This window comes from Leptodactylus fuscus, chromosome 2, assembly GCF_031893055.1.
Source record: "Leptodactylus fuscus isolate aLepFus1 chromosome 2, aLepFus1.hap2, whole genome shotgun sequence".
Lineage (NCBI taxonomy): Eukaryota > Metazoa > Chordata > Amphibia > Anura > Leptodactylidae > Leptodactylus > Leptodactylus fuscus.
This window is the reverse complement of record NC_134266.1, coordinates 35,549,393-35,681,070: the sequence shown is the minus strand read 5'-3', so window position 1 is coordinate 35,681,070 and position 131,678 is coordinate 35,549,393. Positions and strand designations below refer to the sequence as shown.

The 131,678-nt window shown below is 43.6% G+C and overlaps 2 protein-coding genes across 2 annotated transcripts in view; one reads left to right on the top strand and one right to left on the bottom strand.

Moving 5' to 3' along the window:
• The window catches only part of ERAL1 (Era like 12S mitochondrial rRNA chaperone 1), an 18,717-nt gene extending 12,161 nt beyond the window's left edge, over window positions 1-6,556 (bottom strand). Inside the window, exons 1-5 of the mRNA XM_075262603.1 lie at window positions 6,428-6,556; window positions 4,641-4,805; window positions 3,800-3,927; window positions 2,762-2,839; window positions 2,122-2,168 (exon numbers count right to left, since the gene is read on the bottom strand). Coding sequence (XP_075118704.1) covers window positions 2,122-2,168; window positions 2,762-2,839; window positions 3,800-3,927; window positions 4,641-4,805; window positions 6,428-6,491 — 482 coding nt within the window. The 5' untranslated portion in view covers window positions 6,492-6,556. The remainder of the gene's footprint in view (window positions 1-2,121; window positions 2,169-2,761; window positions 2,840-3,799; window positions 3,928-4,640; window positions 4,806-6,427) is intronic.
• Window positions 6,557-11,010: 4,454 nt separating this feature from the next.
• FAM222B (family with sequence similarity 222 member B) lies at window positions 11,011-128,532 on the top strand. Its single transcript, XM_075263609.1, is given in 6 exon segments — window positions 11,011-11,100; window positions 32,980-33,096; window positions 45,812-45,881; window positions 106,439-106,516; window positions 106,518-106,572; window positions 126,501-128,532. Coding segments are annotated over 5 exon segments (2,100 nt in total). The 5' UTR covers window positions 11,011-11,100; window positions 32,980-33,088; the 3' UTR covers window positions 128,390-128,532.
• The last annotated feature ends 3,146 nt before the right edge of the window (window positions 128,533-131,678 follow it).

The following is a 131,678-nucleotide window of genomic DNA, read 5'->3' as shown; positions in this document are numbered from 1 at the left end:
ATTTGAAGAATCTCATACTTTTCAAGCCTGGGAACCAATATATGCGCCTTTATATATGGTGATTTGTTATGTTTATTGGTTCTTAAAGCACAAGTAATGTGGCATTAACTACATCCCCTCACTACATCGATTGCCTGTGTGAAGCGAGGCCCTTAAGCCAGCACTGACAAAACCCATTGATTCATGTAAATATGTGTTATTGATCTCTGGCTAAGTTACAAGCCTTGCTACTTGCAAAAAATCAAGTGGGTGACGGTAAGGAAAATACATGCCTAAACATTCAGCTCCGAGATCCTGACGGACATTGTACTGAACTAATCAAAGCTGTACCATCATTGTAATGTATATTGGTTGATACAATGGAAAGAGGAGATTAAACTAAATATGTTTTCATGAACAGCTCGGTGACATTCCTACACAAGCCATTCATCTAGAAGAAATAGAGTATAAAATACAATGTACATGTCATTTTATAAGCTAAACAGAAAATGCGCAACAATGACAAAGTTGCGTTTTGTTTTCATCATTCGTTTTGTATCCCTTTAGGGTGATGTCTGATGTATTTCATTTTAGCTTCACGGATTGGATTTAAAGCGAACCTAAACGTTTTTTTTTCTACTCGGTATAGGAATGGGCCTAGTCTGGAGGGATTGTCTTGACATGGATGCCGCGTCGGTTTCTGAATTCAATGGGAGGCGGGTTTTTGACCTGGATTCCGCGTCAAAATCCAGACCAAAAAACTACGTGTGAACTAGCCCTAACAGAGATCATGATGGGGACAGATCAGTTATATAATGGACACAAAATGATTCCCATGGAAGCCAATGATTATAAACATAAAAGCCCTGCATACAGAACTTTTTTTTCCCGTGGTTTTTATGGAATTTGTGAAAGACTTCTTAAGGGTAAGTTCACACGATGTAACGTTCCGTGTGATATGGCACGTATACGGCGTGTGAGAGTTTGCGCGCCGTAAAAGCTCCCATTGATTTCAATGGGAGTTAGGATCGTATACGCCGCGTTATTTTGCGGCCGCAAAAAACCACAGCATATACGATCCTAACTCCCACTGAAATGAATGGGAGCATTTTGAGCGCGTCATCTGCTGGCACGTGTATACGTGCCAAATCACGCTGCACGTTACATCGTGTGAACTTACCCTAACAGAGCATGTGATGCAGCTGTGAACATGGCCTAAAAATGACCACAAGGCCATAAAATTTGCTGTCACCATTACCCAACATATCAACCCAGCAATGCAAATAGTCACAGAGAGTCAATTTTTGTTAAGTGAAGTACCCCCTAGTCAGAAAATGTTCCAAATGAGTACCCTTAAAGTAGTGATGACTAATAATAAATGTAAATAAAATAAAGATTCATTTGGAGCCTTTGTTAACATTATGTAATGGCCTCATTGCCCCTATACTGAGTAGAATGGCCCCTTCAGTGCCCTACATGTAATATAATGGCCTCCACATATAAAATAATAAGAGATGAGCGAACACTATTCAAAACAGCCGTTTCGATTAGCACGCTCCCATAGAAATCAATGAAAGCAACCGGCACGCAGTCTTTGCCGGCGGCCGGCCTGCTTCACCCACCACATGCCGGCTGCTTCCATTCATTTCTATGGGAGCATGCTATTTGAAACGGCTGTTTCGAATAGTGTTCGCTCATCTCTAAAAATAATGACCCCCACAGTGCTCCCCACATATAATGGCCCCACGCTAAGTGATATTTTAGAAGTAAATAGTAAGCTGCATTCATTACTTACCAGCGGGGTGGATTAAGGGTACCAAAAGAAAAATAGTCAATCAAAAATATGACCAAGTGATATGACTCTTCCCATAGTGGTAACTGCCATTGAAGTGGATTTGATGCTAATGTCTTTCCATGAAGCTATATGTTCTCTGGTGCTAGCATTACACAAAAGGATATGTAGCTCTGACCTACTGGTTGGGGAACACTGCCACACGCAAAAGGCTTGTTTCAAGCTGAGACTTTTGTGGCAATTATTTTTTTGGTCGCTCTCTTGTGTCTGGGTCAGTGGAGCTTAAATGTAGTATTATATATGAAATCTACTCATTTACAAAATACAATCAAGAAGAGCAAGCAGCTTACCTTTCAGCTCTCATGGAATTGACCATACCAGGAGTGTCCAGAAGGATCTAAACAGAAGACAGGACATAAAACATTTGGCATGTAAACACTGCTATTTAGAACATGGCCAAGACCAGCATTCAACATTCAGTACTACAAGCAAATGTATTGAATATTAGGCAAACTGTAACAATATATTATTACTGATATATCAAATCAAATTGAGTTGTATGCATTTTAACCTAGGTCAGCACTACACAAACTGCAACAGGGGGACCACACGCAGCCTGCGATGCCAATCTGTACGGCTGCCAACCACCTGGTCAGGTTTGTGTCTGTTCACATGAATTTTGCATTGCAGAGAAAAGTGGGGTGTCATGTAGAAAGGGAGACGACAGGCAAACACGAAAGGTATACTGTGTGAATATATCTGTGTGCATATATCTCCAGTACCCCTATATATTGGCAGAGTTGTGGGGTCTTCTGACTGCTATGTGGCACTCCAGAAACTTGTAGATGATCTGGATTGGTGGCTATGCCCGATAGCAGTGATTCTGCCTTTACTAGAGTAGTTAAACACACTCTGCCATACATGAGGTTTCATTTTTGGGCCCCCATAATCCTCATTAAATCTGAACAAGGACTGTAATACAGTACTTACTATCTGGGTGTCATCTTCTGTGAGAATACCTTGTGCTTTGCAGCGCGTAGTGTGCACTTTAGTTGATACAGGAAAAACCTATACACATAGAAGAGAAAGAGAAATGTCAGTCATCTGGTGATATAGAAAATATATAAAAGTCATCACACATTGTATGGTAATATTCGACTAGTATATGCCGACAATATGACACAATTCTACAGAACTTTGCTGATCTTCCTCCAGCCCTGACTGATATAGCTCCACTAGGGACTGTTCTCCTTCCGGGATGCTTCCTTTCATTGCCCTGTCCTACACCTCTTCATGTCAATCAATGGAAGCTCTTCAAATGAGGTTCTGCAACACCAAAAGCTACAAATGCTTTTGACAAAGAAGTTCTGCAGCAGCTGAAAATTGTATCACAAACAAATATTTTAGCCAGGTCCAGCAGAACTACCTAGACAAAACTAGGCCATGGTGCAGATTTAGGGCTTATTCACATGTCCAGCTTAATCACGGACTGGATGTACACCTATTGATTTTAACAGACAAGGAAAACCAACTAAGGGTAAGTTCACATGGGGTTTTTTTGGTCAGGATTTTGAGGCCGTATCCACCTCAAAATCCTGACCAAAAGACAGCTCCCACTGAAATCAATGGGAGCCAGTCAGTTCTTTTCAGTTCCGAAAAAAGAAGCAAGATGCTCATCCTTTAGACGAATTCACCTCGCGACATCCACCTGAAGACACTCCCTCCCAACTAGGCCCATTCATTTGGGCCTAATCCGGAGCAAAGGGCGTATTTTGGTCCGGACCGCAGGACTAAGTTCACACACTCTAACAATTTATAAATTTGTGATGGTATGTCAGACAATCATGAAACCCCCTATTGTCTTTTAAAAGAGATTCTGCAGCAGTTGTGGCAGGTTTATTAGACATAATGTACTGTGGCCTCTAAAGCCTCAGGCTGTTATAAGGTCAGGGAACTCTAAATCTACAAAGTATTGGTTACGTAACTGCATATATAACACGACTTACACAGGGTATTGGTGCTACTTACCTTTCTGCCCAGCAGCTGGTTGGATAAAGTGGATTTTCCTGCATTAGGTGCGCCTATAATGGCAAGTTTTAGGACTTTGGGGTTCTCGGGTTGGTCAGGATCATGTTTTAATAAACTATCTTGATCAGCTGAAAATATAGAAAATTACACTCAGTCTGAACTGAAAAAAAAGGGAAAGAACACAGAGTAAAGGCTGGTGCAACATTATTTTGTAAAGCTGGTCCTGGGCTATTCATTCTCCTCCATAACCACAGTAAGAAGGAGTCTGAGCATAGGAAGTGTTGCCTCATTCAATGTCTATGTGATCAATGGAGATGGCACTTGGCAGTTTCTGTTAGCCCCATGGATACTGAATGGAAAGGTATAGAGCATGGATGAACTGAACTTTACTCACACTCTTCCTTAGGGCACAAAGAAACTAAGTCTAGGCGTTGACCGGATTTACCTGCCTGCACTTTATGCCAGGATAGCGACTCCTAGCAGTACAGTTATCTATACTGCAAGGAGTCCCTACAACTCAGCAATATATAGTAATCAATGTGGGACAATATGGCGCTGGGAGTCAGGGACTTCTAGCATCATAGATAACTATAGAGCTAAGAGACGCTATCCTGGAATAAAGTGCAGGCAGGTAAATCCGGTCAAAACATGGACTGAGTTCCCTTATAGTGAGGAGAAATAGGTGGTCCGGGATTTTTGCTATCAAACTAGTCAGCAACCTGGAACACAAAGGAAGGTATCCAACATGTATGAAATATGGATAACTTCATCACGTGACTATAGAGACAATATAAAAAACAATCTCTACATTGTTAATGCAAACAGTTACATAGAGAATTACATTTATTAAAGGAGACTGCTGGTGCTTGTGGGCTGAGAAGTTCATTTGCTGGCACATGCTGGTTTACCCCCAACAAACTTCCAATCGCAGAATCTCTTCCGTACAGACAGGCGGCAAATATATTAATCCTCTGATGCTCTCTCTTCCTCAAAAGTATGGCAGTCCCTGTGAAAGTAAAAGTAACTTTAATTAGAGAACTAAAATTATATAAACAAATACATAAAGGAATAGTAAGAACAGTGACGTACATTTACAATAGAAGAGTATGGAAGGAGTTATAGGGGACAGGTATTTTGTCTTAATGACTTCTCCTAAAGCCAATGACACCTGCAAAAAGACGAATGAAATTATAGGACCCCCGATCTCCTGCCAGTCATATAAACCACCTCCTGTTAATGTATGAACTGACCAAAGCTCAGTTTACGGCCCCAGTTCTGAAACGATGGTGAAGACTATTCTATCCTTACATTAAAATGAGACTTCTCGCTGTTGTCTTTCAAGGACTTTTGTTTGGGAGACTACCACATTGCCACCACTTGTGCAGAATAAAGTAGGCCATACATATTACATTAAAGGGGTAGTCCAAGATTAGATATTTTTGACCTACTCTTAGCACAGGTCATCAGTTTTAGAACAGGGAGCTCATACACCCAGCACCCTCACTGACCAACACACACACACACACATATTATATATGCTATGCTACTGCAGCTCAGTTCTAGTTTCCTCCACGAAGGCCATCCGAGAGGGGGGGCATTTTGCATCAGAATGTATTCGGATGACGCTCAGGGTGACATCCAAGCACATTCCATGATGCACTCACCTCTATGGGGGCTTCCAATCAATTCTGTTCCAATGACACACAGCAGGATAAGACCAATGGACATTCCCCAGAGAGAGCCTCATCCTGCACATTAGGCCTAAGGTATAACCCCTTTAATATTAGATGAACTAGCAGATCATCTCCCGTGTATTGGGGCCTCCCCTACTAAATGGCAAATGTCAGGTACAAGAAAGATCAGACAGTTCACTTCCATCTTACCTCATGCTTTTGTTCTTATGGGATGTAAGCCAATTTACTCCCTCTGCCTATTGAGAACCCCTGTACACTCATCTGAACTAAGCCGAAATTCACACCGTGATGCAAATTTTACCCAGCCGTCTTGCAGCTGAGGTATACACATTTTTTTTATTGTTTGTTTTTCACACATCCCTCATACGTTTATGAGCATGGTGGGATCCATGAAAACGGACAAGCTAGATTTTGATGGCCCATTAAAACGGGCCGTTTGAGGACCATTAAAAAGCAAAAAAAACATCCATCACTGATCAGATTTTCACTGTTGTTTGAGATTAGGGTAACACACACATGTGCTGGCAGATTTGTATTGCTCAAGTATACAAACTCCATAGGCCTCCATATAATCTATGACTTGTACAGTCTTAAGCAGCCACAGATTTTTATGGGGCTCCTACTGTACTGCAGAGCTTTGGGGGGGGGGGGTCTCAGTATATACAGTGTGTGTGCAAACTGTTATCAACCTAGAATATTAATAATGTGAACACAGACCAGGAAACACCAGATTGTGACTGTCATCATCAGGACCAGACAGGAGTAATAGCTGTATAGTATATCAGTCATATATAGAAACAGCACAGAGCAAGGTAACTTATTAGTCACCTACTGCTGCACAACTACAAGTCCCAGCAGTCAATACAAGCTTGTTCTGTGCAGCCAAGGTGACCGCACTGACAGTATTACGTCATCACCAGGCGCCATCACTGACCTGCCGCTTTGCTCTCAGACAGGACACGGGCGGCCCTGATCGATCTGAGCACCGAGCACCACATCTTATCAGCGATCCGTGGTTATTATATCACGCCTGGACTCATGGGCGCCGCCATATTGTACACAGCCTGCAGTCTCACTGATGACATCATCACCGCGACGCGACACGTGTGACACACGAGCGCCATCTTTACTCCTGGCAAGAGGAATCTTGTGTAATGGTACAAATGACAAGATGCCAGTAATGTAACTCAGTAGTTGATGACAGAGGTCACCTTGTTAGCTTGTATATTATATAGTATTAGAGAAACCCTTCAAGCCCCAGCTGGGAAGCCATATTTACACAATGGTAACATTGTAGGCTAATAATCCAGGGTGTTGCTCTCAACTTTAATTTAGAAAGTATAAAGACATGGCTGCTTTCTTTCAAAAATGGTGCCACACCTGCCAACAGGTTGCATCTGGTATTACAGCTCAGCCAAGCTGTTTTGGGAAGACATCAGCCATGTTTTTAGTCTTGTGGACAGCCCTTTTAAGGCCACAGCTATTTTGGCCTTTGATGATGCAACTTTTGTTTGGGATTTTAACTCATGCATTACAAGGGCTTGTTTTTTGCAGAATGAATTGTATTTTCTAATATTCTCATGTCCCGCAGTCCCGGTTGGAGGGAGGTATGTCCCGATTTCAACTCAGATCTGCGTCCAGAGGACGCAGATCTGAGTTGAACACTTACACGGCTGAAGCAAGGAGCTGACACAGGTCAGCTCCTTGTTTCGCCGCTGAACGCCGCCTACTGGCTTGTAGACACGATGTGATGACGTCACATCGCGTCTACAACTGTGCGCCAGTGAGAGAGAGCGGCGCGCAGAGAGCGGCGAGGGAGCGAAGGAGAAGGTAAGTGTAATGTGGAACGTGAAACTGGGGGCAGATGAAGGAGAGGACGGCATGACACTGGGGGCAGAGATGGAGGGACATGAATCTGGGGGCAGAGATGGAGAGGACATGAATCTGGGGGCAGAGATGGAGGGGACATGAATCTGGGGGCAGAGATGGAGGGGACATGAATCTGGGGGCAGAGATGGAGGGGACATGAATCTGGGGGCAGAGATGGAGGGGACATGAATCGGGGCAGAGATGGAGGGGACATGAATCTGGGGGCAGAGATGGAGAGGACATGAATCTGGGGGCAGAGATGGAGGGGACATGAATCTGGGGCCAGTGATGGGGGGACATGAATCTGGGGGAAGAGATGGGGGGACATTAATCTAGGGGCAGAGATGGAGGGGACATGAATCTGGGGGCAGAGATGTGGGGACATCAATCTGGGGGCAGAGATGGAGGGGACATGAATCTGGGGACAGAGATGGAGGGGACATGAATCTGGGGGCAGAGATGGAGGGGACATGAATCTGGGGGCAGAGATACTGTATACACAGTTCTCACTCAGCACTGTGTACACAGCTATTAAAAAGGCAGGGACAGTAACAAACTTTGTTTTCCGGTGTCTGGCTGCCAATGCTAGCCAAGAACCCACTCCGGCAAGATCCCATGGAGCTGTTAACTCTAAAAGGACATACCAGTACATCCTTGCTGAGTATATGGACATATCAAGTCAGCAAGCAATCAAGTTAGTGTTTTCTTGCCCATGTAAATATTGGATGTGCCCTTTTTGCATCCACAGGACCTAAGATGGCAACAATCACATGATTTAACCACGTCACTGTTTCCTCAGCTGTCTCCCTCTGTCAAGTTTTGCACTAAAAAATGTAAAACAGATCAGAATGGGTTAAATAATAATAAAAAAAAAAAAAAAATCCTCTCCTTGTGGATCTCTTACAGTTCCCATTCTGACACTCCCTGTCCCCACTGGTCTCTTCCCTTACTTAAAAGGGTTTTCCAGGCAAAAAATGTTTTTTTTTTTTTAAAAAAAATGTGTGTTAGTGCTGTTATGGGTTAATAAATGCACCCATATATCATTAGCCATGTTTTGACTGAGCCCCTGGTATCAGCTGCATATGTTTACATGGTTCATCTTCCTGCTATGTAACTCCCACCTCCTTCCCATACACCCCCTCTCTGTCTAGCTATTTCGCCCTTCCCTACCTACTTAGCCCAACCCCCAACCCCATTATACTTACCTTCCAGGCTTCTTCCTGCGGGACGGCTCCTCCATCTTTACTGATTCTGCAGGAGTGCGATCTTGTCCAGCGCTGCTCTGTTCTCTGCAGCAATGAGCCACTTCTACTGTGCATGAGTTTAAGGCAGTGTTCACACTGCCGCTGCTGTCTGCCCCGGGGTGTCCGCTATAAACCCCAGGGAAAGCAGACAGCAGACGGCTTGCGAGTGGTTGGCTTTAAAACCCATTCATTTGTATGGGTTTTCAAAGGTGACCACCCGTGCGCGTTTTCAGCCCTTCCGCCTACATGGGGGACTTTGTGTCCGCGGAAAAAAAAAACGGTTTCCAGGTGGAGAGGCTGAAAACGCGCATGGGTGGTCACCTTTGAAAACCCATACAAATGAATGGGTTTTAAAGCCAACCACTCGCAAGCCGTCTGCTGTCCGGTTTCCCCGGGGTTTACAGTGGACACCCCGGGGCAGACAGCAGCAGCAGTGTCAACGCCCCCTAACGCTAGGTTCACACCTGCGTTCATCTGTCCGTTCTGAGCTTTCTGTCTTCTGCATGCCAGAAGTCGGAAAGCTCAGACCGGGTCCGGCCGTGAGCGGCGGTGAGCGTTTTATGCTCTCTGCCGCGAAACCGGATTTTTTTTATCCGGACACAGAGTACTGCATGTCCGACTCTGTGTCCGGATTATAAAACTCGGTTTCACGGCGGAGAGCATAAAACGCTCACCGCCACTCACGGCCGGACAGCTTTCTCACCCATTCAAATGACTGACCTGCAGGTTTCCGTCTCCTGCTCTGTTTTAGGCAGGAAACGGAAACCTGAACTACGAAGTTCACAACACTGATGTGAACGAGCCCTTAACTATACAGTAGAGGTGGATTACCGTCAGCAGTAAAGAAGGAGGAGCCGTCCTGGAGGAAGAAGCCTAGAAAGTAAGTATATTGGGGTGGATGGGGGGGGAAGTAGTAGTGATGATCTGTTTCCGGAAAAAGAGAAATGGATCGTCAACGGATAATCAGAAAATGTCCCTGGGGGTTATTCTGGCTTCTGATATTGCAGCATAATTATATATTCACATACGACATACTTGTAGAAATTTTTGCGACCGTCTCATTCATCTGAATGAGTCTTGCAGAAAAGCTGATCACGTAATGACGGATCAACGACTGTTTGGTACTACTAGTATTACATTTGCACAAGATAATATTATTTTGGCTGTAGCGAGGTATGGCCACTACATATGGTATGGAGCTGTCTGCTTACGGCTCTGTACAGTGTGTAGATATCTCCTAATAAGCAGGGGTACTGCATGTTGCACCCCCATCAATCTGATATTGAATGAGCCATTAATATTGGGTCTTTAACAACACCTCTAAGGCTGAGGCACCCCGTTGCATAAATGCAGCTTTTTTGTTGCAGATTTTGCTGGGGGGTTTTTGAGCCAAAGCCAAGAATGGCTGCTAGAGCAATGGGAAATATCTAGGAAGTTCTTATACTTCTCCCTTCTGTTCAATCCACTCCTGGCTTTGGCTCAAAAAACACAGCAAAATCTGCACAAAAACAACAGCTTTTCTGCTATGTGGGGCCTTAGCCTAAGGGGCCATTCATATGGAGGAATTTGGGGTGGTCTTCCACCTCAGATTTCTCTCTGATCTCCGACCCTGTGGATCCTGCAGCTCTTCTTCAGCTTTCCGCCATGGTTTTGCACACTAATTAGCTTTAGGCCCACATCTGTGTTTGGGTTTCCATTTGGGAAGTCCGCTAGGGGAACCCTGGACAAAAATGCGGTTACCTGGGAAAGCAGGCAGACCCCATAGACTATAATGGGGTCCGTGTGGTTTCCGCATGAAAAATGCAGAGAGAAAAGTCCTGCTTGCACATTTTTCATGCGGACAGGGGAACGGCCTGACACACAAGTTACCACAACATGACTGTCAGAAGTGCAGACGTGCGAGGTCACCATAGTCACTATCATTACTTGTGAGATTTGTAATCTTTATTCCATGCAGCTAGAAACCTCTTTGTAGCTCTAGCCTGAGAGATAGATATGTTTCACACAGAGTAAACACGCGTGTATTTTTGCAAAATACACATATAAAAATAAGACTCCCATTGACTTCAATGATATTTTTTACACGTGTAAAAATACGCCTGTAAAATGTCATTGAAGTCAATGGGAGTCTTATTTTTACACGTGTATTTTGCAAAAATACACGCGTTTACTCCGTGTGAAGGCTCCAGTAGGAGTTTCCTATGTCACTCTGCCCAATTTAGCGCCATTTTGACATTATGACATAAACAAGGTCAGGAGACTTCCTTGTGGCACAAGTGTGAGTGCTGTGCACAGAGCTGTGGCAAGTGTCCTGTATACTGCAGTCTGTGGCCGGCACTGGCAGTCCTGCCCACTTCTACTATGGAGTTCCCTGACTCTGCACGTGTGTGAGGCGGCGACGTCACTTCCGGTGTGTGATCCTGGACTCAGCCCGGCCCTGCACTGTGTACTGGGGACTCAGCCTCTTGATGGTTCCACGGCCGAGGACTCGCAGGTAAGTTACTGACAAGCACTGCTCCTATCATCCGTCTGTAGCCGCTCATAGAGGTGATCTTGGTGCCGCTGCTGTGCAGGCTGCAGGGACAGGAGCAGCCCAGACTGTATAGATCACCTATAGCTATGATATATAGGGGCTGTGTGTGTTCTAGTGAGTGTCAGCTGCACTGTATATCTTTGTATTGATGGTGTGCAGAGGCAGCAGCAGCAGCAGCTCCAGGTCAGGACAGTCACTTCCTCTGCTGCTGTGCTGGATGGAACAAGGTCATGATTAATTAGATCTGCAAAGAGATCCAGTGCAGATCCCCAGCCCGGTGCACCTGTCAGCAGCAGCAGCAGCCTCCACATCCGCAGTGCATGCTATCATCCATCACACTGACATCATACTTATATACAGCACTTCTCCCAGTGCAAGATGCTTTTTAGCAAAATTGCAGACTGTCCCAATAAATGTGTGAGGCCGGCAGAGCAATCACATACACTCATCTGTTCCCTGAAAATCCATGGTGACTGTCAGTGTAGTCACAGCATAGCATCAGATTACTGGATACATAAAGAGATTATAGGATGATCGGTGGCCGATTCTGGCATGTAAATTTAGATTGGTTGTGTTTCATTGCTTTGGTCAGGGTCGTGGAGTCGGGACCAATTTTGGGTGGAGTCGGGATAAAAAGTTTCCAGCTATGGCAACAAAATAAAATTATTATTTTAATAATATTATAGAACTAGATGGTATAATTACTTAGATGTATAGTTTTACATATTTACTGTATAGGAATACAATTAATGAAGCAATAAAGATTCTCTGACTGCGGCTGTCCGAAATTTGTGAATGAGTCGGATTCGGCTCGGGTTTTGGTACCCTACATTTACAACATTTATGGTACGGTTAATAAGCCTTATGTTGACTGGATTTTCAGCTCCACCCCGCATAGATGCATGGATTTCAATGCATTTTTAGGAGGTCGTCTAAGGCTGATGCTCCACGTTGCGGAAACGCAGCTCTATTTATTGAAGGTTTTGTTGCGTTTTTTTTTTTAACCAAAGCCAAGAATGGCTACAAAAGGAATGAGAAACATATAGAAAGTTCTTATACTTCTACCTTCTGCTCAATCCACTCCTGGCTCAAAAAAATGCAGCAAAATCTGCAACAAAAAAATCTTCGTTTTGACAATGTGGAGCCTCAGCGTAAAAGTGGGCTTGCATTGTAACGACTTTAAGTCCTGCTTCTCACCAGCGGATTTATTGCAAGGTCCTAGAAGTTGTCTCCACATTGAGATCATTACTTCTGATGCCATGGGTATTGAGTGTTATGTTCTTTCACTACTGAGATGTTATTGTAAGATTATTCTGTGTGTCATTTATTTAAGGGCTAGTGTTCCATAAAGAATTGTCCCATGGACTGTAATCGAGACAGGTGGCAATTTATGCATCCAGATTTTTTTTGTTGTCTCCGTGACCATTACCTTCCCCATTTTGAGCAATGAACACTGTTCAGTTAGGGTCACCTGAATCAATCTATCTACGGGGCTGGGCTTTGGTGACAGACTTCATTTAAAGTGGAGAACCAGGTTACGCTGATGCACATAACAAATTGTGACTTCATGTGTTAGACCCAAGAATGACATTGTGTCCTTTTCTATGGGACTTGGAAAAAATTTCTTCCGAAGTCAGCTTCTTGCTAATAGATCCTCTCCTTTTATTACTATTGAATCTATGGCTGCTGCGTGGAGTTCTAATAGCACTGAGTAATAACGGCCCTTTGACATCAATATATCTATTACATACTACGATACAATAACGCAGTGAGGGGGCTCTTGACAATTGCTGAATTTTGCTGCTGATCATAACCACCTCATTGAACTGTAGAACAAGCGCTCGTCTTCTATAACTTTCCTTGTATACTGATTCTCTAAACTCACGTTACTTAGAATTTTCCGGTCTTCCATTTTCCTAATAGTTGGGCCCCCATTTATGAGACGTTTATGGAGTTTTCTTGCAAGACCTACCATCTTGTTTCACACATTGAGGCATATTTATCAATAGAAGTCGGACACATTTCTGTCTAATTATGGTGCAAAGCAGTTTATATGTCTCCACAGTCCTTTTGTGCCCCCATATACAGTACTAGTGCTCTTCTCTGTGTAACATACAGTGATGACACCTTCTTAGTACCCCATATAGTATTCTCCACTATATTGTATAGTGTTCCATGTATGCAGTATACTTACTACAGTATAATGCCACCATAGTTCCAACACACAGCATAACACCACCATATGGTAGCGTCTACTTGGTGCCTTATACAGTATAATAACTCCCTTAGTGGCCTTCACATGGTGTAATACCCCATTTTTGCCCCACACAATGCCACATTAATGCCCATGCATTGTATCATGCTCTATTAATGCCCCTACACAGAATAATGCCCTGATATTGCCCCTTCTACCAGCAATGTGTTCACAGGGAAGCTATAGGGGATCTGTAGGAAACTCTTCCTCCTTGCTTCTTCTTAATGACGGCAATCGAGAGGAAGACTGGTCTTCCGTCCGCTATCCCAGTAGCGTAGCCATGTTTGTGTTATTCACGTATAGCTTGGACACGTTACTGTCGCTGTTACACATCAGTGCAAAAGGGACAGTGGTTGGGAGATCAGTCTTTCTCCCTTTTGCTGTCATGAGGAAGGGGTCTGGACAGCTGACATCCATGGTTTGGTGCACAGTCTGCTAGTTGAGTGCCCCTGGTCTATATTATTTTCATTCTGTGACCTAAAACCTGTTCACGTAAAGCAGCAAATTTGTTGTCAGAACCCATTTCAATGGACCGACAGCCTGAGAAACACGGTTGGATGCCCTGATCATTGACCATCGCTCATTAGAACTGAACTCGCAGAATCCTATGAATTTATGATGCTTTGAGTTCTCGTAAACCACATCTCTACATCGAGCATCATTTGAGTATGGGAAAGTAGACTTGGGAAGCATGGTGGTCTTGTAGTGCGGGAGTCCTAGGTTCAAATCCATCCAAGGACAACATCTGTAAGGAGTTTATATGTTCTCCCCTTGTTTCTTCGGGTTTCCTCCCACGCCTCAAAGACCTACTGATAGGGAATTTAGATTGTGACAGTGATTAACAATGTCTGTGAAATATGATGGCGCCATACTAAGAAAAATCATATATCACTTCGATTTTATGAGCTCAGTTCAGATACGTCATGGTTGGTTCGTGAAATGCGGCGGCCATGTTTCTCGGACCAAAAATAAGTAAATGATATGTCATATACAACATCATCTACTGGAAAAAAAATGCTGTCATGACTATTTGTGCCTGCTCTTCTAGAATCACTTATGTATTGGGGTAATTGAATTGCCATAATGGACGTTCATGGAGGAGCCACGCTACGTTTTAGGGCCGAGGATATGCGGTGCACTCTTTCTTTTAAAGCAGTATTAAGTTGCATGAAAAATATTGAATCCTTTCTTTGCCAAAATAGTGAAGAAAACAAGTGCCAAAAACTAATTAACAGGAATTAGACAAAGCCTATGTGTAGAGCCCAGAAGGAGATCAATGGCGCTTGTGCAGCCTCTGTGCTGTATCATGCCGCAGTCCGGTGTATGAATAAACATTACAGAGTCTCTTGTACTTATGAAAATCAGATTATGACAGGAAGGATTCGGCCGCTCTCCTCACACCTTTCACTCACTTATCAGCTGTCAGGGCGAATAAATGTAGAACCTTCCGACCGTCCAAGGTGCTGAGTCGGATGTGACTTCTGTAAACCTTATTAGCCACCCTTGTAGAATACATCGTAATATGACTGTAATGTTTATTTGCGTTTCCGATTATTTTTGTTGCTTTTGTTTAGTAAAAAGCCCAAATTATAGAACTATTTATCATTGAAAAGCCCATTTAGGTCTCCATAATCCCTTTATTTAGGTTCATTTGCCTCAGTGGGGCCCATTTGCTCTTTTGTTTTTGACTTGACTCTCTAGAATATGGGTCCTGAACCCATTGATCCTCCTAAGTGAACAACTGCAATGAGAAGAAGTTGAATTGAGAGGGTCCTACTACTCCATTCAGTTTCTATGGGGCTGATGGTGATGGCCTAGTACAAATAAATGGAACGACTTCACATGTGTGACCAGCCCTCCATTCAGACGCCTCCTTATTGTGCAGGAGGACGAATGGTGGGCTTTGGACCACCGCTCAAGTGATCTTTGACGGTTATGGACACCACTTAGGTCTCTATTATACATGTCCATGTTGAAATATCATTGCTGGAGGTCAGGATGCAGGATATGAGGGCTCACTATTTGCACATTACTTTTTCGTCCCCTATTTTTTACACCTCTAAGTCATCTTGGCATATTAGTGTTTCATTTCCAAGACACTTTAAGCAAGTTTCCAGCCATTTCTTATGAAGACATGCTTTTACCTCCACACATTGTTGTTCTCTATAGGATTGTGTGCCTTCGTCTTTCCTTATGACTATTTTTGGGAGCTCTTCGGGTTATCTTCATTAACAGGAGGGGCTGATACTTTTCCCTATTGCCTTGCAGATAAGATTCTAATAGAGGTGACTGATCCCACTCCATACTGGGGCACATTCCCAGACTATTGGGTCCTCCTGGGAACAGATAAAGCCAACGTCATGCCCAAAGCTGTGAGAGCCCCCAACGCACAGTCACTGTCACCACCTCCCAGCCGCCCGGCCCTTTGTTTTTCGCAGTGACATGTCTGTTAATGTCAATCCTGTAAACAGTAATTTCACGCTCTTTCTATCTATTTTTATCATGGTATGTGCAAGCAAGATTCTCCGCTACAGCCATTTTTAGATCAAATCAGCATTTTACAGGAATAGACTGAAGAGTACATATGGATATTGCCGTATAAAAAATATATATGGTAGAATTGCTTTTCATTCTGTTAAATTTTTCACATTGAGAATTGGGACGGTTGTTCCTTGATGGACAAAACCACCATTCGCTTCACCTGAATGTCAATGAGGTGTCTTTTAGCCTTTGGTGATTTAAGCCTGTAATCCCATCTATAGGTAGGTCCAGTGATCCCCATCTTCAGTCTCCATACACACAGTATTGTAGATTACACGAATTACAGTTTTCAAGCAGATTAGGGACAGAAATCCTGAACGGAGTTTGACTCCAGTCTTACTCGTAGGTTCCTACTATGGGCCCATAGACGCTCCACGTGCCCTTGTAAGGTACTGTAAAAGCAACCTTACCTTGTATCATACAATAAACCAAATGTTCTACCAATTTTCTACATATGTATATACATGGGTTCAGTCAAGGATACCATTCCCTTCTGTATTGTGAGTGACTATGTGGGGTTAACTACAACGTCACTGACATATTAGCATGGAACTGTAAAAATTGTGATCCAGTTGTTGGCTCTATATACATAGGACTCATTTCATTCAACGGAGGCCAAAAGAGTGGGGGGGTTTGTCCGATGTTGGGCTGGTATGCGTTGGTATACACTGACCCTTTTTCTCTAGATTGATGGAAAGCAGACTTTCCTATACAGTATGCCAATGCAAAAATAAAAACCATATAAGACAGTTTTTAACATTGTGTATCTAAATGTATGCCTATACAGTGACATACGTCTAAACCTTTTGTTGAAGCTGAAGGCGTACATTTAGAATTCTTTCTAATATATGCTTTTGACAAAAAGCCTGAACAAAGCCCAATCATGTCTGAAATGACTGTAGAAGCTGAGACTTAAAGGGTTTATCTGCTTTCCAAATGATGAACAGTCCTTAAAGGGGTTTTATTATTACAGACATTTATCCCTTATCCATAGGATAGGTTATAAGTTTCAGATTGCTGGGGGTCTCACTGCTAGGACCCCCACCTATTAAAAGAATGTCTCCCTGCATACACAATGTGATTGAATGCCAGTGTGCCTGCCAAACCCGAACTGCATGCACTTCTGTGGAGCTTTGGAAAGTGAATGAAGTGCCAGTTGGGCAGATACAATGGTCCTTTATTCACATGAAGCATGCATGGGGAATTTTGGACCCGTTCTCCTGATTATTAGGTGTCTCAATGGTTGGACCCCCTACCCCATAATCCGACACCTAGTGTCTGCAAAGCCCTTTAGGCTAAGGCCCCACGTTGCAGTAAAGCCACTTTATAAAGACACCGACGGTAGTGTGAACACCCCGTTAGCATAAAGGAGTAAAGCTCTATGCTTCTACCTTTTACTAATTCCACACCTGTCTGTGGCTCAAAAAACCGCAGCAAACTGTGTTTAAAAAAGCAACTTTTTCACAAGGTGTGTGCTAGAGATAGTCCACCAATATAAAAAAAAAAGTTTTGGCACAGAAAATTAATTTATGATAGATCATCCATTTTAGATTTTTGGTGGCGGCTATGAATCTTGCAGTGGTGTCCAATGGGCCGCTATGAAAGAGACGACAAGTGAGCACTGCAGCTCCTGGCAAGGTAATAGTGGCAAAAACAGCTGATCTGGGGGATTCCAACAGTAAGACCCCCACCTATTATAAGGATAGGCCATCTACTTCATGAAAGTGAATATCCCCTGTAAGCCGATGGCTGGTCAGGTAATGGAGGGGGTGTACATCTCACTCAGACTACTAAAGGTGGGTGAGATGAGAAAACTCCAGAAAGAACATTTCTCAGCAGATAACTATTGTCTGCTGAGGATTATTTCCAAGTTCCGGTTACTGGGTTGGATTTTTAGGAATGGCAGGTAGGTTGGCAGTGGGACCTGTCATTCCACTCCCCTCCAGTCCACACTTTGGGGATGTTCCGGCAGCGACTCAGCTGCAGAGAGTCTACTCATCAAGGGAGCTTAAGAAGCCAGCTCCAGCAGCAGACTTTGGGGGAGAGCTTGGCTGGAGAGCCAAAGAAAGAGGTCATATTTTTGGAGCTGTGTCCTGAATGATTCTACTGGCTTTTTTATTTCTGTTATTCTAGGTGAGGTAACCTATTCTATGTTTAGTTAGAGCCTAGCCGGGCAGGTATTTATTTTTGTATTGTTTCCTTTTGTTGCTGCACTACCTTTTTGAGTGAAAATAAACTCTACCTTTGTTTTGAACTAAAGAAACTGGGCTTGTGTGTCTATGCCACCCCACCTAGCTACCCCAGACCCTGACACCCCTTTAAAGTTTGAACATTTTGGCCCCGTTCACACGGGGAGCAGATGGACGAATTTTGGCACCGAGAGTGACGCGGCTCCCTGCTTCACTCTCGGAACAAAATGCGCCTTCCACGACTGTCGCGGCTTGTGACAGTCGTGGTTTTCCCCTCTGGAGTAGGCTCAAATGAACGGGCCTACCCCGGAGGTTGCTGCCGCAAGGCGGACGCCGGGGCTGAATCAGCTGCGGAGTCTGCCTCAAGAAAGGACATGTCAAAAGTAGCCTGGTGGTTTACATAGACCTCCATTGTGAGGGGGTGGATTATGACGTGGATTCAGCGCCATAATCGGCCCCCTTATTGCCCGTGTGAACTAGCCCTTTGAAGGACAACCAGGCGAAAGACTTGTAATGTACTTGTAACAGTACCTTCAGAGGTTTTGCATTCTGGTTGGGCTTTGACTACCATATTGGACTCCGTCATCATTTCATCACCCCAGCCAATACACTGCAATTGCCTGGTGCCATTTTAATGTTTACCCCACCATTGAATGACCCTAACCCCCTTGTGTCCTATTTATGAAGACTGACTGTAGCTACAAGTTCGTATAGTGCGCACATCTCTCCGTCGCTTGCCCCACCATCCATACTTTTCAGCCTACCCCCCTATAATGAGAATCCGTGTATTGATTGATCCTATCTGATTTGGCGTGGAGATATTGTGCCTGTTTACTGGGTTCGGTGTGAATTCATTAGCCCGAGCGGAGTTTTCTCTGCAGTATGAAACAAAGAACATACCTTTCAGTGAGCATGAGAGAGATTTCAGACAGCCGCATGTTGTGAAGTTTTATTGCTCGCTCTGGAGAAGTCAATAAATAATCACAATCTCTATTTAAAAGCTTACGTGTGGAACGGTTAGGAACTAGCAGGGGAGCTGAGATTTCCAACCGAAGGAATTTATAAAAGAAAACCTGCTATGCCAAACACTTGCATTAATCTCGCACAAACCTGTAATGCTACTGTAGCTAAATTTCTGCAGACCGCTCCGCTGCAGGAAAAGGACAGCAAAGTCTTAAAGGAATACTGATACCAGGGAAGGGGCATCGCTAGGCTGGGGAATCTTTGACGTGTTCTAGAAAAGTAAAAGTAAATGGGGAAATAGTCTACATGTTCCTAAAACAGTCTTGTAGTAATCTTTCGAAATGCTTAGGTGTAAGTGTCCAGGGGAACTGTTTCATCTTAGCTGTCAAAGGCTGAGGCTTACACAAAGTATCTTCTTAAAGGGGTTGTCCAGGACTCTGGTTTTTAGAGATGACTACAGCAATTGGTCAGTGTTGCTAACTGAAGCACTTTTGCAATATGGTGTTAGTACTGTAGTGGTTCCCCTAGCAGTGTCCCCTTCCATCTCCTCTCTGCACGGTGTGATGGCACTAGTGTGCACAGTGTGATGGCACTAGTGTGTACGGTGCGTACACTCCCTCTCCCTGTATTGTCCTGTTTCAAAGCCTACACATACATACTAGCGCCATCACACATTTACTCTCTGCATGATGGCACTAGTATATACTGCACATACACAGTCAATCTGGCAATACAGGGAGAGGGAGTATAAGTGAGGTTTCTGACAGATCCGTATGAATGGAGCAGTGATGTGTATATGTGACCATCACTGTATTGATTTCTGTAGGACTGACCTAATAATGATCTTCATCAGTCTACTAGAAGTGTATGGAGCACTGGACATCCATTTAAACTACACATAGTTTAGGGAACTCAGTTTTCATGATTGGTAGGGGTCTCAGTGGACAGAACCCTGACAATTGGATACGTATCCCCTTAGTATCATTATTGGGAAAAATTCTACACAAGAATGGTCATGCTCCAGGTTTGCAAATTCCTTGTGTAATTTAGTTTGGATGGGGCTTTTTCACATGTGAATTAAATTCATTGTTTTCGCGTCCGAGAAACTGACTCTGACTTGTGAATGTCGACTTACAGTGACGCAAATCGCGGCCATTCTAGCATGTCTAAAAATATAATAAATGTTATTTGAGTGGCCGACAACCATTGCCCTTTTATAGCCTTATTCACATGACAACCATACGATGGCTGGTTGAATTACCATTAGGCCGGGTTCGCACTGGGTTTTTTGGCCCAGAACCTGAGACAGGGGCCGCCTCAGGCTCCAGTCCAAAATACGAGTAGCTGCGACTGGATGCCGTTGCAGTGCACCAGCATCCAGTCGTGCACTCTGCTCTGGATTAGGCCCAAATGAATGGGCCTAGTCAGGAGGAGGGAGTGTCTGCAGTCAGATTCGCGAGGCGACTCTGCCTGAAGATTGAGCATGTCCGTTCTTTTTTTCCTGGAGTCGGAACAAACCGCTCCCGGAAATAAAAGAACTGACCGGCTCCCATTGATTTCAATGGGAGCCGTCTTTTTGGTCAGGATTTTGAGGCGAATACGGCCTCAAAATCATGAGCAAAAAACCCCCGTTTGAACCCGGTCTTATCTGTGCATTTTAAAACCCTTGAAATTTTATGGCGGTTTTTAGTATCCGTCAAACCAGACAAAGATAGAACATGTCTATATTTTTTTTTGAAAAATTTCTTCATGGCCACGTCAATAGACCTGTTGAGTAGAGTTTTTACTATGGCTATTTAAAAAGTGACCACCACATTTTCCGTCACGTGAATAAGGCCTTACATTAGGTTCACACTAGCGTTGCCTCTCTGTTGTTTGGGTCTGTGGGGGGACCTGAACAATGGAGAGACGGACCACCAAAACAGCGCTTACACACTGCGCCCGGAAGACCCTGTTGACTATAAGGCACTGCGATGGTGTTTACAACGCTAGGGTCACACTTGCGCCGTGCTCTCCGTCATTCGTATCCTCTGTGGGACCCGTCTGCTAAAACAGTGGATCCCATAGACTATAATGGGGTCCGCTGGTTTTACACTGAAAGTGGAGAGAAATGTCACTTTACAAAGACTACAACACAGATGTGAACAAAGCCTTCGTCTATTTTCAATCCAGTGGTCAGGTGTTATATATTTTTTTGTACATTTTGTGCCCTAAAGTAAAAAACCACCATATGCTGTAAATAAAATTGCAGCAAAAAAAGTGCGGCCTGTTACCGAAAAGGATCTTAATCTCCCTCTCGCTAACGTTACATCTGGTTGCCGTGGTAAACTACGGTGATAAAAACGGCAATAAAGCAGGTATAAATAAAGTTTTATGTGGCCTTGTAAGTCTCCGTCTTACCCACTGTTATATTTTACACATAGATGAAATGTTGGTATTTTTTTTCCCTGTTAGCCCGGCATGTGGTAGCAGTAGCGGACGTTTTGTGCCAGCAGGATTTTATCACCGCCATCGCTGCACAACTGCTTCTGACACATAATTGCTGCGAACTTTGTAATTGAGAGGCATTGTATTAAGTAACGTAATTACACATGGCTGTGGCGGAGTTATGAGCCAGCGGTCTGCAGTCATTACGGAGGCCGGTGATCAATCATACTGTTTCTGCGGCATTGTGTCTTATTGTTATTGGCGCTATGCTCTGTCATCCTATCATGCCTCTCACTAGTCAGACATATAACATGTCAAGTATAATTTCTGAATAAATAATATACTTGTTATCAGTGCTTTGTGTGGACTGGAGCGGGAATAGGTTACCTTTACTTTGTAATATTTATGTCTCTCGCAATGTAAAATGGAGCCGGTTTAAGGTTTGGAGAAATACTGCTGCAATAATACGCTCAAAAACAATAAAATAAACTGGCTACTGCTGTGCAGAATTCTAAGAGAAGTAATGGTTGTATTCCTAGGCTCCACGTAGCAGACCATAGCTAAAAACAAAAATTCTGCAGAAAAAAATGCAGGGAAAACGCATTGCACTTTTGTCTGCGGTATCTCTTGTCCATTTTTTTTGGGCCTAATAAATATATGCTTGGTAGGGGGCCAGCACCTAGCCCCCCAGACTGATCTTCTGTACGGAGCCGCTTCCGGCACCTGTCCAGTACACAATAGGGGGCCAGAAGCAGAAGGCTTCATCCGCTGTATAGTGCCCTTGCACCTTTACTGCAGTTCAACTCCCATTGACAATGAAGGAATCGGGCTGCTTTTCTCGTGGACTGTGGGCATGTGCAGTCTGCTCTGCCCAAGGCCTAGAAGTTACAAGCCACCGCCAGATGAAGAGGACGCTGCTAAGATGGAGGCGGCGCTGGAGAGAGTTCTCTCGCAGCATTGGGGACGCCCCCAGTGCTGTTTGAGCACTGGGGCCCGCCCTCAGTGCTGCGAGAGAGCTAATTTGCATACCGAGAGAAACCGGGATTGTAGGGAACAGCGACGCGGAGAAGACGACGGAAGGTAGGAGAAAAATAGCCTTTCTTAAGGCTATTCCGACATGGTACCTAGAAAAAATTGTGTGTGAGTGATGGGATCCCTTTTAATATGAAAATTGATTCTAAAAAAATAAATATATGGTGGCAATGTTCGTAAAAGTTTACATTCAGATTTCATTGTTGCTGTAATGGTTCTTGTTTCTGAATACTTTGCATATTTATGACGTAGTTATGTCATTGTATCGTTCAATGACATGCCTATATTGAGTGAATTCGTTATAGCAGTGGTTTTATACTTGACATCTAGCAGGTTTCTATCTATTCTGTCCTTGTACTATGACCGACATAGCAGGGCCCTGGATTTTTCGAGCTTTTGTCTATTCAAGGCCTTTTACACGTTGTATAATTACTGCAGTCCTATGATCTTGGCTGCTGTCACATAGCGGCCAGGGACTGGAATGCTATGACATGGAGCACTCGATGACGGTAATATGGATGAAGGTTGTTCTGCATTCTTCTGCCAGGTCAGTCTGCATTGTGTTGTTGGAGTCTAACCCAAGGGAGAAAAACATTATACTCGTGATTGCTAGAAAACAATGGCAGAGAGCTTTATATTATAAAGAACTGGGAATGGGTGAATGCAAGGGACTCGGAGTGTGTTATATCTGTCCAAGGACGTAACTACAGGTATAGCCGAGCATGCCAGCGAGGGTATGAGGCCCAGACACATTGGCTGTGTAATACGGGATATTCTTATCTGATCATGTCCGGCCATAATCTGTGGAGCTTTGCGCTGTTCTTTGCTGGAATCTGATGGCCTGAAAGCTACCATGTGGCTTATCCGAAGCTAAGGCTGCCGCAGGATCAGTTTCCCATGCTTTATACTGCAGCCTTGCTGATATATACTTGTACAATTCAGTATACGTGACTCTGACTTCTCTTGACTAAATAGAATGATTACAAATGCTTAGCAAGTATAGAAAGCTATATTGTACCTGCTATACATATACTGAACCAGATGGGCCTTATTAAAGGGCTTCGTATTGGTTTTATACTGAAAAGTTCTCCAATTTTCCAATATACTTTCTTTATCTGTTCCTTCACAATTTTCTAGATCACTGCTTGATGTCATCCATTGTTTACTATTCATGTGATGGACAGTCCATGGTAATGTGATACACGTAGAGGATCACGACTTGTTACAAGACAGATGTCTGATTACTGTGCTATGACTGTAACAAGCTGTACACCTGTGTGTCCATCCATTGGGGGACCCGAACAACAGAGAGGCAAACCTCTAAAACAGCGGTTACACACAGAGCTTGGCAGACACCAATGGTCTATAATGGGGTCCGTCAGGGGTCTGTCATTTTTTGTAGAGGACTTCTTCCTCCGACAATTTTTGGCAAACTCCGCAACGGAGACTCCAGTGTAGACGTGAACATATTGTAAGTTCACATTAGTGTTTATTTTATTGGTTCTTTTCTTCCATCTCTCTGTTGGCAGATACTAATGGATCCCGACAGATTCCATTGACTATAATGGGGTCGTCCGTCTCCTCTATGTTTTCCACCATTTCCCCACACTTATTTGTCCATCGACAGATTCTGCAGTGGAGCTTCTAACATAATTTTTCTAACATAACCTAAATGTGGATGGCTAGAACCAATTTTTCCTGGCTGTTATAGTGCCGTTTCATCAACTTGTTGGTGAAAACCAAAATACCGTATATACTCACGTATAAGCCGACCCGAATATAAGTCGAGGCCCCTAATTTTACCACAGAATACTGGGAAAACGTATTGACTCGAGTATAAGCCGAGGGGGGGAAATGCAGCAGCTACTGGAAAATTTCAGAAATTAAAATGGTCGGAGGTTTTGGGTGCAGTAGTTGCTGGGGAAGGGGAGGGGGTGTTTGGTTGTCTGTCTGCCCCTTCCCTGAGCTTGAGGACTGTTTTTTCTTCCCCCACTTGGAATTCAGCCTGGCTGACTATAGGGTATCTGCAGTGCTCCTATTAACCCCTTCCCAACGGAACAGGAGCACTGCAGATCCCCTATATTCAGTAGACCGGGCACTGTCAGACACAGTGATACTTAATGTATATGTGTTTCACAGTAATTTTCTACTTTTGTATGTATTCTAGGGAAAGGAGGGATTTAGAACTTTTATTTTTTTATTTCTTTTAAATCTTTTTTTTGCACTATTTTATGGGAGATTCTATACATTAATATTGTGGCTGGTCATAGACACCCCCCCCCTTCCCCTACAAAAAAAAATAATAATAATTTTTTGCTGACTCGAGTATAAGTCGAGGGGGGGCTTTTTCAGCACAAAAACTGGGCTGAAAAATTTGGCTTATACTCGAGTATATACGGTACATTCCTACATGGCAACAAACGATAGCGAGTCTCTGTGTAGCCCTACACTGATTGGGTTCTTGCTTATTGCTTGTTTAAAATAAGTTTGGCTATCCAAGGCATGGTGTGATTCTCTTGCATCTGCACCTAGAATTCTGTTCACTTTTTATATTGGACATATTATGGAGGAAACTTGCAGTGTCAGAGCACGTCCGCTCCTTCAGTGGAGGACAGCCATTTGGTTACACAGGGTGTAAGGACAATGTACGCTCAGAACATCCTTCCCCCAGTGAAAAGAATACCACTGACATCCATTGACTGCCAAGACAGTAAAGGTTTTTATTATTTGCAATAATACTTCCCATTAAGTCATTAATTGTTCTTGCGTTGCCTCCATGATTATTTTGTTCCAGGTTCTTTTATTCCTATGAAGGTTATTTTTACCCAGAGGCGTAGCTTGTGGCTTCTGGGTCCAGTGTCACAGCTGTACTACATAACTGCCAATGACAATAAAGGGAAGGGACACTTTCATAATCAGTTTTTTAATGTCTTAATGCATCTGTAATTATATTTTTTAAAAAAAAGCAGCTTTATAATGTGCCTTAAAGAAGCACTCCGGCAAAGCTTTTATGCCAATGTAGTGCAGCATAGATTACTATTAAAGACTAATGTATAGGCTCATGTGATAAGGCTTGTTATATTTAATATGCTGTTTATGGGTTGCTTGCTGTCTTGATTTCTTTTCTTGATATGGTTCCACCATTGGAGCCTACATTTCTCATGATCCCTCTGGTTTTACTGATACAGGGTGCTGGCTCACCTGGGTTGTCCTGAAAGGACGCAGAACAGAGAACAATCTGATAGACTGCAGAGTTTCTCTATGGTGCACTTTCTACCTGTCTCTCCTGCCTCCTGCTTGTGGTGGGTTCCTCTTGGTCAGCTCTTACAAGCAGGGGGAGTAGTGTGCAGCTGCATCTCACATGATACTGTGCACTGACGCTGTGAGTTAGGGGAGTTGTATATCTCTACTGTTCATCATTATATGGGCTCACCTATTATATCACCTCTCTTATATAGGACAGACCTTATATATTCAGCAACCCTGTAGAGTCGTACAAAGTATAAGTAAGAGGGAGGAGGAGGGATATGATATTCCTTTAGTTCACAGGTCCTACACACAGAAGGCATGGACCGGTCTGCAGAGAAGGGCAATCTCCAAACCAGTTGTCAAATTGATAATTGCATGACTCAAAATGCAGGAATAAGATGGGATGAAACAAATTACACAGGCAAAAAAAAGTAATCCAGCATCTAGTCTAGTAGTTACATGGATAAAACAGGTCGATATTCTTGTTCCTTAGCCTCTCTGACTAACGTTTCAACTCTGTCACATGACCGACTCTGCTCTACTCAGTGGGCCTGTGGTAGAGTAGAGAAGGGTCAGGGAGAGTTGGAATGGCTGCAGGGAAAACCTAGGGTTAAAGGGGCTCTATCTTTGGGAAAAGTCATTTTTAACTAATCACATCCTTGTATAGCCTTTAGAAAGGCTATTCCACACTTACCTTTAGTATGTAGATTGCCTCAGTGGTTTTTGAATAAGTCCATTTTTATTCATATGCTAATTAGACTGGTGCACAATACATCGTGCACTCCTCTCCTGTTGTTTCCTATGGGAGGCTGCTGCTGCTGCTGCTGACTCAGCTTCCTGTTTGCACACACATAGGAGATAATAGCAGGGACCAGTGCTGCTGGGAACTTCCTGTGCTGGCTGGAAGCTCATTAGCATATGAATAAAAACGGACTTATTCGGAAACCACTGAGGCAATCTACATACTAAAGGTAGGTGTGGAATAGACTTTCTAAAGCCTATGCAAGGATGTGATTAGTTAAAAATGACTTTTCCCATTGATAGAGCCCCTTTAAGCATTCTGCCCTCTGCAAGCTTCATTACTCCACACATAACCAAATTAGACTAATTACACAACCATATTGCCCATAAATTAGTATTCTATGCCCCCAAAAAAGCTGTTAGTTTAATTTAAAAAATTACTTTTCATCCATTGGTTTCCATGTTAACAGACCACAAACAAACCCTATGTAGTCTGATCCTGATGTCATATTTTCATACATCTGTTGCCTACTTCGCCATCACTCTTTTATTCCCATACCAATTGGATGCTGTTGGCCTCTTCTTCCAGGTCCTTTCTTGACCCCAGGAAATGCCCCCTTAGCCAGTCAGCGACCTTCCTCAGACAGTGAATGGTTGAGGTGGCATTTGCTTTTTGTTGAGATGTGACCATGAAGTAGGTACTAGTGGGGACTTGGTAAACATTGGACTGGGAGAGGTAGAGGATTGGTGACAGGTTCTTTCTTTTGTTTCACCCATCCTGAGCTTGTACGTCAGACTACCCCTTTAGTTACACTTAGGAGGTGAGCAAGCGCTAGGGGGCAGATGGAAGTAAATACCGTAAAAAAAAATAAAAAAATTGAACTTTCTCTTTAAGTCCAAATCTAGCGTATCATGATGGCCTATACATTAAGACAATAGACCTAATGGTCTTCCGTGGACGAGTTTTGCTCCCCCCTGCTCTTACTTCCCATTCTCCTGACTAGTAAGCTTAGTCATGGTTTTCAAAGCCTGTCTGTGCATTATGTTAGGAAATTTACAAAGCCTTTTGTCTGGTTGGGTTATAATTCATTTCTACATTTGCTTACGTTACCTCGGCAGCACTTCTGTCTCCGGCATTATTTTACTGTATGCTTAACTTGCATTATTTGCCTTTTTAGCTTACAGGGCTTAGTGACAAAGCCGCCCCCCTCCACTCCGCTGCTAACATTTTTCTTCCGGAGTGTCTACGATTGATTCAGTCTGGCATCAGATACAAAAAGGTAGTGAGACAAAATCTAACAAAGCATTATATACACACACAAATGATGGCGGCTCAGAGGCCGGACTCTAGGGGGCCCTTTACATTAAGGAACGTTGGTCGCAGCAGGCCTTTGTGTCTTACTTCAGAGCTTTATATTTCAGATCCTGTATAGTAAATAATGGTTTACTATGTTTTATGGAAAGCATTCGGAGTCGCCTTTTATGTGCACGAAATACCATATAGCAGATTGGTTACTGTGTACTAGAGCGCATCATTGATTTTCTGCAGTGTAATTTAATAAGGCAAATTGCATGGCTTACAGCACCGCGTGTACATTAGCCTAACAACCTCTTATGACCATACACTCCGCTAAGTACCTATATATTGTTACAGGCAAAAGCAAACTGAGTGGTAGGATATGTCAGCAGGCCTCTCTTTCCCCCCCCATGTCCTATACCTGACCTCTCAGTATTGGGGTACGTCCGCTCAGAACGCAAATGACGGCATTAACAAAGCAAACGTTTTAGGCCCGTGTGGAAAAAATATTGCAATGTAAGTCCTGCATGTCCGACTTTGTGACCCTGGAGTATATTAATAGTGGTAGTTATGGGGTTCGCAGACCCGGGCCTGCACACAGCCAATTCTGTTCCCCTCTTCTGCGTTCTATAGCAGAAGGGGAAGCTGGGGGTGGCCATGAGCAGGACTGGGGATAGGTAGGGAAATAGGCCGTTACCTGCTGGGGATACTCCAGTAGGTAGCGGCCTATTCAAAAAGCAAAAAAGGGATCCTCACCTACCTGCAATGCCTTAATGGAGCTGCGGTCACCTCCTCTTCCTTCACCCGTGTATAAGACGTCTGCGTCTCAGCACAGGAGGTGTGATGACGTCTTATCATCGCCGCCTGCGCTGAGACGCAGAGGTCTAAGCCAGGACGAATCCACTTAGTTTTGTTTTCAGAGCAGCCTGTCTTGGGCTAGTTTCGAAAACAAAAAAAACGGTAAAATTGCCGCCCCTCCAAAAGTGCGCCTGCTTCACCTCACCTCCACTGGGTCCAATACCCAGATCTGCTGTTCGGGACAGTGTGGGCCCCGGCAATATTCATATGCTGCTGCTAACTCGCTGTACCAACAGGTCTATGTGACTGCGCTGCAGTACCAAAACCCACCACTACAAATAAAAAATATATATATATATTTATTTTAAAGTTTTTAAAGGCAATTCTTGATTTTAATCTCATATTTTTTTTTTTAGTTTTTGCTTAAACAAACTAAAAAAAAAATTGTACAAAGGAGATGGAGCAGAGTACAATATATTCGATGCGGGCTAAAGCTAGTTTAACACTTGCTCTGGGCAGTATCCAACGGTAGGTTCACACTAGCGTTCGGGTTCCTGTTCAAGTGGTTACCTGCGGAAAACTGAGGACCCCATAGACTATAGTAGGGTTTGCTGAATTTCCGCCTAAAATCGGCAGGGAGTAAAGTCCTGCTCGTCTGTTTTTTCGCTGGTTTTATTCTGAAACTGGCGTATGGAAGTTCTCCTTGAAGGACTTTTGTCTCTGCTTATTTTAGGCGGAATCTGCGCAGGAGTCTCATACGCAGATGTGAACCTAGCCTTAATATTAAAGACCTTTTCCATATTGTCCCGAACATTGTGGTGATATATTTTACTTAGCAGCACAGTTTATATACATGAACAATTTTTTCATTTTAGAAATGGGCAAGGCAGCTGATAACGACCAGAAATAAGCATTTCCCTGTAATATGACATTAACCCTCCCTCTTTGATTCCACAAATCACTTTCTGCTGATATCTCGGTATGCCTATTGTTATGTATACATAACAGGATGTTTTTAGAAGTATAAGAACGCCGATATCTCCATCAGGGTGGTGCCTCGCTGTGAATTTCCTCTAAATATTTACTTTGAAATAATCCTGCTTATACAGAATCTGAGAGCAGGAGACGCTCAGCGCTGCTGTTGTTACTATATGGGGGGGGGGGCAAATATACTACCATTTTTATGGAAGCAATCAGTTTTGTAAAGTTGGTGTATTTTGTCTCTGGTATGGGCAACAGCAATGTTGGTATTTGGCAAGTCTCTATGTCTGACACAAAAATGGCAGCCGCGTAACAATGATGGCCACAGTCCTAAAAATGTGTGTGTGATATAGTTACATAGTTAGGCCTTGTTCACAACATGATTTTACCATTCATGATGCCACGTATCCATATAAAAGAAAACAAAAAGTAAAAAAAAAGTGTGTGTGTATATATATATATATATATATATATATATATATATATTGTAATGTCCATCAAATTCAGCCAGAAGGAAGAGGAGATGGATGAAGGGATAGGATTGTTGAAACATGAGGGTAGTTGAGAACGCACTGTTACTGCGCCATGTTATTCATATCTTGGGAAACTCTACTAAAAGTTGTCCACAAAGAACCAGCACTGCAGAGTCAGGAGCCTAAACCACTAACTCCAACCCTGACTCCTAATTTTCCACAGCCCCACTCCGACTTAGATCGATGACAGCCACAGTGATGCTGAAGTAGTAAATTCTGGGAAAAAAAATAGTGATTGACTTTAAAGGGATCCTATCATTAAAACACAATTTTTTCTGGTCGACACGTAGGAATAGCCTTAAGAAAGGCTATTCTTCTCCTACCTTTAGATGTCTTCTCCGCGCTACTGTTCTGTAGAAATCCCGGTTTTTGTCTGTATGCAAATGAATTCTCTCGCAGCACTGGGGGTGGGCCCCAGCGCTCAAACAGCACTGGGGGCGTCCCCAATGCTGCGAGAGAACTCTCCAGCACTACCTCCATCTTCTTCAGGAATGTCCTCTTCATACGTCTTCTTCCGGCGCATGCGGTCAAACTTGTGAAAGCGGCCATTTTTCTTGTGGCCACGGGCATGCGCAGTTGGCTTTGCCCGAGGCCTACAAGTTTGACCACCTGCGCTGGAAGAAGACGCGTGAAGAGGACGTTCCTAAAGAAGATAGAGGCGGTGCTGGAGAGTTCTCTGGCAACATTGGGGACGTCCCCAGTGCTGTTTAAGCGCTGGGGCCCGCCCCCAGTGCTGCGAGAGAACTCCTTTGCATACCGATGAAAACCAGGATTTCTACAGAACTGCGGCGCGGAGAAGACATCTAAATATAAGAGAAGAATAGCCTTTCTTAAGGCTATTCCTACGTGTCAACTAGAAAAAATTGTGTTTTGATGATAGGATCCCTTTAAAAGTAAAAGTGTATCTAATTATACAGTATAATTCTGTAAGGTCACATTAGCATCGCTTCTCCGTCCATTGAAGATCCAGAACAACGAATAGACAGACCACTAAAATAGCAGCAAAACAAGGAGTCAACAGACCCTGTTGACTATAATGGTGTCCATTGTTTTAAAACTGAAACCGGCAGAGGAAAAACTCGTCAGTGCAGGACTTTTCTAGCCACCAATTTTCGACAGAATCTGCAATGAAGTCTTTTACGGAGACTGACGCAGATGTGAACAAACCTTGAGAATGCGTTTTTTTTTTTTTTTTTTTTTATACTTTAGACCTCCACACTGGTTGTTCTCATGCCCAATTGTCTTCATTACAGTATGTGTTTTAGTACATGCTTTCATATACCATACCATACTATTTATACTCCTAAAAAGCCATATTACTGATTTATTGTGCTCAATGCTTTGTGAATTGCTGCAAACAGTAAAGCAATTTTAGTGCGCGGTGTGCAGAGTTAAATACCACGTAGCATACAGATCTTTCAGTAACAGCAGCCTGTTGTCCTTCAGTTCTTGGACAAACATGGGGGATTCTGTGGGTTGTACGCTATGTTTGAATGTCAGAGGTCTCGGATAAGTCCGTATTTGTTTCCTCGCTTTGATTCTGAAGGGGATTTTCTTAGCGGTAGCCTGACCTTTCATCTGTATGGCTGACAAGTCTGGGAATTCTACAGTGTCATTAACGTAAATATTATATCGCTTCAAGATCTTATAGGCCGCAAAGATGTCGGCTTGATTTATGGTCTTTCTGTAGTGCATGTTGGGAATACGATGTAGCTATATATCTTACCCTGTAATATATCACTATATATATTTCATAGTGCTCCCCTAAAGCCTAAAAATGTACTGTGATAGTAGAGCTTCATATTTCCGGCCTAAGTGGATTGAGAGTATGCAAGCCTAAGGTATATTAAAAAGAAAAATACCTGTAGTTGCCTGTAAATATCTCTTTGGTGTCCTCTAAATGTGCAAAGTGTTTTAGAGCTGGTCTTATCCTACTTGAGAAATCTTGTCTTGAAGGTCCAGACTTTCTTCAAGTGCAACTCTGCTATGATCCCTGTGTTTCTTCCAGGTTTTGCTAGTCTGTAATATCCTAGACATGTGGTGTGGATCAAAATCATGACTTCTGCCAACAGTGGCATCTTAAAGGGCTTTTCCATACTTCAAAAATGTCTATGGAAAAGGTTGACGTGCAGCATTGTTAGTCATTACTAAACTATAGTGTATATAACTGAGATGCCTTAGTGAGCCAGTCTCGCATACAGTTATATGATCGTGTACCTGTCTGGGGATTTGCTTCACATGCCGGGTAGCAATTCCTTCAGAGTCAGCTAATACAGAACAATAATATAGCAAATATGTGTTTTCTTGTAAAGATTGAGTAATCACATTATAACAGAGAGATATAAGCGGCTGCTACTAGAGGAAATGTCATTATAGTTGTAGATACAGTTGCAATCTTTCCACTGCAAGCCCTGGCGGCATCAATACAAAGGTGCTGCACAGAACTGGTCAAAATAATGACAAACTATCCACCATGGTGGAATCCTCCGATGTCCATTCATACACAAATGTGTTTTCCAGCATTTGGAGTTCTTTTTGTATCTTTTATGTGCTCACTTTTGTATATTCTGAGCCAGTCGGATAGAAATATTTATTATTTCATGGAGAATACAAGTATTTGCTAAAACAGACATGCAGCTTAACAGGAGCTAGTGAATGGCTGCTATCCCTGGCTTTAAAAGGTTTGCAAATACAGTTATATATCACTCTATTGCTAGTTATAGGTGCCATAGGGACCCTTAATAATAAATGACTATATGCATGTTAAGTATTTGCATTACATCTAAGAATTGCTATTAAATTGCAGTAATATTCTATTCTTTTTATCATTTCCAGACCATCCATTCCAGATACACTGAAGGGGACATCAAAGGGATTCGATCACAATGCATCCCTAAAGAGGGTTAAGGATGTATCCCCGTAGCTCTTCTAAACCACTGTGACAATGAGGCAGTAAGTATAGATAACATATCCGTTTCTAGTTTTTAATATTTGCGCTCGTTGTTCTGTTCTTTTTGTTTTCGTTTCAGACCTTCTGGAAATTGACTGTCGGCCGCTGATCTGAGACGCCCTACGTGGTCTGCTGCCTTACATCATCTCTACAGGAGCAACCACACATAGGAAGGTAAATCACAAAATGGATGTCCAGGCCAGGAAAACATCCCTTTAAAAATGTTCCTGTTTTTCATTAGCATTTCTCAATTTATAATGAGACAGTCACAGAACATGCAGTCCGTAGTGCAGGCAGCATGTCCTGGAGAACAAGGATTGATACCTATGTTGACAAAAGCTTATAAACATCCTTACACCCTTCCGATTTTTTTTTTAGAATTTTTTTTTGCAGGCAGATTTTTGAGACGGAAGCCACCTCAACATCTGTCTCAAAAAATGACTTCAATTCTCACATTTAGGCTAATGATAGATAGATGAATGTGTAATGGAAGCAGCTGCTGGCACCTCAAACTGCTGATCTGCGACGGTTCTGGGTGTCTGACTCCCACCATTTTTTTTTTTTTTTTTTTTATAACTTTAATTTTTATTAAACATTTTCCAAAGGTGGTATACAAGTAAATAACCAAATGTAAAACATTCTCAACAGAGTAAAAAGGAAGGGGGAGGGAGAGGGGAGTCAAAGACCATGCAAAATACAATAAGAGTCCCACGATGACCATATGGCCTGGAAAGCGTCCATGGTATGGTTAAGGGAGGCTGTCAGGCACTCCATACTCCGGACGTCCTTCACCCTGGCTACCCGCTCTACACCAGATGGGGGGGAGACACTTTTCCAATGGAGGGCTATAAGTGTTTTGGCTGCAGTGCATATAAACAAAATCAATTTAGATTTCTGTTTTACCTATGTGCCTAGGGGGGAAGTTATGCAGTCCCACCATCTTTAATAGATGACCTATCCAAAGGAAAAGGTCATCAAGCTTCTAAGTCCAGACAACCCCTTGAAATATTTTAAAAAATTTAAAAAAAGCATAGCATTAAAATATGTGTATATTACGGCCTATATTTTATCATTTGCAAAAAATGTAATGCAGTCCCTTGAAGAAGTCAGAGGAGTTGGTCTCCATTTTTTGATTTTTAAGGGGCCACTCAGCTTTTAGTCCTGTAGGAGGTAAGGTTTGATCTGAGATGTAGGGTATTCCTGTATGGCTAGTCCCTAATACCCTGTCCAATTGACACAGTTATGTGGCACACTAGCTATTACACCTCCAGCGCCTGCTTCCTAAGCTCTCCTTAATACATGCTGATATTTGTCCCAAATATATCTTACTGAGCGGGTCCTGCCTTCACTACCTCTGAGGCTTCAGGAAACAGGTGAATGATTTCTTACAGGAATTTACATACAAACCTACCGTATATATGTCATGTGCGGTACTTTCCTGCTTTCTGTACATGACACAGCATTAGGGCATATATACGTACTGCCTGGATGCGCAATGGTGCTCCTATACGATGACGCCTTTGGAGGGACAAATAATACACGCTGCCCATTGAAATCAGTAGGTTGTGCCTGTATTTCATGGACATGTTATTTGTAGGTGTCAGGATGATATATAGTGTAAATGCACTAGTATAAATATCCTGGTAGACTCCATACTGTAGTGTAAATGATGTAGTAGCCTGCACTCTGCAGCATAAGGATATGTTCACAAGATTGAATTTAGAGATTTAGAGCTTATTTTGAGGTGAAATACAATGTGTGGCAGTGCCGGAGGCTTCTCTTTACAGGACACTAAAAAAGAAGGGTCCTGCTTCTCCGCTGATTCTGTGACCGATTCAGGCTCCGTAGTGCAGTGACACTATTGCTCCTTAACCTCTTTTTTTTTTTTTTCTGGACCCAATCACTGAGTAAACTCATGGTGGAATGCACAGTACTGAAACGTTGAAAGAAATCAGAGGTGGAGGACCGCCTTAAATTCCTCACTTTTCATCATGTGTGGATAGACTGCACACTATAGTGTAAATATCACAAGAAAATCGCATTCTATGGTCTAAAAGTTTCGATTGACCACACCCTCTAGTGTATATAGCCTACTGGACTGCACGCTATAGTGTAAATCAGTCTTTCTCAAAGTGGGCGATAACGCCCCCTTGTGGGAACTGGAGGCCTATAGGGGGGCAGTAAAAGGCACAGAGAAGATTGGGGGGCGTTGAAGCGGTTTAGGGGGGCGATGGCTAATTTAAAGGGGTGGTATCATAACAATGATTCTATCTATACTGCTTGTTAATGTGGATTTAAGACTTTTCCTAAATACACTGCTTCAGTAAACCTGCTTTGTTTGTCCACTATCTTACTTTATTCACTTCATTATGGACACTAGCACCTGGCCCCCTGCTCATTGCTGAGGGAGCCACATGACGTAGCTCCCTGCTGTGTGGGGGGAGAGAGGGGGGGGCTGAGTGTACGGAGCCAGCCTGTGTCTGCACCACACATACACATCACATACACATCACCTAGCTCCCTGCTGTGAGATAGAGGGGGGGGTGTGGGATAAGTGCTGCTTTCTTATATAAAGCAGTCTAAATCCTACTGGGCTAAAGGACCTGGTCTCTCTGTTCACTAGGATAAAGCTTTATTATATAGAGCAGGCTGCTAGTGGGCAGAGGAGCCAGGTCCTTTAGGAAACTCCGTACAAGGTAAATCCAAGTCTACAGAACCTTTTGATGACATCACAGGCCCTTCAGTCATCCCATAGGATCACGCTATGTGGTGGGCAGGGCTAATTGACGCGATGTAGTAAAGTAAAAAAATTTGGGGGGGCGCTAGAAAATGTTTAATTAATTCTCGAAGTGGGCGGTAGACAAAATAAGTTTGAGAACCTCTGGTGTAAATGGTATGATAGACTGCAGGCTATAATGTAAATGCCCTGATAGACTCTAATGTAAATGTTTTTGTAGACTACACACTATAGTGTAAAAGCTCTGATTGACCGCACCCTTTAGTGCAGATATCCTAGTAGACTGTGTGCTATAGTGTAAAAGTCTTAATGCTTTGGTAGACTGCATGCTGTAGTGTAAATGTCTTTGTAGACTGTAGCCTGTAGTGTAAATGCCTTGGTAGACTGCACACTGTAGTATAAATGCCCTCGCAGACTGCACGCTGTAGTGTAAATGTCCTGGTAGACTGCACGCTGTAGTGTAAATGTCCTGGTAGACTACACGCTGTAGTGTAAATGTCCTGGTAGACTGCACGCTGTAGTGTAAATGTCCTGGTAGACTGCACGCTGTAGTGTAAATGTCCTGGTAGACTGCATGCTGTAGTGTAAATGCCCTTGTAGACTGCACACTGTAGTATAAATGCCCTCGCAGACTGCACGCTGTAGTGTAAATGTCCTGGTAGACTGCACGCTGTAGTGTAAATGTCCTGGTAGACTGCACGCTGTAGTGTAAATGTCCTGGTAGACTGCACACTGTAGTGTAAATTCCCTTGTAGACTACACGCTGTAGTGTAAATGTCCTTGTAGACTGCACGCTGTAGTGTAAATGTCCTGGTAGACTGCACGCTGTAGTGTAAATGTCCTGTAGACTGCACACTGTAGTGTAAATGTCCTGGTAGACTGCGCGCTGTAGTGTAAATGTCCTGGTAGACTGCACGCTGTAGTGTAAATGTCCTGTAGACTGCACACTGTAGTGTAAATGTCCTGGTAGACTGCGCGCTGTAGTGTAAATGTCCTGGTAGACTGCACGCTGTAGTGTAAATGTCCTGGTAGACTGCACGCTGTAGTGTAAATGCCCTTGTAGACTGCACACTGTAGTGTAAATGCCTTGGTAGACTGCATGCTGTAGTGTAAATGTCCTTGTAGACTGCACACTGTAGTGTAAATGTCCTGGTAGACTGCGCGCTGTAGTGTAAATGTCCTTGTAGACTGCGCGCTGTAGTGTAAATGTCCTGGTAGACTGCGCGCTGTAGTGTAAATGTCCTGGTAGACTGCACGCTGTAGTGTAAATGCCCTTGTAGACTGCACACTGTAGTGTAAATGTCCTTGTAGACTGCGCGCTGTAGTGTAAATGTCCTGGTAGACTGCGCGCTGTAGTGTAAATGTCCTGGTAGACTGCACACTGTAGTGTAAATGTCCTGGTAGACTGCACGCTGTAGTGTAAATGTCCTGGTAGACTGCACGCTGTAGTGTAAATGTCCTTGTAGACTGCACACTGTAGTGTAAATGTCTTTGTAGACTGCACGCTGTAGTGTAAATGTCCTGTAGACTGCACACTGTAGTGTAAATGTCCTGGTAGACTGCGCGCTGTAGTGTAAATGTCCTGGTAGACTGCACGCTGTAGTGTAAATGTCCTGGTAGACTGCACGCGGTAGTGTAAATGCCCTTGTAGACTGCACGCTGTAGTGTAAATGTCCTGGTAGACTGCACGCTGTAGTGTAAATGTCCTGGTAGACTGCACGCGGTAGTGTAAATGCCCTTGTAGACTGCACGCTGTAGTGTAAATGTCCTGGTAGACTGCACGCTGTAGTGTAAATGTCCTGGTAGACTGCACGCTGTAGTGTAAATGTCCTGGTAGACTGCACGCTGTAGTGTAAATGTCCTGGTAGACTGCACGCTGTAGTGTAAATGCCCTTGTAGACTGCACGCTGTAGTGTAAATGTCCTGGTAGACTGCACGCTGTAGTGTAAATGTCCTGGTAGACTGCACGCGGTAGTGTAAATGCCCTTGTAGACTGCACGCTGTAGTGTAAATGCCCTGGTAGACTGCACGCTGTAGTGTAAATGTCCTTGTAGACTGCATGCTGTAGTGTAAATGTCCTGATAGACTGCACGCTGTAGTGTAAATGTCCTGGTAGACTGCACGCTGTAGTGTAAATGTCCTGGTAGACTGCACGCTGTAGTGTAAATGTCCTGGTAGACTGCACGCTGTAGTGTAAATGTCCTGATAGACTGCACGCTGTAGTGTAAATGTCCTGGTAGACTGCACGCTGTAGTGTAAATGTCCTGGTAGACTGCACGCTGTAGTGTAAATGTCCTGGTAGACTGCACGCTGTAGTGTAAATGCCCTTGTAGACTGCACGCTGTAGTGTAAATGTCCTGGTAGACTGCACGCTGTAGTGTAAATGTCCTGGTAGACTGCACGCTGTAGTGTAAATGTCCTGGTAGACTGCACGCGGTAGTGTAAATGCCCTTGGTAGACTGCACGCTGTAGTGTAAATGTCCTGGTAGACTGCGCGCTGTAGTGTAAATGTCCTGGTAGACTGCACGCTGTAGTGTAAATGTCCTGGTAGACTGCACGCGGTAGTGTAAATGCCCTTGTAGACTGCACGCTGTAGTGTAAATGTCCTGGTAGACTGCACGCTGTAGTGTAAATGTCCTGGTAGACTGCACGCGGTAGTGTAAATGCCCTTGTAGACTGCACGCTGTAGTGTAAATGTCCTGGTAGACTGCACGCTGTAGTGTAAATGCCCTTGTAGACTGCACGCTGTAGTGTAAATGTCCTGGTAGACTGCACGCTGTAGTGTAAATGTCCTGGTAGACTGCACGCTGTAGTGTAAATGCCCTTGTAGACTGCACGCTGTAGTGTAAATGTCCTGGTAGACTGCACGCTGTAGTGTAAATGTCCTGGTAGACTGCACGCGGTAGTGTAAATGCCCTTGTAGACTGCACGCTGTAGTGTAAATGCCCTGGTAGACTGCACGCTGTAGTGTAAATGCCCTTGTAGACTGCACACTGTAGTGTAAATGTCCTTGTAGACTGCATGCTGTAGTGTAAATGTCCTGATAGACTGCACGCTGTAGTGTAAATGTCCTGGTAGACTGCGCGCTGTAGTGTAAATGTCCTGGTAGACTGCACGCTGTAGTGTAAATGTCCTGGTAGACTGCACGCTGTAGTGTAAATGTCCTGATAGACTGCACGCTGTAGTGTAAATGTCCTGGTAGACTGCGCGCTGTAGTGTAAATGTCCTGGTAGACTGCACGCTGTAGTGTAAATGTCCTGGTAGACTGCACGCTGTAGTGTAAATGTCCTGGTAGACTGCACGCTGTAGTGTAAATGTCCTGGTAGACTGCACGCTGTAGTGTAAATGTCCTGGTAGACTGCACGCTGTAGTGTAAATGCCCTTGTAGACTGCACGCTGTAGTGTAAATGTCCTGGTAGACTGCACGCTGTAGTGTAAATGTCCTGGTAGACTGCACGCGGTAGTGTAAATGCCCTTGGTAGACTGCACGCTGTAGTGTAAATGTCCTGGTAGACTGCACGCTGTAGTGTAAATGTCTTTGTAGACTGCACGCTGTAGTGTAAATGTCCTGGTAGACTGCACGCGGTAGTGTAAATGCCCTTGTAGACTGCACGCTGTAGTGTAAATGTCTTTGTAGACTGCACGCTGTAGTGTAAATGTCCTTGTAGACTGCACGCTGTAGTGTAAATGCCCCAATTGACCGCACCCTCTAGTGTAGATATCCTAGTAGACTGTGCTCTATAGTATAAAGTCTTAATGCCTTGGTAGACTGAATACCTTGGTAGACTGCATGCTATACTAGCACTGAATTAGGCTGCGACAATTTCCATGGTTTTTCTCTATTTCCATTAATCTGCACAGACAAAAATAAAGATTACAAAGAGCGACATGATGAGAATCTATATTTTAGTCAGCTGGTGCTTTGTTTTTTTCCTATGCCAAGTGCCAGGAGCCTGAGTATGTAAGCCCCTGGCAAGGTTGGTATGGCTGTGTGAATGCTTGATTTCTGTAGTCTGTTACATGCGCTGAATGTTCTAGCCTGGGCAGAGGATGATTGATGTGTAAAAGGTGCAAATGGTTTTTCTGTTGGAAGCTCTCAGTGGGAAGGTGTCTATGCCTGGGGACCGGTGGCCATGAGTCAGCTAGCATATTGATGAAGCGATCTTATCTCTGGGGTTTTTTCACACAGTTAAGCTTGGCTTACCATGGGGCTTACTCGCGGAGTGAACAAAGATAAAATTAATTAGCTCCTGTACTGACTATACCGCCATGGAGAGCGGCTCTGCCCGCAATATGCTTTGTAAACTTCATTTTCATGATGCTATGTAAAGAAAAATACATCCAGATGCAGATGTGAGACGAGACGCAGAAAATGCAATTTTCTCTATGGAAGGTGTAGCTGACTCCCAATAATCTAAATCCCTAAACATTTGCCAAATTACTTTTTGTAATCTTACTTGAGGTTTAAGCTTTGCAGAAACATCGTACAATGGAAAATTAACAAGCCTGTTAGGAGTGCCATCTGCAGCGCTAGTCCTTCATGGCTCAATTTATCAGATTTTTACATTCACATGATAGCTACAGGAGGACGTTCATTTTTTTTTTAAGAGTAACATTCGTTCAATGGATTCTTTTATTCTTGGATACAACTAAGGGGCTATACCACAAAATATATATTCCTTGTCCGTAAGATAGGGGATACATTGCAGATCATTGGGGGTTTGGCCGCTGATACCCCTACAGATCCTGAAAATTAGGGTGTTTTACCCTATTGCGAATGTAGGGATGGACACAGAATGCCATTCTCTCCAGTGAGATATATACACTCACCGGCCACTTTATTAGGTACACCTGTCCAACTGCTCGTTAACACTTAATTTCTAATCAGCCAATCACATGGCGGCAACTCAGTGCATTTAGGCATGTAGACATGGTCAAGACAATCTCCTGCAGTTCAAACCGAGCATCAGTATGGGGAAGAAAGGTGATTTGAGTGCCTTTGAACGTGGCATGGTTGTTGGTGCCAGAAGGGCTGGTCTGAGTATTTCAGAAACTGCTGATCTACTGGGATTTTCACGCACAACCATCTCTAGGGTTTACAGAGAATGGTCCGAAAAAGAAAAAACATCCAGTGAGCGGCAGTTCTGTGGGCGGAAATGCGTTGTTGATGCCAGAGGTCAGAGGAGAATGGCCAGACTGGTTCGAGCTGATAGAAAGGCAACAGTGACTCAAATAGCCACCTGTTACAACCAAGGTAGCCAGAAGAGCATCTCTGAACGCACAGTACGTCCAACTTTGAGGCAGATGGGCTACAGCAGCAGAAGACCACACCGGGTGCCACTCCTTTCAGCTAAGAACAGGAAACTGAGGCTACAATTTGCACAAGCTCATCGAAATTGGACAATTGAAGATTGGAAAAACGTTGCCTGATGTGATGAGTCTCGATTTCTGCTGCGACATTCGGATGGTAGGGTCAGAATTTGGTGTCAACAACATGAAAGCATGGATCCATCCTGCCTTGTATCAACGGTTCAGGCTGGTGGTGGTGGTGTCATGGTGTGGGGAATATTTTCTTGGCACTCTTTGGGCCCCTTGGTACCAATTGAGCATCATTGCAACGCCAAAGCCTACCTGAGTATTGTTGCTGACCATGTCCATCCCTTTATGACCACAATGTACCCAACATCTGATGGCTACTTTCAGCAGGATAATGCGCCATGTCATAAAGCTGGAATCATCTCAGACTGGTTTCTTGAACATGACAATGAGTTCACTGTACTCCAATGGCCTCCACAGTCACCAGATCTCAATCCAATAGAGCATCTTTGGGATGTGGTGGAACGGGAGATTCACATCATGGATGTGCAGCCGACAAATCTGCGGCAACTGTGTGATGCCATCATGTCAATATGGACCAAAATCTCTGAGGAATGCTTCCAGCACCTTGTTGAATCTATGCCTTGAAGAATTGAGGCAGTTCTGAAGGCAAAAGGGGGTCCAACCCGTTACTAGCATGGTGTACCTAATAAAGTGGCCGGTGAGTGTGTATATATATATATATATATATATATATATATATATATATATTCAGGGTCTGGGGTTGCTGGGTGGGGCGGCATAGACACACAAGTCCAGTTTCTTTTAGTCCAAAACAAAGGTAGAGTTTTATTTTCACTCAAAAAGATAGTGCAGCAACAAAAGGAAACAATACAAAAATAAATCCCTGCCCGGCTAGGCTCTAACTAAACATAGAATAGGTTACCTCACCTAGAATCACAGAAGTCCAAAAACCCAGTAGAATCATTCAGGACACAGCTCCCAAAAATATGACCTCTCTGTCAGCTCTCCAGCCAAGCTCTGCCAAAGTGTTGCTGCTGGAGCTGGCTTCTTAAGCCTCCTTGACAGGAGACTCTCTGTAGCTGAGTCGCTGCCGGAACATCCCCAAAGTGTGGACTGGAGGGGGGTGGAATGACAGGTCCCACTACCAACCTACCTGCCATTCCTAAAAATCCAATCCAGTACTGAGCATTTACCAAACTAATATTTATAACTTAAACGGGCTATAGTGTGAAAATTATTTATATATGATTCCTGTATATTTAGTTAATTAAAAAATAAAGGCGTTACGTGCCACAAGCATCGAGAGTCCATAGCTAACCATACTGTAGTACAGGCATAGGCAACAGTTTTTGTATAGCATTTCTATTTAAAAAAAAAAAAAAAAAAATGTGTGCAATGTAATAATTGTAAGGATGCCGACCTCCTACATGAAAGTCCTATAGCTCCAACCATAACTGCAACCAATGAATTAGTTGATTAAACTTACATTTCAGTGCGATCCTTGTCGCTGACTTTTCCTTTTTTGCAAATATGGTGGAAACAACTTTCTGCTAAACACGGGACTTTGCGTGATCACAGTAAACCTGCTTAGTGGGGGGCAGAGGTTGCCCCTAATGTAGCCCAGTCTTTTTGGAAGAAATCCATATAAATATGTTCTGCCTTATTGAAAAGGACGAATGTGTGTTTTGCTGCAATGTTATTCTTTTGTACTTGCTTCAAGGTGCAAAAACAAATTGGTCTATGAGAGAAGGATTGTCGCCTGGGGCAGCACCGCTGTGTGTTTAAAATAGCAGAGAGCGCTTTGTGCAAGGTGGATATGCCTGACCCTTGCAATGGTACAAGGGTTGGCTGACCCCTGCCGTGCTATATTAACAGAAGTCTCATACTGTACTACCTGTATATTGTTAGCCTATTGCTGAATTGTTGTAGGCTAACCAAAGCTGACCCTAACAGTCCCCCTGTTGCAAGTGGTCAAGTTACACTAGGTTCACACTAGCATTGTGGTCTCCGTCATTTGACTCCGTCATTTGGGTCCACCAGCCACAGACGAACCCCTTTGACTATAATGGGGTCCGTTGGGTATCCGTCGTTTCAAAACGGAAAGCGGCAGAGACAAAAGTCTTCCGTGTATTCATAAATGGGATAGGTCATCAGTATGTGATCTATCGGGGTCCTATAACCTAAATTTTAGCAGTGGAGCACACCCCACCCACGTACTAGCAGTTTCTGGCACCCGGAGGCTGTTAGAACAGACGATCTAGGTGTTGGCCCCCGATAGATCATGTAGTGATGACCTATTCTGTGGATAGGTCACCAGTACGAAAATTCGATTTGGGGCCAGCAAACCCCTTTAATCCGCTGATCACTTCAGGTCTTACTGTCATCCTCTGGCAAGCGGCTGAAAATGCTGGGCAAAGCCGTGCCCAGGAATAGGACATTGCGGAAACGCAGCTTTTTTTGTTGCGTTTCTGCAACGTGGGGCCTTAGCCTAGTTTTTTGCAGGTGGGTTTCTGAGACGGAATCCATTCACTTCAATGGGCGTCAGGCTGATGACCAATCTTCAGGCAGTTTTGTTTATACAAAATTGGGTTTTTAGTTAGGAGGGGCAGAGAATACCCTTAAATAACATCTCAGCCTTTGTATTTGGCAGGGTAGATGTTTTCAGTCTCCTGCTATAACAACTTTTTAGATGTACAAAACATTTACTATATTGAGCATCGCCCGCATTAGAAACAGGGTCAGCAACATCATTTAATAAATTAAGAAAAAAAAAAAAACTAATTAGCTTTAAAACCTAAAGATCTAAAATTGGCATCTCCCAGGCAGCTGGTGCCTACATGCTAATTGGATTGCTACGATTTCTAAAAGTTACGGCAAGTGGGCATCTCTAACTGGATGTGTGGAGCAAGTTTATCATCCGGTGATTAGCAAACAGCATGACTAATTCTCCGTGCGAGATGCAGCCGGGCTGAATGTCAATTATTTGGAGACCTTTTGCAAAACATTGAAAGGAATTTTAAGGTTCTTCGACAAGTCAAATGTACTCGCCGAGGTCATCGTAACCGGAGACTAATTATGGGTATAGAATCAATATTCCGAAGCCGTATTACACTCAGCTCTGGTGTCACCGGCATTGTTATGGGGCATGACTTACGCTGTAGATGCAACTGTCGGGGCTTCTAATATCAGTAAAACTGGACACCCTTGCCAAGAAGTTTTGAGACTGACTCCAATTTTGGTTTTTGGAAAAGTTGCTTTTTCCGTCTTCTTACACGCTAGGCCCACTCTAGCATCAGCTGGCAGGTGAATATAGTTTTTCATCCGACGGAGTCTCCATTAGACATATATGAAGGTAGCCAGAGTCAGATCTTTCTATGATGACTGAAGTACAATTAGTACAAGACTCCAGATTTCCAATGTTGACCCTTGTTTTTCACGATTTTCCCTGGCATAATGGATATCAGCTTCTGGACCAAATCCCGACTGATAGCAACCCATTCTTACATGATCAGCCTTTGGAGTTTATCACAATTCTGTGTATCTTCGTTCAACCCATTTTTAAGGAATGACCACAAGTTCTCAATGGGATTGAGATTTTTGAAGTTTCCTGGCCACGGACAATCATTCTTCAAGAAGCCATTTTTCTCCAAACTTTGCGAATACCAACATTTTTGTCATTCTCAAAACTTTTGGCCATGATGGCCTATTTCTTCTTGGTTTTGTGTTCCAGTGTTGTGACTTTTCAATTGTGAGATTGCAAGAATTTTTTTTTTATTTTTTTTTATAATTGATACATTTTTTTCTTTAAGTCAAATTGGTCCAAAATTTTAACTTTTGTAAGGCTGAAAAGAGACTCCCATCTGTTTTGTCCATCTATTGTCCTGCAGCCTTGCTCCAGAGGCCGTTCCTTGTGATAGGAGCTACGTTAATTTTGCCTTTCTTAGAGAAAAAATAAGATTCCTTCCGAATTCCAAAACTGGCAGGTTCAGAATAAATCTCTGTAGCACTGACCTATCTATTAACTAGAACATGTAATTTTGAAGCACTTCTGAAAAGCCTTCAGACAAGTACATTGTGGCCGCTTTCTCATGGAGAGTTCCATAGTCTTGCTGCTCTTACAGTAAAGAATCCCTATCTATGTTTTTTCCTCTAGACATAGAGTTTACCCCTTGTTACTATCCCAAGTATACATAGATCGAGTGAGAATTTTCTGTATTGTTCGATGATATTTTCTGCATTGTTTTTAGGGCATCTCTCAGTTGTCTTGTTTTCCAAGCCATTTTGATAGTCTTTCTGGGTAATGTAGTCCATTCATTCCGTTTATTGCTTTGGCTTCCTGCCTTTGAACCCCTTATTCACTACTCCCGGGATGTCTATACACAATATTCCATGTTCAGCCTTATTGTGCACATCTGTTCTCCTATTTTTGCACCCTATTATCTTATTTCCCCATGCAATTTGCTACAAGTTTGTCAACTAAATTCCCATTGTTTAGTAGAGGTCACTTATATGAGAGTCTGCCTGCATTCACATTTATATAAGTAGCAAGTCCAGAGGGCAGGTCCGAAATCTGTAAAGTTTTCATGTGTGTATCATTTCTGTATGTGCTTTTTGTATTTAGTATTTTTTTCCCATTGTAGGGACATTGTAAATTTCCAGTTGAAGTCTGTCCTGAGTGTAGATGACCTGGCCTGGAACCATTCTACTGTGGTGAGTATGTGCAGTGGATCCGTCTGTATGACTAGAAGTCTCTGACATTGTTTGCCCATGTTATATAGCAAGTTGCACTTAATAAAACAGTCCAGAAATAAAAGTGTCAGTCTTACTGTATATGGAATATGTCAAATATTCAGCTTATACTTCGATCTCCTGTGTGGATATGGCGATGCAGTAGGCCATTTTGAATTAGGAAAGAGGAAAATTTGAGTCTTGGCATTATTTTTAGAACTTTGTGTGATCTTGAGACCTTCTAATCTGTTGGAAGTGCCCAATATTTCCCCATATTGCCTCTTCCCTTGACTGTAGGAACTTATTAAGATGTATGAAACCTTACATTACATTTCCATCCGTGGTCAGAAAGACAGATGAATTATGGGTGGGAGTTAGGTTTATTTCCGAGACTGTAAAACATTCTGATCCCAATTGGTTGTATCATTGCTTGATACCTCAATAGAAGACAATGTTCTAATAGGTGGGTTAAAGGGGTTTCCAGGACTTGTATATAGATGACCTATCCTTAGTGTCAGATTGGTGGTGGTCCAACACTTGGCACCACTGCTGATCAGTTGTTAGAGGCAGCAGTGGTGCTTAGGTGAACTTTGCTTCCGCTTTGAATGGTACTAAGCTGCAGTACCAAGCACAGCCACTATACAATCTACTGCATTGTGCTTGTGAATGAAGAGGCCGCATCACTTGTCCAAACAGTGTAAATGGCAGATGAGTAGGGGTATCAGATATCAGACCCCTAAAGATAGGTCATCGATATGACAATCATGGCAAACCCCATTAAAAAACAAACAATGGAATTGGAAAAAAGATGCAAAACAGCGGCAGCATCCAATTGTTGTCTATTGTGTGGGTATACTTGCATTTTGTTTTTGTAGATCCTTTCATTCTTTACAAAGTCTATATAGTATTGTGCCCTGATAACAATGGCATTATTACATGCAATTTAAGACTGTGTACTATGTCATTCACCTTACCAATGTACTCTCCTCTTCGTAAGGTGAATGAAAATTCTTGTGGTCACTTTTCTCATTGCTACACGCTATTAAAGGGGTTGTTCACTTTCAGACAAATATATATTAAGAGACAAATCTATTAATGTTAAGATTAAGGTTTGTATAATGAAAAGTCATACAATATACTTTCTGTATCAATACCTCACAGTTTTCTAGATCTCTTCTTTGCTGTCATTTACTCTGCTTACTCCCAGTGGATAAAATTTTGTCCATAGTCATGTGATATACAGTCCATGGTCATGTGATGTACAGTCCGTGGTCATGTGATGTACGATCCGTGGTCATGTGATGTACGCTCCGTGGTCATGTGATGAGCACACAGGTGCACAGCTCGTTACAAGACCGACGTCTGATTAATGTACTGTGGCTTTATGAGCTGCGTAGCTGTGTTCATCACATGACCATGGACTGTATATCATATGACCATGGACTAATCTTGAGAAATTGGTACAGAGAGTATCTGCTTCATAGACTCCATTAGCAGCTTTTGTCACTGATCCAGACAAAAACGCCAGAAACATTTGCACAACATTCTGTACCATATGCCGGGCTGCGTTAATGAAACCTAGTGGATGCCGTTATGCTCTGTCTAATTTTCTGGGCTCCATTCATGTCTATGACATGTCTGATCTAATCCTTTCTGATTTTCATTGTTCTGCTTTTATGAGATGAAATCTCTAGTGCAATGTGAACAGAGCCTTAGCTGTACATTGAATCTTGACCATGACTGTGCACATGGTCGTGTGCATGAGGCCTAAGTCCATTGGTGAAAGGTTTCTTGCATTCCCCTGGCGGTGCTGATTTTATATTTATTGCTAAATATATAGATCCGGTGGACTGTAATATGGAGGTGTGAATAAAGCCCCATACTTAATTCCTTGACTTCTTACACTAAATACAGGAGAAAGCTACTATAATGGAGCAAAGTATCCTAAATATTACCGGTGTTATGTGCGGCTGCGGCCCATAGCTGCAGTGCAGAGGGTGTTGATGTGCCATCTGCTCCTGCACAGCCCTGTACTAGCAAACATTTTGATATTTTTGTGGTAATAAAGACCTATAGTATTGTATAAGGACTTCTAGTGTACTAGGCGCCTTGGAAACTGGTATTTATCAATGAAAGAATGGTTTTGGTATGTTACGTGATCTGACCACTGCACAATATGCACACTTTGTCCGTCCGAGTGACCGGGAAAATAACAGCAGTTAAAGAGGTTGTCCACTTCTTGGAGGGGCTGCAGTTCGTGTGCGAGTAAAGTCACGCTTTGACTTTTTACATCCCATCATCAGTAGGAAAAAAAATTACTGGAAGTCCCCTTTAAAATCAAACCTGGTCCTTATTTACCCATTCGGGAGTGGGAAACCCCCCCCCCCTCCCCATACCATTCAGGTTCTGTTCACATCTCTTTATGTGAACATATTGGGCGTATCTGTATCTAGTGCTAGTTATTAGAGATTAGCGAGTAGTATTCGATCAAATACCTCCCCTGCATAGTTATTGGTGTAAAAAAGCGCCAGGGATGGTGGGAGGGGATTCGAATTTTTACTGCGTTTACCGCGTGGTATTCGACCGATTACACCAATAACTATGCGGGGAGAATACGACTCTACTCTCTCTACTAGAGATGAGCGAACACTGTTCGGAACAGCCGTTCCGAACGGCACGCTCACATAGAAATGAATGGAAGCAGCCGGCACGCAGGGGGTTAAGCGGCCGGCCGCCGGCAAAGTCAGCGTCACAGGTGCTTCCATTCATTTCTATGGGAGCGTGCTGTTCGGATCAGCTGATCCGAACAGTGTTCGCTCATCTCTAATCTCTACTAGCTATACATACATAGAATATAGCCATTGGCCCCTATTTGAGACAAAAAAGTGTGCCAAACTACCCTTTTGGGAGAGCGCCTCAGACAGCAAGGTGTAAATTTTATTTAACATTGTAGCCAATGGACAAGATACTACTGTATAACTATATAGTAAGCTTCCATCGACAGTTTTTATTTTTACCCCATGTGTAACATATATGCAAGATGTATAAGTTAAACTGACGCCTTTTACAAATGCCATACAGTTGCATCTGTCACAATAGAAAAGGGAAGAGAAAAAAAAAAGCATAAGTTTAACATATACATTTTTTGCTGGATATAACGGGGTGGAAATTGCGTCAAACTATTCTTTTCCATCCTTGATTTTCTGATCTATATGTTTAACATGGGATAAAGATGAGATGTGAACATACCCTAAACCATGCTAGACACTTCCTTTGGAGGTAACCTTTGTGGGGAACACTGAATGTATAACTACAATGTAAGGCACGGCCGAGATAAGAACAGGTCTGAAGTTCTGGCACTGACTGTTATATAAAACAAAGGGGTTTTTTGTGCCGATATGGCCGCTGTTCGTAAATGCTAATGCAGTTTTGCACATCTGGAAGAGATAAATGTAGGATAAGACGGAAGCGGTGAGGTCATCGGTACAATAATGTCTTGGTCCTTGCAGCTCAGATCCAAATGTTTAGCAGGACCAGAGATATTGAAGGTAAAGGAGACTGTTATCTTCTCAGCAGGCAGATAAGGAGGTGGATTGGATTGCTGGCCGGTTCCTGAACCTTTCCTAATGAATGGTTGCTAGGCAAATTGCATCTCAATCAGTTTAATCCTCTGCATGTCATGTACAGGTCCCTTCTGTGAGAACCAAAGCAGCGCCTGTCACAAAGCTGACAAGGGTCAGGATGACTGGCAAGGAATAGAATACTTATCAGGGTACGGTATGGTCTCCGAGACTGTGGGATTTGATCCAGTATCATTACTATCACCATACAACTCAGTTCTACTTCTAAAGGAAATGAGTCACCGGAAAATCACCTATTTCTAAACCAAATTTCCATGTTAACCCCTTCCCGCCGATGGCATTTTTTGATTTTCGTTTTTCGTTTTTGACTCCCCTCCTTCTAAACCCCATAACTTTTTTATTTCTCCGCTCCCAGAGCCATATGAGGTCTTAATTTTTGCGGGAAAATTTTTTCTTCATGATGCTACCATTAATTATTCTATATAATGTACTGGGAAGCAGGAAAAAAATTCAGAATGGGTTGGATTTGAAGAAAAAATGCATTTCTGCGACTTTCTTACGGGCTTTGGTTTTACGGCGTTCACTGTGCAGCCAAAATGACATGTCCCCTATATTCTGTGTTTCGGTACGGTTCCAGGGATACCAAATTTATATGGTTTTATTTACATTTTGACCCCTAAAAAAAATTCCAAAACTGTGTTAAAAAATTTTTTTTCTAAAAGTCGCCATATTCCGACGACCGTAACTTTTTTATACGTAAGTGTACGGGGATGCATGGGGCGTCTTTTTTTGCAGGGCCGGGTGTACTTTTTAGTTCTACCATTTTCGGGAAATGTTATTGCTTTGATCACTTTTTATTCAAATTTTTATCAGAATCAAAACAGTGAAAAAATGGCGGTTTGGCACTTTCGACTATTTTTCCCGCTACGGCGTTTACCGAACAGGAAAAATATTTTTATAGATTTGTAGAGCGGGCGATTTCGGACGCGGGGATACCTAACATGTATATGTTTCACAGTTTTTAACTACTTTTATATGTGTTCTAGGGAAAGGGGGGTGATTTGAACTTTTAATTCTTTTTATATTTTTTTTATATTTTTTTTAACTTTTTTTTAATTTTTTTTTTTGCATTTATTAGACCCCCTAGGGGTGTTGAACCCCAGGGGGGTCTGATCACTAATGCAATGCATTACAATGCTAATGCATTGCAATGCATTGCAAAAAAGCATCCTTTCTTTTGCAGGCTGCATAGACCAGCCTGCAAAAGAGAGGATTTGCAGACAAGCCTGGGAGCCTGTACAAGGCTCCCGGCTGTCATGGCAACGGGACGTCAGCCCTGGAGCATGCTCCAGGAGCCGGTGATCCCGGCCAAAATGGCGGTGCCCCATGCGCCACCGGGAAAATGGCGCCTCCGGCGCCTTTGACGGCGGCGCCGGAGGGGTTAGTTACAGACCCAACATGCGCCGTACTATTACGGCGCATGTCGGGAAGGGGTTAAACAACTTTTTAAAGAATTTTTGATGCTTTAAAATAAATTCCATAAGAGTTTAAAAATAAATACTAGATCCTGTAATTTTCTTTCTGGCTACTAAGCCTAATAATAGACTGATAATTGCCAATTCTGTAGGTTTTTACAGCAGTCACCTCATTTACATAACTGATAAAACAGACAGAATTACAATAGAAGAGTTGTTGCTGCCTATGGCCATAGGACTGCTGTAAAATATATCACTATATATAGTCTGGTTTCAATAAATGAAAATAATTTTGTTACATTCCCTTTAAAGGGACCTTTAATTTAGGGTGTTTATTACAGCCTTGTAAAGATGCAGGTGAGAATACATCAGCCGCTGTGGTCCCATTCGCTTATTGTAAGCAGAGATTCAGAAAACTTTAAAGGGGTTATCCATGGAACTAAAACATTCAGCACTGTATTAGATGCAGCTGCACTGGCATCCTGTCGCGCCATTCTGCTCTGGATTAGGCTTAAAAGAATAGGCCTAATCGGGAGAGAGCCTTGCGCCGTATAATCCGCAACAAGAAGGGTCATCTCGCTTTTTTGTCTTGCTACTAGATAGTGCGAAAAATGAAGCAAGCGGCAAACTGAAGGCAATTTGAGGCGGATTCCGCATCAAAATCTGCTGTCAAAAATCTCTGTGTAAACTGACCCTTAAATAGGCGTTGCCCCATTCCTGACAGTTATGTTTTAATGAATAACTCTATTTTCCCATGACACAACCCTTCTGGAGCATCTTTTATTAGAACTCAGCATTATACTATTGCTCTGGTAAAAATTTCTGAATAAATTGACAACTAGGTGTAACCATTCTCCTTGTTAAAGGGATGTGTCTATACAGAATCGGCGATCGGAGTGTGCATAGACAACCCGGTTACTGGTAACACCCAGGTGTCTGCTAACTTGTAAATTTCTAGTAGGAATAACAGAGGGACAGTACAACAGAGGGTTATAAAACAAACATGTCCACAAAGCGAAGAGATCCTTTGGCATAACCGTGGCATTAGACTAGCCCAATTGTTTCATGAATTCTAGAAGCCAGCAAAATCACGAGGCCGCTCTCTATAATTTACTTAGGCTTTATATACAGGAAGAATTTGAGCAGTATAATGTTTATTGTACCTAGAAAGGTTTACTCATCGTAGAACTTCAAGTTTGACTGGTGTATGAGGAAGCTGCTTGTACAGCTACTTTAACTGTTTGCCAAGAACATGGAGGGAACCTGCAGCTTCTCTTACTTTACCCTGTCCCTTTAAATGGCCACTTATTTTCAACAAACTTTGACTAAATCAATAGCACAAGCATATATAAGAAACTTTGTAATACATCTTGGCTCTTTTCCTGCTCTCCTTCCTCCTAAACTGGCACAGAGGAACCAAGCGGTCGCTACATTCATATTCACTTTATTTCTAAACTGGCATCTGTGGAATCTGCTAGACTCACAAGTGTCACATTATGTAGAAGTCTATGGTGAGGAGAGGGGGCATTTAGCAAAGAGAAAGGAGAGAGATAGATGCAGCAGCTAATAGGAAGTGCCTGTCTCACCCCAAGTGATTTATTTACATCAGTGTAGATCTCTATAATGTCCTATATAATCCTGCTTCTTAGGGTGAGAGAGTTAGATGAGCAGATTCTCCTCTTCTTTTCGTGTACAGTATATCAGAGATGACATAGTAGCTAGTCTTCACCTACCATCTCTAAGGCAACTGAAAATCGAGCATAAATCGGGGTGGGGGGGGATCATACTGTGGTACTCCTTACGTATATTTGATTTATGTTAAGTTTGTTGACTTAGGTGCTCTTTTATACTGTAATTGAGTCAAATTTCAAGGTGACCAAATGTTTCTCTCTGTGCCACCATTCTGCATAAAAACATCTAATCCTGAATTTTACTGTATATACTCGAGTATAAGCCAAATTTTTCAGCACAGTTTTTGACTGAATTCCAAGTGGGGGGAAAAAAAAAAAACAGTCCTCAAGCTCAGGGAAGGAGCAGACAGACAACCAAAACACCCCCTCCCCTTCCCCAGCACCCAGCAACTACTGCACCCAAGAACTCCGATTATTTTAATTTTTGAAATTTTACCAGTAGCTGCTGCATCCCTGCCCCCAGGCTTATACTCGAGTCAATAAGTATTCCGAGTTTTTTGTGGTAAAATTAGGGGCCTCGGCTTATACTCGAGTATATACGGTAAGTGGAATATAGGCGTGGAGGTAAAATAATATGATGTCTCTATTACCTAGAATCTCCGATTCATATGCTTTGCAACCCCTGCCGGATCCTTCTACTTGATCCATAATGCCATTTCTCGTCACTCCAGTTCACACGATTGGCTGATCTGCAGATTTACCGAACCGTAGAATACAATTGGAGAATCACTTTTGCTTTTTATGCTCTTAAATTTGACAGATGTGATTGTTAAACCTGGCAAATAGTTTCTGAGCAGTGTCTGAAACTCAGAATCTTTAGCAGCCATATTTCCTATAATGCTCTATAATTTGATGTACTTGTAAAACTCAAGTATAGGGGGAATTACTAAGCTAAATGCACCAGAATTTGGCTTAATCTGCAAAAAAAATATCACCATATTTATTATGTGTCTTCTTTTTATTTTGGTACACAGTTTAGCAAAAATTGAGACTTTCACGTCCTCGGACACTGGCAGTATTATACAACCCCTGGCAAAAATTATGGAATCGCCAGTCCCTGACGATGTTTCTTGAGTTGTTTAATCGTGTAGAAAAAAACAAATGACAGCCATGGAAAAAACTAAAGGCATTTCACATGGCAACTTTTTGGTTTTAAGAAACACTAAAAGAAATCAATAAAAATAATTTTGGTAGCCAATAACCGTTAGATTTTTAGAACAAGCACAGGGAATAAATTATGGAATCACTCAATTCTGAGGAAAAAATTATGGACTCATGAAAAACGAACAAACAAAATAACACTCCATCACATCACTAGTACTTTGTTGCACCACCTCTGGCTTTTATAACTTGTAGTCTCTGAGGCATTGACTTCAGGAGTGACACAGTACTCTTCATCAATCTGGCTCCAGCCTTCTCTCATTGCTGTTGCCAGATCAGCTTTGCAGGTTGGAGCCTTGTCATGGACCATTTTCTTTAACTTCCAATACAGATTTCAATTGGATTGAGATCCGGACTGTATGCAGGCCATGACATTGACCTTATGTGTCTTTCTTCAAGGAATGTTTTCACCGTTTTTGCTCTATGGCAAGATGCATTATCATTCTGAAAAATGATGTCATCATCCCCAAACACCCTTTCGATAGATGGGATACGAAAAGTGCCCAAAATTTCAATGTAAACCTGTGCGTTTATTGAAGATTTAATGACAGCCCTCTCCCCAGTGCCTTTACCTAATATGCAGCCCCATATCATCAATGACTATGGAAATTTGAATGTTTTCTTCAGACAGTCGTCTGCATAAAACTCATTAGAAGGGCACCAAACAAAAGTTCCAGAATCATCACCTTGCCCAATGCAGATTCGAGATTCATCACTGAATATGACTTTCATCTAGCCATCCACAGTCCACCATTGTCTTTCCTTAGCCCATTGTAACCTTGTTTAGGTGTTAGTGATGGCTTTCTTTTAGCTTTTCTGTATTTAAATCCCATCTTTGAAGAGTACTGTTTATCACTCATGAAGTCAATTCCTCAGAGAATGCAAGCCGTTATAAAAGCCAGAGGTGGTGCAACAAAGTACTAGTGATGTGTTGGAGTGTTATTTTGTTTGGTTTTCATGATTCCATAATTTTTTCCTCAGAATTGAGTGATTCCATAATTTATTCCCTGTGCTTGTTCTAAAAATCTAACTGTTACTGGCTACCACAATTATATTTCGGATTTCTTTTAGTGTTTTTTTAAAGCCATGGCTGTGATCTGTTTTTTTTTTTTTTTTTGTTTTTTTTTTTCTACAAGATTAAACAACTCAAGGAACATCCTTAGGGACTGGTGATTCCATAATGTTTGCCAGGGGTTGTATACAGCTAGAAAGCTGACTGTGCTGAATTCTTACAGCCTAGCGCCATTGCAGGGTGGGAAGGAACTCCCCTTCCTCTAATAGTACTCTTCAATAGCCAAGAGTACTTGGGGGGAGGGGCGTTGACACTAGGCTGTAAGGCCCGCTTTTCTGACAGTGGGGAGATATCGGTGCTGAACCTAACTCGTCCAATATTTCTGGCATCCGGGAGCAAAGTTGACAGTGCATTGAATTCAGTGCACTGTCTGTTTTCTAGCAGTATATAATACCGCCCATCTCCAAGGACGTGAGAGGCGCTCTTTAGAAGGGTTATTCTTTAAGATTAAAAAATTTTGGCATAAAATTCTGACAGGCCAATAAATAGGTAGTATAAAGTTAGACTAGGTGGTATAATAAGCGACCAACTCATCCTGCATCGGCATTTCCTATTACATAGGGTTAGTAAATCTGCCCCAGTATCACCCCAATATACCAGCTACGTGTTATAGTAACAAGATCAGAAATCTTCATCTTTATTGTGTGGACAAAGTTAAGCCTTGACAGAAGTTCCCTGTGCTCTATAGACGGGGAGCAATATATTTACCTTTAGCATTGATGTATAACAGTCAGGTTTATGGCTTTGCAGGCAGAGGTCAGATGTTACATCGTGGAATATATAAATCTTACACAACACAATGTATTCTCCTGGCCAGTATGATATACTGTAAGGGTAGACATATCTATTTCTTTGAATATTAAAAAAAACTTCTCCACGAGGCCCCCATAAAAGCTTCCTCCGATGCAGTGTCTGACTACTTATATTCACGGTTTTCTGTGTCCATCACTGTGGTATTTCCCTTTTTATGAGATACACCTATAACACGCCTTATGAATATAGAGTGAGAGATACTGTGATATATAGGCAGACAAGGAGAGGTAAACTTACCATGATGCAGCAGAATTATATAGGGCATTATAGAAAACTACGGCCCAGTACAGATAGAACTGAAGCACTTGGGGTGAGATTGACACTTCCTATTAGCTGCTGCATCTCTCTCTCTCCTTTTTTTTTTTTGTTGAATTCCCCCTCCCGTCACCATGGACTTCTATATAATATGACATTTAGCGGGCTGTTCAGACATAGGAATTTGATGTTGAATTTGTCAAATTTCTGCTTCCGGAATTTGAAGCAGATTTTTTCTGTTGGTCAAAAATGGACAAGGATTTTCACACTGAATTTGAAGCAGATTTTAACGCTGAATTTGAATTTGGAAAAGAGTGCTACTGTATTTCATATTTTAATGGCCAAGGCCCAATTCTAAATTCTGCGCCAACAGAAAAGTTATATTTTCTACCTCCCGTTCATTTCTATGGGAGTTCCCAGAAGGAATTTGCCTAAAGCATACCTCCCAACTTTTGAAGAACCGAAAGAGAGACAAAATGTGCGGCGCGCGTAGCCCCGCGTTAGCACCGCCCACTTTTGTGTTGACTCCGCCCCTTCTCATTAATTTTTAATATGCCCGCACACAGTATAATCCTCCTACAGTCACCCGTAAATTATATGTCCCCCCTCTATCTCTCCCCCAGTTTCATATACACCCTTTATCTGCCCCCAGTTTCATGTCCCCCCTCCATCTCTGCCCCCAGATTCATGTCCCTCCATCTCTGCCCCCAGATTCATGTCCCCACATCTCTGCCCCTAGATTCATGTCCCTCCATCTCTGCCCCCAGATTCATGTCTCCACATCTCTGCCCCCAGATTCATGTCCCCACATCTCTGCCCCCAGTGTCATGCCGTCCTCTCCTTCATCTGCCCCCAGTTTCACGTTCCACCTAAGTGTACACATTACACTTACCTTCTCCTCGCTCCCCCGCCGCCTCTCTCTCTCGCACACAGTTGTAGACGCGATGTGACGTCATCACATCGCGTCTACATAGCCAGTAGCCGGCGTGTAGCGGCGAAGCAAGGAGCTAAGCTGTGACCGCTCCTTGCTTTAGCCGTGTATATGTTCAACTCAGATCTGCGTCCTCTGGACAGGACATGCCCACATTTGCTGGGATGGTTTTAAAAATGGGACATTGTGATCCCTATATAGGGCTCACAATCTACATTAAAAAAAGAGAGAACAAAAAAAATTGTGGCGTTTCTGGCCCATGGGGCTCCTGCCTAAATTGACAACTGGGTGTGTCCTTACAATCTGATCTAGTAAACTGTGGCTGACAGTCTAGGCAGTGTATGGATACATCCGTATGAACAAAGAGATTGCCAAGGCCGCTCACACCTATCTGAATAAACGGATGTGTGAGGTCCATGATAATCCTGGACAGCAAGACATCCTACTTATGTGAGGGTCATGTGCTGTATGAAAAATGCAAACATGTCACCCAGGTGTCTATTTAAAAAAATTCTAGGAGGAATAACAGAGGAAATGACATAACATAGAATAATAAAACAAGCTCAAACTTTATCTGGATTGTTTTTTCTGCAATAGCTAAAACTGCAGCAATATGAGGGAGACTGTCAACTTATCCACCATGCAGCAGCCCCAGTAACACTGAGGCATGTATATAGCGTGGCGATGGTGTGCAGCTTGTGTGACGTGCTGGACATGAGGATGAGATGGAGCGACACGCATGCTCTTTATCATTCCTGTATAATGAGTCATTTTCTACCATTGTGGCCTTAACTATCATCCATGTAAGTTGTGTAGCTGAGCTCTGATCTTACCGCAGATTATGTCATCAGTCTGTAAAAACCAGCAACGAACTGGGGGCAATGGAAGAGCCAACCCAATTATGGAAAGGCCATAGAATGTAACCTGTGCTGTGTAGAGAGACACGTGCTTCACAGGAAGGCGATGGTTACTGTATGGGAAGATTAGGATTTATGGTCAGTAAATACAGCTATGGTTCCCGTGTGTATATTTAGGTGGTTGTGGATCCTTTTGAGGATTTGGTAGTCGTGTGGATCTAACATAGTAAATGCTTTATTACTTTATATTAGATTTACCTTTATAGGCTGAATTGTGCTGAGAACAAATGTTTGCCTGATTTTTTATTTTTATTTTTTTCTGTTTTTGCATCTTTGGCACACTTTAAGGGATTTCCCACTTCCTGGATACATTTATAGAAGTGTCAAACACTGCAGTGTAATGGCATACGTAACCATGGCTTAAGGGTTTTCCTTAGCCCGCACAGAGATGCCACCACCCACCTGCTATCCGGTGCCCCTGGGTACTGATGTAAACATTTGGTGTCTGATCCATTGAAATAAGGGTCTGAGCTGCAATACTACACACAACCAGCAGACAGGTGTGGTGCTGTTTTTTTTTTTTGTTTTTTTTTTAAGAAATCCGCTGTTTTTCTAACCTGGACATCCCCTTTAAGCTCTTTTCACAGAGTTAGTTGGATTATGACCATATACCATCTATCCTATTCTTTTTAGGAATAAATGACTATGTGGCTTTATAATTCTTTTTCCACCTACACAGCTGCAAAAAAAAGTTTCCAAATGTTCTTTTGTTTTACATGTGTATCATAATGGAAACCTGAGTAACCACATAGCACAGCCTGGAAATTACTGTTGAATTTATTAACATGGGGTGTCCATAACTATGGAAAACTAATAATTCATTCCAAGGCTCCAGATGTCAACTTAAGGCCAAATGTACACAAATATGTGCCACCAAGGATGTGTGGGGAAATGGAACGGACAGCACATGGATTATAACTGCGTGCCATCACTGCCCTCCACGGGCCTAGTGATTTCCTGCTGTGAGCCAGCTCACAAAAATGGACAGGACTAGGACTATGACCTGGCCTGAGTTTTGTCATGTGTATAAGGTGTTAAAACCCCGTTTAGTGCACTTACAAAGCACATAGTCGTGTACACGGAGGCTGAAGCCACACGTTGCGGAAAACTTGTGTGTTTTGTTGCAGATTTTGATGCAGTACATGTAGAGGCGCTAGTAGACAACCAGTCAGCATGTCCCATTCATATACGTGTGAAATGCCCATACTGAGGGCTGTCTCGCCTAGTCACATGTACCACATGCATTCTATGGTAAATGTGCTTTCAAGTTACAGTGGCCAAGGAAACGCCGTTGCATGTTGAAAATTATAGCCATTGTAACTTGAAGGATTTTATGGTTTGCAGTTGCTGCTAAGGGTTGTTGTACTTAGGGGGCAGTTTTTGTCTTGCATGAGTAATCGGACATTTGTAAACCACTTCTGTCATGTTGTCCGCCATCGCTGACAGGTGTCCACCTGACCCGATCCTGCTAGATTGCAGCAGCAAGAGCTAAGACACTGTGCAGGTTAAAAGCCAGGCATCATGTGATGTATATGTAAGGCGCTTTGTGGTTATCTGGATAAAATAGAGTAATAACACCTAAGGCCCGGTTCCCCTCTGTGCATGGGTTTCCGTTGAGGGGTCCCCAAACAGACTCCTAAACCTAATCCGCATAAAAAAGTGGTTACCTTAGGAAATCGGTGGACCCATAGACTATAATAGGGTCCCTGTGGTTTCTGCTCAGTTTCCACACAAAAAATGCGGAGAGAAAAGTGCTGCTTACAGGACTTTTCTCTCCATATGAAAAATGGAGTGGAATGACCCGAACACAGATGTGAACCAGGCATAAAGGAGCCTGTCGGGTCTGCTTAGGGTACTAAATCACCCACAGGTCCTTAGATGTTTAGTATCTCTGTGTCAGTGCCTGGAATTAACAAAAAAGCCTTTTTATTTGCCACCGGCACAGTTGTTCACCAAAGCCGGAGGTGTACACTTCGACTTCAGTGTACATGCACCAGAACTCGGACGCATGCGCGCGGAATCCAATGTGTGCATCCTCGGCTTCACTGAAGAACTGCACAGGCGTTGGGAACACCAGAGATGAGCCCAGTGAGACTCATCAAATTCATCTCTAGTAAAGTATAAAGGTTTGTTTTTTCATGGTGCCCCCTAGGACGATGGGCCTATGAGGACCTGTGGATTGTTTTGTGCCCCGACTGGATCTGACACGTCACTTCAAATACATAGCTATTCTAACCTGCTCTAGAAAAGATCCCAAAAAACAAGTGGGAGAGGTGAAATTTAGAGATGAGCGAACACTGTTCAGATCAGCCGATCCTAACAGCATGCGCCCATAGAAATGAATGGAAGCACCTGTGACGCCACCCGAACGCCGGCAAAGTGTACGTGCCAGGTGCTTCCATTCATTTCTATGGGCACATGCTGTTAGGATCGGCTGATCAGAACAGTGTTCGCTCATCTCTAGAAATTACGTAAAAGAGAAAGTGTGAACCAATCATAATAGTGTTAATTTGGCATTCTGCTCTTGAAAAAGTAAACTCTGGTCGCTGCGGGTAACAAGGAATGTTTTTCTTCTAGACGGTTCCATAGATCTGTCCCAGTATTCTCAGTAGTAAAGACCAATTGTTGTATTTGCTTTAGTGTCTTCTAAATGACTGGCATTGTATCCGCCAGCGAAACGCTGCCTCCGTCCCTTAGATGAAAGGTTACGATCTCAGCCATTTCTGATCTTTGATTGTTCTCGTATAAACAACCAAAAATTTTGAACAAAAACAGTATCTTGTTCCAGTAACAATCGGTACACGATGTATCAAAGCTGCACGCCATTTTTTCACCACATAATAAGCCTTAACAGCCATTATCTTTTCTTGGTTGAACTATTGATCTGAGCTTCATATTCTTTAAAATGCAGGAAATCCATAGCAATATCTTGCCCGGCTTAATGCTGTTTTATTAAGATTAAAGTAGGATTTTACAGCCCTAGCACAGAAGAATGATTAAGGTATTGCAGAGAATAAATTGGCTGCTGATTGTTCTCGGACTGAATACTGTAAGTTAATTTACTCTTGTGCAGGTTTACGAGCGTATGCTTTAGAGCCTCCTCCGCTACAAAGATTAGAAAAAGATCTCTACATGGCGAGAATTCAGATGTGATGGGACTTGTGGCCTTAAGGAGAATTTCTAATGTGTGGCAGCCATGTAATTGCTCTATGTAATAAGGCTGCTCATACGTATGGAGACCTAAATAGCTTGCCTAAAATAGTTATGTCTCATTGACCAGTTTCTCCTCCTCCTCCTCTTTTAATTTTATTAGTAATTGCTTGAAATATATGTGTGTATGTATATATATATATATATATATATATATATATATATATATATATGTATATTCTACCCGTGACTTCATCTGCGTGTTGTTGGCGTCGATGATCCTCCTATATTCAGCAAATTGCTGCTATCGATGGTTTGCCTGCTCTGGCGTTTCAGCAGTTCTTAAGCTGTCCTGCTGCTCAACTTGTTCCTCACGCCTTGCCTGTGATTGTTCCGGCATCTCAGCAGCCCGCTGCGATGCCATATGAGCGTATTGTTGGCGTTGATGATCCGGCGTTTCATCAGCGGTCAAGCTGGCCTGCTTCTGAACTCGTTCCTCGCGCTGTGCCCATGATTGTTCTGGCAGCTCGCTGGGACGCCATTTAATGAGTGTGTTGTTGGCGCCGATGATCCACGTCAGCTCCGCTTGAGGAGAGCTCTGTGACTTTTGGCTACCTTCATAGCTCTCCTTGTTTTAGAATTTTGCGACAAATTAGATTTTCGTTTTCCAGGCATGTTTAAAATTGGCAAACTGCCAATTTGCATTAAAGGTGTTTTCCCATCCAGTGTGTCAGCACTGCCTGGAGCAGATCAGATACTATGCAAATGCACACAATGGACTGAGTGTTAACTGTGTGTTTACATAGAGAGATAACAGACCTGGCTTTGTCAGAACCTGAGATAAGCTGCTTAAAGAGCAGTGTAATATAGTATGTGAACATAAATTCATAACAGTCGGGAAGCCATGTCATTTACCTGGATAAAACGTCGCCTATGTGTTAATCGAGGTTACAAACTATCTGTGTGCCAAATTTCTTTCAAATCCATTCAGCGTTTTTTGCTGTTTAGTTTCCTTTCTATCTTTGCTCCATTAGAGCAGAGTTGTGATTTGTGACTACAGTTTGGTTACAGTGGCTAACGGGAGTCTGCAGTAGTCTGAGACACGCCTCCTGTCTCCTCATTGGTTCAGGGTCCTCTCTTAGTCTTCTATCTCGTCTGATTGGCCAGTGACTATAAACACAGGCCTAGCACAGATTCATTGCGTGGTATTTTTTGCATGGGCATTGGTTGGTGCTGTTGCATCAGATTGCCAGTAATGTAGCCGTCTATTTTAGCATCAGCTGAAACATATGTCCCTGCTTACATCCATTTTTGTGTACTCCACAGTTTTTCTTTGAAGTCACATAGTCATTCATCAGGCATTGTGCATTTTCTGTAATTTCCTTGTCCACATGAAAGGATTTGGCTTTCTTCATCATGGCACAGTCACAGATTTGCTTTGCGAACAAATTATGGTAAACTACTTGTAAACCACTTTATCTAGTGGGATTTTCTTAGAATCTGAACCTTTAGGAGTTCATTCATAGTTTTACAGTGGGCCAGAAAGGAGCATAATTCATAAATATGTGATTTATTATGCGGCTTTTTTTTTTGCTTTCCTTTGAGGCTTTGGTGAGATGCCGAATTGTTGCATCAATTCTAGATTATATATAAAAATAAGGCTATTTTGTATGGTTTGTGGACCACGGAGTGTGTGAGAAATGTACTAAACTTGGAACATAATTTTACTATTCACTGGGTTCTCTGTATTAGCCCTGCTTTATAGAGCAACGCCTGTTTTCAAGCAACTGATCAGCAGGACATCTGTATTTGGAAACCAGGTCTGAAAAACCCAGTGACATACATCATCTGATCGGCGCTGTCACTATGAGCATTTTGATGTTTTATTTATCCAAATCCATTGAGCCATTCCAAAGATATAAGCCCTTTTTAGTGTTGACATTAGGGTATATAGCCAAGTGGGCGGTAACACTGTGCTTTATTTGGGGGTGGGGGTCTGAGTGCTGTATGTCAGGTAATGTTTCCGCCTACTTGGTTAGTTTGCCCTAATTTGCAACACTAAAAGGGCCTATATCTTTGGAAAGGGCGAATAGGTTTCGTTAAACAACCTGCCAAAATTCTCATCATTCTCATGTTGTATGTCAATGGTAAGGAAAGTTAGTCAGCATGGTGCACATGGTGCAAGCTTCTGCCGGCATGTGATTCAAAAGCAAGTAATCCCAATGTTTACTGTATGCTGCTTAAACACGGCATGTATTTGGTCCCTGAAACGCGTCTGGTGTTGGCATATACAATATATGTAAAGTTTAAGCCGCTTACAAGCAGTGTTGGGATTACTTTCTTTTGAGATTTGTCACTGGGTTTTACAGAACGGGAGACAGGTCTTGTGTAAAGGGAGTCTATCAGTACAAAATTGAGATGTAAACTAATAACCGTATCTTGTAGGGCTGTCGGCACCGTTTACAATGATGTGTTTCTTATTCAGGACCGTTCCATTCTTGTAAAAATCAATCCCTATAAAATGAGCAGAAAAGATCTTTAGGGACGTGGCTTTCCATCTATGGGCTTCACTATCTGCTGCTGCTAACTGCTGCTCAGCCCCGCCGTGTGCATGTCTGATGACACGCTGCACCCAGAAGTGAAGGAAGTTGAACTCCGATGGGGCCACTGTGTCATTAATAGACATGTTAGTACTATGTGCTGAGGCCGAGGAGAGATATTAGTCAACTAGCGGGGGATTGTCATTTAGTAGCAGCAGATAGTGAAGCCCATTGATGAAAAGCAATGGCCCTAAAGCCCTTTTCTGCTCTTTTTAAAGAATGAAGCAGCGGTCCTAGAGATGAGCAAGTAGTATTTGAAACGGCAGTTTCAAATAGCACGCACCCATAGGAATGAATGGACGCAGCCGGCACGTAGGGGGTTAAGCAGCAGGATGCCGGCCCCGTCTGCGTGCCGGCCGGCTCCATTCATTGTTATGGGTGTGTACTATTCGAAACTGCCGTTTCAAATACTACTTGCTCATCTCTAGACTCCTGAATAAGAAATACATCATTGCTGATGGCTACCCTGCAATTGGAGAATGAATGGACAGGAGGTCTTAGGGTCCATTCACATGTAGTTTTTTGGCGCTGATTTTGACACTGAATCCGCGTCAGAATCCATGTGGAAAAAAAGCCTCCCATTGACTTCAATGGGTTCTTGAACCCATTGAACTCAATAGGAGGCTTTTTTTCCACATGGATTCTGACACGGATTCAGCTTCAAAATTGCAGGCAAAAAACTACGTGTGAATGGACCCTTACAGCGCACTCCATTTACTTCTATACTTCTATGGGAGTTACCCAGTAAGCATATTTATCTATTTCCATGACATTCATAGAAGTGAAGGTTTTAGACTAAAATGTCCCCTTAAAAAGAAAAATTATATGAAACATACAAGCAAGTAACATTGCTCTTTCCATAGTATTAACCTCTGTGCTATGTTTCGCTTGCTTAAGGACTTTCATTAGAACACTACAGAATAATAATTTATTATTATTATTATTATTATTAATGCTTAGTGCCACTACCAGTTGTTTGAGCCATTTGGTATCCAAGCTACTGCCCGGATGACTAACAATTACCCTATACATTTGCACATGGCACCTATTTCCCCGAATCGGAGCTGTAGGGTTGTGTTGACCTGCGTTATGTGACCATCATTAGCTGTCGATATATCCACTTTGTAGCCCGTTCACTAGGAGCCAGCGATATAATTGGATACCGAGTGACCCGATGATTCACCGGGATCTGACTTCTTACAACGCAGCCTGGAAACACTAGGAATCAATGACATTTCTGCAGCCTGTTAGTTCATTTGTAACCAGTGGAAACAACAAAGTTCTGCTGTCACCCGTTCCTCAGAAACGGGGTCAGCAGCTGTCCCAGCATCTTCCTAAATATCTGTGGAGAAGTCCTCTCTCTGGGCGTAATGATCAGCAATTACCATGAGGAATCATTGTCTGAGAACATTAAATTGCACAATCATTTTACAGATCTTCCGGCAATAAGCTTACTCTCTAGCTCACGTCCTACAGTTCATTATACAGCACTAACAAACTATCAGTTTTCCTGGAAAGGTGCACAGGAGGGCAGAAATACAGCGTTACGCCAAGTGGGATTAGTGGAGCTGGACTTGACGGCAGCTGCAGAATGCACTTTGTCATCTCTCTTTGTGCTAATAATTACCTGGAATCATGATTCTAATCACAGTTCTTTTATTCTCTGACCTCCTTTCTGTCTGACCTGTTTTGTTCTGCAGTCTACCAGCTGAAAAGCTGAGCTGCGGATGAAACTATTCTACTGTTCACACTACAGAACACAGTGCAGCGTGAAAGGGTTAAATGTTGAATAAAGCAATGGGGTAGGCTTAAATTGTTGGAGTGACATTTGAAAGTGACCTTTTAAAGACATGGTGGGTTATTCATCAAGGCAGATTGTATGCCGATGCTGATGTTCCCTGCAATGGCGAAATTTACGCTTAAGGCGCACACCTTGTCATGGAAGAGGCAGATCCTCTGGGAGCCTTGTACCGTGCTGCAGGGCCCCTAGTGATCGCAGGAACAGGGTTTACTGAAGGCTGTCAATCATTGTGTGTGGGCGGGGTAATCAGGACTCTTACTGTCTATCCAAGGAGTCCTGCCAGGATTTACTCCGCTTTTTACTCAGAAATCCTACTCTGAATCATATAACCCTATATATCACAGAGCTCAGCTTCTCTTCTCTATCATATAACCCTATATACCACAGAGCTCAGCTTCTCTCCTCTATCATATAACCCTATACATCATAGAGCTCAACTTCTCCCCTCTATCATATAACCCTGTATATCACAGAGCTCAACTTCTCCCCTCTATCATATAACCCTATATATCACAGAGCTCAGCTTCTCTCCTCTATCATATAACCCTATATACCACAGAGCTCAGCTTCTCTCCTCTATCATATAACCCTATATACCACAGAGCTCAGCTTCTCTCCTCCATCATATAACCCTATATATCACAGAGCTCAGCTTCTCTCCTCTATCATATAACCCTATATATCACAAAGCTCAGCTTCTCTCCCTCTATCATATAACCCTATATATCACAGAGCTCAGCTTCTCTCCTCTATCATATAACCCTATATATCACAGAGCTCAGCTTCTCTCCTCTATCATATAACCCTATATATCACAGTGCTCAGCTTCTCTCCTCTATCATATAACCCAATATATCACAGAGCTCAGCTACTCTCCTCTATCATATAACCCTATATATCACAGAGCTCAGCTTCTCTCCCTCTATCATATAACCCTATATATCACAGAGCTCAGCTTCTCTCCTATATCATATAACCCTATATATCAGAGCTCAGCTTCTCTCCTCTATCATATAACCCTATATATCACAAAGCTCAGCTTCTCTCCCTCTATCATATAACCCTATATATCACAGAGCTCAGCTTCTCTCCTCTATCATATAACCCTATATATCACAGAGCTCAGCTTCTCTCCTCTATCATATAACCCTATATATCACAGAACTCAGCTTCTCTTCATCTATTATATAACCCTATATATCACAAAGCTCAGCTTCTCTCCCTCTATCATATAACCCTATATATCACAGAGCTCAGCTTCTCTCCTCTATCATATAACCCTATATATCACTGTGCTCAGCTTCTCTCCTCTATCATATAACCCTATATACCACAGAGCTCAGCTTCTCTCCCTGTATCATATAACCCTATATATCACAGAGCTCAGCTTCTCTCCTCTATCATATAACCCTATATATCACTGTGCTCAGCTTCTCTCCTCTATCATATAACCCTATATATCACAGAGCTCAGCTTCTCTCCCTGTATCATATAACCCTGTATATCACAGAGCTCAGCTTCTCTCCCTCTATCATATAACCCTATATATCACAGAGCTCAGCTTCTCTCCTCTATCATATAACCCTATATATCACTGTGCTCAGCTTCTCTCCTCTATCATATAACCCTATATATCACAGAGCTCAGCTTCTCTCCCTGTATCATATAACCCTGTATATCACAGAGCTCAGCTTCTCTCCTCTATCATATAACCCTGTATATCACAGAGCTCAGCTTCTCTCCTCTATCATATAACCCTATATATCACTGTGCTCAGCTTCTCTCCTCTATCATATAACCCTATATATCACAGAGCTCAGCTTCTCTCCCTGTATCATATAACCCTATATATCACAGAGCTCAGCTTCTCTTCTCTATCATATAACCCTATATATCACTGTGCTCAGCTTCTCTCCTCTATCATATAACCCTATATATCACAGAGCTCAGCTTCTCTCCCTGTATCATATAACCCTGTATATCACAGAGCTCAGCTTCTCTCCTCTATCATATAACCCTGTATATCACAGAGCTCAGCTTCTCTCCTCTATCATATAACCCTATATATCACAGAGCTCAGCTTCTCTCCCTGTATCATATAACCCTATATATCACAGAGCTCAGCTTCTCTCCTCTATCATATAACCCTATATATCACACAGCTCAGCTTCTCTCCCTCTATCATATAACCCTATATATCACAGAGCTCAGCTTCTCTCCTTCTATCATATAACCCTATATATCACAGAGCTCAGCTTCTCTCCTTCTATCATATAACCCTATATATCACAGAGCTCAGCTTCTCTCCTCTGTCATATAACCCTATATATCACAGAGCTCAGCTTCTCTCCTCTATCATATAACCCTATATATCACACAGCTCAGCTTCTCTCCTCTATCATATAACCCTATATATCACAGAGTTCAGCTTCTCTCCTCTATCATATAACCCTATATATCACAGAGCTCAGCTTCTCTCCCTCTATTATATAACCCTATATATCACAGAGCTCAGCTTCTCTCCTACTATCATATAACCCTATATATCACAGAGCTCAGCTTCTCTCCTCTATCATATAACCCTATATATCACAGAGCTCAGCTTCTCTCCCTCTATTATATAACCCTATATATCACAGAGCTCAGCTTCTCTCCCTGTATCATATAATCCTATATATCACAGAGCTAGCAGCACAGCTCTTTCTGTCTATGGGAGAATCTATGGGCTGGAGATAGATGCACCTAATTTAGTTCTCAGAAGTTTTATGGAAATTTTTTTTTCCAGGAATACAAACAGAGAAGAAAACACAATGAACCTTGTGGTTCAGCTGAAATGTAAACACATGTGGCAAGACAGAGCAGCATCCAAAAATAGTAGCGATATAATACTTGCAATAGAAGTATTATATGTAGCTAAATAATCTAACAATAACTATAGGTGGGTGGTCTCCTTGCTATAAGGTGTCCCAACGGCTACTGGTTGAATAGAGGCACAGCAAATAATAAAGGGTAATAAAACTAACAAGAAAATGAACAAAACAACAACTAAGATAAAGACGGAGAGGAGAGACAACAAACAACATGGGAGTGGTTGCAGCGATACCGCAATGCTGTACTCTACCCTTTCCCTACCCTATTGAGAGGGTAGGGAAAGTGATGTATTTATTTAGTAGGGCCTTTAGATGTACTTAATTTATCAAAGGGGTTTTCAGGCCCCAAAGTACTTTTCATACTGTTGAGCCATCCACAGGGTAGGTCATCAGTATAAGATCTGTGGGGGTCTGACGTCTATACCCTGCACACATCAGCTGTTCCAGAGTCCTCCAAGCCCCAGAGGCTGCAGCAGTGGACGGGGAGCGCATACAACTGCTCCTAGTCATGTAATAGGAGAGGTGCAGCAGCCCCGGTCACTGCAGAGTGGTGGTTCTGGGGAATTACAGCACGACTTGTATTACTTAGATCAGCTGCATGTAGTCCCCAAGCAGCACTTGAAGGCTGCCAAAACAGCTAATCTATGTACACTCACCGGCCACTTTATTAGGTACACCTGTCCAACTGCTCGTTAACACTTAATTTCTAATCAGCCAATCACATGGCGGCAACTCAGTGCATTTAGGCATGTAGACATGGTCAAGACAATCTCCTGCAGTTCAAACCGAGCATCAGTATGGGGAAGAAAGGTGATTTGAGTGCCTTTGAACGTGGCATGGTTGTTGGTGCCAGAAGGGCTGGTCTGAGTATTTCAGAAACTGCTGATCTACTGGGATTTTCACGCACAACCATCTCTAGGGTTTACAGAGAATGGTCCGAAAAAGAAAAAAACATCCAGTGAGCGGCAGTTCTGTGGGCGGAAATGCATTGTTGATGCCAGAGGTCAGAGGAGAATGGCCAGACTGGTTCGAGCTGATAGAAAGGCAACAGTGACTCAAATAGCCACCCGTTACAACCAAGGTAGCCAGAAGAGCATCTCTGAATGCACAGTACGTCGAACTTTGAGGCAGATGGGCTAAAGCAGCAGAAGACCACACCGGGTGCCACTCCTTTCAGCTAAGAACAGGAAACTGAGGCTACAATTTGCACAAGCTCATCGAAATTGGACAATTGAAGATTGGAAAAACGTTGCCTGGTCTGATGAGTCTCGATTTCTGCTGCGACATTCGGATGGTAGGGTCAGAATTTGGCGTCAACAACATGAAAGCATGGATCCATCCTGCCTTGTATCAACGGTTCAGGCTGGTGGTGGTGGTGTCATGGTGTGGGGAATATTTTCTTGGCACTCTTTGGGCCCCTTGGTACCAATTGAGCATCACTGCAACACCAAAGCCTACCTGAGTATTGTTGCTGACCATGTCCATCCCTTTATGACCACAATGTACCCAACATCTGATGGCTACTTTCAGCAGGATAATGCGCCATGTCATAAAGCTGGAATCATCTCAGACTGGTTTCTTGAACATGACAATGAGTTCACTGTACTCCAATGGCCTCCACAGTCACCAGATCTCAATCCAATAGAGCATCTTTGGGATGTGGTGGAACGGGAGATTCGCATCATGGATGTGCAGCCGACAAATCTGCGGCAACTGTGTGATGCCATCATGTCAATATGGACCAAAATCTCTGAGGAATGCTTCCAGCACCTTGTTGAATCTATGCCACGAAGAATTGAGGCAGTTCTGAAGGCAAAAGGGGGTCCAACCCGTTACTAGCATGGTGTACCTAATAAAGTGGCCGGTGAGTGTAGAGTCCAATGGAAAATAAAGAGGAATTTGAGCTGGACATCTCCTTCGGATTCCTCTTCATTTTCCACCTCTGGGCTCACTGCCATATAATACTGTGAGTCTCAAGTTGCAGACTCTGCACCTGAATCAGCCTTGGAATCCGCAGCGAGATCAAGCAGGAGGCTAATGGTTTCAGTGTCCTGCTCTGATCTCTGGCTCCCATTGAAAACAATGGGTAACAAAATGCAACATTTTCTGCAAAATTAGTGGCAGATTCCACCATGTGAACAGCAGCTAAGAGCCACCTGTCTCTTAATAAAGTAGGCATATCTCTGACCATCTGTGAACCAGAAACTGAAGTTTACATCTAAGAAGCCGCACCCGGTGTTCAGAAAAATAGTGAGTGCGCTGTAAAACAATAATAAGTTTTTTGTGTTACAGCTGTTTATTTTTTTCTTTACGGCAGGTTTTTAATGCCAAAAACTTACATATATAATACATTACCCCTATGAGTTATCTAAGAGGATGATGAAGGTGGGAGCCCCATATAACAGACATTTATGTCACCCTCATGGCAGTCAGTCTTTATACAACTTATTACCATCCCTCTCCTATGCATTCCTCCTGTGACTGTGGCTAGATGTATTCACTAGAATCCAATACCCACTTTGCAATAAAACACAAGCCACTCTTGAGCCTTAGGTTGGGGCGCCATGCGGTGTAAACATCGCGATTTGCCTGCGGCGGAAACGCTACGTGAAAAATTGCAGCGTTTTACAGTCAGGGCAAAGTGGATGGGATTCTAGCTAATCCCTTGCCCATTTTGCGGTAAAATCCTCGCTGCAGATACGCCACGATTTCCAAAACAAGCAATTATTTTGGAAATCACAACATGTCCATTATACCTACTGAAACGCCGGCCGTTTCCCTATAGGTATAATTGAAATCTAAAGTCCGCAGAGGAAACCTCTGCGAACTTTATTTCTAAAGTGCTGCGGTAAGAACCGTGATGCATTGCTGCTGCTGTTTTTCCCGCAGCGCTTATTTGCTGCGGGATGCCACGTGGGGCCTTAACCTTAAGAAGTTTTTTTTAGTGACATTGTGCTATTGAAAAATAGGACTTTAAAAAAGACAGAAATAAAAGTAACATAAAAGCAAAGCCCTATGTGATGCAAAAATCACATGGATGACCCAAACAAAAAAGAAAAAATGTCATAGCCCTCATAACCACATGTACAAAAAAAATATCAAAAATGTGTGTGGCCCGGAACCAGGGAATTTGTCCCAGTGCTAAAGTGGTTAACTTTGTTCTTTATATTTTTTTTAATATCGCGCCCTAATTGTTTTGTAAATGGCATGTGTACGTGCTCTTCTAGGTCCTCATACATTCTGTCATTTAAGCAGTGAGGCCTCGCTATTGCATCTCTATACAAGTGATGGCGTTCTGCAGCATATTAGGTCTGTGTAAAGAATAGGAAGGAGGTCACATCGGTTGCAGCCTCGGGCAGTAGACGGGCTGGGTAGAGCTGCGGTTCTGCACTGGAGTCTTTTATGAGGAAGTAGGTTATAGGTTTATGGGCACACAAGAGACATTTATATAAGCCGGTCTGCAATCAACATGTGGTTCAGGGCAAATATTGTCTGTTATCCTTGGAAAAGTACTGAGTACACTTCACATTCTCTTGAATGCCACTTCCCAGCAGCTATGGACGTGCCAGTCAGACATTACGCCCCATTCATGTGCTCCGCGCGGCCTCCTCCTGATCTGCACTTTATTTAGCTCTGCTTATTTATCTTTGCTGGAGGGATTTTAACAAGAGTATTTTTGCCCGGCTGGATTGGTTGTGTGTGTGTGCAGTCCACTATTCCGTTTGTTCATCGCAGACCATATGGTGGAAGGCAGACCTATTAACACATACATCCGAGACTTTTCCTATGTGAATTTGTGCTATTAAAATAAGACAATGAGGGGATTTATAAATATCGGCGCATCCTATGAGCCCCCTCTCCCGTAATGCCCATTTGTGTCCCAGTGCATTGACTGTACATCCTGTGGATTAGTATTGCACCAGGAATGTATCATTATTTTTACATTTATTTATTAAATCCTGATAGTGAATTCTAATCTGCTTTTATTTTCTAATTGTAGATTTTTTTTATTTATTTTTTTACATATATTTGAGGGCCTCCATCTTACCTGAGCTGCAGTGATACCTCAGCTATAGTGATATGTTTTACAGCTGTCTCCTACCCTTGGGTCACATCTGCGTTTGGTAATCTGTTCGATGAGTCTGCATGAGGATTACCGAACGCAGATGTGAACGAGGGGTTAGTCGTAGGTAGCAATAACTAGGAACCGACTGAGTCGAGTATAGGAGAGGCATAGGGAGAATATAGGATGTGACATCATCTGTTGGCAGTAATGGATGCTATGATGGGTCACTATTAGAGATGAGCGAGTAGTATTCGATCGAGTAGGTATTTGATCGAATACTACGGTATTCGAAATACTCGTACTCGATCGAGTACCACTCGCTGTTCGAATGTAAAAGTTCGATGCAGAACCAGCATTGATTGGCTGAATGCTATACAGTCGGCCAATCAACGCTGGTTCTTCTCCTACCTTTAGAAGTCTTCTTCGTGCAGCTTCCCCGCGGCGTCTTCCGGCTCTTCATTCACTCTGCCTGGCATCAGGCCTGGGCAGAGCCGACTGCGTATGTCCGCTTGTAGTGTGGGCATGCGCAGTCGGCTCTGTCCAGGCTCGATGCCTGGCAGAGTGAATTCAGAGCCGGAAGACGCCACGGGGACGCTGCAAGGAGAAGACTTCTCGGAGGATCCAGCCCGACCCTCACTCGTGGACTTGGTAAGTATAATTTGATCGAATGTTGCCTACCCCTGAAACGAGCATTTTCCCCCCATAGACTATAATAGGGTTTAATATTCGATTCGAGTAGTCGAATATTGAGGGGCTACTCGAAACGAATATCGAATCTCGGACATTTTACTGTTCGCTCATCTCTAGTCACTATGGGTGTTCTGTCTAGAGGTGTGAACTTCTAATGTAATCCTGTCTATGATGAAAATACCTACAGAACTGGCAAATCTCGGTCTATTATTAGGCTGAGTACGCTTTAGTAAGTGTGTGTTTGGTCATTTTTCTTTAATAACAAAGTGACATGGAAAATTAAAAATAAAATAATAAAAAAATAAAAAAATATATACCAGAAAGTGTTGTGTCTCTACACACCATGACACAGTATCAGACTGTGCAAGAAAGCCACCCTTTAACCAGAGGAATGGTAACACCCAGTTGTCAATGTAATCATATATATATACACTCACCGGCCACTTTATTAGGTACACCATGCTAGTAACGGGTTGGACCCCCTTTTGCCTTCAGAACTGCCTCAATTCTTCGTGGCATAGATTCAACAAGGTGCTGGAAGCATTCCTCAGAGATTTTGGTCCATATTGACATGATGGCATCACACAGTTGCCGCAGATTTGTCGGCTGCACATCCATGATGTGAATCTCCCGTTCCACCACATCCCAAAGATGCTCTAAGGCAGGATGGATCCATGCTTTCATGTTGTTGATGCCAAATTCTGACCCTACCATCCGAATGTCGCAGCAGAAATCGAGACTCATCAGACCAGGCAACGTTTTTCCAATCTTCAATTGTCCAATTTCAATGAGCTTGTGCAAATTGTAGCCTCAGTTTCCTGTTCTTAGCTGAAAGGAGTGGCACCCGGTGTGGTCTTCTGCTGCTGTAGCCCATCTGCCTCAAAGTTGGACGTACTGTGCGTTCAGAGATGCTCTTCTGGCTACCTTGGTTGTAACGGGTGGCTATTTGAGTCACTGTTGCCTTTCTATCAGCTCGAACCAGTCTGGCCATTCTCCTCTGACCTCAACAACGCATTTCCGCCCACAGAACTGCCGCTCACTGGATGTTTTTTCTTTTTCGGACCATTCTCTGTAAACCCTAGAGATGGTTGTGCGTGAAAATCCCAGTAGATCAGCAGTTTCTGAAATACTCAGACCAGCCCTTCTGGCACCAACAACCATGCCACGTTCAAAGGCACTCAAATCACCTTTCTTCCCCATACTGATGCTCGGTTTGAACTGCAGGAGATTGTCTTGACCATGTCTACATGCCTAAATGCACTGAGTTGCCGCCATGTGATTGGCTGATTAGAAATTAAGTGTTAACAAGCAGTTGGACAGGTGTACCTAATAAAGTGGCCGGTGAGTGTAGTAGAGTAAAGGAGAGGAACAACTCAAAGTGCTGTTATAAGAGAAGACGTTCCAGAATTCTTATTACCTGGGGATACTTGTCCTTTTTCTTACCGCTGTGTACATAGACCATGAGAAGGTTTGTTGTATACATTTATGACACTGAAGATCAATTTTATTCCTCTAGATGTAGTTGGTTGGGACAGTAAGCTCATGGATTCCTGCAAGCTATGTTCCGAAGAATGGGGCAAACTTGGAACATGGAAAATTATTCAACAAATCTCCTGTGTGGGAACATACACAAGTCTTCCCTTCCTACTTTTCCTTACTTTGAGGGGTACTGGTTGGGTTACTGTACTTAGTTTCCCTGGCTCTATTGTGGACAAAGCACAGGTTTGTGGACTGGTTGTGTGATCAAAACTAGCACCTGGCTCCCAGGCCGCTTTGATTTCATCCTTCTCTTCCATGTTCACGGATGGTATGGTGGCTGTATTTACTATTATAATGATGTATTCAGGCAGCCACCATAGTACATGTATCTAGCAGTGATCATGGGAGAGGAGGGAGGAGCCTGAGTTACTCAGGGGCCGGATGCTGGTTCCGATTACGTCTAGAAACCTATGGTCTGTCCACAATAGAACCTGCAGGAAGAAAGTATAGAATCCTTCCCTAGACAACTCCTTTAAGATCTGCACCAAAACTGTCCTGAGTGCTCAGGACCTTTGTGTGTCTTTGGACTAGGCCTATGCTTGTCCCGTCACCTTAAATTCTGAAGTTGAGTAGTCCTAGTACCAGCTCCTATATTTCACACTATCTCCTTGGAGGATTTTTTTCTATCCAGAATGTGTTTCTTGGTAACTTTAAATTCCTCCTAAATTTGGATTAGCGTGATCAGCTTCAGATGGAAATGAGTCCTCGCCGTGCCCTGCGGTAAGAACGTGTTGGACTCACTGCTGGGAATTTTCCGACCTGCAGCAGAAGCACCTTCTTACCTTGTCTTTCTCTCTGCGGCGTACTTTATAAAAGCAATAAAAGAGAACAAATGACTACATTTCTATTTCCCTATAAAACACCAGTATTCCCATCTCTGACATTAGGAACATATTGAGCCTTATTTATCTGCCCAGTGAGGTGAGGCTCCTTCGGCTAAGCAGTAATGGTCAGTGTCTGGAACTATTTGTAAGTAGCTGTATAAAATATAGGTGCGAGTACGGGGGAGCTTTAGTCTTGGGGGAGACATTCCCTCACCTTTATTGGAGGCACTCGGTGTCTGCTAAGTAAATGAATGGATCTTGTTGTGTCGGCATTTTATGCGCAGGGTATTACAAATCTTTCATATGCCAAAGAGAATGTCTTCTATTTCTGCATAATGTAATGGATTGGGATTGTTTGTGCAGCCATAGCTGTATCCAACATATGATCAGCTGGCGTGGGCCGTGTTTGGGAAGAACTGAGAATCTAAGGGCTAGTTCACACGGGGACATGGACGCTGATTTTGACAGCTGATTTCGCGGCCAAATCAGCCTCCATAAAATGTAGCCCTATGTGAATTGCTAGCTTTTTTTTTTCTGCTAGCTTTTTTTATTGCTAGCTTTTCTTGCTAGCAGAAAAAGAAGCAACATGATCTTTCTTCAGGCGTTTAACGCCTGAAAAAATGAATAGGAGTCTATGGGGCACTGAAAAAACGTTAGCGTTTTTTGGTCGCTTATTTTTGCAGCTGTTTTGGCAAAAACAGCGACTGAAACCGCTAGCGGTTTTTTTATCATGTACTTTTTTGTAATGCAAAAAAAAAAAAGCTTAAAAAAAAACAGTGACTGAAAAAGCGTCAAAAACAGTGTCAAAAACAGCATCCAATGCAAAAAACAGTGTCCAATAAAAGCGACACTGAAAAATCAGTGACAAAATCAGCTAGGCTTTTTTCACGTGTGAACTAAGCCTAATATTGGTTATTTTAGGCAGGACTGTGGAGTTGGTAGGCCAGTCTACCGCCTCCGACCCCTCTATTTTTATTTTTTTTCAACAGTCTGACTCTGACCCTAACTGCAACTCTGACTCTATCTATTCTGTGTTTTTGGTTTTTTGGGTTTTTTTTTTGACTGCTCCGGATGGACACCCAGTGCAGATGTAAACCTGGACTAAATATTCTTCAAACTATGCTCAAATTAATAATAAAATCCAAAATCTTTCTTCCCAATCCATCCAAAATTAACCCTGACTCCACTGCGCTGGTTTTAAGTTCATATGTTTATAACCTATGGTTTATTACAGGCCTGTGCAATCCCATAGCATCATCTAGTGCAGGGGTGCCCAATACATCGATCGTGATCTACTGGTAGATCGCAAAGGACGTATGGGTCGATCGCGGGATGCAGGGATCCCTGGTGTCTGCTTTCTCACAGTGCAGGCTGAGAGTCATCTCCTGACACTGGCAGGCGGGGCAGCAGCAGCAGCAGCCCCTGCCCACATGCCCTGCCCACAGACACGCCCGCTCATAGGTCCGCCCCGCCCAAGTAGATCTTTTGCCTTGGTCAGCTAACAAAGTAGCTCAAACGCTGAAAAAGTGTGAGCACCCCTGATCTAGTGTGCTTCCCATAGGAAGCATTGATCTCACGGGTACTCGCGTACTTACGCTTGGTTCACAACAACGTTTGGGTACTCAAACAGGATTTTTCTCTCCAATCGACGGAAATCTGGCGTCTATGAGGTCCTCAGGTAACCACTTTTTAAACGGATAGGGTTTCTGCCTTTCCCAAGCGGACCCAAAGAACTAGAAACCCAAATTCTAGTTTGAACCTAACGTAAGTCTAAACTTGCAAAAGCTGCTGTCTTCCCTCCTGGGTTAGTAGTCGGGCTAAACACTCTCATTCATCATAGGCAGGGGTGAATCTACCCCTTTCGCAGCCCGAGGCGAACTACAGAAAGCCGCCCCCCCCCCCCCGGGAGGAGGGGGCGGAGCGTAGGGGCGTGGTGGTGCGAAGGAGGCGGGGCTTAGCGCCGTTCGCAGGCAGAGAGCAGGCATGGAGAAGACCTGCTCTCTGCCTGAGCGTGAGGGGAGGCTGCTGGAGCAGCGCTGCTTCAGTGGCCTCCCCGAACCACCGCTCCATGCTAAGCCAGTCCAGGACAGCTTGTCCTGGACTGGCTTAGATAATCAAAAATGCCGCCCTCCCTGGGGTCCTGACATAGCGCCGCCTGAAGCGCTTGCTTCAGGTCGCCTCATGGGAGGTGCGGCGCTGATCATAGGGTACTATAAAACTGAAGGGGGCGCCCTCCTCCAGCCTCCTGCTCTGACCACTCGTCAGAATACGATCCGTTTGATCACAGTTGTAGAGCTATTATTTTACATCATCTTTGTGACCCCACCAGTCCAACAAATAATATTTTTTAAAATTTATTTTTGAAACTTCTTTTATGTTTTCTTACATCCATTTAATGTTTTTTTTTTATTTTTTATTTTTGGTAGGGTTTAGTTTTACCAACAATAGGTTTGCTAGCCCTGCCATTGTGTCTTGTAATCTTTACTATTGACTTAGCGTCTTCTCGTGTTTTTCGGCTCCTATAAATTACAGCAGTCCTTAACAATGAGCAATCTTTATTACCGGCTTGTGAAATATTATAGGAGGGTTTTATGTGCATAAAGCTTATTCACGGTATGATAAAAGGTTCTGCAGCTTTCTAATATACATCATGATCGCAGATTGCCGCCGGTGAATGGTAATATCCTTCTTTACATCCAGTAGCTACAAACACAAAGAGAACCACGTCTGGGTGGGAATAAAAGATCTGCAGTGGAACCCAGAAAATCTGCACAATAATATACAATGTGTCGGTAATAGTGAAGATTTTAATTTACTCAGAATACCTTAATACCCAAATCAACTTTTTTGTTCCCGTTGCATGATAATAGGGTAGGAGGAATTCCATTCACTTTTATTTTGTTACTCTTTTATCAATCTAGACTATGGCCCATCCATAACTATGGAAATTCTCCTCTACAGCTGAGACCTTGTATCTACCAGAAGCATAGTATCTGCAAATTCGACGACCCCTTAACCAGTTGATCTCTGGGGGTCCCAGGTGTCAAATCTCCCCACCCCCACGATCACATATATTGATGACCTAAGAAGGGGTCATTAGTTTGTATGTCCTAGAAAACACCTGAGGCCAAGGTGCAATACCAAGCAGTGTTTTGGCGATAAAGCAGCCATGTTTGTCTAATCCTGGACAATCCCTTTAAACGGATCTGATTTGCTATTTTTTTTTCCCCGTCTGAGGAGTAACTAAGGCTCATGAAAGTGGAGCACTTTTATTTCCCAAGGAATTATAGCCCCTGCTCTGTCACTTACGGCTTTCTGCCATCTTTCTTTCCAATTTCACATAGCTAACAGCACAGAAAATGCCCAGCAGGGATTAACATGGAAATAGCTGAAGTTAACAGTATTTAAATGACTTAGGAGTTAGCTGTAAGATTACTGTGTAATGGCCTAAAGGACCGCACTTTCTGACTTCTAGCTGAACTTTCTTATAGTATTAAGCGGAATATGATTTCTGCAGCCCGTGTATAAAGTAATCGAGGGAGATCACACTCATGGCTGCTTATTAGTTCCTGGCCTTACACTTATATATTGCTCGTGTTCAAGCAGTTTTATACTGTAGCTTTTTTTGTGCCAAGCCGTTACCTGTCCTGGAACATTGGACAGTATGGACCCATGAAATGTTCTATTACAAAGTTATAGCTTCAGATTTATTCTCTGCAGGTCACCCTTACTAGTGCCATCATTCATTCATACAGCCCATCATTCTTTCCCAAGTCCTCTCTCTCTATCCATCTCTCTCTTCATCTCTCTATCCATCTCTCTTTCACTCTATCCATTTTTCCTCTATCTCTTTATTTCTCAATCTCTCTCTATCCATTTCTCTCGATCCGTTTCTCTATCACTCTTTATCCATCACACTCTATATCCATCGTGCTCTCTCTCTGTATCCATCGCACGCTCTCTCTCTGTGTCCATCGCGCGCTCTCACTTTGTATCCATCGCGCGCTCTCACTTTGTATCCATCGCGCGCTCTCACTTTGTATCCATCGCGCGCTCTCACTTTGTATCCATCGCGCGCTCTCACTTTGTATCCATCGCGCGCTCTCACTTTGTATCCATCGCGCGCTCTCACTTGGTATCCATCGCGCGCTCTCACTTGGTATCCATCGCGCGCTCTCACTTGGTATCCATCGCGCGCTCTCACTTGGTATCCATCGCGCGCTCTCACTTGGTATCCATCGCGCGCTCTCACTTGGTATCCATCGCGCGCTCTCACTTGGTATCCATCGCGCGCTCTCACTTGGTATCCATCGCGCGCTCTCACTTGGTATCCATCGCGCGCTCTCACTTGGTTTCCATCGCGCGCTCTCACTTGCTATCCATCGCGCGCTCTCACTTGGTATCCATCGCGCGCTCTCACTTGGTATCCATCGCGCGCTCTCACTTGGTATCCATCGCGCGCTCTCACTTGGTATCCATCGCGCGCTCTCACTTGGTATCCATCGCTCGCTCTCCCTCTCCGTATCCATCGCTCGCTCTCCCTATCTATCTATCTGTCTATCTGTCTATCTATCTATCTATCTATCTATCTATCTATCTATCTATCTATCATGATGGCTGTCACAGTCCTATTTCCATATTGTCATTGTATTTGCACATACAGGGTGTTATTTATGACTGCCTACAATGTACCTATTGGGCAGACTGTAATAAAATAGTCTGTATTTGCCGACAGATTGCAGGGAGTTATATATTCACCCATCATTCTTGCAGAATTATTAGAAAAGAGGGTCGTTCTGAGATCTGTAAGGGAATGCTGTAGAAATACACCCCACTATCCCTTGTACGCAATAGAACGGATCAGGCTGCACCCCACAGTCTACATACTGTACATATTTGTAGACTTAAAAGAAAAAGAAGAAAATAATAAAATTGCTAGCAGTACTTTCTGCTAATATACTGTATATTGCCCCTTATGCCCCTTTAGACTTGATTCAGACGACTGTGATACAAAGCTGCCAAGACGTTTTTCACGGCGATTTACATCAATGGATCTCCATAGACTCTTAGTCTATTGAGCAATTCAGGAAATCAGGCAGAAGTGTCATATTCTTTGATGACCCGTGTTAACATACTGTAAAAAAAAAAAAAAAAAAGTTTATGAATAGCTCCATTAACACGAATTATAATGCAGTCATGTGACGTGTTAAGAAAAGCTGTCTGTCCATTTTTGGCCTTGTTCGCATGACTTAAAAGCATCTGTCACACGGCCATTTGATAAGCCCATGAAAGGAGTGTATTCACATTTATTTTTTTATCTACCAAAATTGTCAAAGATAGATCATGTCTATTTTTTTTTTTTATATATATATTTTTGACAGCTGTGTGAAACAGTCACATATATAGCCATTCACTCTCATTTGTTTTTAAAACTGGTGTCACAAGCCAGTCATGTGTATTCGACCTTAGTGAAACCTTATCTATATATGTAGTATGTGAATGGGCAGGATATAACTCAGCCCCTTGCAGATGGGTGCTAGGTCAGTCTACTGTCAGGGTTTTTGCCAGATTGCACACTGACCCATTCATTTCTGTGGGCCGTGAATTACACGGTCTTGTGCGTGGGCCGACAGTCCGGGCCGCAAAATATGGAGCAGGTCCTATTCCTGTCTGGTTTTGCAGCCGTGCTTCTGCAGCTCCTATTCATTGAATGCATGGGGCCGTGGAAGCACGCCCTGTGCACAGGTGGCACATGGATGATATCCGTGTATTGGCCGTGCTGTACATTCAACACACCTAAGGGTGGGTTCACATCTGCGCCATTCCTGCTGGGTTTCCTTCTTCTTCCCCGAGAAACTGGACAGGAGACGGAAACCTGGCAGTCAGTTTTCAAACCCATTCACTTGAATGGGTTTGCAAAGTGACTGCCGTGAGCATTTTGTGCCTGTCCGCAGTGAAACAGTGGTTTTTTTTTTTGTTTTTTTTAACCGGACACAAAATGCTGCATGTCCGACTTCGCCGTGGACAGGCACAAAATGCTCACAGATGGTCACTTTGCAAACCCATTCAAGTGAATGGGTTTGAAAACTGACTGCCGGGTTTCCGTCTCCTGTCCAGTTTCTCGGGGCAGAAGACAGAGACCAGCAGGATTGCCGAAAGCGGGTACGGCGCAGGTCTGAACCCTCCCTAAGTCTCATTCACATACTGCACCAAAAACCCACAGTGCCATTCAATTGTAGCTTTGAATTTCACTTAGTCAACCCTCAGACATTTCTGCCTCTGCAAAACACGCTTTGTTTTTTTGCTTTTTTTTTTTTTTTTTACTGTACAGGCAGTTTGTTTTCCTAAAAACAAAAAGAAAGTTATACTGCCTGTTTTTGGCAGCCAATCGAGTCCTCGTGACATCTATATCTGACAAGCAGCTCCTACGTGTAGTATTAGAGGTGACGCAACCTTGATCTTGTCGCTCCAGTCCATCTAAAGACCCATAAGTGGCCTCGCTTTATCATAGTCTCCCGATCAGCAGCTGGCAGTTCATGAACTTTCAGCTTGTTCTATCTGATCATGATTTTTTTTTCAGCTTTTTTTTGTGCGTATGTCTCAGGAAAGAGTCATTTGAGCTGTTACATCTTGGCATTCGTAGCTGGGAATTAGCTAAGCTGCATGCTGTCATGTGGCATGAGTTAACCGCAAGAGTCAGCTCTTGTTTGTCCGCAAATTACCAGGAACGGTTTTGTATGTAAGAAAAACACTTCTTGCCAGCGCCGCTTTCATTCAGACTAAAGCTTCACTTCAATTATGTCCAATTAACTTTTATTGCAGATAGCAGCGATAATTACTTCCAAAAATTGACTTGCCTGTGGTTATCCCAGGGCTAAAATATTAGCTTGATGGGTTTTAATAACGTGAAATGACGAAGTAGCGGCCCGTCTGTCCTCTGCTTACACCCTCAATGCACCACGCGTTCTCTTCTACTTGCTTTCATTATATGCTTTTCAACCCAGTCATGGTTATTACAAGGACTAATATGGCGGTAGTTTTTATTTTTTGCTTTGGGTATTACACATCAGCTGGCATTATTATTGCGTTTCACGTGACGAACTGCGATCTGTATATTCTATATACCATAGAAGGTCAGGAAAATCTAACACGCATGTAGTGATAACCATGTAAAGTACAGAATCCATGGCCTTTAAAGAGGACCTTTCACCATCTACATCAATCCAATTTCTTAGCATGTGTTAATAGTCGCTGCTCCACTGATTCCAGCACAGTTGGAATTTTCTCTCTAGCCCCACCATACCTGAGCCACAAGCCAGTTAGTTTTGGTGCTATGTAAGCTCTGTAATGTCAGGAGGGCGGGGTCAAGCAGGGGGTGATTCAGAGCTGCTATCGGAGGCAGCCAGTGTCAGAGTTCAGAATTAGAGATGAGCGAACACTATTCGAAACAGCCGTTTCAAATAGCACGCTCCCATAGAAATGGCGTCTGGCAAAGTCTGCGTGCCGGCTGCTTCCATTCATTTCTATGGGAGCGTGCTATTCGGAACGGCTGTTCCGAATAGTGTTCGCTCATCTCTATTCAAAATCACACCCTTGTCTGCTCCTGCCTGACACTGCCCACTTGACAGTACAGAGCCTATATAGTATATCAGGAACCAAAACTAACAGCATTGATTGCTCAGGAATGGTGGGGCTATAGAAAAAAAATCCAACTGTGCCAGAATCGGTGGAGCAGAGCCTATTAAATGATTTTAAGAGATGATCTACTTAGAAGTGGTGAAAGGCCCTCTTTAATTGGTGTACAATGTACAGTTTACCGCAACTATAAGAAATATGAAGGTGTCGTCTGTATGTTTATGAACTATTCAGCATTAACAAACAGTTTTACAGAGGTACTCTACCAGAGGAACATTGCTTCTGGGGAAAATTTGCAAATTTTCTGGTTTAAATGGGTCTAATCGTGGCACATCTATAGCACATGGCTGTTTCTTGTGTCAGTGATGCACCACATTGTTCCTCCTGCACCCCACTCGCCATTTTTAATGGTGCTTGCACGCCATGGGCCAACATATTAAATATAACTTGCACCACAAAGCTGGCGTGAGTTATACCCAAAATCTACACCAGTCCTGACTGGCACAGATATACGTTTGGGCACAGGGTAGTGGTGGTTCTCATACACATTAGATGGTCATCTGGTCCCACAATTGGGCCTACAATCATCCATCTTATATGCGCTGCTGTGGCTCAGATAGAGTATTTTAGTTTGCAGAGCAACATCTCAATTTTTTTTTTGCTAGTTTGCTTTTTCAGTTTTATGAACTTTTAATTTCTAATTTCCTAATAAAATCACATTAGTCTCTTAATATTGCCAGTGTGTAATTTGGTGCCACCGGCAATATGAAATAGATGCAAGAGAAGCTGAAGACTGCTAAGGGATATCGAGTCATGACCCCGAAATGAGATTTGCTAATTGAGACTCTGGAAATGAAAAATGTGTCCTATGAGTCAGGAGGATGTTCCGCCTGTCTTAAAGGCCAGGGACAGGTGGTGGCTTACAGCAGTATTTACTCAATATCATATCCCTTTAACTCTATTCACACAGGCATTTGCAGTATTTTGCTATGGCAGTCAGATGTATGTATTATTGGCGGATATGTAGTTGTACATTCCTATGTGCGTGTTTCTGAAGCAAGGACAGTTGGGTTTCGGGCAGTTTTTTTTCTTTTTTTTAAACTGTAGACTTTTTGCAATTTTTAAACCACTTTTTTTTTTAAATTTTGTTTTGCCGATGTGTGCGTGATTTTTTTAAATGGATCTATTCACCTCACTAAGTGAATCAATGTGAAAATAGAACCATGTCCAGACTCCACACGGCTGAGGAACTGTCGGATTCTCTTATTTTCATATTTTAAAAAATGTGTACATGCATAATGGCCGCCACCTTTTAGGGGCGGTTTATATGGAGGAAGCAGAGGCAGATTCCCTCTTAAAATGAGCTTCAAACGCCACATGAAATCAGAAGTGACCGACGCTTCTGTTTTTTCAGCACAAGCCAAATCGCCCACAGAATCGCTCAGATTGGTTAGCCCTATTGTCTCTATTGAGGCTGTTCACCGAGCAAATCCACGGCGTAAAGCTTAAAGGGGTATTCCCACGTCACATACTCACCAGTCTTCACTGCAGTAAATTCTTCTGTCTTCCTGCTTTGTTGCGTCATTGGTGGGCGGGGTTACATATGCAAAGCCAGCATCTAGAAGTCGTCGCTTCTATGCCGCTGGCCCTGCGTGTGCACTTCCGATGCACTAGGCATCGAACCTACAGCCTTCACAATGTAATACAGACCCGGCATCCGCTGTAATAGAGAGGCGGATGCCGGGGAGTGTAGACGCAGCAGCAGATACATCACTTGACTTATGACCAGACAAGTCAAGGGATGTGTCAAAAAAAATGAATAAAGTGAGATAGTGGACAAACAAAGCAGTTTTGCTGAAGCAATGTATTTAGGAAAAGTCTTACATTCACATTATCAAGCAGTATAGATAGGATCCTTGTGATAGGACAACCCCTTTAAGCCCTGCTTTGACTTTCCACCACAGACTCCATAGGGTCGAAATTTAGAGAGGAATCTGAGGTGGGAGATCTCCTCAAATTGCTCTCTTCTGTGAATGAAAATGAAGAAGAAAATGTCTTGAACCTGATGCTCTTGACACAGCTGGGGTGTATGGCTTCCAAGCTTGTATGCTGATGACTTGTTCTTCTTAGGTCAGTTCAGAGGGTCTACATACACCAGGACCCCTCCCCATGGTTCTACTAAGCCTACTTAAATTATCTTAGAGTTTTATGGCCACAATTCTACTGTACTGTTTTGTGTCCATAATAAGAACATTAAAATACAGCTGTATTATGACCATCTTAATTCGGATTTAAAAGGGTTTGTACAAGATTACAAAACCATGGCTACTTTCTTTCAAAAACAACTTACATCCGTTTGTTCATCCATCCTTTAAACCATCCTTTTGCTTAAAAGAAAAACTTACAGGACCAAATAGAATACATCATTCCTAGCGTACTGATTTTGCCACACAGACCCAACCATCCCTGTCTTCACCACCGCTTGCAGTGAGAGTCCATTCTCCCACCTATCCAACTTGAGCAGCAGGAGCTAAAGGCCCGCCCCCAGTGCACCAACTGCCTTATTTGCATAAAACTTCTAAGTTGTTTTTTCCCCAAATCTACAAAAGTGACATACCTAACAAAGGTAACGTACCTTTATGATTGTACTGCCCTATATAACACAGTGGTGACAGTCGCTTGGGAGGAGGTGATAGACCACTAAAGTGAATTGGTCTTGTTTGGCCATTTCTTATTTCCCAAGTACCTGTTTTATATGAGCGGCTTCCTATTGTGTGTTTGAAGCCAGGTACTATGTTGTGGAACAGGATCGCTGGTATTTATTTTAGCTAAGCATGTGACATGGAAGTCTCTGTAGTCAATAGAGTTGTGTCCTCTCAGCATCTAGGTGTCACATATTATTATGTCTAGTAACAAATCTCTCTACAGGAAGGTATAAAGACCAAACTAAAAAGCGAGCGATAGAAAGATGCCATGGGGACTGAAAAAACAGACAAAACAATAACCACGGCGGGAAAGTGTTCGCGGCTCGAAAAGCCTAAAGTGTAGCCCGGTGTAGAATAGACTTGTTGTGGAGCCTTGTATGGAAAGTCTCAAACTTCTAGAATATACAATTACTATTAATTTGCAGATTTCGGTAATAGGGGAACAACAATACAACAATAGACTACTTTTATTGTAGCCTTTATTATATCCACCCAAAATGTACATGGTATACCCAAGAAACAGCCATAGACCATGGCGAAATGCTCCACTATCTATTGTCAGAATTTACTCGGACTGCCATTGTATAGTAAGCAGAGTCATTTCTTTTGGCTGTGTGCAGACACTGCAGCGTTTTGTGTGGTTTTATGTTGTTTCCAATAGATACCAACATGGCGGCTATGGAGGCAAGGAGACTAGCTATTGGATTTCAGCGGTATCACATACCAATTGTGGGTTCTCCTTACCTTTGCCATTACCATTGTCACTGAACAGTTAAAGGTTAAATATTTTTTCCTGAAATTTTGTAGAATGGACATGGCACTTCTGCCCCTTGTTTTTTGTGAACAGTGGGGGTCTCAGCAGTTGGACAACCCAGTTAAAATGTTGGACAAGTATGCCATTGTCAGAGGTTTCTAAGGGGACGTTCACACTACCATTGGTGTCCGCTCAGCAGTGTCCGTGACTATTGTTCGTACAAGATTTTAGCAACGGAAACTAGTTGGTCCGTTTGCAATTTCCATTCATTTCAATGGGATTTTATCTTGTGTCCTTTAGTGTCCGTTTACAACATGTCCATTTTTCCAAGTGGGCAAAAAAAATCCTACATGCAGAACTTTTCTGTCCATTTGAAAAAACGAATAGAAAGTGTCCGTTGTTTTTTTTTTTAACATTGAGGTCTATGGGCAATGCACATATAACAGACAGTAACTGATAGTCATCAGTTACTGTCCATTATGTTAGGTGTCCATTTTTTTATTTTTTTTAACAGACACCTTCTGACCAGACATCAACGGTAGTGTGAACCCTACCTAGGGGTGAAAATTTTAAGCACTGGAAACCATTTGCTCCAGTTTGCATTAGGAGAGTACCGAGGCTTACGGAGCCATATTGCCTATAACATCTAAATGGGGGGGAGGGAAGGAATAATTCCGTAATATGGCATCGGATGGAATACCACAGAAAAAATTGAAGGCATAGAAAAGGGGACCCACGTTGCGAAAATGTGCATGTCACAGTACCTGCAAAGTGGATGGGATTCTGGCTAATGCCATCCACGCTTTGCAGAAAATATCTGCAGTGTAAATGATTTTGGAAATTGCAGCATGTCAATTCTACCTATGGAAACGCCACCATTTTCCATATAGGCATAATGGAAGCAGAAAGTCCTCAGAGGAAAACACTGCAGAAAAAAAAAAAAGTGATGCGTTTCCTCTACGGCCTTCTCCGCAGCGTTTTCTGGCTTCGGCTCGCTACGTGGGGCCTTAAGGCTCCGTTCCCACTGAGTAACACGCCGCTCATTCTGACACATAAACACGTGTTAGAGTGAGCACAGTAAAACAGAATCCCATTGACTTCAATGGGTTCGGTCTTATGCGCGCTACCCTTTGAACTCAATGGGAGACTTTTTTCCCTATTGCTTTCAATGTGATACGTGCGTAAGACCGAACCCATTGAAGTCAATGGGATTCTGTTTTACTGTGTTTACGTGTCAGAATGAGCGGCGTGTTACTCCGTGGGAATGGAGTCTTAGCCTTAGAGCTCGATGCTTTTTATTTCCTCTGAAATAACTCGACTCTTGGAAAAAAAAAATCTACCACTAAATCCAACTGAAATGAATGGGCGGGGAGGCGGACATTTTTTGACATGGATTCCATGTGAACATATCCTTAGGGGGTACTTCCTTTTCACCCTTCGTGTTCTAGTTTAGATAATCCACCAGATAATGGATTGTCCTTTCATTTTACAAATTTTTTTTTAGGGTAAACCTTTCTGGCCTCTAAAAAAAAAAAAATTATATTGCAGCTATGTTTTTCTTTGCTTCTGGCACATTTTTCACATGCAAAATGCTAATTTTTTTTCAAATTTTTTTTTTTTTTTTTTTTTTTTTTTTAACTACTCAGAACATCCAGGTCGATATGAAAGCCTGGAGCTTGCTGCCTGGATGACTTCTTACTCCTGATATATTTTTTTTTTTATTCATCGCCACTCATTTGTAGGAGACTGTTCAGAACAGAGCTCATAACAGCAGTTCCTCTTTTTGATCTTGCAAATAATTGGAACAAGCCTATGTTCTTCTTACCTGATGTCTCGACATAATTAGCCTCCGAACATTTTGAAGGGAATGTTCAATTCTGATCATTGCGAGACATTCAAGACAGCTGATACCAGAACATTACGACACTGCCTTATCGAGTTCTTGTCTGCACATGAAAAACTTAAAGTGAACATGTCTCATGGACAGAGCCATTCGTGGGTTAGTAAAAATTACGTTAGTAGGTCAGTGAGAATATTTAGTATTTTGTTCTATTAATAGGAGTTTCCAAGAAAACCTAGAGGACTTTTTACCAGATCCGAAAAGCCCAATGACGTACATAATCTGATTGGCGCCATCACCCTGATCATTTTTGCGTTTTTGCTAGAGGAAAAATTATGGCATACTAGCCAAGTGGGCGGTGACACTCCATAATATACAGTGCAGAGACTCCACCCACAGAGAAACCATAGTACTACCCCACTCTTGGGTGGTATAGCCTAAATTGACCCTACATTTTTAGGCCGAGGCCCCACAGGATGGAAACTCCGTGAAAAATCATGGCGTTTTATTTTATCTGCAAAATGGATGGGATTCTGCGAGTCCCATGCCCACCTTGCGTTTCAAACAGCAGCACTTACACACTGTGATATCCAAAACCGGCGCTATTTTGTAAATCGCAGCATGTCAGTTATATCTACGGAAACACAGGCAGCTTTCTCATAGACTTAATTGTCACAGAAAGTCTGTGTAGGAAAACTCTGCAAACTTTCTGTTTCGCTTTATAACTGCGGGTCGTCCCGTGGGACCTTAGCCTAAAGGAAAAAAAAAAAAAAAAAAAGCTACCCAATTCACCGTGTAGCAGCTGTAGTTATTTGTATGTCTTTTCCGATAGCCGTCTCCTTTCCCCCAGCCAGATACATGGAGAAGGAAATGAATTTCTTAAATAAGATATATTACAGAGTTTCTTATATTCACCTGCACTATTCATTCATTAATTTATAATTGGAGGGACTCTATAAGTGGGCTCTTCATAATGCTACAGTATAGCATTCCCCCACAATAGATTACATTGTGGGGGGATTAGAAGTGCTGGACCAGTGACATATCTGAGTTGTCCTGATGGAGATAATCCCTTTAGTTTAAAGGGGTTTCCCCACAATCCACATTTAGGATAGATAATAAAAGTCTGATTGTTAAGGGGCCTCATTCATCGTTAGTTCCCTTTAAGTCTAATGCCCCACGTGGCATCCCACAGCAAAAAGGCACTGCAGGAAGAACCACAGTGGCAACTCATCGTGGATCTTCCCGCAGCAGTTTTGATAGAAAGTTAGCAGAGTTTCCTATACGGACTTACTGTTTCAATTTTAAGAAACCAAACCACAACACAAACACGCATATATCATTGATTGCGTGTATCTCTTATACCTGTTCTGGGCCCTACAAAAACCTGTCCTTACCACACAACTAAGAGCAATAAACAAAAAACAAGGTAAGTATGACATCTGATGTGCAAATGTTGTAGCATCAATACACATGATATAATGTTAAAATTCCACAATTTTATTAAACAACAATATACAAAATACAAAAACAATATGGACAATGTCAGGACGAAAAAGTACAGATACAGAAAGCTGGGTATTGCGAAGTGCCAGCTAGGAAGCTGGTCCCTGGAAGTACTACTAAGTTATTAAGAAATAAAAGGTATGTGTAGCCAGTATATAGTCTCACCTGAGACACACTGATTGTACAAGAACAATTCACATGTGTGGCATTATCTTGAAACCTGATTGATGCAAGTGCATACAGTAATAACAAATGCCAATAATATATTACATACAATCCCATAGATGGATGTCCATTATGGTTGAAAAAACGTTATAAGTGCATGTCACGGAGCAAAGGTATACGTCTTCCTCCGGATGGTCTTTTGAATCAACAGGGACGCAAGAGGTCGGGAGACAACAGCAATTTATTGTAATCCACAAAGTTAGTAGCCGGCGGCGGTCACATCAACCGTAATAACAATAAGTCCACAGAAGTCACAATCCAATGATAGCTTTGGTTCCTTGGTCCTGTAACTAAATTCTGGCTCTCTGCAGAGCTGTGCACAGGCCGGCTAACACATACTAACTGCTAGCTATATACTATATACTAAACTGTTACACCTATACCTGGGGGTGGGAAGGGCTGAGCCACAGATCCTTCCCCCCTCACCTATGCCAAGGAGAGCAGACTCCCTGTCTACTATGGACAATGCACCATCCAACATCTTCTTGGAGACACTGATCAGATTATCTCCACCCATTGTCCTCACTAGTTAGAGGTATTTGCATACAATGTGCTAACACACTAGACCCGAATCAGCCAACTACACACTGATGTTTACAACAGGTTAGAGAATACATTCCACATGAAATATATATTACACATTGCCTATAGTATAGACTCTAACCATCCCGTGACAACCCCTCCCCCTCTCAAAACATGTGCATGACACAATTGGCCTACACAGGTAAATTGGGGAATGCACATCAGTCTCTATAGCTCATATTTCCTCCTGCCGGGATAACCCATCTGCGTTCTGGTGTTGGTTCCCTCGGCGGTACTGAATGGTAAAGTTGTAGGGTTGAAGGGCTGGCATCTGTCAGAAAATCCGGTGGATCCATGTTGGCTTCTCCCTGAGCTTGGCTTCGGGTCACTGCTCCCACAAAGTGGCACTGTAGATTTCCAACATCGTTGCCTAACAGAACATCGGCCGGCAGCCCGCTCATCACACCAATTGTGCATCGTTTTGGTCCATAACCATAGTCGAGTTCCACGGTAGCTTTAGGAATACGTCTTTGAGTACCCCCTGCCAACTTGATAGAAATGCCAGGGCCCTCCTCTAGGGCCTCGGGTCGCACAACTCGGGGGTCCGCTACCGTTAGGAAAGCTCCCGAGTCCCGGAATCCAACAACTGTTCGGCCATCCAGTAGGACCTCCTGCACGTGCTTCCGCTGAAGGTTTGCGGGATGTGTGGCGGAAGGCTGAATCCCATAGACCCCTGGAGGTGGAACAGATGTGTCATTCATGGAGTCATCTGGAAATGGGGCCAAACTTTCTGTCCTAGGAGTGGTTCCCAGGTAGTGAATAGGCCGGGATGCCACGGTGGCCCGTGCCCCCATGTTAACAGGGCAACTAGCTTGCAAATGTCCAGGCCGCCCGCACCCAAAACATCTGCGCTCTAGCATTCTTCCAGTAGGTCGTTGTCTAGGGACAGGGTTGTTCATAGCTGGAGGCCGATGGGCTGGGACAGGGGTAGAGGGGGAATTGTAATCCTGAGGCCGGGCACGAAAGGTGGTTGGCTGGCTGAAGGGTGTCTGGCGGACTGTGGTAGTTTTCCGTTCCTCTGCAAACAACCTCTTCCACTGCGGCTTGATGGTCAGGCCCTCATCTGCAAGAGAAGCAGCTTGCTCAACTGTGGCTGGGTTCCGTTCCAGCACCCACTCACGGATCTCAGCGGGGCACTGGGAAAAGAACTGTTCCTTAAGTATGACTTGGAGGATCTTATCGACTGTGACAGCCTCCTCTCCTTCTAGCCAGCGCTTGCATGCTTGCTTCAACTTGTGGGCGAACATGTGGAAGGAGCTTCCCCCATTGTAAGACAAAGAGCGGAACTGAACTCGGTAGGATTCTGGAGTGACTGCATAATACTTCTGCACCGCTCTTTTAATGGCCTCATAGTCCCGCTGATCACTAGGGTCCATGGCTCTGAGAGCTTCCGCAGCCCCATCTCGTAGGTGCCCCACCAGATACCGGACCCAATCCTTCTCTGGGACTTCCATCAGGCGGCACTGGTGTTCGAAGTCCTGAAAATATCCATCAACATCCCCAGCCGCTTCCTCAAAGGTCTTGAAGTGTTTATGGGAGACATATGGTGGTTCTCTCACTGTTGGGCTGGGGGTCGACGTTTGATTATAATTCCTCATAGTTATCTCAGCCATTCGCATTTCATGCGCCATTCTTTCCTTTTCATACGCCATTCTCTGTTCCTCCTTCTCCGTTTCCTGAGCCCTCTGTAATGCTCTACTCCTTTGCTCTGCAGTTGCTCCTAGCCCCAGCACTGCCAATTCCTCCTCATACAAAACAACCCATCTGCTCTTTTGGGTCTGTACCTGCCACTCCTGTATCTCTCCAGTCTCCTGGGGGCAGCCCTCCTCATGGTCGCTTTGCAGGGTCATCTCCTCCAGTGCCTCGATCAGTTGCTCTTTCGTTCTTCCCTGGTAACTCAGGTTTAGTTCCCGGGCCCTTACTTGTAGACTTGCCATAGTCCAGTTCCTGTATTCTGAGGTTGTGGCTCCATTAATCGCTGGGCTGCTGTAGTCCATCTCGCTGTCCGCTGTTGATCCCACCGCTGCCAACCAGTTGTCACGGAGCAAAGGTATACGTCTTCCTCCGGATGGTCTTTTGAATCAACAGGGACGCAAGAGGTCGGGAGACAACAGCAATTTATTGTAATCCACAAAGTTAGTAGCCGGCGGCGGTCACATCAACCGTAATAACAATAAGTCCACAGAAGTCACAATCCAATGATAGCTTTGGTTCCTTGGTCCTGTAACTAAATTCTGGCTCTCTGCAGAGCTGTGCACAGGCCGGCTAACACATACTAACTGCTAGCTATATACTATATACTAAACTGTTACACCTATACCTGGGGGTGGGAAGGGCTGAGCCACAGATCCTTCCCCCCTCACCTATGCCAAGGAGAGCAGACTCCCTGTCTACTATGGACAATGCACCATCCAACATCTTCTTGGAGACACTGATCAGATTATCTCCACCCATTGTCCTCACTAGTTAGAGGTATTTGCATACAATGTGCTAACACACTAGACCCGAATCAGCCAACTACACACTGATGTTTACAACAGGTTAGAGAATACATTCCACATGAAATATATATTACACATTGCCTATAGTATAGACTCTAACCATCCCGTGACAGTGCAATATAACACAGTACACATACATGTCCTTTATAAAGTTTTTTGGCGAATTAGCACTTACCCATAATAGGGTCACTAGAGTAGACTAACAGGGGCTAGCACCGCAATGCCCGAACCCCGAGGGAGGTGTTTTTTGGAGCCGGATTCTGTGTCAAAATCTGGTCCAAAAAACCCATGTTAACTTACCCTAAGACCCAGTTCTCAGGAATAGCACAACACAAGGATCTAAGAAGCTCTTTGATGGGAGATATTTACTTGTCGTGACATATCAGGAGAACTGGGAGACCCTCTTTAATATAGACTAACACTTTAGATGAAACGCATAATCTTACGATTCTAAACCGTCTTGATAAACTAGGAGAATAACTGAGAAACTTGTGCCGAACGCTAAAAAGCGATGAGTTAAAAAGCAGCTTCAGAATTCTTCCAGCGCCTGCATACGGCTAGGGCTCCCTATGGGAGGAACACGCTTTTGATGAGTGAGAGGCAAAAATGAATGTGACAGTTCTGCCGTAGTCATGGGAAAAGAATCTGTAAATGTGTGATAAATGATTTGTTTCCTTATTATCTGCAGCGGGATGACAGAGTTGCGGTGCTGCTGTCACCCACCGACAGCCGAGCTTCCCTGCAACCCCTGAACTGTCAGTGCCTGTCACGTGTGGATTTCTCTGGCAGCGAAAGGGTCGGGAGGAGAGACCTGAATTGTGTTGTCAGTTGCCATTTCCAATAGGCGGATGCTGGGAAAATTTGCGTGCGGAATTCATTCCCTTCATTTGTATTCATGGGCTTCTGAAAGGCTTGTTTGAATTGTAAATGGTGAGGTCACAGGACGTCTTTCCTAATGTATTTCAGATAAGCTTTGAAGGTTGGAAGCCAGTATTGTGACTTTGTTCCAGTTTTTTTTTTTGAGGCCTTTGAAAACACTGCTTATTGCAGGCTGTGAGAAATTGCAGGTCTGGCTTTTATGGGACTGTGGCTCAAAGGCTCGCCTTAACTAATGTAATGTAGATTACCATTTTACTTTTGATGGCGTATCATGCCAAGGCTAGTACAGGCGTTCCGTCTCCTCTCTAGCCAGGTATGGAGCAGGTTGTGTCAAGGTCTTTCTCTAGCTGAGCAGACCTTGGTGTAAGCGTTTTATCTGCAAGTCTCAACAGCCTGCTAATAAATTTCAAGTGACAGGTTCCAGGAGTAAATTCTGTATGCATAATGAACACGCGGCGCTGCACAACCAACAGGTTATTTTCAAATTTGTTTCACTTGAGCAATTATTTTTGACTTCAGATTTCAATAAAAAAAAAAATAATTTACAAATCGCTCAAACCTTGAAATATGCAGCACATCAAAAATATTCCTGCGGCTGCCAGGAGAGGTGATGCCAGGGGCGCTGTGTGTCTCCAATTCAGTATTGGTTTTAAAGGGTTTATTCACTACAAGTATTTGGGACCACTGGAGTAGTGGGGGGGGGGGGTGACAGGTGAATACAGGATTTTTTTTTTTTTTTTACTTTATCACTATTCCTACTTCTTTTTTTTTTTTCACCACCTGCACCAACTTTTTGCTTCCTTCAGTAGATTCCATTCCATTGATTCCAGTAAAGTTGGAATTTTTTCTCTAGCCTCCGCTATTCCTGAGCAATCACTGTTCTTGGTTTCAGCACCCAATGTAATAATTTGCTCTTTACTTTCAGGTGGGCAGGCTCAGATTATCTATTCAAGTCAAGGACCACCTACCTGAGGCTGAGTTCACATGCGGTATTTTGGTGTAGGATTTTCAGGTCGTGTTCGCCTCAATATCCTGACCAAAAAGACAGCTCCCCTTGAAATCAATGGGAGCCGGTCAGGTCTCCATTTGTTCTGGCTCCCGGAAAAAATAATGGACATGCTCATTCTTCAGGCCAATTCGCCTCGCGAATACGCCTGAAAACACTCCCTCCTCCCAACTAGGCCCATTCATTGGGCCTAATCCGGAGCGGAGTGCACGACTGGATGGCAGTGCACTGCATCGGCATCCACTTGCTGCTCCCCGTTTTTTGGTTCGGAAACTGAGGCGGCCTCCACCTCTGGTTCCAGACCAAAAAACCCTGTGTGAACCTGGCCTGACAGTAGAGAGTCTAGTTAGCATATTGGGACCTGAAACTAACAGAAATCATAGCTCAGGAATGGTGGGGGCTAGAGAAAAAATTCCACCTGCAACAGTATCGGTGGAGCAGCAACTATTGAAGGAAGCAAAGAGGTAGACATAGTGAAAGGTCCTCTTTAAATCACAGAATTCTCTTTTCTAGGTCATGGCCCCACGTTGAGAAAACTCGGCGAATTGGCTGCAGCGGGAAAACTACAGCTTTTTATAGTAGCTGAGGTGTGGATGGAATTCTGGCTAATCCCATCCACACATTGCAGAAGTATATCCCAAGCGGAAATGCTGCAATTTAAAAAAACGTTGCATTTTTGTACATTACAGCATGTGAATTGTACCTAAAGAAACGCTGGGGTTTTCCATATAGGTATAATAGGGACAGAAAGTTTGTAGAGGGAAACTCTGCAGACTTTCTGTGAAAACCGTTGCGAAAAAAAAAAGCAATGTGTTTCTGCAGAACTTTTTAGCCGTGGCTCGCTACATAGGGTCTTAGCCTTAAAGGGATCCTATCATTCAGACGACATTTTTTCCAAGTACAACGTCTGAATAGCCTTAAGAAAGGCTATTCTTCTCCTACCTTTTGTTGTCTTCTCCGTGCCGCCGTTCGCCTACAATCCCGGTTCTTGTCGGTATGTAAGTTAGCTCTTCGCAGCACTGGGGGCGGGCCCCAGTGCTCAGACAGCACTGAGGGCGTCCTTAATGCTGTGAGAGAATACTCTCCAGCGCCGCCGCCTCTTTTTCAGCAGCGTCATCTTCAGCCTCTTCTTCCTGCGGTGGCTTGTAACTTCTAAGGCCTCCAGCCTTGGGCAGAGCAGACTGCGTTTGCCCATAGGCCACGAGAAAATGGCCGCTTGCATAGTATTGTAAGTGGCCATTTTCTCGGGGTCTGTGGGCATGCGCAGTCCGCTCTGCCCGAGACCTAGAAGTAAGACGACACCACCGGAAGAAGATAATGAAGAGGCCGTTCCAGACGAAGATGGAGGTGGCGCTGGAGGGAGTTCTCTCGCAGCATTGGGGACGCCCCCAGTGCTGTCTGAGCGCTGGGGCTAGCTGCCAGTGCTGCGAGAGAGCTAATTTGCATACCGAGAGAAATCTGGATTGTAGGCAAACGGTGGCGCGGAGAAGACGACGAAAGGTAGGAGAGGAATAGCCTTTCTTAAGGCTATTCCGACGTTGTACTTAGAAAAAATGTCGTCTGAATGATAGGATCCCTTTAAAGTTTTACAATCAGAAGGGAAACCGGGCAGAACAGGATAGCCATCAAAATACAGAAATATAAAAGTGAACAGGCGATAATGGTAACATATCCTTATGTTTAGCACCTGCACATTCCACCAGTCATTCATTATTGTGGGGGGATGGAGAATATATCATCCTACTAATATTATAAATGTGAAAGTTTGTGTGTTTGGATGTTTGTGAGTTTGGATGTTTGTTCCTCAATCACGCTAAAACGCCTGGACCGATTTGCGTGCAATTTTCCACAAACATAGTTTTCCCTTAGGATTGAGTCACAGGCTACTTTTGGTGCCACTAAACAACATGGCTTCCTAGCAGGAGACTCACAAAAGCAGGACTCCTAGCCCCAGCTATAGACTCACACACACTGCCTGGCATTTCCTGCCTCAACCTGCCTGCACACTCCTTACTGTCACCTCAGGAGTAGCCCTCACTCTACTCACTCACAATTACATATAGCTTTCCACTATATAACACATCACATTGTCTGTGTCACGACATACACAATACAACACATCACATTGTCTGACACAATACAACACATCACATTGTATCACGACATACACAATACAACACATCACATTGTCTGACACAATACAACACATCACATTGTCTGACACAATACAATACAACACATCACATTGTCTGTATCACGACATACACAATACAACACATCACATTGTCTGACACAATACAACACATCACATTGTCTGACACAATACAACACATCACATTGTCTGTATCACGACATACACAATACAACACATCACATTGTCTGTATCACGACATACACAATACAACACATCACATTGTCTGTATCACGACATACACAATACAACACATCACATTGTCTGTATCACGACATACACAATATAACACATCACATCACATTTGCTAGCCCACCAAACTTTTTAAAGCACTTTTACAGTTTCACACGTCTGTGTCCGCCCAATTCTCAAATCACCGCAGACGAAGTCGCGGGTAAAAGCTAGTGTTATTTATATATATATATATATATATATATATATATATATATCACATATATATATATATATATATATATATATATATATATATGTGTGTGTGTGTGTATTGTTTATATAATTTGCGGTGCAAAAGTTATCAAGCAGCCACATCCCTCCTTATCTGTTCATAAGAAATATGCAGATCTAGGCAGAAATGATCATAAATGATAACCATCAGACAAACAACACCGCCTTCGTGGTGGCAAACCTTTTTCAAGCTAATATGTCTTAGGCCGTGTCCACATCATGTTTGTAAAAATACGGTGCTGACCTATCTCCATTCACCTGTTACATGAATCCTCACATTGTATACAGTACAATACGCTATACCGTACAGCAGTATACAGCAACAAATATAAATATACAGTAAAGTACTGCTTGTCTTTTCACATTCCGCCTGTATGGACAATGTGTCCAGTTCTGCTTTTGCAATGAGATTACTGGGATACGCCGCAGCTGTCCATTTGAGGAATATGTTGGGAGCTTTTCTCAGCATTTATTTTGAAGGAAGATAGAAAACAGGATGTGAACTAGTGCTTAGAATTTTCCTGGCATGCTGGGAATTCAGCAGGGTGGAGAGGTATGTTAGACAAGACGAGGTTCTTTACTGACTCCTTGTTCCCACCTGTCACCGCCTTTCACACCTCAGTGTGTTGTTGCATTAACACTCTGCACATAGTCACTGCTATTGGAGGTCTGTGGCTATCACTGGGATGTCTTTAGCTGCCACTGTTTTTGGACTACTGCGGCAGGTACATTGCATTCCTTGCTGTGGAGGCCAAACCTCCGACTCCAACTTGCCTTTTTTTCCACAGCCTGACTTTGGCTCCTTCATACTGACAGCCATGGTCAGGCAGGAGCAGTAAAGCTCTTACTTCAGGGAAAAAAAGGTATTAATTGAATTTTTATTAAAGTAGATCTGGCGCAAACTATAAATCTAGATAATTATACAATACTAATAATTGTATGATATAATAGAAAACCATCATCTTGGAGATGACTTCAACTCCACCAAAAACTGGTCTGACTCTGACACCTTGGTCACTTTACTATTAGGTAAATTCGGTTCAGGTTTCCATTTGGGGTGTCTGCTTGGGGACACACCCCCCCCCCAAAGGAAAACTATCCGTATAATAAAGTGGCTACTTTAGGAAACAGGCGGACCCCCATAGACTATTGTGGGGTCCATGTGGTTTCTGCACGAAATATGTGAAGAGAAAATTGCTGCTTGCAGGACTTTACTCTTCGCATATTTCATGCGGATAGGGGAATGGGATAGCCAGAACACAGATGTGAACTGGGCCTTACAAGTTTTCCCCCCATAGGGTATTATTGGAAATAAAACTTAAAGGGGTATTCCCACGTTGCATACTCACCAGTCTTCACTGCTGTAAAATCTTCTTTCTTCCTAGTTTCTTGTGTCATTTGGTGGGAGGGGTTTCACACGCAACCTGCCGTTTAGCTCCGCCCCCAAATTAGCATGTAGCTCGCCCACCGCATAGCGTGATCCTATGGGGCGGCTGAAGGGCCTGTGATGTCATCAAAGGTCCTCAAACAACACTATATGCACAATATTGGACTATGAAGTACAGGCAGGAGAAACTCCATTCTGTGTTACATACAGAGACTGCCTGTCTCTGCCATAATGAACACAATTGAATTAGCTAGCCTGAAAACTGGGAGAACAGAAGACAAGTTCAGAAATGAAGGCAGCTCCTCTCCTCTATCTGATAGCAGGAAGCTAGGTCACGTGGTGCAGACACAGGAATAGCTAGATACACAGGCTCGCTCCCTGCACTTAGCCCCTCCTCCCTCCCCCCTCAGAGCAGCAGATACATCACTGGACACATGAGCAGCTAAGTCAGGGCTGTGTCCACAAAGAATTGAATAAAGTAAGATAGTGGACAAACAAAGCAGTTTTGCTGAAGCAATGTATTTAGGAAAAGTCTTACATCCACATTAACAAGCAGTATAGATAGGATCCTTGTGATGGGACAACCCCTTTAATAATGAGACTGTTAAAATTTCATATTGTGTGGACCGTATTACAGCCACAAATCTCATCTCAAGTATATTGACCAGATCAAGCAGCATCATAGGGATCTCGTATGGCCCAAAAGACAGTTGCCGCTGTAATATAGTCCATATAATACAGATATTGCAGTGTGAATCCAGCTTAACCCTTAAGTACCATCATGGTGTCTATCATAATGATATGTGTATGATAGACACTATGATAGTACTTCAGGGTTAAGACCTTGGTACTTGACAACATGTCCTGAAAAATGATGGTGGATTTGGGCATGGTCTTTGAAAAGTATTCACTATATTGGATTTTGCAAAGCTTCACCACATATTGAGGGGAATTTATCAAGCCTCTTGCGTCTATTTTCATGTAATTCTGCACAGCCAGTACATGGCTAGCCTAAGCCCCCCCCCCTACACACAAAGTATCTGACATCAGTGTAATCACTGAATTTACACAAGATGTATTACACGCTTGCACCTTTTCAGTAAATTAGGGGCACACAGCTTAAAAAAAGAAAAAAAAGTCAAGTAGAAGTAGTCAAGTCATTACTCCATAATCCCCCGCCAGTATGTCAGTGACTTCTGACAACAAGCCCACTGTTCTTTTCACATGCTGACCTGAGACTTTATAATGCACCGAAGAACATTAACAAATGGCGAGCAGGCAGTCTGTAGGTGGATATTTGGCATAATCCCTTATTATTCTTTAAGACATTTCAGGGGATTTTAAACCTTTGTATAAATGAAGCTGTTTTGTTACAGTGGTTGGCCACTTCATAGGAAAAAGTCCGGATATAAACCATTAAAAGTAAAAGCATCAGCCTATCGTACCCCACTGTGTAAAGTAAGACCCCTGCTGCCTGGGTATATGACATGCAAACAATGGATGGCAGTGGACTCCACATCCATGGAGTATAAAATGGTGGTGGCACTGGTTGTACCTGCACAACTGCTTTCTTGGCTGTCTCCCCTTCCTGCACAGTAACTAAACACATCTAGTACATGCACACATACGGTGGATTCTTCTGCTTGTATATGTGCGAGTGCTGGGTGTGATCAGCTGGCACATGTGTGAGCCTGCCTTTTCAAGAGAATGGTAAGCTGAGTTGGGACTAGTTCACACATGGAGCGGAATGGCGTATTTTGGTCCTGATTCTGATGTTGGAAGCCGCATCAGAATTGGACCAAAATGCGTCTGTCGGGGCTCCCCCCTCTGGAGTAGGCTCAAATGAATGGGCCTAGTCAGAGGATGGTGCTGCGAGGAGGACGCCAGGGCTGGATCAGCCGAAGAATCTGCCTGAAGAAAGGGCAGCTCGCTTCTTTTTTCCATGAGCGGGAACATGCCGCCCACGGAAAAAAGTAACCTAGAGGTCTACAAAGACCTCTATTGTGAGGGGGCGGATTATGACGTGGATTCAGCGCCATAATCCGCCCCCTCTGTGCCCGTGTGAACCGGCCCTAAAGCTAGTTTCACATCTGCGTTTGGGTTTCCGTTCAGGGGGACACTAAATGGCGGCATGTGAGTGCTGTTTTTTTTTTTATTTAATGGAAATGATCATACATGTACTCCTTACAGTCCTAAATCTGAAAACCCTATGAGGCTAAGGCTGCTTTCACACGGAGTAACACTCCGCTCATTCTGACACGTAAACACGTGTCAGAGTGAGCGCAGTAAAACAGAATCCCATTGACTTCAATGGGTTCGGTCTTACGCGCGCTACACATTGAACTCAATGGGAGGCGCTTTTTTTTTTTTTTTTTTTTTTTTTTTACACCTATTGCTTTCAATGTGATACGTGCGTAAGACCAAACCCATTGAACTCAATGGGATTCTGTTTTACGGCGGTCACTCTGACACATGTTTACGTGTCAGAATGAGCGGAGCGTTACTCCGTGTGAAAGCAGCCTAAGGCCCCACATTGCAGAAACACAGCTTTTTTTTTTTATTGGGGGGGGGGTTTGCAGATTTTGGTGCAGCTTTTTGAGCCAAAGTCAAGAATGGCTGCAAAAGGAATGGGAAATATATAGGAAGCTCTTATACTTCTACCTTCTTTTCAATCCACTCCTGGCTTTGGCTCATAAAACCACAACAAAATCTGCAACAAAAAAAGCTGCATTTCTGCAACATGGGGCCTTAGCCTAAGGATTACACACAGCTGTCCAATTTGGAAACACTGTTTCCACTATTAAGGAATTGTGAGTAAATATAGGAGGGTCTTTTGTCCAGAATCGTCATCTCTTGGTCAGAGAGTAAAGATGGTTTCTCACTCTGGATGACCTGTCCTGCATTTCAGAAACAGCCCCTTGATTTGAATGTGCATTGTGTGATGCTGAATTTCCCCTGTGGTGGCGCTGCAGGGAAATGGAACACTTACTGACCTGTTTCTCTACAGCAGATCACTGGGGGGAACACAAATAGGAATTGTCCAGCAACGAACCCCTTTAGTAGTTGTACACACTTTTGCGACTATTTCCTATTGCTGCTATTAAATATCTAGTACAATCTGACCCTGAAGTCATGTGTTACCCCACTGCCCTCTCCTGCTAACCATAGAAGTGGTGACAATAGGAATGGAGAGTTTGGAGGATGAGGCTGCACAGGAAGGGACTTGGATGTATTTGAAACCATGAAGACAAATAGAACAGCATAAGAGCTGTATACACAAAACGGTAAAATATTTCTGAAGACGTGCTGAAGCAATGCAAGGACGGTTACTAGTATACGTTATCACACGGATGTGAGTGACCACAAGCTGTCACAACAGTAGCTGCCACGTATGAACAGCACATTAGTGACCATTGTTGCTGGGATTTTTTTTTTCTTTTTACTTGCTGGTTGTTTCTTCAAACATATTATACATTTAAGAGAACTGCCTGCATACATTGTATACTTATGTCATTTGGCTTCACATGTGCAGTCTGCATGTATTCCATGCCAATAGTTTTAGAGCAGGTCCTGTAATTTTGGAACAGAGCATCAGCAGACAAACTGCGTGTTTACTGTTATTGTTACAAAGGCTACAGCACAAGCAGAGAGTAGTAAAGTGCATTTAGTACAGGTAGAGAGTAGTATAGTACATGTAGTATAGGTAGAGAGCGGTACAGTACATGTAGTATAGGTAGAGAGCGGTACAGTACATGTAGTATAGGTAGAGAGCGGTACAGTACATGTAGTACAGGTAGAGAGCGGTACAGTACATGTAGTACAGGTAGGGAGCGGTACAGTACATGTAGTACAGGTAGGGAGCGGTACAGTACATGTAGTACAGGTAGAGAGCGGTACAGTACATGTAGTACAGGTAGAGAGCGGTACAGTACATGTAGTACAGGTAGAGAGCGGTACAGTACATGTAGTACAGGTAGGGAGCGGTACAGTACATGTAGTAAAGGTAGAGAGCGGTACAGTACATGTAGTACAGGTAGGGAGCGGTACAGTACATGTAGTACAGGTAGAGAGCGGTACAGTACATGTAGTACAGGTAGAGAGCGGTACAGTACTTGTAGTACAGGTAGAGAGCGGTACAGCACATGTAGTAGAGGTAGAGAGCGGTACAGCACATGTAGTATAGGTAGAGAGCGGTACAGCACATGTAGTATAGGTAGAGAGCGGTACAGCACTTGCAGTACAGGTAGAGAGCGGTACAGTACATGCAGTACAGGTAGAGAGCGGTACAGTACATGCAGTACAGGTAGAGAGCGGTACAGTACCTGTAGTACAGGTAGAGAGCAGTACAGTACATGTATAGGTAGGGAGCTGTACAGTACATGTAGTACAGGTAGAGAGCGGTACAGTATAGGTGGTATAGGTAGAGAGCTGTACAGTATAGGTGGTATAGGTAGAGAGCTGTACAGTACATGTAGTATAGGTAGAGAGCAGTACAGTACATGTAGTACAGGTAGAGAGCAGTACAGTACATGTAGTACAGGTAGAGAGCAGTACAGTATATGTAGTATAGGTAGAGAGCAGTACAGTACCTGTAGAGGTAGAGAGCAGTACAGTATAGGTAGAGAGCAGTACAGTATAGGTGGTATAGGTAGAGAGCTGTACAGTACCTGTAGTACAGGTAGAGAGCAGCACAGTACACATAGTACAGGTAGAGAGCAGTACAGTACATGTAGTACAGATAGAGAGCTGTACAGTATAGGTGGTATAGGTAGAGAGCTGTACAGTATAGGTGGAGAGGAGTAGAAGGTTACATGTAGTGCAGGTAGAGAGCAGTCTAGTACATGTAGTACATGTAGAGCAGTAGCACAGCACATATACAGTGCAGGTAGTTTAGAGGTCTCCAGACTGTTAACCAGCGTATTAAAGAGAACAGTCAGTGCCTGTGACCTCTATCATTACTACATAGTAGTTAGAGAGAACATAACCATGTGTGCCTTCCGTAATACAGCTTTCAGTTTGCCCAACTTCTGCGCCATCTCTAACGTGTCTCCCAGTGTTTCTTCAGTGGGTAAGGTTTGCTCAGCAGTTATGCTGAATATGATGTGACCTGGACAGGCCCTGCACTACCACATGGGAGGCAGAGAGCAAAGCAGAATGCTGAAAAAGAAGAAGTCCTGCTCAGTCTCAGCCGCTGACCCTTCTACACCAGCGCCTCCTCTGGTTCATTCATCTCACCCTGATTAGTGGGGGGAAAGCCACAGCTCAGCTTCAGCTTTCTGCAGTGAGAGGCCGGAGGGCTGGAAATGGAGAAGGAATCTGAGGTGGAAGTTGGCTTCAAATTTCTCTTCTATTTCCACTGTGTGAACAATAGCCTAAGTGCAGTCAGTCTGTGCCGTACTAGGAGTCTCCAGCACTAGGTGCACTGTAGTGTATTAGCTGTTACTATGTCAGCAGTAGTTTCAGCACCTCACCAAATCTCTACCGTCACCATACCATCCATAGTCATGGCGCACTGCGCGGTAAGCACTCAGGACTTGTCATTACAGTAGGTTTTAATGCAGAATCTGCAAATGAGGTGATGTCATCCTACTCTTATTATCTTTATTATAAGTGGCAGACGCCATGATGGTTAAAGGAGTTGGCCACTTTCAGACCAATATTGAGAAACAAATGTTATTGTTTATACAATAAAAAGATATACAATTTTCCAATATACTTTCTGTATCAATTCCTCACGGTTTTCTAGATCTCTGTTGTCTTTCATTCCGTTACTTAATCATGGTCAGAGTTTTATCCACTAGAGGTAAGTAGAATTAATGACAGAAAGCAGAGATCTCAAACTATGGAATTGATACAGAAAGTATATTGGAAAATTGTACAACTTTTTATTATACAAACCATAACATTTGTTTCTCAATATTGGTCTGAAAGTGGACAACCCCTTTAAGTCCTAGGATAGGTCAGTGGGGGTCAGTCATGTGAAAGATCCTGAAAACTGGAAATGACAGTACAAATGTGAATTCACCCTTACACGACTTGCACAATGGCAGATTGTTCTTCTAGTCTGTTAGCGGGCCAAAACAAAAAAATGGATCTATTCTATAATGGAGACAAAGGGAGCCTGAGGTACCTCAGTGACTATAACGGGGGCTGTTGGGCGTTTGCTCCAGAGGTTTTTTTGCCTGACCATTTCTGGTAGACGTAAACCCGAGACTCCAATGCAGATGTGAACAAAGCCTTAGGTATTTTTTAGTCGGCCATGCGTCCACTTTTCAGTGGCTCTGTTATGTCTGTGGGGCTAAAAGCCTCAACTTCCTGCACCATCGCTCCCTACAGAATGGGATTTCTGGCTGTAAGGCTTCATTCACACCACTGCGCCACGTTCTTGCTGTGAAGTATTACTTTCCATGGATCCCTCATAGGTTTTATCCAATGAAGGATCCATGAACACGGCAGGGCAAGCTTATGTGTGCTGTGTGACTCCATCCCGTATTTAGCTTAGGTGCTGTCAAACACGGAGGTGTGAATAAGCCCTTACACTGACACCACAATCTGGTTGCATTACTGCAGTGTGAATGAGGCCTTAGCTCAGTACATATAATGGTCACCTGCAGGTTTTCTCATAGAGATAAATAAAGATGTCTGACATTGCATTGTTTTATTATGGCGGAAGGTGTTGTCTAACTGTCATGTGAGCCAAATCCACACAGAAGTCATTCTGGGGCAGACATTTTCCAGACGCCCTGTCAGTCCTATAGAAGCCTGTCCTCAGACTACGGTGGCTGATAACAGGGAGCAGTAGCTGTTACGTTATATGTAGTGATAATTCTCTATGCTGTGTCCCCATAATTTCTATAAATGTAAGTCGGGCTGAGCCGGCTGTGAGGGGAGAAGGGTGAGGAGGAGGAGGGGGCGTTACAGCTGCCGGCGAGCACAGGGACCACCAGTCCCACCATAACAGCTGAACGTCCTCAGCTCCTCCCTCTCCCTGAAATGGCGGTGGGCGGGAGAGCGCCTCACTTTGGGGTTGACGTGTGACGCCATGACGCGGTGCGTTGTTACGTGCTGACGTCACTTGTGCCGGGCGGACCAATGGGGAGAGTTCAGCCCCTTCTCTCAGTGCCTGCTGATTCACCAAATAGTAATCGGCAAATCAGCAGGCACTAGGAGGACGGGGCTGATCTCTGCCATTGATCATCCGATCCAGCCCTGGTGAGTGAGCGCAGCCTCCACTGCGGCCTGGCCGTCCCCTCCTCCCTCTCACCGGCCGCCTGTGTGTTCGGAGTCTCCTCATTGTTCCCCCCGGTGCTGGTTGGGTGGGCCCGGACGCACATTGGCTGCAGCGCGGCCCTCCTGTGGCTACGCCCCGCAGTGTGTCTAGTGCTGCTGCCCCCGGTCTGACCTGTGCTTTCTCTCTCCATGTACAGTGCGAGGCGGAGTGTGGTGACCCCCCCCATGCGGTGTTAGTGCAGCTCTGCCATGCTGGCCTGTTAGCCAGGACCAGGGGACCTCGCCTTCCTGCTTCTCCCTCAGCCGCAGATGAACACTGGACTTCAGAAATGTAAGTGCTCCATGTCCGGCCTGCTCAGGAGGCATTGTCCTGCCCGCATACACATCCACTGCCGATGGCGCCTCTCCTGGTCACTCACTAATGTCACTGCTGCCCTCAAGTCATCCTCTGTGGCCCATAACACCCTGTTCTCACACTGAAAACTGCCTCACTCCTAGAATAGTCCAAGGAGTGGTCTGGTACTGCACCAATATGGCTGCACCCGGTCTAATACACAGTGTAATCCTAATATATAGCTATAGATAGGGCTGCACCTGGTCTAATACACAGGATAATCCTAATCTATACCTATGGCTGCACCTGGTCTAATACACAGGATAATCCTAATATATACCTAGGGCTGCACCTGGTCTAATACACAGTATAATCCTAATATATACCTATGGCTGCACCTGGTCTAATACACAATATAATCCTAATCTATACCTATGGATAGGGCTGCACCTGGTCTAATACACAGGATAATCCTAATCTATACCTATGGCTGCACCTGGTCTAATACACAGGATAATCCTAATATATAGCTATGGATATGGCTGCACCCGGTCTAATACACAGTGTAATCCTAATATATAGCTATAGATAGGGCTGCACCTGGTCTAATACACAGGATAATCCTAATCTATACCTATGGCTGCACCTGGTCTAATACACAGGATAATCCTAATATATAGCTATGGATATGGCTGCACCCGGTCTAATACACAGGATAATCCTAATATATAGCTATAGATAGGGCTGCACCTGGTCTAATACACAGTATAATCCTAATATATACCTATGGCTGCACCTGGTCTAATACACAATATAATCCTAATCTATACCTATGGATATGGCTGCACCTGGTCTAATACACAGTATAATCCTAATATATCCCTATGGATATGGCTGCACCTGGTCTAATACACAGGATAATCCTAATATATACCTAATAGATATGGCTGCACCTGGTCTAATACACAGGATAATCCTAATATATACCTAATAGATATGGCTGCACCTGGTCTAATACACAGGATAATCCTAATATATACCTATGGCTGCACCTGGTCTAATACACAGGATAATCCTAATATATACCTATGGCTGCACCTGGTGTAATACATAGGATAATCCTAATATATACCTATGGATATGACCGCACCTGGTCTAATACACAGGATAATCCTAATATATACCTATGGATATGGCTGCACCCGGTGTAATACATAGGATAATCCTAATATATACCTTTGGATATCCTCACTGCAGGGATGGCCGCTGCCCATACTTACCTCATTGTGTGAGGATACCGGCTGTGACAGGGACGGCCTGCCTGTCCTCACCATATCAGTGCTACATAGATATACACTCACCGGCCACTTTATTAGGTACACCATGCTAGTAACGGGTTGGACCCCCTTTTGCCTTCAGAACTGCCTCAATTCTTCGTGGCATAGATTCAACAAGGTGCTGGAAGCATTCCTCAGAGATTTTGGTCCATATTGACATGATGGCATCACACAGTTGCCGCAGATTTGTCGGCTGCACATCCATGATGCGCATCTCCCGTTCCACCACATCCCAAAGATGCTCTATTGGATTGAGATCTGGTGACTGTGGAGGCCATTGGAGTACAGTGAACTCATTGTCATGTTCAAGAAACCAGTCTGAGATGATTCCAGCTTTATGACATGGCATTGCATTATCCTGCTGAAAGTAGCCATCAGATGTTGGGTACATTGTGGTCATAAAGGGATGGACATGGTCAGCAACAATACTCAGGTAGGCTTTGGCGTTGCAACGATGCTCAATTGGTACCAAGGGGCCCAAAGAGTGCCAAGAAAATATTCCCCACACCATGACACCACCACCGTTGATACAAGGCAGGATGGATCCATGCTTTCATGTTGTTGACGCCAAATTCTGACCCTACCATCCAAATGTCGCAGCAGAAATCGAGACTCATCAGACCAGGCAACGTTTTTCCAATCTTCAATTGTCCAATTTCGATGAGCTTGTGCAAATTGTAGCCTCAGTTTCCTGTTCTTAGCTGAAAGGAGTGGCACCCGGTGTGGTCTTCTGCTGCTGTAGCCCATCTGCCTCAAAGTTGGACGTACTGTGCGTTCAGAGATGCTCTTCTGGCTACCTTGGTTGTAACGGGTGGCTATTTGAGTCACTGTTGCCTTTCTATCAGCTCGAACCAGTCTGGCCATTCTCCTCTGACCTCTGGCATCAACAACGCATTTCCGCCCACAGAACTGCCGCTCACTGGATGTTTTTTCTTTTTCGGACCATTCTCTGTAAACCCTAGAGATGGTTGTGCGTGAAAATCCCAGTAGATCAGCAGTTTCTGAAATACTCAGACCAGCCCTTCTGGCACCAACAACCATGCCACGTTCAAAGGCACTCAAATCACCTTTCTTCCCCATACTGATGCTCGGTTTGAACTGCAGGAGATTGTCTTGACCATGTCTACATGCCTAAATGCACTGAGTTGCCGCCATGTGATTGGCTGATTAGAAATTAAGTGTTAACGAGCAGTTGGACAGGTGTACCTAATAAAGTGGCCGGTGAGTGTATATATATTCTCACATCATTGCCATAAACCCATTGAGGGACCTTAAAGGGGCTTTCCTATGAGCAGCCGTATACCCATTCCTCAAATTAGTTGATATGAATGCTGGAGTCCTAGCACCCCAATGACTTAAAAACAGGGGTCCCCAAGTCTCCTGTGTGCATAGAGCCATAGTGCATGTGTGGCAATTGCTTCACTCACTTCCAGACAGTGCTTAGTCAGTCTCCTAGAAGTGAATGGGGTTGCGGTCACACGTTTGTACTACTGTGCCTTTTACATTGAGGGTTCCAGCAGCCTCCTATCACCTCTCCTGGGGATAATGGCATACGTCTCATTCATGGGAACACCCTTTAAGGCGCCACCTTACACAAATACTGCTTTTTTTTTTTTTGTTGCAGATTTTGCTGCTTTTTTTTTTTTTGAGCCAAAGCCAAGAATGACTGCAAAAGGAATTGGAACTATCTAGGAAGTCCTTATAGTATTACCAGCTGCTCAATCCACTCCTGGCTTTGGCCAAAAAAAAGCAGCTTTTCCGCAATGTGTGGCCTAAGACTGTGTCACTTTTAATACAGTTGGCTGTCAGACAGTGTTATGTGGGTTATCCTAAGGTTGGTCTTACCCCACCCCCCTGTAGTGATGGCTGCGTCAGGTACAGATCCTCATTGTTGCCCAGTCTAACAATCAGGCGCTTGGATCAAGGAAGAATATACACCCTTCATTACAATATACATGTCAGCATAGGATAAGCTTCACTTATATCCAGGGCTGTGGAGTTAGTAGGCCAAGTACAGCCGGATTCCCAACTCCTTCATACACAGTAGACAAGCCCGGTCAGTCAGAAGCAGTACAGAGTCTCCAGTTTATTAAAAAACTAATCATACATTCCTATGAGAGTAAATATGTATGTAATTATCCAGTATTATTGTATAACACCGTGGAAAATAACTTTGTGATAGCTTCTGCCCTGCCTACGTCCAAAACCTTCTTCTAGGGATATTCAGTCCCCTGCTTCCTGTCTGATCCAGTTATTGTCCTCACATCGGGCAGAAGGATTGTACACCCTACGGTTGCCATACGGCTCTGTGCGTCTGGTCCTTTTACAGCCCCCTGGGAATAGCGGGACTGGATACTGTGTCACCAGGATAGCTTTCTCCAGGCTGCTATAAAGGTTTCATGCACAGAGCCTCGCACCAAATATCAGTCTGTCACTAGTACAGAAACAACCGAATGGGCTGTCCTTGATCATCCCATAGAAGTAAATGAAAACTTCAGAAGGAGCACAATGAGCTTGGCCGTGGGATTTATGGAAACAGCGTTATACAGCCTACTGTTTCTGGATAAGCCCTTTATTACAGCAGAGCCAGTGAGCCCTTACTGGCGACTACCTTCTGGAATGAGTTGGCACTATGCATGTTTACTTTTGCCGTACTGGGTGTCCTCTTGTAAGCTTGAAATTTCTTCCCTAAAATCAAGATAAGGAAGAGTAAACACGTAGTGGAATCTATTGCAAAAAATCCAAGTCCAATGATTTGCATAGCTGAACAATTCACTAGCAGAAAAATGTCCTGCCCGATCTTGAGGTAAATCTCCTATTGAATTGAATGGACGTAGAAATCTTTCTGCCAATCGCTGGAAGACTTCTGTGTCAGTTTTTGCATGGCCGGTCTTTGTGCAAAATCTGCTGTGAACTTACCCTAAAGATTACGTATCCTAATGCACTATGCTCCTGACCATGCGATGACTAGTGGAATGCACTTGAATGACGTCGGAGTGCCGTCCATGATTCATTCCCTTCTATGGGGGCTTCCAATCTGTCCTGTTCTCTATAATCATTGGAGTTTGCGGTTTAGTGGTATTGACCTTGTCATCCTAGTTTATCTGGCATTGGGTTAGTGACGTTGCAGCCTAGCAAGTAATGCCGCCTTTGGTTCACACTAAAGCTGGGCAGACTCATAAGATTTTGACCACCCCGACTGTCAATCATCTGTGACATTGTACAATTGATCCCACAAGCCATATAAGGCTAAACAAATTCAAGCACCTAGTTAACAAAAACGCATACTGGTAAATGATTGATCATATCTTATACGATGGGGCCAATTCAATAATCCCTCTGAGCCAGAAAACTGGTGTAAGAAGAGGATGACATTAAGGTGCCCGTTTAGCGCAAGGCGCTTTCTGGCGAGAGTTCCATTCTGGTGATGGGACTTCGATAGATTTATTTATCCTTAAATCGCTTGGGTCCTGCCCTGTTTGGACTGTGACGTATGGTACAATGTAATTTGGCCAACCAAAACCTCATGTACCTTATACACATGGGTAGAGTAAAGAGATTGTTTAGTTGTCGTCATTTTTTTTTTTTTTTTTTTTTTTTCTCTCCTTTCGGTGTCAGCGGCAGAGAGTCATCTTTATACAGACAAGTCATACTTTGCTTTACTGATCCCTCAGCACTCCTATGACTCTTATCTCCCCGTTGGTAGCACAGTGGTTGCGCGAGGTTAGCACTGTGGCCAGATATTGCTTCCTGCCCCTCTCAACACACAGACAAGGACAGCTCATCCATGGCGCAATGGGCTTCCTGTAAGCTTAGGAACAGGAGCAGTGGTAGATTGGTGAAGGGGTGTACGACTCTATTTTTGCGTGCAATTCTAGGCCGCCTTTTTTTTCTTCTTAATGATATGTTTAGTTTGGGCAAACCTTTAACCTTACAACCGCTCAGACTGCACTTTCCAGCCATTGACTTTTTGATTCTGGAAATGCGTATACTGGCATTTCTCTCCCCAGTATTGCTGCATTGCTGTACAGTTTTTATAGCCTACTTGAATTGTGTTTTGTCAGTGCAGACCCCAGGAGACCACCTACCCTTGCATTCCTCTGGGAGAGCAATGTTTAAAATGCAAGCAGTGTTTGTGGTTGTTGGCTAGATTTGCTATCTGCGTGTCCCTTTTGTGCTGGGTTTGTTGTGCAGGAGTAGGTTGTGATAAAGCTGCTGCCAGCCCATCACCACCCTCTTCAGTCACTGAAGAAGTACATGGACGCTGCCAAGCGGAAGGAGGTTAGGCAATTAGAAGGTTTCCTTATGAGTCCTGTAATTGTGTCTTCTAATACGGCTGTATTGTGTTTACAGCTGAGCCGATGAATCAGAAACCTGTAATGGCGGCTGGATTTTCTCTAAGGTGCAAGGTTCAGCGTACACAGTACGTTATTACAGTTATTGTTTAGATTGCGACTTTTTTGCATTCTTTGTTCCATTCCTGTTTTATGGGTCTAAACTAAGAAAACACTGTACATGGTATGAACTCTGTAATACATACACCCTCCTAGTAGTCTTGTCAGCCCCCACATTGGTTACTGTGTATGTGATCCTGATACTGATCTTAATGTCTTGGGCCTTTAGTCTAGACTTTGTGCTGACAAAAGGCTTTACTAACCTAAGCAAGTGATCTCATATAAGCAGGTTAAGGACCTTTACCCATCACGAGAGCAATGGATTACACGTCTATTCGCTTTTTTATTGAAAGGGCTGCTCTTGAGCAAGCGTGCAGAGAACCGTGGCACAGCACACTAGTAGGAGAGCAAATCTGGTGGATCTATGTGTATATATAAAATAAATATATATATATATATATATATATATATATATATATATATATATATAGGTCTATTGTGAGGAGGCTGCAGCCACTTCACAGCTGATCAGCAAGGGCCCAAGTGTTGAGCCCATCTATAATTTGGCTATCCTTAGGATAGGCTATCAATTGATGAGCACAGAAAACCATATAAAACCCAGTCTAAAGCCATGTTCACCAAGGCGATATCTATATCGGGTCTGCCGGCCTTGTGCATGTGAGTGCAGTATTTTTTTTACCTTGAAATGTCTTCAGGTTTTACAATCTGCCACATGCTCATTACTTGCTTGGATTGCCCGCATTGAATTGTAATGGGACCTGGCAATACTCCTGCGGGTGCATTGACATAAGTTTTGTAAAGTGTGTTGGCAAATTTTGATTGTATGAACTTGCCCTAAGCATTCATGTGTACAGCCTTGCCCTAGGGAATGGTTACAGACTCTGACGCTCTTCATTTTTCAGGTGTATTGTCTATATGTGGCAGTATGTCCGCCCATAAAACGTAATGCTTCTTTGCAGAGCATGCAATGGAACTTTCCACTGTCTTATCGTTTTCATGTCGATCCATGAGCAAAGATACTATATATGCTTGTGTATAAAATTGGAAACCTTACATAGGTACATTATAGGACCCATACAGATACTGTGAGTATATTCACACTGTAAATACATGCAGTAAAACTGTAATACATTTGACGAGGGTTTGTACAAATCCATGCCGGAACAACTTTTAGATGAATGAAACTGATTTTCAGTGTTAGAAATCTGTTAAGGCTCGTTTACATGGGGCAAGAGGGGGCGGATTTTGACGCTGGATCCACCTCAAAATCCGTCCCCTCACAAGTGAGATCTATGGAGACCGCTAGCGTTCTTTTTTTCTGTGAGCGGTGTGTTCCCGCTCACAGGGAAGAAGCGAGCTGCCCTTTCTTCAGGCGGATTCCGTGGCTGATTCACCCGCGGCATCCACCTTGTGACACCACCCTCCGGACTAGGCCCATTCGTTTGGGCCTAATCCGGACCAGAGAGTTGTGACTGGATGATGGTGCACTGCACCAGCCGCGACTGAATGTGTTCACACGGAACCAAATTGACATTATTATAGTTACCTCTGATGCGATGATTCCTGGCCTATCCGCGGGACTACTGTAATGATGATGGGGCAGTAGTCCTGCAGTGATACACGCTCTCCTGGGTAACGGATACTTTGTGCTGACCTATGGACAGAGTGCAATCTCAGAAATACGCCAGATATATGGACCTTGTTTTCCGGGCCATAAACATCTGTGTGTCTTTGGGTCCTTTGAGGCGACAGCATAACAGCTGCTGTGCGTCAAAAATCTGATGGCCTGTACACGGGGCGTGAAGATCAATGGGGCCATGCATGCTTCAGTTTTGTCACATATACCCTCAGTCCTCGTGAAAAACATTAGCGCATGACCAATTCTCATCTGTTTTCCCAGATCAGATAATGACATTTAATGTGCAGACTGAGATTTCCTTGAACTGTACGTAGATGCTTCTCGCCCGCCGCACGTGGTGCCGATCCTGACTGAATAGCTGGTGACTCTTGATGGATATTTCCCTTTTGCCAAATCTATTCCTGGCTTTGGCTCAAAGAAAATAGCAAAATCTACATCAAAAATAGTGTATGGCTTCAGTCTCAAGCAGGTTAATACGCTTTAAACCTATGCACCCTGCATGCAAGTCTTCTAAGTTGGTAGTGTTGACCTCAGTGTGACCAAGTGCTAAGTAGGTTGCTTACCTAATGCTTTCTCCTACTTATGTCCCGTAAGTGCCAGTCACACATTTTTGCTTTCTAGCAGGGACTCTTCACAAAATTTTAATGGCCTTTTGAACAGCTCTTGAAATTGTGCGTTTCGTTGTTATTCAACTTTATTTATTCAGGTAAAACTCTTTTCAGAATGGTGTTTTAGAACTAGAGTCCCATTTACACGTAGCAGATTTGCAAACCTTTGACAAACAATGAATCCTTGTTTCCATTATTACAATCCCCATGGCTAGTAGAGATCTGAGCCAAGAAGTCTGCAAACAGAATCCATGCAGAGCTTTCTGAGCTACAGTAGGAACAGAAGTGCAGTGTAAGGAGTGAAAGCTGCAGCAAAGTCGGGTTACGTTCACATCTGTATGGGAGACTCCATTTCTGTATGTGTTGAAAATAGGCTACCAGAAAAGTGCTGCTGGGCCAGCCGTTAGAGATTTGTTGAGACTGTTGGTGTCCACTACATAAACGGTCTGTGTGCCCATTGTTCTGGTCCTGTGAAGCACCAGAACAATGGACAGAGCAGTGCATAAGTGAGAGAACGCCCTGAGTTCAGACGGAGTATTTTGGATCGGAATTTGACGCGGAGACTCTCTCTGGTTCTGGTCCAAAATATGGGGCAGCTGTGACTGGATGTTGGAGCACTGCATTGGCATCCAGTGGTGGCACTGCGATCCGGATTAGGCCCAAATGAATGGGCCTAGTTGGGAGGGAGTGTCTTCAGGCGGATTCACGAGACACAATCGGCCTGAAAAATGAGCATGTCCATTCTTTTTTCCGGGAGCCAGAACAAACGGCTCCCGGAAAAAAAGGACTGACCGGCTCCCATTGATTTCAATGGTCTTTTTGGTCAGGATTTTGAGGCGGATACGGCTTCAAAATCCTTACCAAAATAGCCTTAGGCTAGATTCACACGATTGAGTTTCATCTGTGAAGCTCTGTTCATGCTGAGGGGGGAACTCGTAGCAGTATAGTTATCTATGATGGTAGGGGTCTCTGCCTTTCTATGATATACAGTCTCCTATGGATAACAGGGTAGCAGTATAGTTATCTATGATGGTAGAGGTCTCTGCCTCCCCGCGACACTGTCCCATACAGATTAGAGAACTATGATGCTAGGAGTCTCGCTCTCAGCATAAACGTCAGGCTTGTAAATTCGGCAAACGCATGGACTAAATGAAACTCAGTCATGTGAATCTTGCCTTAGGTTAACTCTAGGTTTTCGGGTGTCCTTATCGGTATTTTCCAGGATTAGAAACATGGCTGCTTTCTTTGTAGAAGAAAAGAGAAAAAACCTTCCCACCCTGTGTCTAGTGAGGTTTATAGGACTGCCTCACAACACTCAACCTGAGGTAAAAGCCAGCCAAATTTTTCTAATACTAGTCACTCCTTTTATTGTCATCTCCGACACTTATAGAATATAATCACACCTCTGGAATGGGGCTAAGGTATCTAATAAAGCAAAATCTTCCAATTAACTTCTATAAGAGGAGGTTGTGGTCTGTGACCTGTGCAGAGCTCATAATGTGAAGGGTCTCTAGAAACCTATTTTGAATGGTGGATCCAACAACAAGTGTTATCATTCATTGTAATCCTTCCTGTGAGGAGTTTATCGCTGAAAAGTGATCTCTGCAGAACGGGACGTCGCTGTAAAAAGAGCAGGAGTTTTTTTTAATGCTTAGCGCTATAAAATATTAAAAACTATATCGAACAGGGCTTAGGTTTATGATGGTTCTTTTTAAAGTCTACATTATTTCCCAAGCCTGCATACACATTTCTGGTGACTAACTGGAACTCCACCAGCAACAAAAAAAAAACCTACGTCCCTTATTCTTGTTCCCGCTCTGAAATGTACCTTTTATCATGATGTTCTTTCTTGTCTGTCATAGGAACAGAAGAATGAACTAAATGTTATAATGGATCCATCTAGTGACATAACAGATGCCTGGCGGCTCCATTGACTGTAATAGGGGGCCATTTTGTATCTGTTGTCTTCGCAGTCACATTGCAGGAAGAAAGTTGTGTTAGCAGGACTCTTTAGTCTGTGATTTTAGACAAACTCTTCTCCATGGCTCCATATGGTCTGGCTTGTAACCAATCAGAGCCTGGGTTTAATTTCTACACAGTCCAGTCATATTAATGTGACCACCTGTCACCATCAGAATAACCCCCTTTGGCAGAGCGGACCGCTGCGAGACGTGCAGGAAGAGAGGGGATGTTGTGATGATGTCACTGGGATGTTGAGCCATGCCGACTCCAGTGCCGTAGCCAGCTACGCTAGGTTACGTGGTTGAGCATCCATGGCGTGAACAACCCGATCGAGGTGGTCCCACAGATTCTCGATTGGGTTCAAGTACAGGGACTTTGCTGGCTAAGGGAGTGCGGTAAACTCATCCTGGTGTTCCTCGAACCACGCACGTACACTGCGAGCTTTATGACACGTCGCATTGTCCTGCTGGTATATGCCATCATCCTGAGGAAAAACATTTCGCATGTAGGGGTGAACATGGTCCACAAGGATAGATGCATACTTGTGTTGATCCATCGTGCCTTCCACAATGATGAGTGCACCCAGATGGCTGATGACACGCGCCTTCTGCAATTGGTTATTTAACGTTGATGTCAAAAGTAGGCGGTGGTCACATTAATATGACTGGACTGTGTATTACTGCTCTGGAGGATTAAAGCTGCCCTCTGGTTACTGTGAGCCACTGGGACATATATCCTGTTTCATGTACCTGAATAGGGTTATTTTGGCAGTGGGTGCGTATTTTCTCCAAATCCCTTTTAGATGAATAGGGCAATTGCAGAGAGTTGTTAGGTCTTCTGTAACCTCATCGCTGCGTCACGTGTTAGAACTGGGCACCCGATGAAGCCAACGTAATGCAGCGTAACCTTGTATGTGAACTACCCCGGCTCTAGTTTGTACAGATTTTCATGGCCACTGTGAAATCTACTGTACATTCCCCTCCATACTCGTGATTATTTTATTTTTGTGACTAGAAATGGACCACAACTTTATTCCAAGTCGCAGGTTCGGCCTCCTATTATAATATTTAGCGGCCGGCGTCTTCCTTTATCAAAGCTCTTTATTGTATTCTTGTTCAACTGCCTGATGGATTCAGTGATAATTTTGCCGCTGCTTCACATAATCTGCATTCAAAGGATTTACCAATTCTCTGCAAATGATTTTAATTACAGTTTTATCAAGCCCATTGTCTTGAAGAAAGAGTGCTGACGCCTCGCTTTAAGACGTGAGTGAGAGATGCTTACGTATGGCTATGTAAATGAAATGGCATCAGTTCTGGGCACTGGTTGGCATAAGAAGTCTATTTGTCAGATTTGTTTCTGCCACCCTAAATAGTCCCTCAAGTAACTTCCTATAGATGGCCAAAAAGTACACAATCCTAGCCATCACAGTGTCAGATTATCCTATGGGCAGGGTCGTATAGCTACTATCCAACAGAAGACTCTAGAGACATAAGGTGTATACCATAGGACAGATAATACACTTTGGTGCTGTTTATACAGGTCTTTGGGGTGCAGATTGTGGGGGTGTTTGTGTTTTTCTGGAGGGAATCAATCACTGATTAAACATACTTCTAGAGAAGAGGAGCCTCTCCCCTCAGGATATAGAGGTTAAAGATTGGTGTAGGAAGCGCCACTCTGGGCAGGTTTCACTGTGTAATAGGGTAATCTTGAGATTGGTCAATAGAGATGAGCGAGTACTATTCGAAACGGCAGTTTAGAATTGCACGCACCTATAGCAATGAATGGAGCCGGCCGGCACACAGACGGGGCTGGCGTCCTGCCCCTTAACCCCCTGCATGCCGGCTGCGTCCACTCATTCCTATGGGTGCGTGCTATTAGAAACTGCCGTTTCGAACAGTACTTGCTCATCTCTAGTCACCATCTTGCAGACAGGCAAACAGGGCTTCAGAATGGAGGAAGAGCAGCAGCAGCTTTTATAATGGGAGCACCAGGTATTCTACAGTAAGAGCTCGTTCACACTGGGCAAGAGGGGGCGGGTTCTGACGCCGAATCCATCTCAGAATCCCCCCCTCACAATAGAGGTCTACGTAGACTGCTACCTTCCGTTTTTCCATGAGCGGCATGTTCCAGCTCACAAAAAAAAAAAAAGCTGTTCTTTCTTCAGGCGGATTGCGTGGCTGAGTCAGCTCTGGCGTACGCCCCGCGAAAGCACCCTCCAGACTAGGCCCATTCATTTGAGCCTACTCCATAGGGGGAAGCCGCAACAGTCGCGGCAAGCGCATTTTGGTCCTATACTGACGCAACTTCCTGCATCAGAATCAAGACCAAAATACGTGCCCCGTGTGAACGAGGCCTAAGGCCACAAGATCTGCAGGTAATAGATGCCAAGACTACCTGAGGATACTGGACACTGCAGATAGCATCACAATGTAGAGTCAGAAGCAAATGGCTCAGTGCAGTGACCGATCCACGCTGTTAGTCGGTCACTGCACAATGTACAAAAGCTACCTGCTTCTGGCTCTGTACACTGCTCAGACAACTGTAGATCGATGTGGTTGTCGAGTGTCATATTATGACCTATCCTTTGGATAAGGCCTTGTATAACCCTCCTGCCACTAACCGTGGTTAAGTGAAGCCGTGTATTCTGGGGGTTTACTGTATATATTTATATATGGTCGAACATTGACTTTAGTCTGTAGAGTGGCTTTACACCTAGTTACCTTCATTCTGCCAGTGATGGCTGACTCCTGCATTACTGCAGACTGGATTGCTAGTATGAACGTTTTTCTTCTTTGCGTTCTGACTCTTATGCCTTCTTTCTAACAGGTCTAGTAACTTGCAGCAATCTGCTTTTCCGATGTGGTGCAATTTCGATGTAGCACACGCTCCTGTCTCCGCTAGCACTTTGTAAGTTCTCTAGTGCCAGTTTCTGTTGTCTTGAGTCCAAACTCTAGAACTAGCTGTGTGTCCAGTTACCGTCTTGTAGCATGTCACTGACTATTCTCATTACCTTTGGGCCCTTCCAGGCCCACACGTGAGAGATCTAATACAAAAATCAGATTAGAAGGGCTCCAAAAATGAAACTCTAGTGTATTCAACTGCAATAGTGCTTTTATATGTAAGTAAATAGCAATCGAGTGTAATGTTGTTCTTGGTCGTGGTCAGCACCCTTATAATGTGTACTACTCCTATAGCTGTAGCCTCAGCGGAGGACTTTATTAGGAGTGGCTTTATCTTGAGCCCCTTTATCTAGAGCACTTGGCAATTTACTATGATCTAACGTGCGTATTCAGTAGTGTCTATGAAAGTTATTAGTAAGCCACTACATTCGACGTTGCTCCTGCTGGTCTTACTGTCTCCTCATGTCTTTCCCTTTTAGACTTTAAGGGTTATTCCAGTCCTCAAGTGCAACAGCGTATTATGCTGGGTTCACACCAGCGTCCGGTCTCCGTTCTCAGGTTTCCATCTTCTGCAGGCAGAAGACGGAAACCTGTCAGGCCGTCCAACTTTGTTTCCGGCTAAAAAAAAAAAAAACTTTTGCCGCAGAGAGCACAAAACGCTCACAGGCGCTCACGGCTGGACACTTTTCAAACCCATTCTTTTGAATGGTTTGAAAAATGCCTGCAGGTTTCCGTCTCCTGCCCAGTTTCGAGCAGAAAACGGAAACCTGAAAGCGGTGACCCCGGGCACAGATGTGAACAAGCCCTTACTGTGATAAGCTATAACATTGTGATCTGTGGTGGTTTCTCTCCTGGAGGTTCCTTCCACATCTCTCCAGCACAGAGATGCTTCTGGCCACTCTTTGTACAAGGAACTTCAGCACCGCTCCTTTCCTGTGTGCTATAGTTTTCTGTACAGCAGGTGACTGTGGATGTCGATGCTTTGCAGCGTAAAGTAAAATGAGGCTCTGGGGATCAAATTTGCAGAATCCTCAACGAGTAAGGCTTGGTTCACATCTGCGTCTGCCCTCCGTTCAGGGTTTCTGTCCCAAATCTGTTTGAAAAATGCAGCAAAAAAAGGTCCTGCAAGCAAGACGTTTTGCTCTGCATTCTTCGGGCGGAAACCCAGTCGACTCCATTATAGTCTATGGGGATAACAGGTTTCCACGGCTTTTTAAGTGGAGTGGGGTTTCCAATCTTCAAGTCCCCAAGCGAACCTGAAGAATGGAAACCCAAACACTGGTGTGAACCTAGTGTAAGTGGTATATCCCAGCTATGAATTGCTATGGTGGAAAATTCCTTTAAAATATATGAAAACTTTAGTTCCCCTCGTTGGTGGAATTCGCCAATAGTTTCAAACAGGACCCAGGTGTCAGTAGTACTCTGTGCAGCTTACACCATAAACAAATTGTGCATCTAAAATATTTTATTACTCAATAAGTGTCCGACATCAGGTGCAAGTGCAGCCCAAAATGCACCAGCATAGATGAGAGATTGCAGATACCCATCATCCACCATATTTAGGTCGTGTAAAATGAGAGAAAACAGTAATCGCCCATTGCTAGGGTCCTGCCATTCAGACACATCAGAGTCGCATATGTTGCTGCTTTGGCTGAAGTCAATATTTCCCATTGTTAGCGGGTTCCAGGTAGGCAAGATGGAGAATCAGATAACCCCCTATACCGGCTTAATGCACAGTCGTCCCTAGATATCCCTAATAAGCTATCTTGAAGCCGCAGCCCTAATCTTCTGCCACCCAGACTGGAACTTTAGGGTCCATTCACATGGAGTAAAGTAGCGCTGATTCTGGCGCGATAACTCGCATAAGAATCAGTGCTGAAAGACTCCCGTTGACTTCAATGGGTTTCGTTTTCCGCGTGGAATCCATTGAAATCAATGGGAGGCTTTTACCTCTTTCTGCTGTGGCCAGTATCCTTTGGGTATATTCAGCTTACAGACCCCATGTGGCCTGAGTTCAGGGAATGTCTGTGACTTCCAAGACACAAAAAATGTCACATTTGGGCAAGGAAGCATCTATAGGAAAATGGCCCACAATGGAAACAAAAAAATAATAAATTTATCATCTCTTGTCAACCTTCTGGTTTTAGGAGATTCCATCTTATCTTGTCAGTCTACGCTAGAGACAAGGATCTTGTGCTTGTGAACCACAAGCCCGGGATGTCTGCCATTAATATGAGCAATATAAAACCCACACAGACCTTCCACCTGTAAATACAGTATATCCTCCGCCCTCGCCTACAGGTACATATGACATTTTGTTAGAAGCCGCCTTAATTGACAGAAGAGAAATGTCTATTTTAATGAGACCAGTCCTTGCCATGTCAGTGATCATATTTGGAAATTATTACTGTTTACATTATCAAAAAACATAGCGGTATTCCTATCAAAGACCTTTATGGCATATCCGCTCATGGCTGCTTCTGTAACCTCTATAGATGTTTCCCCGCTTTTGTGGTATCTGGGGGTTCCCGCATTGTCATGCGTTCGGGGCATCCCATCCTAGGGATTGATGTCTGAGGTGTTGGCTGGTACCTATGAAGCATCCTATGGCTATGCTATATAGACCTGATAGGAAAACCTATTTAGGGCTGAAGAACTTACTGATCTGATGTTGACTTATATCCTAGTCCCCTAAAATTCAGAAACGCCCACAGTTCAGCTCAAAGAATGGGTCGCAGCGCTTGGAAGAGCGCTGTTGCCTCTTCACTGCCACCACGCACCGTGCACTACATTGTATAGTGGTCATGCTTTGTGTCGCTGCTCAGCCTATTCATTGGATTGGGACTGAGCTTTAGTATAGCCATGTGATCTATAGAGGTAATGTCACTGCCTGATAAGAGGATGCGAAACTCACTCGGCACCATAATACACCTTTAAGACGTGGTGGGTTCCACTTGTCAGACTCTACTGATTAGAGATGAGCGAGTACTGTTGGGATCAGCCGATCCGAACAGCACGCTCCATAGAAATGAATGGATGCACCTGGTACTTCCGCTTTGACGGCGGCCGGCCGCTTAACCCCCCGCATGCCAGCTACGTCCATTCATTTCTATGCGAGCTTGCTGTTCGGATCGGCTGATCCAAACAGTACTCGCTCATCTATACTACTGATATGATATTGCTGGTTTATGCTTAGGTTAGGTCATCAGTCATAGTCCTAGAAACCCCTTTTAAAGGACTTGTCCTAGTTAGAATATCTATTGCCCAAAGTGCAGGCAATGGTTGAAAATCACTAAAGGAGCTGTACATTTTATTTTCCTTCCATATTTTGCTGCGGTTTTTGGAGCTAAAGCCAAGAATGGCTTCAAAACAGGCACTGACCGGACCCCTCGGCCTGTAATGTGGTACTGATGTCATTCTGCTGGAAAAAATATAGCCCCACTTCTTTCCCCCTCTGATATAGATTGAACACGGTCTCGCTAAGGGTCCCATAAAGTGACTTTTTTTTGGACTGTTAATTTACATATCTATAAATGGCTTCCTTCCGGAATCTGTACAGTTTTAGTGGAATTGTAGCTTTGTATAGAACAACACTGAGATATATATTTAATCCTTGGCAGCATCGGCCCGGTATTAGAGATTCGATATAATGCCGCAAAGCTGAGCTAGAATTTCTATTATCACATTGTATGTACGCTATCATTGGGTGTTCTTTGCTTGGTGCACTATTAAAGCTGTGCACAATAGAATAAGTGCACACATTGGGGGAGGGTTATTAATCCACTAAGGCAGTGGTTCCCAACCTTTCTAAGGTCGTGACCCCGCATACTGTTCCTCGTGTTGTGGTGACCCCAAACCAAAAAGTAATTTTGGTGGCTACTTCATAACTGTAATTTTGCTACGGTTATGAAGGGAACCCACTGACTATATAATGGGGATCATAGGATTTTTAAACTAAAATTGATAGCCAATAGACTTGGTGTTCAGTCCTTTCTTTTATCCAGGGATATGTGACTGATCAGTGCCAGGCGGCCCCTTGGCATAGACATGAACAACCCAAATGTGTGAGATTGGTTGCTATAGACAGCGAAGTCTATATATGTAGTGTCACTTTGTTGGTGGGGAGGTCAGTCGGGTTCATATAGCTGCTGACATTTTACTGGACAGTCAAAATACAGAAAAAAATCTCCCTGGGGAGGGAAAGGTTTTAAATACGTCTAATTTTACTGGAGAGTATAATCATTTAGTCAAGGTGACCAACACAGGTGTGAACAGCGCCTCAACTTACAGTAAATGGACTGCACAGAGGTGTAGACAGAACAGACCTGCACATAAAGCAGGAATTAGGTTGCCCTGCACTAAAAACCACTAGCCCGGGCTGATACCAGGGAGCAATACACTGCACGGCGGAGACAACAGACTTGACAGAATGGTCAGACACCCCGGAGATGCCCAGTGATGTGCCAGTACACACCGCCCACATGGAGCACATACCCGGGCAGCACCCGTGCTGTCACCCGCGCCTTCCCGGTGGTGTTGCTGGCCTTGTGCTTGAGCTGATTCCCGCGCCCGGTGCTGCTGCAGTCTCCTCAGCTCAGTCCTCTGCCCGATACGTGCAGCCGGATCTCTCCGCTTCAACCGCTGTTTTCAAAATCCACAACGCCTTGAACCAACCCGCGTGCCTGTCACCAGAGAGTGAGCATGTAAGCTAGCCAGAAGGCGGTGCTTAGTACGCGGCCGCCATCTTTTCTGATGGCTTTAGGCGACCCCTGTGTTTTGGTCGTTCGACCCCCGCCGGGGTTGCATCCCACAGGTTGAGAATCTCTGCACTAAGGCATGAACAGCGGACACAAACAGGGGTTTGCAACTTTTTGAATGCCATTTCTGGCTTTGGTTGCAAATAGTGTTCTGACACCACCTTCACATCTCAAAAAAGCTGGTGTAGGTGCCAGGGCTGTGGGGCCACATACTGTAAGTCTCCTCCATTTCATGAAAAAGCTAGTTATTGAGTTCCTATCAAAGGATATGTGACATGATGATTGTATAATATAAAATAGCTTTCTTGTGAAGCTGGTGTCGGTAACGTTTCCTATTTCCATACCACAGTCCTGGTGGGCGCACTGATACCTGAATCCTCCAATGGTGCAGGGATTATAAAGAACCGGTTGCAAAAATCTCAGACAGAACCACTGGTTTCTATAATGTTGCCTACAGTTTAGGACTAGCACTGGTCAGCATGTGTGCTGGTCCTTCACCACAATTTCAGTGCAGGAACTCGCAGCTGGAAGGAATAAACCAATTTCCTTCAAATAAGTCTTTTCACAAGTGCATTTTCCTATTGAAAATAATGGGACTCTAAACGCCTTGTAAGACCACTGAAAATCTTGAATTTTTTTTTTGCGCAAGTATTTTTGTTTTTTTCCGTACTGTACTGGCCCATGTGAGTTCAACGCAAGGATGTGTTCACTATTCTTTTTTTTTTTTTTTTTTTTTTTTTTTTTTTTTTTTGGTCAAAGGCTATCAATGTCCTGGCATAATGAAAGGCTCCTATGGTAGAGAAAAAAAAGTGTAATAGGTGCCATATTTGATACGTATGCTGGTTGAGCGGTTCGGCTTATGTTAGGACACTCTAGGCATAAGCCTGCTGCATGGGTCTCTATAGATGTGCCTAAGCAGATGTAGTTAAAGGTGTGAACAGAGCCTGAGATAAATTGAGTAGATCTCAGGGGCCTTTACTCAGCTGGATCCTGGTATTCTCCTTGGCATAGACTGTATAATACTGAAGGAACACAGCTGCAAAAGGCTCCTCTTCCACGAGTGATGTCTACAGAGGTTTTATGCCCTCTATACAAAGAAAAAGCAGATTTCCACCGATTGCTTTTCTACCAGGAGAACAGGGTTAAGTCTGAACTATATTTTGTTCTGTCAAGCAGACAGCTGCGTCCTCAGCGTGATGTGCAGGAAATCTGCTGCCCGGGATATAGCACAACCAATAAACTCTTGACCGTAGACTATAAATCCTATCTGTGGTCAGGTGCCCTTTATCTGGTGATCCCCAGCAGCTGCAACGTCTCACTGGGGATGAGCCGGCCTACCTGGAAGAGGACAATATACGTACTAAAGGGAGCAAGTTATAGAGGAGGAACGGAGCACATAGATTTATCATTTTGGTTATAAGAGCGGCTTTGATTTTATAGTAGTCTATAGGCAGTAGAGTGGTTTTGTTTTTTTCTAATAAGGTGTTGTTTGACCATAGATTCAATTCCGCTTAATATATGCAGAGAGAAATCCTGCGAGCGTGACTTTTCTCTCTGCTGATTTTGGGCGGAAACCTGGCGGACTCCATTAGTCTATTGTTTCCACAGGTAACCGCTTTTTAAGTGTGAATCTAGCGTCACTCAATACTATAGTTACTTGGGTAGCTGGATCAATACATGTAAGCTATTGATACCTAATATTCTGTCTGGTAACCGCTCATTTCTGGGGAACCCCTTGTCCTTCCCACTTGAACCTTTTTTTTTTTTTAAAAAGGGGCTTTATTTTAGTTTTGTGAGACCAGATACTGTAATGTATACTGTAACATCCAGGCTACTGGAGCATGACCACGATGCTACTTTCCCCGATTCGCATGTCCTTTGGACTTTATGCAGAGAATTGGGAATTTTTAATGCAGATTTGGACTTTTTAGTTTGGTGTGTATAGTCTATGGCATAACCTGTGTTTTGCACTTGTTTATACAGGTGATTGCTGCTAAAGGGGAATGCTTGGCTGACCTAGAGGGGTGGGGGTTGGATGTGCAGGGTGCGTTGTGATGTCTGAGATGTGTCCACTGCTTTGTTTGTATAAAAGACAGCCATCTTGTTTTGCTGCGACCTCTATATATTCATTACTTTTATTCTTGCTTGCGTTTCTTTAGTGCTTTGACTTGACTGTATTATCGAAACTTTGTCTGTGATGTTGGCTTTTTATTGATAAAGTATTACATTGTCTATCGAGATGATCCGAACTCTTAAACCTCTTTACGTAACAGTATTTTCTGTTTCTTTTCTTTTTTTTGGCAGGGGATACTACACAGAAGATGAGATCTGCTCAGCATCCTACTCCTGCAGAATTGGATGCTTATGCTAAGACGGTTGCCAACAATCCCCTGACAATAAAAATCTTTCCAAACAGTGTAAAGGTTCCGCAGAGGAAACATATCCGCCGCACCGTGAACGGGCTAGATACTTCAGGCCAACGTTATAGTCCATACCCTTCGCAGGTCAGCACAAAGACAGGACTTTTGGCAATTGTCAAGTCCCCAGCTAAAAGTGTGTTGAAAGGCTTTGACGGCGCACGTGCCCGCCTTTTGCCAGACTCTATGATGAATCCCCCTTCTGCTCCATATGTTGCACCTAGCACTTTAAACCACCCTCAGGGGCTTGCACGCCCCCAGCAAGCTCTGCAGCATGCGCAGGCCCTGCAGCACGCTCAGAGCATGCAACAGCAGACTTTGTCACACTCGCAGAGCCTGCCTCCTGGACTGCATCACCCACAAAACTTGCCACACCCTCAGACGATGCAGCACCCACAGGGCCTGCCACAGGGGCTGCAGCATTCTCAGGGTCTGCAGAATACGCAGAGTATATCCCAGCAACAGGCTCTTCAGCATTCACAAAATGTGCAGCACACGCAAAGTGTGCAGCATACACAGAGTATGCCACAGGCACTGCATCATGCGCAGGGACTTCCACAGACAATACCACGTCAGCAGAGCATGTCACAGGCTCTGCAGCACCAACAGAACCTGCCACAGGTCCTGCAGCACTCTCAGAATATGTCTCAAGCGCTGCAGCACTCGCAGGGAATGCAGCATCCGCAGAACATGGGGTCGCAACATTCGCAAAGCCTGCCCCAACAGTCAGCGTTACAGCATGCCCCTGGAGTAAGTCACCAGACTCTGCCACACCCTGCCAACAACATTCTGCAGCCAGGTTTACACGGAGCACGAAAGTTGCCTGATGCGGACGCCCCTCCGAATGTGACAGTGTCTACCTCAACTATTCCTCTTTCTATGGCTGCGACCTTGCAGCAAAATAGACCACCAGACCTTGGCAGCATTGTGCACCAGATAAACCAGTTCTGTCAGGCCAGGGCTGGCATAGGCACTACCTCTGTATGCGAGGGCCAGATAGCCAACCCCAGTCCTATCAGTCGTAACCTGCTTATCAATGCAAGTACCAGGGTTTCCACTCATAGCATCCCCATGCCTTCATGTGTTGGAACATCTGTAGACCATGCTGCTGCTGCTGCTATTTCCTCTGCCGCCTCGGGAAACGTCCCCATGGTGAACATGAGCAGAGTGCCTGCTTCATATCCTGGTGATCTTAAACCCATGACATGGAACCAACATCAGCTTGCACACCTGCAACAAATGTGCGGAGAATCTGGTGGTCCTTCTGGGAAACACACTCAGAGAGAAATTGCTGCCCAGGGCTTTCCTGGTAAGCAGACCCCTTACCAACAAGAACTGTGCATGAGCCAGTCTTTTGGCTTAAAACCCCCAATTGAAAAACCTACTCCTTCCCCTCCCGTGAATGGATTGCCGGGTCCCTTGCCATATACCAATGGACACTATTTTCAACCCATATGGAATAACATTTTGCCTACTCCAAACAGCGACAGTTCGGGATCACAGGACCTTACCATGCCTTTCCATGGAGCACAGGCAGCTGGCGCGCCTTTGGATTGTGCCGGGGGTGCTCACTATAGAGGCGTTGGGGGAGGATCATCCAACCAGAACAACTTGATGCAGACCATGGATTACCTAACTGGAGGGGACTTTCAGCAGTCCTGCTTCAGAGATCAGAGCATGGCTCCACTTGCAAAGGTTCAAAGACCCCAAATGAGTAGAGCCCCTGAGTCAGCTGATAGTCGAAGTATTCACATTCAGCATCCAGGGTATAGGTAGGCTCCAGTCACTTTGCAACCGAGAGGATTTAGTCTTAAGTCATGAGCAAGGCTCTTGTATCCTCTTCAACCTGCAAACTTCTTGTGATCATTATATGCAAAAAAAAAAACCAAGCCGTACGGTGCTGTCATTCACAATATCTAATGTACTTTGCTTGTTTTGTGGCAGTAGTTAAGACTGTTGCTGTTTTAGTTCTTTCTGATGGGCTTCAAAATGCTGCTTTATTTTAACATTGGGAACACTAAGCCCTAAGAAGTGTGGTATTTCCTCCTGGCTTTTTATTTAACCCCTTACCCAACCTATATTTCTTTTTTTGGGCTTTTGAAGGGAACAGATCAATCTTCCTTCAGCTGACAGGGAATTGTATGCATTGTGTTTCGGGTTATAAATTAGTGCGATAAATGGATTAAAGGGGTTTGTTCTTGGACTTATTGATGACCTAACCTCATTAATATCAGGTTGGTGGGGATCCGGCTCCCGGGATCCGCATCGATCAGCTGATCGGGACAGACACAGCTCTGTACTTCGCATAGTGGCCGGGATTGGTACTGCAGGGCTCTCCCATTCAATTGAACATCCCTACCAAACTGATATAGATAGGTCAGTGGTAAAGTTCTGGAAAAAATCCTTTATGTGGTGTAGCAGACACAATGCATAGTGGAGTTTATCACTGGATACATATTTTTAGAGAAATAATTGCAATTCTGTTTTATGTGAGTTTAATTTTTTTTTTTTTTTTTTTTAATTACAGTATTGCTAAGTCTTTATGCTAAGAGCCCAAAGGTCCTTATGGTTTACAATAAGTCCCCTTTTTTAGTCATTTATTCCGCTTTGAATGAAAAGCAACTTTTATATGTAAGACGCTGACAATTTCAGCAGAATAGTAGTGAATTTTATTTTTATTTTTTTTCCCCTTCTTCCTCTGAGGCGGCGGAGGTAGTATGGTTGTGTGCGCACTAAAGCAGTTTGGTTACCCTTGATATGACATCTTTTTCTTTAAGCTATGTATAGCCTAGCTGCTGTAGTGCCTTATATCAGTCACATAGAGCATCACCAGGTTTTAGTTGCAAAAAGCTTTAGAATATTCTACGTAGACAAGAACAATAGTGTGTTCATTCTCCTCATGCTGGCCATAACACTAGCTTAATGTTGGTTGAACTTCCCAATTTTTCTGTGATAGGCCAACCCTCTAATGTGTATGGGATGGTGGATGTCACGGTAGTTGTATTTCAGCATGCCCTATCCTTTAGTTCTGGCAGGTAAGCTGTCACTAGTGGCGTCTGGCGTCTCTCTCCTCTTCCTACTGAGCACAAGCATGCTTGGCCAAGTTGTGTGCATGTGTCTATAGGGGCTGGGAGAATAGCCAGTAGATTTCTAAGGGGGCGTTCACACTACAGTCAGTGTCCGCTGCTAATGTCCGTTCAAAATCTTGTGCGGACATTAGCAGCGGACACTAGCTGTGTCCGTGACATTTTGCATTGATTTAAATGGACATCGGGTGTGTTCTTTTACTGTCCGTGGGTGTCCTTAACCATCCGTTCCCAAAGATGTCCGACTTTTCAAGTGGACCGCAAAACCCGACATGTAGGTTTTTGCTGTCCGCTTGAAAAGTCTAACATTTTTGGGAACGGACACTTAAAGGGGTTGTCCCATCACAAGGATCCTATCTATACTGCTTGTTAATGTGGATGTAAGACTTTTCCTAAATACACTGCTTCAGCAAAACTGCTTTGTTTGTCCACTATCTTACTTTATTCAATTCATTGTTGACACAGCCCTTGACTTATCTGCTCAAAAGTCAAGTGATGTATCTGCTGCTCTCAGGGGGAAGGAGGAGGGGCTAAGTGCAGGGAGCGAGCCTGTGTATCTAGCTATTCCTGTGTCTACACCACGTGACCTAGGTCCTGCACTCAGATAGGGGAGAGGAGCTGCTTGCATTTCTGAATTCGTCTTCTGTTCTCCCAGTTATCAGGCTAGCTAATTCAATTGTGTTCATTATGGCAGAGACAGGCAGTCTCTGTATGTAACAAAGAATGGAGTTGCTCCTGCCTGTACTTCATAGTCCACGGCAGGTTGCATGTGAAACCCCGCCCACCAAATGACGAAAGAAGATTTTACAGCAGTGAAGACTGGTGAGTATGCGACTTGGGAGTACCCCTTTAAGAACAGACACGGACAATAAAAGAACGCATCCGATGTCCATTTAAATCAATTCAAAATGTCATGGACACAGCTAGTGTCTGATGCTAATGTCCGTTCAAAATCTTGTGCGGACACTAGCTGTCGGACACCGACGGTAGTGTGAACGCTCCCTAAGGTGTATGGCCAACATAACTCACAAGGCAGGCTTGTTCAATTCACATATGGTGTCTCACTTCGGACATCGCTGTTCCGAGCAATCTGTTTAGGCTTATCAGGCCGCCACACATAATGCATAAAATATTCCTTTAGAATAGCTCTGTGTCTAGAAGAGGAAAGTGTTGCCCTTGCAGACTTCCTCCATGCCTACGCTGCTTGGGTGTCCATGGTGGAGAAGGTTGGGTCTCTAAAGTTCTGCAACCCAAGTAAGGGGGTTACAAATAAGATTGCTCAACTGCAATTTTTTTTTTAAAGAAACAGATACCTTATATGGATAAATGTGTAGTTTTTTGGGGGGAGGGGTTTCAGCTTTTTTTTTTTTTTTTTCTTCAACTAGGGGTTGTCCAGGAATTGAACATGTGACCTCTTAAACAATCAGTGGCTTCACTGGCTCAATGAAGGGGACCCAGTGACAAAGGTGAGTGTTGTCACTGGGTCCTGCCCAGCTAACGATTGGCCTCAGTGATCACTGCGAAGGAACAATGGGGACAAGTCAGTGGTGGGGGGTTTTTTGCTATTTTTTTTTTTTTATATATATATATGCACTTATTCTGGCCTCCTGTTTGTTCTGTCCAATTCCTAGACATCTCCTTTTAACTTTTGTATATATCGTGACTTGTGGCATGGAGGCAGATCAGCGAGAACACTAAATTTTAAAGCGCTTTTTTTTTTTTTTTTTTTTTAATTAAATGCAGGTGAAAATAAACCTTGTAATATATTTAAAGAAAATGGCCTATTTCTTCACTTATTTGCCTCCTTCTGTGATCATATCTGTGCAATAGTCTATGGAGAGGGGCGGAAGAGGAGAAATCCATGGGGCGTAAGAGGATAGCTCCATGGGGTAGAGACAACTGAACTAAAGAGGCCATTTTAGCTCATAAAACTGCTTTATCTGGAATTACTTTCCAGCCTTCTCCAGACAGAAATGACT